Raw genomic sequence first — 141520 nt, 5'->3', positions numbered from 1 at the left:
CAGGTAATAAACCTTTGAAGGTGGTCCCCAGGGTCACTTCACCTGTTGACCTTGGCGATGATAATGGCTTGAGCCATTTTTGACACCTTGACCCATGTGATGATTCACATGATCAATATGGGTCAATGACCCTCAGGACCACCAGCGACAGCCTGTACCAGGGGTTTATTACCTGGACCTCACTTAAATGTCTTCACAAACCTGAAGAAGTCCAGTTGCAAGCAGTAGTTAAGATGATGGTCATGAAGGATGTAGACTCCACTATAGGTCTTTTTTTCCCCCTATCTTCAGCAAAGCCATGTTAGGCCATGTTCAAAATAATACGTTTTCGTTTGAAAACGCATTTTCTTCTCTCCGCCTTCCGTCCACACTGAGACAGCGTTTTTTCTCAAGGAAAATTGAGCTTTTTGAAAACGCTCTTCAAAGTGAATAAATTTGAAAACACCGTTTTCACATGGCAGTGTGAACTGCGAAAACGGAGGCTTCCGAAAACGATGATGCATTTTAGTCATATGATGCAGTCATGTGACCAATTCAACTAAGATGGCAGACGGCATTGTACAGCAGTTGTTTTGTTTGCTCTCAATTTTGACAGCCCTATTAAAGATTAATATCAGTTTGTACATGCTCCAGATAAAACTTTTGCCACGACTTTTCAAAGATGGAAAGTAAATAAACAGCAGACGGAAATGACGCAGCTTAATCGTCTTACTTTTCACGCATCTGCAGTATAGGAACGTAGTGTTTTCAGTATGAATGAAAGCGATAGTGTGGACGCCGAGTGTTTTTAGACGAAAACACCATTTTCCAATTTATCCGGATTAGTGTAGACGTAGCCCTAGATGTTTGACGATGCTACCAGTCCTTATGCATAGCTAACCTGCTTCGATCTCTACCCTCCCCAATGATCTGATAACCAGAAACTTACATAACAGGAAACGAAGAGCTGTCAGCTTCCTGTGGACACATCTAAGCAGTCAGGTACCTAACAACACAGATACCAGACCAGGGTCCACTCAAGAAACTCCAGACATTTACACTCAGCAACTGTGACACAGCTCAAAAAAAGAAAGAAAAAAAAAGGAGGATGTCACTGATAACAGAGGAAATGATTCTTTAATGATCTTTGAAAAAAACTAACTTATTCATTCTATTCCATAACTAAAAATCGTTTTTTCATGTTGGCATGGCCACGTGGCAAGCTGCTGCTGAAGTTCAAGTTGAAGAAGAGAAATCACTTTAAATTCAAAAAAGTGAAAAAGCAAGAAAAAACCTTCATGTTCTGCGCCGTTTACCTTGATGGCTGCAGAGATTATAATGAAATCAGCAACTCGAGCGCATTTTCCAAATATGCAAAACTGTTCCTGCATTAAGCTGCATCAAGGGCAATGACGACATTTGGAGATGACATATGTAACCCTGTTACATGATAATGGCGCCCTTGATGCAGATGGATCTTTCAGCACGAACGGACAAGACAAGCCCTCAAGATACACTACTTTTATATAATCGGTACACATCACAACATCTTAATCCAGGTGAAGAAAAACTACGAGCATATTCAGCTGTTGTCTTGAAACACGGTTATTTCTGGCCTGTTGCAACAGCATATCACCACTCTGCACCTTCAAGAGATAATAAATGTTGAAGGATAAAATCTAAAGTCATTTGTCTAACTTTGACAGCAGACCATTAACAATTACTGTTGGCTACCATTAAAATGAGGTAATATCGAGGACAGCTTAAGGGCATACAAACTTTTTTTATTGCAAAGAGACTAAAAAATTATGTTTTGAAGAGGACGTGCACATTTCCACCTCCACATTTTCATTTTTGTACTCCACACGAGTAGCTTTGCATAATCCACAGCTCAAAATAATCCTTATGCTATAGCATATTGGGCCTTTGTGCAGCTCTCTTAAAGGCCACCCTTGCTTCAAGCCAGGTTTGGTCTGAACTCATCTGCTACTTGCAAACAGGAGATCTGAACAGCAGGTGGGCGGGGCTTCTGTGCTCGCAGCCAGAGCTCTGGAGGATATGTGCTCAGTTTGAATCCATACAGATCAGAGTAAATCCTAAAGAGTTCTGATGGTATGGTTAAACATAATGCACAAGCACCAATATTTCCACTTTAACACAAAATGCAGTCAGTGTATTTTGGAAGGTTTTGGTTGTTTAGAGGGAAAACCTGAGAATCATTTCTCTGATAACAGTTGCACTCATTAATCCAAATGGCTCGAACTACATAATTACCAAATTTGTTCATAATATATGTCTTTAATATATATTTTATAAAGAAACTCATCATCATTTCCCTATCAGCAAATAATTAGTGCAAACAGGAAATCTGTGTTTCTGAAAATTGTGATGGGCAGCACAGATGCAGAAAGCAGTTTATGAACACAGATTAGCTCTTTACCCTCAGGGGATGTAGCACAATAGTGTGTGCGTGTTTGGGTGGAGTGGGTGGGGGTTGGGGGGTCCTAATTAGCGTTACTTCAGCCTAATTAACAGCATTAGGAAAGACAGGTGTGGAGACCAAACACAAGCACACACAAACATTAGCAGGATTTCCATTACCCCAACAAAACAATATATTCCGTGTGCTCTTTGCATGAGAGCGATATGAAAATGCACTAGCTCCTTTGTGCTTTGCTAATAACATTAGTCACTCACCCAGCAATCAGAATGAACTATTGTGGCTGAGTAAAATTACCCCATGCCTCATTAAAAATCGGGACCTCTCTGTGACACAGTCTTCCCTCTGGCTTGCAGCCACGCTGAAAATATAGCAGAGGTGGTGGTAACCCTGAGCTCACCATCACAACTTTTGAAGGAGTGTTCTTATAGCAAAAGACTGATTGTGACCACTGAAGCTAGTTTTTAAAGCACACCATCCTAATGCTGGGCAAGATCAAATCTTGCTTCAACAATTACCTAAATACTGCAAGGCATCAATATATTTTCCTGCAGTACTTCTCAAGCATGTATCAAATGCAACCAGCAGCTGACATATTTCTCTAGCATCGTGCGTATAAGTGCTCTCTTTTTAGATCAACGCACGAAAACAAAGAATGCGACTTCAGGCCATTTACACGTACTAATCAGATTAACAGTGGACAGCCAAGATGACATATGTCCTTGCTGGCGGCATAGCATGACATGCTAGTGTTTACATTGCTGGATATATGTCGACTCACCAACTAACATGTATGTTTTTAGACTGTGGGAGAAAGACGAGTACTGGAAGAGAAGCTTGCACAGGAAACTCCCTAAGACCTGCACTTCTGTGCCATCTGCTGCAGACAAGAAGGATTTGCAACATTTTTTTGATAGTAACGTTTGGTTAAGGCTGGAGGAACATCGAGGTCTTGGTTAAATATTGAGAAAAGCAGGAGATGAACTAAGAATTCGTCGTCTCTCTATCGAGGAAAAATGAAACCATAACTGTAACGCAGGAAACAGCAGTACTGTAATCAGAGATGATCAGTAATGCGTTACTGTAATCAGATTACTTTTTTCAAGTAACGAGTAAAGTAAGGGTTTACTATTGCAAAAAAGTAATTAGATTACTCTTACTTGCCCGTAAGCACGCTGCGTTACTAAACCGTGATGTTGTTTGTGAGAGTGTCTCATGACAATGACGTACGAGCGTGTGACGTCCGTGGCAGCAACAGACGTGTGCAGATCAGCAACAGATAATATGGTGTGATGGAGAGAGTACGACCATGCAGCATTTAAAGTTTGGAAGTAATCACATTACTTTGAGTTTGATTCTGTACAAATTGACAAAAACATTAGCGTCCGCGGTTCACTCTGCGTGGGAAGCAAACTTCTTTCTACAGCGAAAAACTAAACTTCAGATCTGAGCGAGCAGCGAGCACGCCGCCACGGGAATGTGACCTTCACAGAGAAACCCCCGGATCCCCCCACTGACATGACCGCTGTGGGCAAACCTCCACCTGCCCCACTCCTGCTAAACAGCTGACAATAGATTTAAGAGCTGCAGAATCTGTGATTTTATTCTTCTGTTTACTTTGTTCTATTGTGAACAGCTATGATGTTGAACCCAAAACAGTATCAACCCATAGGAACCCACTATGACACAGGTGTCATCACCTAGTTACACTACTTTTCATGAGTATTCATATAGGGTTAAATGTATTTTTCAGACATTCACCGCAATATAAAGCCATCAGTCAGCAAATTAATCAAGTGTGATATGACCTGAAAAACCCACCTGATTCACTTTATTTCAGGTGACAAAGCAAAATGTGACAAGATGTTCTGTCACATCTCATCTCGTACCTCACACACGTTGTGGTGTGTAAGCAGCGTCACTGAAAACGAGCTGCAAAAGAGCGTGTTGTGAATCGGACTAATAGAGCAAAGATAACGAGCTCTGCCTGACTGTTCTGTTGACTGACTGATTCAGCGGGGCACCTGACAGAGGACGAGAAACAGGCTGTCAACATTTCACTCTACCAATCTTCTGCTGTCTGTGTTTGTGGCGCAGTTTTGTTACGACCAACCTACTGACTTTGACAACTGCATCATTTTCTCTATTGGTGCTAGTTATTTTAATTAATCACAATGCTTCCACTTTAAACTACAGTTATTGTTTTTTTCTTGCTTCTGAATAGCAGAATGAGCCAGATGACAGAACACTGTATTCACAGGGGAAAGCATCCAGCAAAATTTAGCTTCAAAACAAAACAAAACAAAAAACACTATAATGCTTTTTTCTTCAGTTTGCTGTAACTCTGAAAATATAGACATGAATTTGTAATATAAATGGACACACACACACACACACACACACACACACAAACACAGTTGTGTGTGATGGGCAGTACGCTGTCACCTCCCCCTCTCCGATGCTCTGCTCAAGCAGGCAGGACGGATGGAGGATACATATTTACATACATAATATAAAAATATCTGAAACATGTCCACACAACATAATACTGAACTGTCACACATAAATGCATAAATAAAGTCATTTCCAGTACAAACTGGCACAGACAGGACTTTGATTTGTGCAAAAACACAGGTGTTGGACACTCGTACACCCCTAAACTCTCCACACCAATGTTACAGGGTCTAATCAAATCATTACTTTCATTAGCTTCCTAATCCTTATTACCTATACAGCTGCAAAGTTATCAGCTGTTTCCTATCATTCAAAACCAGACCTGGTATTACAGGATGATTTCTGATTACAGATACAACATCCAGACCACTCCATAGTTTTTTTTAACCTAATAATAGTTTCATTATACAGTGCTATTGGTGTGTGAGGGAAATGAAGGAAGCACTGACAATAATGTGGCACCAAACCCAAACTGCTGAGTATTCTTATTTCTAGTTCTTTTTAATATTAAAGAACAATAAATATGAAATACGTCGAACATAGTTTAATCCATAAAGTCCTGCCAAATCCACTGTACACTCAATCTTTACATGCAAGCTATGCTCTGTAAATCCTTCATACAGTTTAATAAAGTTTATCCCTGTAGCATATCGAGGGCATCGAACGCGACTGTGCCACTGACCGATGAAGCGCATGTGGGATGGTGAGCAGCTGAGTTCATGAGCGAGCCACAGCCTTGAACTTTTTGCTCTGTAATATTACAGTCTTACTTTAATGCACTGCAGTTAACTTTATTAGTGTTATCTGCCACCAGTGTTGGGAAGTAACGGAATACATGTAGAGGCGTTACGCATTTAAAATATTTAAAATACAAAATTCTAGCAACTGTATTTCGTTACAGTTACCATTTAAATAGGTGATAATTGGAATACAGTTACTTTGTTGAAATAAATGGATTACACGGCAGTCTTTTCCAGTTTCATATGTTCGGCTATCTCCTCTCTAATTTTGGTAATGCCACACATTGCTGGAAACCCAAACAAAATAAGAGGCTCTAATGTAAGCGTCCTGTTAATGTTGGTGGCGTCGGTTGCACAGTTGACCTGGAGCCAGCACAACAGTGCATTTCTTAATTGGAAACTCCAACACCGCTTTACATTTAAAGAAGAAAGGGATGAAATCTGACCGTGCAATGCAAACTCTGTTTGTCAGCAACCAAGCTGCTCTTAGCTGAAAAGTTAAGGCAACAAGCTAACACTGTTAGCTGGCCTTAGCTGAGGTTAGTTCATAGACTGCAGACTGTTAGACTTGATGGATAGCATTAACAACCTGCTAGCTGCAAATAATCATGTGCAGTTCTGAAAGCAGTTTATTAACTAACCTCAGCTAATGCCAGCTAACAGTGTTAGCTTGTTGCCGAGTAGCCTTCAGTAATAGTAATAAATCACACAGCAATCGCGCATTCATTTAGCTGTAAAAAGCATGACAATATATTAAGTAATTCAAAGCATTCAGAATACGTTACATTGTAACGTATTCTATTAAGTTACTCAAACTACATTTCGGGGCATGTATTCTGTAATCTGTAGTGGAATACATTTTAAAAGTAACCTTCCCAACACCGTGTGACATTCGGTAATGTGACACTAACAGTATGACTGTGGTTATTAACCTGGTTAGACATATCAGAGAGCTCATTTTACCTGTTCTTGATCCATAAATGACACAACTTTTTCTGTTTATTGTTTATTATATTCCAACTATAGCAATGAGGGCCTCAGTCATGCAGTGATAATAACAACTATCAGTTGCACTACCTCTGGAAGTGCTTGTGTGTCATTTCAGAGGCAAAGGCATTCAATTGTTTAATGTAGAGGAATGGTTCGTGCTGCGATTGCTTTGCCCTCTTCTTCGTATGAGATGTCACATCGTGGCGCAGCATTTTGTGAAACTATGAGGAAAAACATTTACTTACAGTAAAACTCACTGTGGTGCGGGCCTAGAGACCAGTCGACAACCTCCAACAGCTGCTAAATGAATGAAATTCTCATTTTTATTCACTGGGTCGTCGTCAAGGAATACACAGTCTTACCTAGCTACTGGTCTCTAGGTCTACTATGTGACTGATGCTTATAAAGTAAAAAAAAAAAAATGTCTCTACTAGCAGCATAACAATTATTAAATTAAGTCAGAAAAAAAAATCTGATGTGAATTTTTATTTTTCATTTCAGATGAAAACACAGTGTCTGAATCATTGCCTTCAGCTGCACACAGCAACAGCGAGCACCAAAACCTTACTCCAGAATCTGCACAGGTACACGTGCATAATTTCATTTTTTTTCCCCCTGCAAGGACATATGACAAATGAAAACATTGAATCTATGCCGCAGATGCGAGAAACCATGTTTTTCATATAATTTTGCAGCCTACAGCCTCTGAGAGCCTCCCACATGAGGACTGTGTAGAGGAGAGAAAAAAACCACAGAGAAAAAGGTCAGAGCAGTGGAAACAGATCCACTGCACGTTTTCTGCAGCTGTGTTTTTTTTCACCTTACTGTCTTGCAAACTTTCATTTACTAAACACCACTGTAACTGTCACATTTTCACTTCTCTGCACGCTTTCAGGGTCTCCATTCAGTTGTCAAAAAGCGTCACTTCTGAATCACTGATCACCAGTTTACAGGCTGCCTCCAGACACGGCGCTACTCTCTCTGGGGATTTCATTTCCACCTCACAGAGATCGTCATCCTAAGACAGAAAACCAGTGCTCAGGGAGCTCCTAATTAGCAAAGTGACTTTTCTCTAGATTTCTCATTCACTTGATGTCTTCCCTTTTTTTCTCACCCTGATGTCAGTGATGTCATTTCAGGTGCGAGCTCACTAGATGGTGTTTCACCTGTCTGTGGTTAGTGTAATCTTGGGGATATCTTAATAAAAACGATGAGCTTTGACATACTTTAAGTGCTTCTTGAGACAATTAAAGGGAAACTTTTATTTGCATATGTAGTGCCGATTTAATGAAGGGTCGAACACTCAAAAAGCGAGGGCAGTCCGTCTGTCGAGCATGTAATAAAGAGAAGACCAGGAACACTGAGTAGAAACCATGTTCATATAATGCAAGCACTATTGTATCAGTGGGAAGAAGAAAAACTGATAAAAAAGACAATTCTTTTTGGATACATTTTCATATTTATTGATTACATAAATATGTAAATACATCTTAAACGTGCAGAAATTAAAGTCGAAGCAGATTGTACTGACCTACTGTCTCCACATACGGTGCAGAGCCCCTGCCCAGACCCTTAAACATAAAATGCAATAGGGTCAACTTGTGTTTGACCAACATCGCTGCTCAACCACAGGATTAAAAGTAAAACAAAAGGCAACGCTGATCTTCAGTTTTCAAAACGCTTGCATGTTTACTTCATTTAGTCCTTCCATCCATCTCTTTTCTTCTGTTTATCCAGTTCAGGGTTGCAGTGGTCAGTCTCAGCTGCTGTCGCAGGGCTAACTCAGACAGACAACCATTAGCACTCACATTCACACCTATTGTCACAGTCAGCTGACTGTGTGGAATGAGGAGGACCAAAGTGCAGACACACAAAAAACAAGACTTGAATCTACCGGAAACCCTAAAATGAAGACCTGACATGCGGCATGAATGTAGCAGACGACCGGACATGGAATGACCACATAAATACCCACGAGGGTGACGAGGGAAAAGGAAACACACGGGGAACACAGCTGGGACGAATTAACAGAATGACAAGACAGGAGGAAGCAAACTGAACACACAGAACATGGGACGCAAGACTGTCAAAGTAAAACAGGAAACACGCAGAGCTAGGGAGACGTAAACACAGGGGACTTGCCACACTCGCACACCGAAGACATGATACTACCCAGCATAGTGGGGAAGACATGGGAGAAACCTAAACCCAAACAGCACCAACTGAGCTTAGAACATAATACAGAGGGCATAAACACGAGGAGGGGAACATGAGAACAAAAGGACAAGCACTTGCATAAACACCACGCATACTGAAAGGGACACAGAGGACGAAGACACGAGGGGAATCTAATAACCGATGAACTACAACAGGGCAACCTAGGCCATATATACGCTCAACACAACTAAATGAACTTAAACATAAACCATAAGACATCAAAATATTAAAAGAAACTCAAAACGCTGGGTCAAACGTCCTGGGACCGTAGCACTTATCGGTAATTTAGAATCAGCACTTAACCTAACCCCACTAACTCCATGTCTGTGGACTGTGGGAGGAAGCCGGAGGACCCGGAGAGAACCCACGCAGACACAAGGAGAACATGCAAACTCCATAGAAGATTTGCTCAGAGCTTCCTGACCTGCTGTCTGTTTACACTAAGTGGTGCAGCACCAAAGCCAGGAACATTATGAAGACTCTCCCACCCCAACGATGGACTCCTCTCACTGTTGAGGTCAGGGAAGTGCTTCCGCTCCCTTAAGGCCAACTCAGGGAGGAACTTCTTCCCCCAGGCTACTTGGGCCGTGAACCAGGCGTAGGACGGGATTTAAACCCAGGAGGGTTCAGATAAGAGGGCAAACCAAATCGCACATGAAGTAATTCATTAATTTATTTACTTACATATTAGCGTTTGATGTAGTGCTAATTGTTTTACTAATTTGATGACCCGGGCACGTAGAAAACAAGAGACAGGCCAAGTTATCAGGCACAGCTTATTCAAAATCAGGTCACAGAGGCAACAGTCTAAGCAGAGGAGCTCAGTTGTTCTTATCTAGTCCCTCCAGCTCCTTCCAGGGGTTGTGGCTGTTATATACATAACAGCCACAACTTTACAACCATCTGCCTTCCAAAGATCCCTTTCAATGCTAACAAAACTGCATTGACCATTACTGCGTGACCTTTCAGGGCGTGCAGTGCTGCTTACCACAGCACCCAGAGTAGATTCTCTGCTTGTTCTGCAACAATTTTTAGGTGGCAACATTCACATAAATGATCCATTTTTTCCCTTGGAGAAGTCTGAAATGAAATGAAAAATAAGGCTTCACAACATCACAAACCTTCAGCGGCTTTATTGTTGTGGCAGAACAGTGACATGTCCAGCGCTGTGTGTAGTGTAACGTGCAGAGGAGAAAGTTGAAAGTCTTTCATCTTTTTGTTTTTGCACGGACTTCTCTGTGCATTGGCTGTTTGCTTTGATGTGAGAAAATTACCTGTTACAGACAATCACCTGTGAGAAAACAGATAATTGTCTGAAGAATTCACGGCGAGCGAGCGGGCAGCAGAGTATTGACACTAGTGAGAACTTGTTTGAAGTCTCCTGTTCTGTGTTACATGTGAGAAAGAATAACTTCAAGTTTTGTCTTGACTTGATTTTAACAACACTGTGAAGTGTTAGCGCGAGACTTCAGGGAAATATGGTATACCAAAAAAAAACCCCACACCCAATGAGCTCTGCAGAATAACAGGATTTTCGAGGTTATCGGTTCAGAGAAGGGTTTTATTTGCAGGTTTGTCTTCCATCCTGACGTGGCTTGATGCGAATCCCCAATTTGGTCTTGCTTAAATTTAATGCCCAGAAGTCAATAGCAACAGCACATTCATTACCCAAATGGTGTAATGCAGAATAGTAAGGCAGAAGCTGGAGCTACAGCCTGCTCACACTACTGGCAGGTTCAAAAGCTAATAATTACAGGGATGCAGCGGTGTGATTCTGTGGTGTGTTTGGTGGAAGAAGGGTGGATTAATGCATGGTAGATAAAGCTCAGACCTCTGGCACACAGAACACCCTTTTTCCTTCATTTTCACTCACCAAACAAATCTCACACCAATTATGAAAAATCCTTTAAAAATCCTTTATGAAAAACACTGAAAAACATTCTTAACAGTCGATGTTTCAGCACCAATATCAAAAACCTCAGGATGCAAAATAAACTTTACATATCTGAGCTGCCAGAGGCCCACAGACCAGGCTGTTAATGGATAATGACACCGACCACCGAATGTAACCTGTAAACCTGGTTTAAAAAGCATTCGCAGGAGCTTCCTGCAGCATCACTGAGATCCATGCCTGTGCTTTTAGACAATTGGTACAACAGAGGTGACTTTGTAATTATATTATCAATTATTTCCAACTGAGAGAGAGCGGTCAGTGCTGGTAAATAACACTCTAACAGCTGTAAATGTGTTACACAGGTGCTGATCTCAGCTTGCATCCAGGCACTGTCAGCAGAAGCCCGATTGTTTCCTTAAGTCTAAACTTCATATTTCAACTACAAGCATACTGTAAGAATGTTGGATAAAAGTATTTCCAAAATGAATCATTTAAAAATGAACAAAAAAACTAATAAATAATTAAATTCATTACATTAAATTAAAAAACAAAAACATAAGCACGGTGCTTAGCACTGTTGCCTCACAGCAAGAAGGTCCTGGGTTCAATTCCACCATAAGTGCGTGGGTTCTCTCCGGGTACTCCAGCTTCCTCCCACAGTCCAAAGACATGCGGTTAGGGGGGTTAGTTTAATTGGAAACTCTAAATTGCCCACAGGTGTGAATGTGAGTGCGAATGGTTGTCTGTGTGTTAGCCCTGCGACAGACTGACGACCTGCCCAGGGTGTACCCTCCCTCTCACCCTAAGTCAGCTGGGATAGGCTCCAGCCTCCAGCCTCCAGCCCCCCCGCGATCCTGAAAAGGATACACGGAAGAGAATGGATGGAAATAAAAGAAATAAAATTAATAACATGCATGCGTAAGAAAGTTTAAAAACAAACAAACATGCCAACAGGTAAGATTTATTATCCTTTAAACTGCTGTGGTTACATAAATTGCTACATTTGAACAGGATTTTCAGTGTTTCAGTGTTCATTAATACAACAAATATGTCAACAACACAGACAAATTTGAGATAATAATTGTGGGATATATCTAAAAATTTGGGATATAATTACATTTTATGGAGGACTTCAAACTAAAGGGCTAGTTTTTCATTTTTTTTAATCCATCTTCTTAAAAATCTCTGGTGATTGTTTCAGCACGCAGCATAATCACTATAGACAGTAGCAGGATAATTTCTGGTACATTTAATGACAATAATTGTGTTCTATTACATTTAAGTGTGGCACATGGGCTCTAGATGACCAACAGTCTGATATAATGCTGTGAAGGCACCGACAGCTGTGATCGCCCAGAGAAGAAACCTGCAGACCCTTTTTTCTCGTTTTATTTGCTGACTCAGCGTAGCGTGATGTTTGGATGCCTTGTACTGTTTTTTTTTTAAAGTGTTGACTCCAGGAAGAGGAATTGTTTTTAAGACCAGTATTGATACCAGTATATTTTAAGCAATGTCAGCATCCAAACCCATTATGCTAAACTACAGGTAACCACACACGGCCGACACTTCTATTAGACACAGAATGTAGTACTGTACTATAAACAGCTGTTGTACTATTATTCTAATATAAACCAGAACATTTCTGGAGATCGTACAATTAATCTGTAGCAGCACATATTTAGACATCATTCATATTTTACATTCATAGTTCCTTTCATTCCACATTAGATCACACCAAAAAATGTTGACCCCTGTACTATCTGACAGCACATTTCAAGAACACAGCTCCCAGTGTGCTCCTCTAATGTGTTATGGTTTCTCTCACTTCTCCTTTACTGTGCAAATTAACGTGCAGTATGTTCACTGTTTGATTCCAGAAGATTTCAATAATGTGGGTTTGACTTTAGGTGTTACAATGTTTCTTAAAAAGGGAAAACTTATTATAGAAATCATCATATTTTAGATTTTACATTACGTCTGGTTACATTGTGCCGAGGGCTCCCGCTCTGTAATACGATCGATGTGTCCTATATTTGCATATGAAGAGTCATAAGGTGATAAGTCATAAAAATGACCTGAAGGCAAAGGAGTAGAAACCGCCCGACGTGGTCAACACTGCCTGCAGAAACAGATGACTACACTTGTTGTCGCATGTGCATGTGTTCGTGTCTCTTCTCCTTATTATCACACATTTCCATAAACCATAAAGTTTACCCCGGTCTCACTAGTATTTCCATATCAAGCGTGTAGAGGGGAGCTTTATCACGCCTCTCACTAATATAACATAAAATCAATCCCAAGCCTGTCTTTCAATCACTTCATCAGTTCTTGCATAAAGATGCGAGCCGGCAGCTTGGCATGTTAATTACTCCCAATTATGCTGCTCATTTTTTCTAGTTATTAATCTCTGTCGGCTCGAGCCCTGTGAGGGTAATCTTTCAGTCAATGACAGAGAGATGAGGAAGACAGCATCCTTTTGTGTATTCACTCATTAAATTAATGACCAAGATTATTTATATTTGTTTATAACATTCATTTAAAGGATGTCAGAGTCTAGAAGAGCGAGACGGGGAAACGCAGAGAGAATTTCAGAGGAAAAAAATAGCAACACATAGGATTGAATATTTATAACTGGACATTTAAACTGACTATAAACAGTGTGTGGCCTACAATACAATAATGTTACAGAGGCTAATAAGCAGCATTTGGATGGTTTAGTGAAGTCTTTGAATATTTACAGTAGTCTTATAGCCTGAGAGCGCGTCTGATCCCAGAAACTAAGCAGTGAGAGGCCTGGTTAGTACTTGGACGCGAGACCATCTGGGAATACCAGGCACTGCGAGCTTGTGGGCAGTGAAGGCTCAGGAGGTACAGTGGGTCATCTACCAATCAGAAGTTCAGTAGCTTGATCCCCGGCTACTGCAGTCCGCATGTCAGAGTATCCTCGGGCAAGATACTGAACCCCGAGTTGCTCCCGATGCGTCCGTGTGAGTGTGTGCATGTAATACAAGGTGCTTAGGTGCCAAAAAAGTGCTTCTATGAATGTGTGTGACACTGGGTGAACGAGGCTCGTGGTAAAAAATGCTTTGAGTGCTCAGTTAGAGAAGAGAACCTATAACAAAGACATGCAGAGTTTAGCAAAGTGTCCAAGTTAAATTCTCTCTTAAAAATTACAGCAGTATTAATCAAGAGTTGGCAACAATGTTTTTTATAAGCTGGTGGTGAGACACAACTCCGCACAGCTGAGTAAATACCCCCTCTGGATGAGAGCCATGTGATATGACTCATAGCTGTTTTGTTGTAAACACAAAGTGTCTTTAACAAATTACAAACTCTAATGCACGAATTTGACAACAAAAATGTGAATATCATAATTAAACATAAATACTGCAATTAGGAACTCTTACCACCAATTTCTTTCTCAAATATGATCTCAAACTAATGCAACTTCCTGTTGTTCCACCATTAAATGCCAATTCCATTAAGCCAGTGGAGCTGTGTGGGAGCCGTCCTGCAATATCTACAGTATATTGACCAGGCTAGAAAAAGCCTAATAAAATCTTCCCAGTGAAGATGATGCAACGATGAATGTAAGGGTTTAATAAATAAATGCATGCTACAGGAAAAGAAGGAATGAAGGTTTGGTAACTATGGCAATAGCAAGAGAGTGATATTGCATGTGATGGGAACATGTGAAGATGAAGATCCATCTTCTTAGCCCAAAGTGGGAACGTGGAGTGTTTCTCTCATTCACATTTACACTAGCTGAACAAAAAAGAAAAAAAGAAATAAAACATTACAAACTAAAACTGATAAGTACGCATGCAGCAGCAAGGACACTGGTAAAGGCAACAAAAGGTTTGGATTGTAAAAAGCTTTTTAATTTTCTTTTCAATTTTATAAGAAATTGCTGCAGATATGCTTCCCGCAGCCCTTCCCTGTGTTTTCTTTGTGTCTCAACAGCATTTTTACTACACGATCTGCTTTTTTTGTTTTTGCTCTGTCATGTTTTCCTCCACCCTCTCTCTCTCTCTCTGCATCCTGGCCCCGCTGTGGATTCGAGGTGATGAAGGCCTGGTTATTCTTGGCTCTCAGGACCTCGGTCCTGCTGTGCTGTCCTCTACAGCTCCAGTACCTGCTGTGCCCTGATGGCCCTGACGCTCAGCCTAATTGCCACTCCAAGTTGGCTATGCTTCACACTCCTTTGTCCATCCCCATGTCTACTCCTGCTTCTGCTGGCTCTGTTTTGTATTCTCAACATTATTTTTCTAGTTACCACGACACACTGGTTGCAGGCAGCTAAGGTTAGTATAGGGAGGTACTGCTGTTTTTGCACCCAGTGCATTTGTGCTGCCTGAAAATAGTGTCTGTTCTGTACTTTATTTAAAGACACTGACAAAAAGAAACTAGAAAGCTGACCAATGCCAGGATTGTAGGGCAGAGCTCACTTCAGACTTGGTTTGTGGATACCACTGTGAAGTATGGGTGTCTTTAAAGCAACTAGATTTAGGAGCCAGCCTCAAGTAAACATTTCAGGGGTTATCTTGGGTTCACAGAGTAGCTGTAGCGCTGCCAGAGCAAGCCAGAATAACACTCCACCAGCTTTATTCTCCAAGTCAGTAACTGGCTTATTTTAGGATAATTCGGTTGAAATTCAGAAGCATATTTCATGCGGTTTCATCCCAGCTTTATCTTCAGCACATCCATTTTTCCTTCTCATCCCTGTGATGAGTTCACGGCACAGACGTAAAGTTGTGGTCACTGTACTCAAGTAATTGCCAGTTTTAAATAACGTGTAACTCGTTATTTTTTAAATTCAGTGATCACGCTACAGTTGCAGTTATGTTGTTACGTCGGCAAGTCTTCAGGAGTGGAGGTGTAGATATTACTTATTATTGCACAAAAAGGATAAGAATCTCGTGGTAAAGTGTGTCCAGGACAGAAACCACTGGGTTATGCTACTAACACAACACAGCCAAGAAATTGGAGTGATGATGTCTCCAACCTCAACCTGTCACAGAACTTCAGCAGGTGAGCTTAGAGGAGCGGTCCCCAACCTTTTCCATGCCACGGTCCAGTTTAATGTCAGACAATGTTTTCACGGACCGGCCTTTAAGGTGTGGCGGATAAATACAACCAAACAAAATGATACGACCGAGACAAAAACTGTGGTATTTTGTAAATATAATAATAAACGCAAATTCACTGTGTAATTGCGTAACTTTATTAGCAGCGTCCTCCTGAAATGCGTCAACAACATTGAGAGTAACATCCTCCTCTCTGGGCCTTAATGCTCTCTGGTTGCTATGGTAACGCGTAAATATTTCTTTCAAAATAAGACACAACTACAACACAGGAAAAAGACCCAGGGAAACCGAGTTAATGATAAAAACCCTGAAAACCATAAATTTCACACTCGAGCCTCAACTCTCGCGGCCCGGTACCGGTCCATGGCCCGGGGGCTGGGGCCTCCATTTCTACCCATTCATGTTTCTACGGCAGAATCGTCGTGGTGATGGCGTTGAACTCTCTTTGGGCTGTTTTTCAACTTTGTTGTCAGCTTCCAGCTGTCAATACGAAACCACTAAGAGAAAGATAGTATGTGTCATCATTAGGACAGGGATTTGTGTTGGTGTGTGGGACTGTAGCCTTCAGGTTTATATTGTTAACTGGTAATTATGAGACAACGTGTGTGAGGTCATTTTACAAAGTAACGCGAAAGTCGTAAACGAGTAGTGTAACAAATTACTTTCTCTGGTGAGTTATTAAGTAAGGTGCTGCATTACTTTTAAGAAAAAAACCAAAGTAATGTGAAATGCATTACAGTTTTTGAGTACCAACCCCAACACTACCAGCTACTGAAGAGGAGCAGGCATAAACAGATCATGAACTGGCTGTGTGCAGTTAAGCAGACTTGAACTCAAAAACACAGCTTTATTGCTGTTGTGCAGGTGATACAAAATGAAACTAATGTTTCGGAGAAACACACGAGGAAACACACGGCCATGACTGAGGGAGAACGTGACACTGGGCTGAGGGAAACTGAGGGTTAAATACACAGGGAATGACGAGGAAACAGAAAACACAGCTGAGATGAATTAGACACAACGAGACCAGGGAAACAAAACTAAACACGCTGAACAAGGGACGTGAGACTTTCATAATAAAACAGGAAACAAAGGAACACAAGACTGACACAAGCTTGACACAGGAGTGGGAAGAAAGGGAGACGAGACAGACACGACAGGCTGGGGAAACATGGGATGACACACAAGGAGGGGAACATGTGCACTGAAGAGGGAAACAAGACTCAAGGACTCACACAAACATATATAGACCCTGACACAGAGAGAGAGACACTGAGGGCAAAGACACAAGAGGGAATCTAATAATCGAGGAACTAAACAGGGAATATAGGAAACTCAGAACAGCATAACTAAGACTACTAATGAACCAGAACATAAACCATAATACAAAATATTACCAAAACACAAGACACTCAAAATGCCGGGTCAAAAGGACGCAGACAGACAGATTTCTTCAACTGTAAGGTCATTTCAAATGCAACATCAGCAAGCACACAAGCTGTTTCTGTGCAGTTTGTCACAAAATGTGAGCTAAATTTAAAAGGTTAATGTGTGAAACACATAGACGGAGACGATGTAAAAAAGACCAGACAGGAGAGGAAGATGAGAGCTTATTTTCAAAGGTGAGCACTGCTCATCAAGCTTGCGTGTCCTCGTTCATGTTAGATCAAATTAAATCAGATATTACAGACGATTTGCTGCTGAATTATGTTTTCGTGAAACATCTTGCAAGACAAACTGAAATATGCTAACTCATTGTTACTCAAAGCCTTCAAGAACATGCACAGCAGTTCAGTGCAGGCTAAACTGGGTACTTTTTGCTGTTGTGATAGTTTACATTGATCACTTACTGAATCCTGCTTGTCATACTAGTTTTGTAGTGTCTAGTGGTTTTCTAAGTAATTTTTTTCCCCACGCTGTAGATGATCTCAGGGCCCCCCCATCTGCTTTAACCCTCGCCTGATCAGAATCAATGATTTCCTTTAAACTGCCGCTTAAAACTCATTTCTATAGACTTGCTTTTATGTAATAAAACGACACATGGCCTTACGTGACCTCATCTGATGTGTTTTTACTGTCTGTTTTTCAGCTTCCAGTTGTGTTGTTTATTATAAATGCTGCCTAAGTTTTTATTTTTTAATTTTTTTTAAATCATCCTCCGGCATATTTCTGTGTACTTGGGTGTGTGTGCTTCTCCTGCGACTTTAAAAGAGGATTTACAAAGTGTTTTGACAGACGGGCAAAAGCAGAAGATTCAAAGGGAAAATTTAAACAGAGCCAAACATTAAAGGTGCTATTAATATAAAGCTTATTACTGAATTATTGTTATTATATGAAATTGTTGCTACAATTTTTTGCACTTCTAACATTATTATGTTCTAAGCTTACAATACAAATAAAGGACAATAATGCAACAAATTTCTCCTCTGCTATTGAATCATTTATGTATCGAATGTTAGCAGGTAATTTCCTCTTTAAATTCATTACTTTGTTTTATTCTCAATAGAAGAAGAATCCTTAGAGATGGATGGCCGCTGTCACATGTAAACTAATGTTTCTACGGTGACACAATAACTCAAGGCTATTCAGTGCATACAGTGTATCTTGTAGCAGTTCTCAAATTAAACATTGATCTAAAAAAAAAAAACAAGAAGAACACACAAGAAGAAACACTCTCCTGGGGATTTATGTTTAGCCTTGCACAGCCTTGACGCTACACAAGAGAGAGAAAAAAAAAAATCAGCACAGATATTAGCAGCAGGAAACATATTATGCTTACAAAACACACGTCTCTGCAGATTTGTCTACTCACCCTGGAACTCCCAAAAAGAGGCATAATTGGTTACTGGCATGCCCCTTGTTTGCATGAATATAAGGAGTTTTGTTTTGCTTTTTTTTAAACCAATTCTTTGGTTCAAGGATATTTAGCAGATGCCTTTTCAGCCTGAGGGGGATCTGCCAAGAGTATTTGACCAACTCCCCAAAAAAGCCAGGACAAATATAATCTGTGTCACAGAGGAAAAGAGATGCCAGTGCGAACAATTATGCTGCTATTTCTTAATTAGCCACAAAATAAAGGCTGAGCAAGTAAATGCATTTATACATCATCAAGAAGTTAACTAAACCAACCTTTAATTTTATCCCATCTGAGACCAAAACTGAGCCCTGCCATCGAGCTGCACATGGAAATAATCCATAATGCAATTAAAATGACAGCATGACAACATTGGCTGGGCGCAAGGCGGGGACCAGGGGGAAAACGTGTCGTGGAACATGTTGTACAGCAGCACAGCTGAATATGACGCATATGAAGGGAACAGTAGTCTTGGGTCAGGCAGTCGCGAGACATACACTTCCTCTTCCTCAATGACAGGTGAGCAGGTGCAGCAATTTCTTATGCAGACTGGAGCATCTTGATATACAAGAGCCTAAATATACTTATTTAAGATGAGGAAAAACTCTGCAGGTGTGAAGCAAGTTGGGTCAGCAAATCTTCACTGGGTGCAGGGTCACAAAAAAAGTTTACTTAAAAAAGTTGCAATGTGATATCAGGTTAGTTTCTTGTGTTCTCTGGCAGGGGCTTATATGCATTTTCAGTTTCAAGTTCATGCACAATAGATGACACCGACACAGCCTCTGTTCATGTTTTACCTCAAAAGAGATAAAAACCCAAAGCAGGTGATAGGACACACTAACATTTCTACCTACTTAATTGTGTTGATGAATACACTGGTGGCTTTACAAGTAGGCCACATGTGCAGCATAGGCCTTGGTGATTTGATTTATACTATGATTTTTATTAAATGTGGCTCTGCCATTCTGAATGATTCCATGAATTAGCTTTACAAATGCAAGAAAACAAGCTCCTATGCTCAGTGGAACTTCCTACCACCGGTGTTGGTCAAGTTACTTGAAAAAAGTAATTAGTAACTAATTACAGCTTACTTCTCCGAAAAAGTAATTCCATTACTTTACTGATTCCTTATTTTAAAAAGTAATGAGTTACTTTATTACTTTTCAAAAACGTGATACACAACCTGAATATGTTATAAAACAATTGACCTTTCAGCCCAATTCTATTTTTTTATGCATAATCCATCATATACAATTGAATCAAATGAAAAAAAGTCTCTTTTTAACAATAGTTTTAATCTTTTAACTTTATGCATCAAGCAAAAATTAAATTATATGCAACAGTCTTTGACTGGAAGAAATGTGTTTAACATTTAAACCTATTTTCTGCAGATTCCAGCATATAAAATAAATAATCTTTTGTGTTTACACTCTTTCAAATAGATGCAAGTAAAACACAGCAGAAAATAAATAAAATCACAGATTCAGCAGCACTGAGTCCTGTCACTCTTAAATCTATTGTCACCCGTTTAGCAGGAGTGGGGCGGGTGGAGGTTTGCCCACAGCGGTCATGTCAGTGGGGGGATCCGGGGGCTTCTCTGTGAATGTCACATCCCCGTGGCGGCGTGCTCGCTGCTCGCTCAGATTTGTTGCTGCCACGGACGTCGCACGCTCGTACATCGTTGTCATGAGACACTCAAACAAAATCATGACAGTTTAGTAATGCAGCGTGTTTACGGGACAGTAACAGTAATCTAATTACTTCTTTTGCAATAGTAATCCTTACATTACTCGTTACTTGAAAAAGTAATCGGATTACAGTAACGCGTTACTGCCCATCTCTGCCGGTCCAAAGGCTGCTGGTAGTTTGTTGGTGAGTCGCCCATGGATGTGAGGAAGATAAAGTGTATGGAGTAGAGCACTGTATCAATATATGGTTAAATGTAGGTATGGCTTTCAGCTATCAGACTAGAAAGACTGGAAAATTGGTGCATAAATGCTAGCCCCTAATAGTGTTTTGAATGTCTGAATACAGACTACAAAGAAAACTTCCTTCATCTGGAGTTACGTCCAGTAACCTGTTTTAGTCGACAGTTCTCTGCAGGTACACATCTTTTGGGATCAGACCTCCACAGAGGGGTCCCTGGCATATAGAGTAGAGATGTAGACATAAACGGACAAACAGACGCATCAAACATGAGCTGCAATGTCCCTGCTTCACCTTCACTCGAGAACTATAAGGAACCTCCTTACTTCCAGCTTATTCCCGACTTCTGCTTTACAGAAACAACACCTATCACAGCTGTAGCAGCAGCAAACTACAAGTTAGTCTCAAGATCCCTTGAGATCAATGCTGCAAGAATCAGCAAAACGTGAGTTGAACTGTGTAGTCTGACTTTGTAAAGCTATTTACTCACCGTGCCTGCTGTCTGTCTACTGTGTAAGAGGTGAGCCGTGATCTAGGGCATGTGTCAGCTGGGTCTTGTTGGAAATGGATTGTGATGCCCAGAGCTAATCAAAGAGTACCTCTGGAGTCACGGTGCTGTACGGGCACCGAATTACTGCGAGTTAAATCCTGCTCGTTCTCCTATGTTGTTGTCTGACAGCCTGAGCTGTCTCTGTTTTCATCTGCAAAATGAAAATGAAATAAAAAGGTGAGCGGATGGATGCGCGCTCTTTAAAGTAATACATAAATTCTTGGTTCATTAAAAAAAAAAAAAAAAAAAATTCCAGAAATGAGCCAAATGGACGCATCACCAGGTTTTTCCATCACTGCCTGAGATTCTCATTGAAAGAGTTGTTTTTCTAGGCAATGGTGCTGATGTACTGTGATCGTATTGTGTAGCTGCTTACCGAGTAAATGTATAGAAGATGATTCTAAGCAGGCTAATTGGCTGGCGTGCACACTGGGTGAGAAATTACTGAATGTACAATTACTCCAGTTAATATGCAGAAGGTTTATTGTGCATGCAAAGCCCGCTGTATAATCCACATTGCCACCATGCACATCAAGGTTGCCACATTACAAAGTGTTCACTGTGGGTTAGTGTAACCAGTTTCCGCCCCCATAATGATGCTCATTATGAATTTGTAGATACCTCAAGACAATCCTCAAAATCAGAGCTAGGTACACGTGCTCACGTGCTGGATATGCCGGTGCCTCTCCACTAACAAGTCTGCTCACAGATCAATGTTTTTTCCACATTTGTACTCGGTGTGTAAGCCAACAGATCGATAGAGCCCAGAGTTTTGGATGGAGCAAGTCAAATGGACGAAACATTGCTACGTAGTTCACCCATTCAGTAAGGGAATGGCAGTGACACAGAGAGACAGATTAAAGGTGAGTGAGGTGGAGGCATGAAGAGAGGATAAGAGAAATAGAGAGTATCAGGGCATCTATAGGGGGAAGAATCAGAGCTACACATGAGGGATAAAAGCCCAGTGAAAGGGAAAGGAACAGAAAGCCACTGAAGAAAGGAAATACACCTGCCAGTAAGCCCATCAGTAGATGGATTTTTGTGCTTGTTCACAGTTTTTACTCCCAAAGAAAGACGCCTGTCAGGTTCAGATCTCCCCATAGTTCCTGTTGTACAACATCTCCATACAGCACGGATCTTAAAAAAAAAACACAACCAAATATGCATATCTGCAGTGCTTCTTGACATAGACCTTTACTGTCACTGTACATGTGCAACGAAACCGTGAGTGCTCCACACCAACTGTGCCAGAGTAAAATATAAATAGTAGACAGCAGGAATAAATAGCAAACAGGAGAAATATGTACAATCGATATACAAAAACAATAGAAACAGAACATGAAGACAAAATGTCGGTAACTGATTCAATAACAACATAGATTCCGAATTCACACTTTAACTCTAAGCTGCTGTCATTCAGGATGAAAACAGATTTAAGGTGGAACTCTGGGTGAAATTCCATTTTTGTCCACATGGCCATTAGCTGGAAGTTTTGCCAGCGCCAGCATGAGGGGGTGTTCATTCTTGAGCGTAGTACACAGAGGAGGGACAGTTAATGCTGATATAATGAAATCCAGAAATTAATTCCATTGACAAAAAGATCAGACGGCCAAGAAAACAGTCAAGGAGGAGAAGGACGGAAGAAGAAAAACAGAACAAGTAGGACTATAATAGGAAGACCTCTGTGAGGGTGTCTAACAGTGGCAGAGACTGATGTTGTTGTGTGATATTGTAAAAGCAACTAAGATCCAAGATGTCTGTGCACTTGCATGGCATTCTTCGGCTAAAGTTTGGCATTACAAATGGTAAATGGACCGGCACTTAAATAACACTTTTGTACCGTTATTGAACACACAAAGCACTTTTTATTACAAGCCTAAGTCACTTCATTCGAGCACTCTTTTCTATGCCTAAGCAGCTTGTCTAACACTCGCACACACTTACATGGATACATGAGGGGCAACTTGGAGTTGAGTAGCTAGCCCAAGGATACTTTATCATGCAGGTGAAACCACCAACCTTGTGACTGGTAGATGACCCACAGATTAAAAAGCTATTTATTCATATAAGATTATGTAATCCTTTGTTAGAGCTTCTGAGGGACAACTGAACGAAGGGTCGTATTTGTTTAGCATTTGTAAATAACAAAGGTTCCTGAAGTTTGGCAAGAAAAGCAACAGTTCTGTGCAGTGCTGGAAACCAAAGTGTCAAACTCAGTGACAGGCAGGTACGTTGACAGCTCTCTAAATGTGGGAAAATAGTAACGTAATCCTCATGCAACAATGGAAAATTCAGCTCCGTCCCGACTGAGTACAAGGGTTATAACCGAACAGCTTTAAAAACCATGCCTCTTTCGGAGAACAATAAAACAGTCATGCACTTTTCTCAGGCGTTCTCCACTTGACCTGTGTGCACTCTTGGGGCTAATAAGCACTTTTGACAGCTGAGTGTGCTGTGGATGATTTTTATAACAATGCTGCAGACAGAGCTGTGACACCAACACGTCATTTTAAATCACTGACACTAAAGCTGATGGGCAGGTACCAATAGGTGACCAAAAAAACGCAACATATAGTGTTGAGGGATGCTGGGTCACGACATATGTGCCTGTTTAAATCGAGATCTGGTGACTGTGGAAGCCTTAGGATATGATTCTCAACCTTTTCATATTCATCATGTCGTCCTGCGGATGGAGACACTATGTCATCGGGGCTCACATGTTAATTGGACGGTTGGTCACCCAGAACAACTGACCCATACAGGAAAATGCCCCCAGTTTTAAAGCTTCCTTTTAATGCATTGTGTCTTTGTATCTTTTGGACCCCAAAGTAAAAACAGATCAAAAGATGAAAACTAATTGTAAAACCTCACATAGGAAATTATGTTAAATGTACAAACTTAAGCCTAAAATCCCTTAAACTCTGCATGTAAATACTTTAATTCTATGTAATATTTATAACACGGTTCAAAGGCTTGAGGGGATGCAGCTTCCCGTGTTGTCATAAAAAGCAGGGGAAACACCTGAGATTACCGCCCGGGGTTAGGCTGAAGTTGTCCATGTATTAAAGGTGACAGGAGACAAACAAAGACGAACAAAATCCACAAAATCGCAAAATCTAAAATCCCTTTCATTCAGTAAAAATCATTTTTAGTGCTGCCATTTACATCAACACAGACGACATCGCAGATGTTTAAAGAAAAAAAGCACAGTAGATCCAATGCGATATGATAACATTTAAAAGCATCCCGATTACCTTCTTCACAGCGCATCCACACGTGGGGACAAAGGGAATCCCGGCGCCTCTTTGCGCGTTGTTTTCGGACGAGATCCGCTGTCACTACATCGGAAAAGGTCTTTTATTCCGTCTCAGCAAGTGTTCTCGCCATCCTCTGCTGGGATATGTTCGCTCTACAGCTGTTGTCCAGGCTCTTCGCTCGTTTCTTTCTCTTTCTTTTATTCACATGATCAAAGGTCTCTGGCTTACCCACTTTTTCCGAGATTTAAACAAAACTGTAACAAACCTGAAACGTTTAACCAAACTGGTTACCTTTGGTCCCAGTTGCATATCCTGTCGTTTAACAATTCGGAAGCTCCGTTCCAAGACCGAGCTGCTTTATGTGTTGATGGGGGAGGTTGGAGAGCATGTGCGAGCTTTCGCATCTGAAAGTCAGTGCTCCCCAACGATCATCCCTCCTTCCTCAGCCTCAGCAGACACGGAGCGCGGACCAATTGAGAGGCAGGAAGAGGGAAAGAGAGAGAGCGAGAGAGGCAGGCGAGATGAGAGCATGCCAGTCTGGTGTGGGACCAGGGACGTCAAACACGCAGGGATCGGCAGAGTAAAGCGCAAATAAAAAGACAAGAAACCCGTTTGGACATATTTTTAAAGGACGTAATAAAACAAACGTTATATCACCGTGTAAATCCTATATATACAAAGGAAAATCGAATTTAACATAAGTAATGTTTGCTTACAAATTCAATGAATTGATAGACATGAATTTTGTTAATGAAAACCAACAGACATAAAACATAAACCTTTTTGGAGTCGTTCCTCCTACAGTAGTAGTCCTCACTGACACACATGCACAGACAGACCAGCCTTGTGATCACAGCTGGTGGCAATTAGGTGATAATATGGGTCAAAAGTGGTGTAATTGGAAGGGTGGGGATCCCATTAGAAGACGGTGTCTAGTTTGAGGACAGTCTGAATGGCTGTTGAATCTCTGACCATTACCAACTATCACTATCTTATGAGCTTTAAAAAGGCCACGGCTCTGGTACCCGGACATTGACTTAATGCATGTCAGGAATCAAGGACACATGATGGATCAAGGACACATCTAAAACCTGCAGGACACCGACCCTCGAGGCCTGGAGTTGGAGACCCCTGATTTTTGTGCTCTGATCCCTGAGACAGGGGTGTCTAACTCCAGGCTTCGAGGGCCGGTGTCCTGCAGATTTTAGATGTGTCCTTGATCCATCACAGCTTATTTAAATGGCTAAATGACCTCCTCAACATGTCTTGTAGTTCTCCAGAGGCCTGGTAATGAACTCATCATGTGATTCAGGTGTGTTGACCCAGAGTGAGATCTAAAACCTGCAGGATGCCAGGCCTCGAGGCCTGCAGTTCCCCACCTCTGCTGTAGCATGTACAAATCCAGTTTTAATAAAGTTGACATGTAAAATGTAAATGCAAACAGACTAAACCCAGATTTCAATCAAAGTAAAACATAGAAATCATATCAAATGTATTAAGTGTTTAAACTGGTTGGAAAAAAGGTCATTTTGAATTTGAAAGCAGCAACATGTCCCAAACATCAGACAGTCCTTCTTGTCTTTAGTCTGGAGGACTTGGTGTCCATGTTAATTTCAAATGCTGATTAATCTGACCACAGAAGCCTTTTCCACTTTGTCTCAGTCCATTTCCAATGAGCTTTGGCCCAGCGTTTCTGGAACACGCTCACATATGGTGTTCACAGACGGTGGTTTCTGGAAGAGCCCATGCACTGATTTCCATGACAGAATCGTGCCTTTCTTTAGTGCAGTGCTGCCCGAGGGCCCAAAGATCACAGGCATCAAGTATTGATTTTTTATTTTCTCCAGATTCTCTGACTCTTTTGATGATATCATGTACTGTACAGGATGAGAGAGTTAAACTCTTCACAGTTTAATGTTGTGAAATTATTTCACCATTTGTAGACAATTTGTTGCCAGTGAATCTAATTGGTTAAAATGATCATCCAACTCTTTCTTTTTAGTGCCATCAAACAAGAAAATGACCTTTTGTTCTCCAATCCTGAATTTTTATCTTATTGCTGCCATTTTCTGATCTCTGTTGTAGATAAAATATCAGATTATGAAAACCCTTCTTTTACATTTTACACAGGGCATCAACTTTTATCCCGTTGATAGTTTTACAGGCGTTTATATGTCATTGAACTGAGGACGGATTTTGTCAACGTGTAAGATGCGCTGTCACAAATGTGCAGCTGGGCAAAGTCAAGGCAGACGTCAGTGGTAGGTGCAGCTGGTATCATCCACCTGTAAGACAGATTACTCTTAGGCTGGACCACACCCATCTTTAAAGTAGGCCTTCATTGGATCTCAGCTACTCACCTGTCAGGCTTCATGACGACATATTTTAGGGACAGTTTGGTCTCAGAGCAGGTGTTACTATTACATTATGAGGACCATGAAAAGAAATAATCGCTTCCATTGTCTTCCATTATGCCAAAAAAGACCTTTTTGGCGATGTCTTTTCGGGTGATCGTGGCTCAAGAGTTGGGAGTTCGCCTTGTAATCAGAAGGTTGCCGGTTCGAGCCCCGGCTCGGACAGTCTCGGTCGTTGTGTCCTTGGACAAGACACTTCACCTACCGCCTACTGGTGTTGGCCAGAAGGGCCGATGGTGCGATATGGCAGCCTCGCTTCTGTCAGCCTGCCCCAGGGCAGCTGTGGCTACAACTGCAGCTTCCACCAGTGTGTGAATGGGTGGATGACTGGATGTGTAAAGCGCTTTGGGGTCCCTAGGCGGGACTAGTAAAGCGCTATACAAATACAGGCCATTTACCATTATTGACGACTGACATCTGACAGCTATGGTGATTGAACTGGTACACATAGAAACATTAATTTTCCTTCATAATGCACCAAAGTTATGTTTTAAAGCCTTTATGTATATCGTTCCTAACTTCTGTGTCTTAAAACGTAGATCTCACTGATTTCATTCTTTGTGCTCAGTAGGAGTTAATCATACCCACCTATTAATCCCAGACATCCTCATCACCAAACTGGTCACTCTTGGCCTCCTCGCTCTCACGTGTGTCTGGATAAAAGACTTTCTCACAAACCGGCCCCAGGCTGTAAGACTCCGCCCTCATCTCTCCTCCAGTCGAACGCTGAGCACCGGCTCCCCACAGGGCTATGTGCTGAGCCCCCTCCCATATTGTCTCCACACCCATGACTGCAGTTCGACCCACAACAATAATCTCATCATCAAGTTTACTGATGACACCACGGTAGTCGGACTCGTCAAAGGGAGATGAGGCAGAGTACAGAGAGGAAGTCCTGAAGCTGGCAGCCTGGTGTTCAGAAAACAACCTGGCACTGAACACTAAGAAAACCAAAGAGCTCATTGTCGACTTCAGGAGACACAGCACTGACTTAGCCCCCCTTTACATCAACGGGGAGTGTGTGGAGAGGGTCCACACCTTCCGGTTCCTTGGTGTCATCTCCGCCAACATCTCCTGGACAGACAACATCACAGCGGACGTCAAGAAGGCCCAGCAGCAGCTGCACTTCCCGAGGGTTTTCAGGAAGTTCAAGCTGGACTCCAACCTGCTGCTGACCTTCTACTGCTCGTCCATTGAGAGCCTGCTGACATACTGCATCACAGTATGGCAGCAGCACTAAAGCGGACAGAGCGAGGCTTCAGAGTGTAGTCAAGGCAGCACAGAAGCTCATTGGTCGCCCTCTCCCCTCCCTAATGGGCATTTATTCCTCCTGCTGCCTCAGAGCAACAAACATCATCAAGAACAGAGCCTGGTTTTCACCTGTCCAGGCTGCTTTCCTCAGGGAAGCGCTACAGGTGCATCAGCACAAAGACTGACAGATGCAAGAATAGTTTCTTCCCAAAAGCCATGACCATCCTGAACTCACACATGCACTGACAACGCAGTTCCTCCCCCCAATCCAAGGACTTCCCTCTATAAACACCACTGTGCAATACTTAATTTTATGTGCAATAACCCACACTGTAAATACATAACACTGTCTATATCTATATATACACATATATATATACACATATATATGTGTGTGTATATATACATACATATCTCTCTCTCTCTCTCTCTCGATAGATAGATAGATAGATAGATAGAGAGAGAGAGATTACAGCTGCCAACTCTTTCTTGTTGTACATCATTATAGTGACAGTAAAGGCATTCTATTCTATTCTATTCTATTCTATTCTATTCTATTCTAATGATAAAGAGATGAAAGAGTCATTTAATCACTAAGTCTCTTTCTTTTGGACATCTGATGAACTGTTTAATGATGAGTCAAAATAATATTAGTTAAACGTCAAACTGTTTTTTACATTTAGCTGAGTGATTTCACGCTCCTCCTAATTGTTCTGATAGACAACTTACAGCTGCCGACTGTATGAATATTCATATTCATTGAGCTATTATTAACTTTCAGCAACACGATCCCACAGAATTCCCAAATTCCCTCTTTTTGAAAGTACCGATCACTTTTGAAGTGATTCCCATGTTGCAGTAAATAATCTTTGTTTGTAGTCAACAACACGAAGAATAATGTGGGGACAATATTATTTTTACTCTGCTGTGAGGTCGTGAATCTCTGTTCTCATGATTTTGGCGTCCCTTGTTATAAATCTGCGACTAAACCGTATGCAGTACGTCACTATCACCGGCTCACGTTACGTGTGTCGTTTCCATCTGGCTTTGTTTATTAAACACCATCAAACTGTACTACACAGACCATATATGGGTTGATTTGTACCCACGAATATATATTATTTGTCACGAATGATTGAAGTAGTCCACGAGAGCTTTTGCTGACCTAGATTAAAAAAACTCTTCCTGAGCTCTTCCAGGCTTTCAAGCAGCAAAAGTCATAATCTATATGCTGTCAAAATACAGCTACAAATGATGAAAGAGAGATAAAAGCCTAGCGTTAGGTGTAGCTGAACATCACTTGATAACTTTCTGCTGCTCTAATTCGAAAAGATTTCTTTTACATTTTATTTGCAGCGGATGAAAAAATAAGTCAGCTCCAACAGTCGGCCTTAAATTATGTCCCAGGGTGAAAGCTTTAGTCGTGTAATGAATTTCTACTCTAATCCAAGTACAAGAGCTGTGTTTCATTTCAGTCCAATAGAACAGACAGATTTTAGCTATGCAAAGCTTCCCGATATGAAACTATGACATATTATTGCTTTTTACCGTTTTCCCTTCGCTTTCAGCCTTGAGTTGAATTTAGAGTGACTCAAGTGACCGTGTAATGGCATTTCAAACTAATATATCGTTGCTCATTATGACTTTTATTTTTCCCTTAAAGGTTTGTTTCTTTCCTTCTTTCAATACCACCACACAGCATGTCTAATCTTCTCTTGCAGCTGTGCAGGTTTCTGCTCAAACTGAAAAGAAGCAGCAGCTCATATACAGTAAATGACAGTCGGCTATAAATGTAAAAAATGAACTTTTTTTTCTGGCAAGCACATCATTGACCCTTTGCAACCTCTTGTGTCAAGTATCGTCCACGTTTTGTGTGGGAGAGAAGACGATCGAGCACGTGGGAGTGCTTAGCATCGAGACCGAGTTATGCAGATCAAGTCGGCTTAACATTGTGACAAATCACACGATAAGATGTTGACGCTGTGGAGCGCTGTTCAGTGTTTGTATTTCACAGCTTTATAGACCTCAGAAACATATTGATATGAGGACAAAAGGGAAAGGTGAAATCACTGCTGTGCTGTTTGCTCAGAAAGCCAAAAAGGCGGATTTCTCTGCAGCTTTATTCAAAAAAAGGCTCCATCCGCCCCACGCCATCTCACACTGTTCATTACTTATTAGTCTGAAGAGCTATTATAGACTTAAGGTCAGAAATTTTCATTCAGCCTCAGCGGAACAATTCAGAAGCTCATGAATGAGTCAAATGTCCTTAAAGAGAACTGATTTATTCATTTTGCTCAAAGTGGTAAAAATGTCCGTCGGTGTGCCTGTGCAGTCAAATAACATTTAATTTGGTCTGAATATTTTCACTCTATAATAAAAGTATTCAGGGCATGATTTTAAAATGGTTTCACATCTTTGAATAAATGCTCCAGCAGTTTTCCCTTTTGGCTCACTGCCACCTTTAACCACTAAAACAAAACAAAAAACCTGACAAAATCACAGGATTAAGAGTACGATTAAGAATGGTGATGCCGCCCCCCCCGTGTCAGATGGGCATCCATACCATAATATCGACAGTATTATGCGAGGGCTTCATGGAAACAGTCTTCCTCTCAATAGGAAACCTTGTTATGTGCGAACCTGCAGTGGATGTTCAGAAAGCAAAATAAAAGCTTCAGCCTGACATCTAACATAAACACTTTGTCAGGATGAAATTAAGTGGAAGGTGGGACTTGGAAAATTAGCCCATTACCTAATATTAGACTAACATTTTCCAGCCTTCAACATGAGACATTTAAAAAGTTTTTTTCTGCAAATTTTTATTTAAAGGAAGAGATGAGGTGTTTATTTTGGGAGAGTTGGATGGAAATGTTAATACTGCTCTCATGTAGAACTGGCAGCAATCTGTACTGCTTGTTTTCATTTGCGTGATGGAAACAAAGGAGAAAAATTCTCTCTGTCACCAACAAGATTTTACAAATCCACCTCTCTCTTTTTTAAAAGGCTTCCCCCCACAGTCCAAAGACATGCAGTTAGTGGGGTTAGATTAACTGGTCATTCTAAACTACTCATAGATGTGAATGGTTTTTAGCTCTACGACAGACTGGCGACCTATGCAGGGTGTACCCCCCCTCTCGCCCTATGGTACCTGGGATAGGCTCCAGCCCTCCCCGGTAAGCGTAAGAGAATAGATGGATGCATTTGATCTGTGCAACTTGTATCATTTTGAAAAGCTGTATATTTATTTTATTTAAGCCCACTGATGTGTGAGTGGGAGCCAACAGGAAGTCAGGCTGCTTGGCTGGTCAGAGTGACTCTTATTCATGCATGACCTCTAATAGCTCAGTCACACTAGAGTAAAAATAGTATTGCAACCTCCTTATGACAAGGGAAAATGGGCGATTGCCTGGTGATTGCACTGATTTTTTTTCTTGCAAATGCAAGTGATCAGTGATCAACTGGAACACACAAAAACCTCTGGGTGACCAGTTTATGGTAAATGGCCTGTATTTGTATAGCGCTTTACACTACATTCAGTCATTCACACACTGGTGATGGTAAGCTACATTGTAGCCACAGCTGCCCTGGGGCGCACTGACAGAGGCGAGGCTGCCGGACACTGGCACCACTGGGCCCTCTGACCACCACCAGTAGGCAAACATGGGGTTAGTATCTTGCCCAAGGATATTTGGCATGCAGCCAGGAGGCAGCCTGGGATCGAACCACCGACCTTCTGATTAGTGGCTGACCTGCTCTGCCACCTGAGCTACAGCCACCCCTAGTTTAGATCAAAGGTCGCCTGGTGGGGTTTCAAAACATTTTGCACAAGCTGTTCAATAATTACAGCCGGTTTTATACATAGTCCACCATTTTTAACAGTTCCAAATTAATGGGACAGTTAACTGACAAGCAGGTGAGGCCTGCAAAAGCTAGCTTCACCAAATGCTGCAAAACTCACTGGACACTGTTTCATATTCCAAATGGATTTATCCCTTATTAAATGCAAAGCTGAAGGCAGAAATACCCCCAGATAAACAGACACTGAGGATGCAATAAAGACCTCGGAGAGAGAAAGGGAGAAAATTCACCATTTATTTGATCAATCTTTAAGTGTAAGATTTTCAATTTCTTTTTGAGCCTCTGAAAATGCAGAACTGTGTATAAAAATGACTTCAGCAGCTTTAATGGGGACTGTGCCCTGATTCCCTGATATTATGCTAAGCTCCACTAAGCTAATTGCTTTTAACATATAGTCAGGAGAGTGGTATTGATCTTCTCACACACCTCGGGAGAATGACACAGACTAGCAGCATATACCCAAAGCATTAAAATACTCCCTTAAACGTGCATCTAAAACTCTTTGGAAAGTTTTCTGTGAGAATCAATTTCTGAAATAAAGTCGTGCTGACAGCAGTTTGTGCTGCCAGTGAAAAAGAAGCAAATCCGAAGTAAAATACTTGATTCCAGTGAATCTGAGCTGTGTTTGGTTTTTCTAGTGAGCAGAAAACCACAGAGATTGCAGTCTTTCTTCTTTTCTATTTGAGCCTCTGGGAGCTCTTGTGAGGAAATACAACACAGACACACACTCCCTTTTCTGTGTCTTCACACACAGCTGCATGCACAGAGCTATTTAAACCACCTGCTTCCGAGTAGCTCAGGCTTTACAGACATTTTCTGAGACTATTCCATCCAGTTCAGGGTAATAGAGGAGCAGGGAGACGGTGAACATGTGATTACCCTTTGCCTTGTGGAGTCAGGGATTGTGAACGCACAACACACCCAGCGATGAGAAATTCAGCACCACCTCCACAGCAAAGATCTCATCTGTCATACTGCAAAGAATAAAGTCCTACACTGAATAGATATGCTTACAGGAGATAAGCATTTAGTCACTTATGTGTGAGAGTTAGCTGTGTGACAACAGATTGAGATGCCATGAATCTATTTAGGCCTATTTATATTCTGAAGCTGGGCTGCATTTTATTTGCAACCAAAGAGGGAAGAAAAGGATTTCGGTGAATTGAAAATGGAACAAAGGCGGAAGTGAATGCAAATCAATTCAGTCTCAGCCTTTGGATCTGAGAAGATTGACTGAATTTCACATCCAAACAAGCCGTCACTGATTTTAGCTATAATACCTCTATAAATACAGCCCGAGGCTAACTAAACTGTAGTAGAGATAAAAACAATGCCACTACTGCAATACCACAAGTCATATTTTTCACGAGCATCCCTGCTGATCTCATAGCCCTTTCTTCTACTTGTCAAATGCAGGCACTGGGCTCCAAGTTAGATAAGATTGGACTCCATAGTGATCACTGAGATGATGCCACCATGCATGACCAACTGCATTTGTTCAAATTATGAAACTGAGCGTTTTGTACTTCTAATTAGACGCAGAGTCTCCTGTGATGAATCCCGCACGACCCGCATCCTCCGACCAATCCGAGGATGTCTGTTTGCTTCATCTTTAACTAATGGCGAGTGCAATATGTGTGTATGTTACAGCAAGGTTAGGACATTATCATGTGGCGTGTGTGTCTGTGTGTTTGCATATGGATGAACTTATGTGTAGAAAGTGAGCAAATAAAAAGATTGTCACACGCGTGTGTGTGTGTGTGTGTGTGTGTGTGTGTGTGTGTGTGTGTGTGTGTGTGTGTGTGTGTGTGTGTGTGTGTGTGTGTGTGTGTATAGGGTTTTTTCAACCACGGGGATTTACTACTTAAGTAATGCAAGCATGATTAGGAAACATTGCCATCTGGTAGTTTGAGGGGGTGCTGAGACACATGCACACAAGCATGTGCGCTCGCACAAACAAACACACAACAATGCACACATGCAAACAGGTGCACGAGATGAGACGCGCTCAGAAATGCCATCATGTAATAAATAATTCAAATAAACTGAGAAAAGACAGCTACATCCTTCACTGTCTTCAGATTCTCATCAGGCAATCACACGCCTACAGTATACTCACAGAACACATACGTGAACATTGCTACTGTGCCACAAGAGGTTTGTCTGTGCTGCTGATTTCACTGATTCTTCTGCTAATATAAAGCACGGTGCACAGGTACACTGCAGATTTACTTTATTAATGTTTCCCTTGTGAGAAAATATTCACCATCTTTTATCTCAGGTGAGAATAAACTCACTGTTAGGTCTGCAAGTAAAAATAGATCATTCCCAGGTGACATTTCTTTAAAATCCCTTTCTGGATTACATTTAAAGCTATTTTATGTCACTTTTTGTTTTTTTAACTGTTGTCTCATGTGCTAATCAACCATATGCTGTTATTCATGTGCGCAGCAGCTTGGATCAGTTTGACCTCGAAAGCCACAGAGCCGAGTGGATGAACCAAGCTCAGTTGCAAGCAGGGTGACTGTTGTTTTTCTCCATGATTATAGATTTAATACTTCTCGGTGGTCAGATTTTTTATTGTGATAAACTTGTCAAGAAATTATACCTTAGGATGGTAGGCAGCAAACAGAGGTATCAATCATGACCTCATCTGGGAAATTTGTTGCATTCATTTAATTTCTTAATAAGCAGTGGAGCAAACTTGATTATCACAGCATCACAGCATCTTTGGCTTAGAGATGACCTTTCGCCTTTTCTGCCAACGTGGCTGCTGATAGCAGTGATGCCTAAATATCCAGTTACGTGCATGATTTGATGTCATTTTGCCATTTTAAATCAAATAGCCAACACATGATTGAAGTGCAGATTTTCAGCTTTAATTCAAGGGATTTAACAGAATTACTGCATTAACTGTTCAGGAATTACAACAGCTGACTGACAACCAGTTTCATGGAAGCAGATGTAATACCTGAAGTTGATTTAAGGTGTTGCATTTTTATTTTACAGCTTTTCAATGTAATTTTACATATCGCTGTTGAGGTCTTTGTGAAGAGTTTGTAATGAGGTTCAAATCACTGATTACACTCAAAAATAAGAAATCTTGCTTCAGACATATGAAAGCAAGGTGAATGTAGACTAACACAGGATGATGGGAGGAGATGGGAGTTGTTCTTTAAGTGTAACTGCGTGTAAGCACCTCAAGTGTTAATTTCACTGATCAGTGTTTTTAGCTGTTCATTACATTTTCACATCAGTTTTATAGAAGGTTAAAAAATGCTAATGGATTATTTCTCTTGTGTCTGGTCTGATGACTTCTCAGTTTTTCACTTTTTTCTGTATCTCTTGTTGCTCACTTATTTTGTGTCTCAGATTTACTGTTCAAACTGGTAAATAATTCAACAGCAGCAAACTAATAATCCAAGTTGGAAAGCTCCTGACTTAAATCTATAGCAGAAAAGTTGGGAAGAGTTAACTGGACTGCTGCTCAGGACAGTTCATTTGAAATTGCTAATTTCATACATTTTACCCTGATTACACATCATGTGACCAACTGTGTCACACACTGAATTTTTTCATATAGCCACATTAAACAAATATGAATGTAGTGCTGTTTAAATAACTGCTCTTCACACACATGCTCGTGCCTCACTTTTCTCGGTCTGAGGTGTGCTGAGAGGTGTTGCCTACACGCTGTGCTGCTTCACTCTCTTTGAGTTTAACCCGTCAGTCCTCACAGCATGATTCCCAGACATGACTCACTGGCATAACCCCGCATGGGTGAACACACACGCGCACACACGCACACAATGCAGTCATAATTGCTGGCATCAATGCAGGTTACACAAGAAAATGTGGGGGCAACACTTTAGTCATTTTTATTCCTGCTTGATGTTCAGTCTAAGCTTACATGACGCCACACAAACAGAGAGAGAACTAAACAGTGTGGGACAAAAACTTTCTTTCACATCTGCACTGAAGATACTCACAAAATAAAATTGTACCTTTGTGGCACCTGAACAACTTTAAAAAGGTAGAATAGGCACAGCCCACTGAATTTGTTCACCGAGTCTTGTACCAGACTGAGTGATTCGCTCTGTAAATCAAACATCGTCCATATGAATGATACAAACTCTACACGGGCTCTTCCTGACTTCTATTTTTTTAGTTAGAATTATTCATCAGTCACACATCCAGCTTTTTACAACAAAGAAATGATCGAACACATGCAAATTTCCTCACTTTTTGTTTTCAATAGCGCTCTCTTTCAGAAGGGCTGAGAACATAAAAGACGTTACACACTCTGTGCACCATCTGTTTAAGCTCGTCATGTCAGGCAGGTGCCTCGGGTCAGTCCACACACACACACACACACACACACACACACACGCACACACACACACGAATAGACATAAAGACAAGACAGAGGGAAGTAATCTGAACACACATCAAAATAAAACAGGAAGCACAGGGACGCAGAACTGGGACACGCAGGCTTGTAATAACATCAGGGAAATAGAAACGGGAGATGGAGCACGGACATAACTAAGAAACAAATACCGAGAACATGACAGCTAGGGAGAACACACATGATGACACGAGGGAGAGCATGTAACCAAGAGGAGACGGGACACAGAGGGACACAGAGGGAGCGACACAAAGGGAGAAAAAGACATCAGTGAGACACACAGAGGGTGAGGGAGACTTGGACACAGGGGACATGACTTACAGACTGAAGACACGACACCAAAACCAACATAGTAATGAAGAAGACACAAGGACACACACATAATAAACTCATCAGGAAGGCCAGCTCTGTTCTGGGATGCACCCTGGACCCAGTGCAGGTGGTGGGAGACAGAAGGACTCTGGCCAAAATAACATCTCTGATGGACAGAGTCTCCCACCCCATGCATGGAAATGTTGCTGAACTGCAGCGCTCCTTCAGTGACAGACTGCTGCATCCTCGATGCATGAAGGAGTGTTTCCGCAGGTCCTTCCTCCCTGCAGCTGTCAGACTGTACAATCAGAACTGCTCCCAACAAACATAGATGTTTACATCTGTGCTGTAACTGCAATAAGTTAATCAACCGATTCGCACTACAACCTGGTTTACCTCTTATCTGTATTAATTTTATTTTATTTAATAACTGTACAGTACTCTGTTTATAGTAACCATTGTCCTTAATGTAAATATGTAAAAATTGTGTATGTTTCTGTTCTGTGTCCTGTTTGTTTGTATATGTGTCTTTCTTGCTGCTGTTACATCCAAATTTCCCCCTGTGGGACAATTAAAGGATTATTCTATTCTATTCTAATCTATTCTATAAACAGAGACACAGAGAGGGACAGTGGACAAAGACACAAGGGGAACCTAATAAACAAGGAACTAAACTGGTCATAAATAAACTCAGAGACGTAATAAGAGTGAACTCAGAACTAACCAGTTAACCAAAAATAATCATAATAATACACAACAGACACCAAAACCCAAGAAAATTCAAAATGCTGGGTCACATGACCCAGAACCATGACATGCAGTCAATCAGTAGCAAAGACATCCATGTTAAAAAGTTCCTACAGAATCAGCCCTAAACTCTTGCATTAGCCTATAATATGCTGTTTTGCCAGCATGCTTTACTGCGATCAGCCATGTTTGAGGCTGTGTGTAGACTCCATTAAACCACTAACTGAGGGAAATCCTACTGTGCAGTCTCTGTATTTATGCCTATAAATGTTTGTCTTCATGAATGCCAGCGGTAGAGCTAAATGTAATGTGTGTTGATGGAGTTCAGTGCTGTTTTTGTGTTATCTACATAAAACGGCTCCAGTCCTGTGAAAGGGTAAGAAAGGTAAGGTATCCTTTATTGATCCTTGCAGGGGAGCTCATTCTCTCCATTTATTCCATCAGCCCACCCTAAATGTTAAGAATAGTGGACGGCCATCATGGAGCACCTTAGGGCTTGTGCCTTGGTCAATAACAAAGTGACATTAGAATTAACCTGAAGAGCTTCGCTGTGAGGCTGTAGTTAATTTTCATTATTGCCTCCATGAAGCAGTTTTTTTTTCAGTAGCGTTTGTGTACCTGTCATTCTGTCTGCAAATACACAAAAAGCTCAACTTATAACCTAGAAACTATGACAAGTGAAGTGTGCATTATCAACACACTTCACTTGTAAGAGTCAATGCATCGGATCGCACTACCCTACAATGTGAGAGCAGCTGAGAAGATCACTGGAGCCTCTCTTCTCTCCATCACAGACACTTATCGCACCCTCTGCATCTGCAAAGCCACCAGCATTGTGGAGGACCCCACCCACCCCTCACACACACTCCTCCCCCTGCTGCCTTCTGGCAAGAGATACCGGAGCATCCGGGCGCTCACTGCCAGACTGTGAGACAGTTTCTTCCCCCAGGCCGTCAGACTCCTGAACACTCGGTGACTGGAATGACACATGCACATACTTTCATACACCAAGTGAATTTTTGCACAGTACTCAGTCTTTTGCACATTTTTTGCACTGTCTTGTATCTGTATCGTTCTGTTCTGTCTGGTGTTGCACTGTCTTTGTTTTGGTTTTTTGCCATTTTTGCACATTGCACTTTATGTCGTCCTGTGTTGATTGTCTGTTATGTGTCATCTGTAGCACTATAGTCTGAAAGGAACGTTGTCTCGTTTCACTGTGTACTGTATCACTGCACATGGTTGGAATGACAATAAAGCCGCTTGGCTTGACTTATAGAAGTTTGATATAAAACAAGGATCACGCTGAGAGTGCAAACAGCTGTTTTAAATGTTCATTGCAATGAATGTGGCAGGTGAACGTGTATTATAGCTAACAGCTCATGTTTGTGTAGTTTGTTTGTTATAAGCTATGTGAATCAAATAAAGTAGCTTTCATTTTCTTTAATGACACAAAATGTAATGCAAATAGATAAATAACATTAGAATCTTACAGCATAGAGGCCTTTTGTAAATAATACAACAGCTACAAAAGTAACGTATATTGATAGTTTCAGTAAAGTAATAGAATTTTATTTTATTTTTTTAATTCATATATATATATATTTTTTTTTTTTTTTTTTATCAACATATTATTTGCATGAAATCGTGGGATCTTTTTGACTGTAATTAAATGAGAAAATAACACTAGTGTCATCGAGCAAATGCAGTAAGACCTACGAGAAACATGGGTCTATCATTTCAGCGCCTTTGTATTCCAGTGAAGCAAGAAATAGAAACTCAGTTGGCAGAAAATCTCATAATGAACCACATTCTGCTTTTCAACTCCAACACAACAGCTGTTTTACTGAAGCACATCTTTTTATTGCTGCATCTTTCTCCTCTCCGACATGTCGCATTAACATCTGTGTCAGTAAAATACGTTCCTACAATTTCCTCAGGTTGATTGAGAATGCTCTGATGAATGAATGTTCAGAAAGCAATCAGTGCGAATTCAAACACACTGCAGTTTGTGACGGGATTTTATAAACAGCATTTACAGCACAGCCTGGGAATGTAGACCTATGACAACGGATGGAAAACACACACTTTGTCCATGGAAATTAATGTTCTCCTTTCCTTTTCAGCCCCTTGCATTTAGTCACTAGGATGATGAAATTATTGAAAAAATATCCAGGCTGATGATATGAAAATGTAAAGGTTAATTTTATCTGGTTTTAGAGAAAAGTGTGAATTTTGGAAAACTGTTTGTAGATTTGTTTTTAGATCTATTTGCCATCTGAAGTTCCTGCAACTCGTCTGAATGAATAATATCCCAAATGATAAACATACAGTAAAAAGAGAACATTGCATTATAATGGGTGTGCCACACCTGCTGAGAAGAGTCTGTTTTAGTAATGACTGGAAGCTTCCTGTGTTGTAAATCCTAAATGGCTTCAGTGGCGAACAAATGTACTGCTGAAGGACATTGTCATGGCAATAAGGAGAGGTGGTTATGTTCAGCTCTCATGAGACAGGAAGACGAAGGAGTTACAGTAAAGTAAACATAAGTGTACTGTACGTGTGTGGCTGTGTTTGTGGGAGGCGTCTGTTCTCCATCCAAGTCAGAATCAGAATCAGATCAGAATCAGAATGGGTTCTATTGCCAAATGTTGAGCAGGTTTACAACATTAGGAAATTGCTGCGGTACTTAGTGCAAACATACTGTCATATAATGCTTAAATAGACATAAAAATAAGAATTAAAAGTGCTAAGTAGATAGATATATACATGAGTGCCAAACATGGAATGATGCAGTGAACGCAGTGTAGCATCATGTGTTAGTGGTGCGAACAGTCATATGGTTATTGTTCATGAGTCCAACAGCAGAGGGGAGGAAACTGTTCTTATGGCGAGAGGTTCTGGTGCGAAAGGACCGGAGCCTCCTGCCTGAGCGGAGCAGGTCAAACAGACTGTGTCCAGGGTGAGAAGGGTCAGCTGAGATCCAAGCTGCACGCCCCAGTGTCCTGGAGGTGTACAGGTCCTGCAGAGATGGGAGTCTGCAGCCAATCACCTTCTCGGCAGAGCGCACAACACGCTGCAGTCTCTGTTTGTCCCTGATAGCGGCTCCAGCGTACCACACGGTGATGGAGGAGGTGAGGATGGACTCGATGATTGCAGTGTAGAATTGCATCATCGTCCGTGTTGGCAGGTTGAATTTCTTCAGCTGCCTCAGGAAGTACATCCTCTGCTGGGCTTTCTTTATGACGGAGGTGATGGTGGGCTCCCACTTCAGGTCCTGGGTGATGGTGGTACCCAGGAAGCAGAATGAGTCCACAGAGGTGATGAGGGTGTCAGTCAGGATGATGGGGGGGGGAGTGGGGCTGTGTGCTTCCTGAAGTCCACAATAATCTCCACTGTCTTCTGGGCGTTCAGCACCAGGTTGTTGTGGCTGCACCAGGACACCAGACGTTCAACCTCCCTTCTGTAGGCAGACTCATCCCCGTCCAAGATGAGTCCAATAACGGTGGTGTCATCTGCAAACTTGATTAGCTTGACAGACTGGTGGGTGGAGGTGCAGCAGTTAGTGTACAGGGAGAAGAGCAGAGGAGAAAGAACACAGCCCTGAGGGGAGCTGGTGCTGATGGTCCGGGAGTCCGAGACATTCTTTCCCAGCCTCACATGCTGCTTCCTGTCCGTCAGGAAGTCAGTGATCCACCAGCAGGTGGGATCAGGCACATTCATCTGGGAAAGCTTGCCTTGGAGATGGTCTGGAAGGATGGTGTTGAAGGCAGAGCTGAAGTCCACAAACAGGATCCTGGCGTAGGTTCCTGGGGAGTCCAGATGCTGCAGGATGAAGTGTAGAGCCATGTTGATAGCATCGTCTACAGACCTGTTGGCTCTGTATGCAAACTGCAGGGGGTTCAGGAGGGGGGCCGTGAGGGTCTTGAGGTAGGAGAGAACCAGGCGCTCAAATGACTTCATGACCACAGATGTCAGAGCCACAGGTCTGTAGTCATTTAGTCCAGTGATCCTTGGTTTCTTGGGGACAGGGATTATGGTAGAGGACTTGAAGCAGGCAGGCACATGACATGCCTGCAGTGAGGAGTTGAAAATGCCAGAAAACACTGGGGCCAGCTCGTTTGCTCAGTGTCTGAGGGTGGCAGGAGACACACCATCTGGGCCAGGAGCTTTCCGAGCATTCAGACTCTTAAACTGCTTCCTCACATCTGCTTCATGAATATGAAGAGTTGTGGTGGGAGAAGGTGGTGTGAAATCCTCCTTGGTGTGGGGTGTGGAGGGAGGTGTTGTAGGTGAAGTGTTTGATGGTGGTGATGGCTCTATGGAGGGGGGGGAGGCGGGGGAATGAGTGTCCAGAGTGTCTCTATTGTTGGGGCCGTTGGAGGTGTGAAGGCTGCTTGATGGCTCGTCAAAACGGCAGTAAAAGTCGTTAAGGGTGTTGCCAAGAGCAAGTCATCAGTGGAGTGGGGGTTTTAGGCTTGTAGTTGGTGATATTCCTAAAACTTTTCCACACAGAGGCCGAGTCATTCTCTGAGATCTGCTGCTGCATCCTCTCAGAGTGCTGGTGTTTAGCAATGTCCACTTCTTTAGTGAACCTGTACTTGGCCTCTCTGTAGCAGTCCCTGTCTCCGCTTCTCAACGCCTTTCTCTTTTCCAGCCACAGCTTTTTGAGTTTAGGAGTAAACCAGGGTTTGTCATTGTTATAACGCACCCTGGTGCGTGATGGCACAATGCTGTCCTCACAGAAGTGGATATAGGAGGTGACAGTGTCCGTAAACTCGTCCAAGCTGTTAGAAGCAGCCTTCATTGTGTCCCAGTCTGTAGACTCCAAACACGTGCGAAGCTCCTCCACAGCCTCGTTGCTCCACAGTTTTTTAGTCCTCACGACAGGTTTGGAGAGCTTCAGCCTCTGTCTGTACGCGGGGATCAGGTGGACCATGACGTGGTCAGAAAGTCCGAGTGAAGCGCGGGGCACCGCACGATAGGCCCCGCTGATCGTGCTGTAACAATGGTCCAATGTCCTCTCCTCTCTGGTCAGGCATTTAATATACTGCTTGTATTTGGGAAGCTCTTGGCTCAGATTGGCTTTATTAAAGTCCCCAAGAGCAATAATGAGAGAGTCCGGGAATGTCCGCTCCATGTGCAGTATCTGCTCCGCGGGGGCGCACTGAGCTTCCTGCACATCTGCATCTGGCGGGATGTAAACAGCGGCCAAGATGAATGAAGCAAACTCCCGCGGAGAATAAAACGGTTTGCAGCGAATAAAAAGGTATTCCAGAGAGGAAGAGCAGTGCTGAGCAATCAACAACAGCAGCCTGTGGGGCTAAAAACGTGACCTTTAACCTGATCTGTGTGTCTACCACTGTCTTCCCATCTCCCTGTTTCAAACCTCAAACGAGGTGGGACTAGTTCTATCGAGTAATGTCTAAAATAAATATTTAACAGAGCTAAGACTGCTTTCTGTTTATATCCCACTAAACTTTGCATCCATCTACACCAGCCAGGAACATTTACGAACTTATCTACCATCACAAATTAAAAATCCCATGTCACTGTTGTATTCAAAGCATAATTTACCCCACTGGGATCATAAGCTGCTCAAAGGAGGAAGCTCTTTACCATGGATGGGGGGTTTCACCCAAAATCCAGCTTCCTGAGACAACAAACGTCCATGTACATCAGGAAGATGGCTGCAATTATCTACATGCTTAATGAATACTTCAGACAGAAAGGAGAGGAGCAAGAAGAACCATCATGGAAGGATGGGTCGCTGCACGGTATGTACCACCAGCAGACAGAAGAAGTGGCGACTTCCAGAAGTCCAAAGCTGGACTGAAAGACAGCACAGAGGCACTAATCATGGCAGCACAGGAAGAAGCTCTGAGCACAAGACCCACAGAGGGTGGGGTCTATCACACCAGGTAAGACCCCAGGCGCAGGCTGTGTAAAGATGCCCTGAGACAATCCGGCACATAACACTTGTGGTGATTGTGGTGTGTTGTATGCGCGGCTGCCAGCTGAGAGCTGCAGCCGCGCAATGAATAAAGATGGCTCAAAACTGATCTCTGGACCCGCCGTGTCTCATTCAGAGGAGACTGTGTGAATCAGGCCTTTATGGTCAAATAGCTGCTAAGAAACCAAGACTAAGGAAAAGCAACAAGCAGAAGAGATTTGTTTGGGCCAAGAAACATGAGGAATGGACATTAGACCAGTGGGAATCTGTGCTTTGGTCTGATGACTCCAAGTTTGAGATCTTTGGTTCCACCCGCCGTGTCTTTGTGCGACGCAGAAAAGGTGAACGAATGGTCTCTACATGCATGGTTCCCACCGTGAAGCGTGGAGTAGGAGGTGTGATGGTGTGGGGGAGGGGCTTTGCTGGTGACACTGTTGGAGATTTATTCAAAATTGAAAGACACACTGAACCAGCATGGCTACCACAGCATCCTGCAGCAACATGCCATCCCATCATTTATTTTTCAACAGGACAATGACCCCAAACACACTCCAGGCTGTGTCAGGACTATTTCAGCAAGAAGGAGAGTGATGAGTGCTGCACCTGATGGCCTGGCCTCCACAGTCACCTGACCCAATCCCATTGGAGATGGTTTGGGATGAGACGGATGGCAGAGTGAAGGCAAAAGGGCCAACAGTGCTCAGCATCTCTGGAAACTCCTTCAAGACTGTTGGAAACCATTTCAGGTGACGATCTCATGAAGAGAATGCCAAGAGTGTGGAAAGCAGTAATCACAGCAAAGGGCGGATATTTCAAAAAATCTAAAATTTAAAACATGTTTTGAGTTATTTCACACTTTTTTATTTACTACACAATTCCATATGTGTTCATTCACAGTTTTGATGCCTTCAGAGAGAATGTATGAAGTAAATAGTCATGAAAATAAAGAAAAACCATGAACTTAACACCATTAACCATCTACAGATAGATATAAATATATATGGTACAAAGAAAATCAAAGCTAGTCTGCTACCAAATCAGCTGATTTCAGTGTTTATGTTATTCTGGGGGAAAAGCCCACTGCATCAATCTTGTGTCTCTGGTGGCCAGACCAGACACCATTATGCTATAATGGTAGTGTTATTGGAGGAGGGGATGATGAGGAAGATTAAGATGTCCATCTGTTGCCCGACAGTCAGCTCAGATCAGCATGTGGACGTACTGACTGCTACGAAGCTACACACACACACACACACACACACACACACACACGCAAATAGTGTGAGACAGCCAACAGGGTTCGGCAGAATCCAACAGGGAGGCCGGGTCTGACGATCTAATCCTCACTCACTGACTGAACAGAAGAAATGAATTATTGAATCACTGAATGAATCAAGTTAACCTTGAGGTCTCTTACTTTTTTCAAAGGTCTTTAGAAAAGCAATCATTGCTTTACTTTGATTACAGCAAAAAGATCTTAATTTTAAGACTAACAGCTACAACATTAACATAATACATACAAAATGTCTGTTACACAAACTTCTCTAGATTAAAATAAGGTCTGATTTCTTGCGCTATAACTACAAAAAGCTGGACTTGTGGCATGTTTAACTTAAAGTCCATATATTGTACAATATTTAGGTTTAATACATCAGTTTTGTGGGCATTCACCAAGCGTTTTATTTTGCTCCATTTCACTAATCATAAGTTAAGCAAAGTGGACTTTAACAAGAATCTGCATGTGCCTCCAAGTCTGACCTCATTTGTCATTCACATTTTATATAACTACTCCCAAAGTCTTTAATTCATGTTTAGCTTTTGACCTGATATGAGTGATTACTGCATTCTTCCTGCCCCATTCAACACCTCGTGCCTATCTGTCATCTCTTAATCCAGCCCCTTTACCTCTTTCTATATCAATCTTTGTCTTTTTAAGACCCAAAATCTTCTTCCGATTCTCAGCTTAATCCTCAGTTTTGATTTCCATCTCAGTCTCTGCACATTAATCCCTCTTTTCATGCCCCTTCATTCCTCCCGCTCTTTAGGTCAACCTGCTTCTTCTACAAGTCCAGTTTGGAAAAAGTTTGGACTCTGTGTCAAAATGAGAATAGAAAAACCCAAAATGCAACAATTTGCAAAGCTAATACAGCCATATTTTACTCACAGTTGAACATAATAAACACATCAAATAAGAAAATGAGAAAACGTACCAGTTAGGGAAAGATTTTAGCTTATTTGAGTTCCATGACAGCGACACTTTAGAACAGGGTCATGTTTGCCACGGCGTAGCATTCACTCTTCTTCAAACAACTGTCCATAAACGTCCGGGAACCATGGAGACCAGCTTCTGGACTTTTGTCATGTTGCTCCATTGTTGTCTGATAGACGATTCTAACTGCTCAACATTCCTGGGTCTTCTTTGATGTAACATCTGGAGTGCAAGCAAGTCACCTAAGCACCCACACCCTTCTACTATGAAGCTGTGCTGTTGTACTAGATGCAGAATGCAGTTTAACATTGTCTTACTAAAATGTGCAAGAGCTTTGCTTAAAAAGAAATAGACTGGATCGTATAGGTTGCTCTAAAACAGGGGTGCCAACTCCAGTCCTCGAGAGCTACTGTCCTGCAGCTTCTGGATGCATCCTTGTTCCGACGCACCTGAATCAAATGAATGGCTTGTTATTAGGCCTTTGCCAAACTTGATGGCATGCTGAAGAGGAGGTAATCCAACCATTTGATTCAGCTGTGTTGGAGTGGGAATGCATAAATGTCATAACTTTTCCAGCCTTTTGTTGCCCCATCTCAACTTTCTGAGCTATGTTCATTCCATCAAAGTCAAAGGCAAAGTGTTTGTGGTATATTAACTACTCTAAATGTCCTGTAGAGCCACTGATCCCAGATCTGACTCATCAATGCACGGGTGTACTGTTTGAACATGATGCATGTGTCAAACTAAGTAGGTCATTCCAATCAAATAAGGATCTATTTTTGGTGAATATGCAGAAAAAAGGCAAACCTGAAATATACAAAACTCTCTCACAATGGTTACATAATCTCACTGGATGGTTTTTACTTCAAAGAAGCTTCCAAGTGACCTGAATAGTTTTTATCTCAGAGTTAATACTTCTGTAATACTCATTGCTAGAGTTGAATAACCTGTGTGGCTTTTTCAGATTTGCTCCTATAAATGGCGTGAACTGTAGCGAGTTGTACAGCTTTAACGTCAAAACTTGGGCTTATGAAAGGTCAGGATTATATCGTCTTATCAGTTGGTTACTTACTTACATGAGCTCAGAGGCAGTTGTTGAGTATTTTTATGCATTTAAACCTGTGACAGACAATATTGAGGATGTAACTGTAACTGTAACTGTCCTCAAAAGAAAAGGTCCAAAAACTTCCTGTTTGTTACACACTGGTAAATGTCATATTCAAGGAGCTGCAGCCGAGACGGTTGGATGATATTTGAACACGCTGACGTTTTATTTCAGCATTTAAAGTTCCCTCCGTTCTGCTGCATGTTGCTGTTTATGGAGTTTTTCTGTTATAGAAAAACTCAGTTGTTAAATGCTTTAACAATTCAGCCCAAACCATCAACATGTCTTTTAGACCCCATTCCTACAAGACTGCTCAAACAAGTCCTGCCTTAATGTATGTTTGAATCTAAAATCTCTTTAGTCTACCTCTGTTAATGGGCTATGAGGTGACTCAGCTGTCTTATAGAACAGTCTGGATTGTTACATTAAAGGTTACTAAATTACCAGCACTCAATGATGATTTAGCTCTTTTGCCATTTCTCTGATTGAGCAATTTTGTTTATATATTGTGCAGTTGTCATATTGGTATTGAGATATATTTATTTATTTATTATATGCTGCCTAAAATAGGAGCAATGACCTGCTGTTTGTTCGTGTGTTTTTCAGGAATGTAACTGTCCATTGTTGTATATTTATTAGGGCTGTCATGTTAATGCGTCATCACGAATAACACAATTACAATTTTTAACGCAATCAACCCATCTGGAGTGCAGGATGGACGAACTTTGGACAAACTAACCGAAATGAGTTGACAGAGACATTTCTGGGATTTTGAGTCATTCTGCGCTCCGGATGGGTCGATTGCGTTAAAAATATTAATTGCATCAATCGTGATATCGCCAAATTAATGCGTTAACGTTGACAGCCCTGATATTTATATATTATGTCTTTGACACAATTCATTTTTTTTGACTGTTTGTTTTTTAGGTATAGCATCGATGTATTATTATTTTTGCCTATATACATATTTTGAAGAATTAAGTATTACTGGTCCTTTACTTTATTTAGTTATTTATTTTTTGTTTAGATAAATAACAACAAACCTTTTCAACAACATAATAAGATTCAGTATTAGTTACTGGTAGAGTCTTTGTGTGCTAACACACAGCACATCACAGCAGTTACAGAAAATGGTGAATGCGTCTCATTTCAGTAAGCTGATGGTGGACACAGGCTGGAGTGTCTCTACCTGCCTCCCTTCTCATTAGATCTTTTGAAATGACATTATTTGTGGTAATGAGCAAAGCTGCTGCAGAAATACAGTTTGCAGTTTAATTTTGCCCAAAACAAAAGAGAAACATTTCAGGGGTTTTTTCTTAAAGTACTAAATGTTTTAATGTGATATGACTCCCTGCATTCGGTATTTTACTCAGACTGTAACTAATACGCTTTTATAGCCTCGGGGGGTCAACAGCAAGTCATAATAATCTCCTGATGTTGGGGTTTATCTCTCAGGAGTGGTGCCTTTGACCCTGATCTGTTATTTATTCCAGTTATATTTTAGCTTCGCTGTCCTATTTGTGGGATGCTTTTATGAGTATTTTAAGCTCTGGCAGCCAACCAAATTTCCCTCCGGAGAGCAGAGCTGAAGTTGAAGTTAGGGGCTCCAGACAGAATGGCATCAAAACATAAATAAATAAAAAAGAGAGAATATGGTTGCATTTAAAAGGCCAACAGAGACAAGTGGACTAACTGGAGAAAAACAGGACGAAGCACAGCTGCGAGATGAAATCAGTCAACATTTTCCAAACTCTCACCAAAGGGAGAGCAGTTTTCTCTGACCTCGTATTGGGTCGTGCTGTTAGCTGTAGTTTCCCCATATTAGTGAGAGAAAGCAGTGCTTAGTAGCACTCAACCTGCCTGTGCAGAGCTGAATTAGATTTAATGGGAGAGGAAGATGCAGACAGCCTCACCTTCTACTGTACAGAGATGCTGTCCAAATCACTGCATAGCAAGTCGGAATAAAAAAACAAACTTAAGGCAAGTTGGTATACAGACATATTCTTATATGCATACAGGCAGTGGGCTCTTAGCTCTCTACCTTCGTCCAGACTGAAATATTTCAGCTCCTGGATGGATTTCTTTGAAAACACAATCACAAATGCTCCTGTTTGTTCAGGCAACAAGGACAGAACGCACAATGCCCCAAGACTCTGCAGGTCTCAGTTAGTATGTAAAATGTTGTACACAACAGTACAGTTAGAAAAAGACTGAACAAGTATGGCTTGTTTGCAAAAGTTACCGGGAGAAACCCTCTTCTGTCTAAAACGAACTTGGCAACAACGAATCACAAGACTTCTGGAACAATGTCCTTGGGGTGGACAATGCTGAAGTTTAGCACCACGTTTGAAGCAAACCAAACAGGATATCAGCACAAACACTTCATCGTACCTGCTGTCACTGAGTTTGACCATAAACATCCTCTTTGTACCGAAGTATTCTAAGTGCAGGCCTCACTCACTATGTGTTAACAGACCTCTCTGCACTGAATCATACCTGTTATTAATCTCTGTCTCTCTTCCACAGCATGTCGTTATCCTGTCTTCCTTCTCTCACCCCAACCGGTCGCAGCAGATGGCCCCGCCCCTCCCTGAGCCTGGTTCTGTCGGAGTTTCCTTCCCACTGTCACCAAAGTGCTTGCTCATAGGGGGTCATATGATTGTTGGGTTTTTCTCTGTATGTATTATTGTAGGGTCTACCTTACAATATAAAGCGCCTTGAGGCGACTGTTGTTGTGATTTGGGGCTGTATAAATAAAACTGAAGCAAGATTATAAAGACAGGTGGTTCAAAACTCCTCAACAACATTATGAGAGACTGATAAAGCTGTACAGGTTATTGTTGCTAAAGGTGGCTCTACAATTTAGGCAAGGCAAGTTTATTTATATAGCACAATTCAACAGCAAGGTGATTCAAAGTGCTTTACAGAGAAATTAAAAAACAAAAACAAATAAAAAGCATGATTTAAAATGGAAAAAAAAAGAAAGGAACAGTAGATAAAATCAGTAGTTAACATGTAAGTTTTGAAATTTAAGCTTAAAAGTAAAACAGTGCGGATTTGGTGCTTTATTCATATGCAGCTGGGAACAGGTGAGTCTTCAACCTGGATTTAAATAAACTGAGTGTTCCATATATCTGGAACAAACTCCCAGATATATGGAGCATAAAAGCTGAATGCAGCTTCTCCATGTCTGGTTCTGACTCTGGGAACTGATAAAAAACAGGATCCAGATGACCTGAGGGATCTGGAAGGTTCATACAGGGTCAGGAGGTCACTGATGTATTTTGGTCCTAAACCATTCAGAGCTTTATAGACCAGCATCAGAACTTTAAAGTATACATATATATATATATATATATATATGTATACACACATATACACATATGTATGTATGTATGTGTGTGTGTGTACATAAATATACATATATACATATATATATATATATATATATATATATATATGTATATATATATATATGTACAAACCGGATTCCAAAAAACTTGGGACACTAAACAAATTGTGAATAAAAACTGAATGCAATGATGTGGAGATGGCAAATGTCAACATTTTATTCAGAATAGAACATAAATCACGGAACAAAAGTTGAAACTGAGAAAATTTATCATCTGAAGGGAAAAATATGGTGATTCAAAATGTCATGGTGTCAACAAATCCCAAAAAAGTTGGGACAAGGCCATTTTCACCACTGTGTGGCATCTCCCCTTCTTCTTACAACACTCAACAGACGTCTGGGGACCGAGGAGACCAGTTTCTCAAGTTTAGCAATAGGAATGCTCTCCCATTCGTGTCTAATACAGGCCTCTAACTGTTCAATCGTCTTGGGCCTTCTTTGTCGCACCTTCCTCTTTATGATGCGCCTAATGTTCTCTATAGGTGAAAGATCTGGACTGCAGACTGGCCATTTCAGTACCCGGATCCTTCTCCTACGCAGCCATGATGTTGTGATTGATGCAGAATGTGGTCTGGCATTATCTTGTTGAAAAATGCAGGGTCTTCCCTGAAAGAGATGACGTCTGGATGGGAGCATATGTTGTTCTAGAACCTGAATATATTTTTCTGCATTGATGGTGCCTTTCCAGACATGCAAGCTGCCCATGCCACACGCACTCATGCAACCCCATACTATCAGAGACGCAGGCTTCTGAACTGAGCCTTGATAACAACTTGGGTTGTCCTTGTCCTCTTTGGTCCGGATGACATGGCGTCCCACATTTCCAAAAAGAACTTCGAATCGTGACTCGTCTGGCCACAGAACAGTCTTCCATTTTGCCACACTCCATTTTACATGATCCCTGGCCCAGTGAAAACGCCTGAGCTTGTGGATCTTGCTTAGAAATGGCTTCTTCTTTGCACTGTAGAGTTTCAGCTGGCAACGGCGGATGGCACGGTGGATTGTGTTCACTGACAATGGTTTCTGGAAGTATTCCTGAGCCCATTCTGTGATTTCCTTTACAGTAGCATTCCTGTTTGTGGTGCAGTGTCGTTTAAGGGCCCGGAGATCACGGGCATCCAGTATGGGTTTATGCCCTTGACCCTTACGCACAGAGATTGTTCCAGATTCTCTGAATCTTCGGATGATGTTATGCACAGTTGATGATGATAACTGCAAAGTCTTTGCAATTTTTCGCTGGGTAACACCTTTCTGATATTGCTCCACTATCTTTCTGCGCAACATTGTGGGAATTGGTGATCCTCTACCCATCTCGGCTTCTGAGAGACACTGCCACTCTGAGAAGCTCTTTTTATACCCAATCATGTTGCCAGTTAACCTAATTAGTGTTAATTAGTCTTCCAGCTCTTCGTTATGCTCAAATTTACTTTTTCCAGCCTCTTATTGCTACTTGTCCCAACTTTTTTGGGATTTGTTGACACCGTGAAATTTTGAATCAACATATTTTTCCTTTAAAATGATACATTTTCTCGGATTAAACTTTTGATGTGTCACCAATAGAACATTCTGAATAAAATGTTGACATTTGCCATCTCCACATCATTGCATTCAGTTTTTATTCACAATTTGTTTAGTGTCCCAACTTTTTTGGAATCCGGTTTGTATATATATGTACACAGTGTCTCAAATTAATGTTTTATCTAATTACAGAGTTTCTAAATACCAAAAGATAAAGAATAAATTTAAAAAACCTATGTATGGTGGAAAAGATGGATATGTTTCAGATGAGCTCTGTGATGGATTTCACTGCTGATGTTGAGGAAATGTTAATGGAACAACAATGAAAAAGGCTGACTGAGACTTTCAGTAACTCCCATGATGACACAATACTCCTGAAGAGCAAACCCCCCCCCCCCAAAAGCCTAATAATCAAGTGCAAAGCCGTTAGCACAGCACTGAAAATCTAAAGAAAAAGGCTCGTGGGATGGGAGACACAGAAGCACCACTGAAGAAATTAAAAGTCAAAAAACATGCACGAGTGCTGAAGTCTTTCTTTGAGCGCCACAGAGTAACACTCTTTGTGTTTGTTGTGAAATCTGTTTATGTTGTTCTAGTAAGGCTACCATGGGGGCAGCCACTAGAGGTCGCTAGAATACTGTTTTATATATGTTTGCTTCCGGAATTGATGTAGGCACGTACGCTGCTGCTACAATTCAAAAAAAAAGCGGTTTGTGCTTGAGAACGCTGCGTCTTATTGCCTCCGATCATGACATGGTGTCAGAATTGAGGACTTCACGCCGAGTTACACGGAGAAATGGCTAAATTTGGACCTCCGGAGCCGTTCGACTTTACACAGCCGGCGGAGTGGCCGATATGGCGGCAGAGATTCTCCCGTTTTCGAGTGGCGTCCAAGCTAGCGCTGGAGAGCGGCGAAGTGCAGGTGAACTCGCTTCTTTACTCCATGGGGAGAGATGCTGAACCAATATATGGCTCATTTGTGTTTCCTGCTGCTACAGAGGCCAGGCCAAGTCCACAGTTTGAGTACGATCTGGTTTTACAGAAGTTCGATGAGCACTTCGTCCCAAAGAGAAACGTTATCCACGACCGCGCCTGTTTTCACAAACGGAGCCAGAGGGCCGGGGAGACGGTCGAGGCTTTCGTGCGGAGCCTGTACGAGCTCGCGCAGCACTGCGAGTTCGGCGGCAGTAAAGACGAGCAGATCCGGGACCGTATCGTCATTGGATTAATTGACAAAGATGTTTCACAAAAACTGCAGCTCGAGGGGGACCTAACTCTGGATAGAGCCATTCAACTGGCACGCCAGAGTGAACAAGTCAAACAGCAAAGTGCGGAGCGAGTGGAAAGCACTGTGAATGAGGTGAAACAGAGGCATTATAACAGCATGAGAAGGAGTTACTACCAACCTCGTCAGGTACGTGAGCAACAACATAGTGAGAGTAAACCAAAGTGCCAAAGATGCAACAGGGTGCATGACAAAAGAGAAAACTGCCCAGCCCGCAATAAAAGATGCAGAAAGTGCAACAAGCTGGGACACTTTGAAATTGTATGCAAAACCAAAATGCTAAAAGAGGTCAGGGCTGAGGCTGTAGAGGATTCAGATGAGGATTCATTCTTCATAGGGGAGCTTTTCCTGGGAGTAGTAACTGAGCCAAAAACTACAGTCATTGAGGAGTCAGGCTCAGATGCCGACTGGGACATTGAGCTACTAGTAAATGGCAGTCCAGTTGATTTCAAAATTGATACAGGCGCAGACACCACTGTTATGACAGAAACGACCTTTAATAAGCTACAACAGAGACCCAAACTTATCCAGTGTAAGCCAACTGTGTACAGCCCTGGTGGAAAAGTCAAGTGCATGGGTAAATTCCTTGCTACTACGGTGTACAAAGGCCAAAAGTACCAGTACTCGATTACAGTTATAAAAGGGCAGTACGCTAGTAACCTACTGGGAAAGACAGTGGCGAAGCGCATGGGACTAGTTGCTAGAGTTAACAAAATCAGTAGTGACTTAACAGAGGATGTGTTTGGAGAAATTGGCCTGCTGAACTGTGAACCTGTAAAAATTGAGCTGACCGAAGATGCAGTGCCGTACAGTGTAACCACCCCACGCCGGGTGCCTTTTCCTCTCCTCCCAAAGGTGGAAAAGGAAATAAAGCGCATGCTCAAACTTGGCATCATTGAGGAAGTCACCGAGCCAACAGACTGGTGTGCACCAATGGTGCCTGCTCCAAAGCGCAACAAGGATGAGGTCAGAGTGTGTGTGGACTTAAAACGTCTGAATAAGGGAGTAAAGCGTGAACGGTACATCTTGCCCACATTGGATGACATAACTCCCAAGTTAGCAGGGGCTAAAGTTTTCTCCACTTTGGATGCCTCCAGTGGGTTCTGGCAAATACCACTGGAACCCAGCTGCCAAAAACTAACCACGTTCATAACTCCCATGGGCAGGTTTTGCTTCAGACGCCTGCCATTTGGCATAACTTCAGCACCCGAGATCTTCCAGCGGCTCATGAGCACCTTGCTCAAGGGCCTAGAGGGGACTGTCGTCGTGATGGATGACATACTGGTTTTCGGGGCTAACAAAGAGGAGCATGACCGACGCTTAGATGCAGTATTACAGACAATCAAAGCATCAGGCCTTAAGCTTAACAGGTCCAAGTGCCACTTCGGAAAGAATGAACTACAGTTCTTCGGTCACATCATCAGTGCGGATGGTGTGAAACCTGATGATGGCAAGGTGGAGGCTATTGCTAGGATGCCCAGCCCCACCAATGTAGAACAACTCAGGCAGGTACTCGGATTAATAAACTATGTTGGAAAATTCCTGCCGGGCCTGTCCACGGTGCTGCACCCCCTCTCAAATCTTCTCAAGAAAGAGACTATATGGGTGTGGGGCGAGCCTCAGGAGCAAGCATTCAACAAAGCGAAAGCAATGCTCGTGGCTGCACCAGCACTTTGTTATTATGATGCAGGCCGACCAACAGTTGTCAGTGCGGACGCCAGCAGCTATGGTCTGGGTGCTGCACTGTTACAGGACCATGAGGGGGAGTTACGGCCTGTTGCTTTTTGTTCTCGCACGCTCACAGACGCAGAGAAAAGATATTCGCAGATCGAAAAAGAGTGTTTAGCATCTGTCTGGGCCTGTGAACGTTTTGCCCGCTACATCCAAGGCATGGGTCATGTACGCCTACAAACTGACCATAAGCCCTTGGTGCCTTTGATCAACTCATATGACCTTGATAAAACGCCACTGAGATGTCAGAGACTGCTGATGCGGCTGATGCGATTCAATGTCACTGCTGAGCATGTTCCCGGTAAACAGTTAGTGGTGGCAGACGCACTCTCCAGACATCCACTGCACGGATGCCCGTCCGAGACAGACAGCCAGGTCAAGGCATATGTGAGCAACGTAGTGACAAGCAAACCTATCAAGTCACATAAGTTGGAGGAAATTCGTAGAGCTACACAGAGGGACCCAGAGCTTCAAAAAGCAATCATCTTCATCAGACAAGGGTGGCCTCGGAGAATGGCAAAGAACTCACCACTGCAAGGTTTTTATGCAGCCAGAAGCCACCTTTCAGAATCAGATGGTCTAGTGCTCTACCACGATCGCATCGTAATTCCTACAGCACTCAGACCCAGTGTCCTTGACCAATTACATGAAGGCCACCAAGGACTAACTAAATGTAGGGAGCGCGCAAGATCAACAGTGTGGTGGCCCAACATTGGACTTCAAATAACACACAAGGTGAGGTCATGCATCTTTTGTAGAGAGCACAAGCCTACACAGCGACGGGAACCCCTTGTGACTACTCCTTTGCCCAATGGCCCCTGGCAAAAGATTGCAGCTGATCTGTGCGAGCTCGAGGGTAGGAACTTTCTTGTCGTTGTTGACTATTTTTCAAGAGACATTGAGATTGCTTCCCTCACTACAACAACAAGCAGACAGGTCATTAACAAGCTCAAACATATGTTCGTTAGATGGGGCATCCCGTTGGAACTGGTCAGTGATAATGGGACGCAGTTCACGTCATCGGAGTTCCAAGACTTCAAACTGAGTTATGGCTTCACCCACACTACGTCGAGCCCTCATTACCCCCAGTCAAATGGAGCTGCTGAAAGAGCTGTCCAAACAGCCAAGTTCATTCTCAAACAGCCTGACCCCTGCTTAGCCTTAATGAGTTACCGCTCTACACCAATTGCAGCAACCGGTGCAAGCCCAGCTCAACTTATGACAGGACGTCAAATCCGCACCACCGTCCCAGTACTTGAACAGACATTGCTGCCCAGTCCAGTCGATAGGGACACGGTGTGCCAACGGGATGCTGCAGCTAAGAACTCTTACAGATTCTTCTACAACCGCAGACATTCAGCTCGTCCACTTCCTGAGCTTCTCCCAGGCCAGGATGTTGTAGTGAAGCTTGACGGGGAAAAGGGGTGGACGACTCCAGCCAAGGTCATCAGTAAGTCTAAAGAGCCGAGATCCTATTTGGTGGAGATGGCGAATGGGAACGTGACTCGCCGCAACAGACGACACCTTCAGCCTGTCCCAGGCACCGCTGATCCTGAGGAGCCGCAGCAGAGCACTGTTCCAGCTACACCGACTACTCCAACTAAAGTGGCGGTTGCTTCCCAAGAACCACCAGTAAGGCAGGCATTGCCAGTCCCTGCCCCGGGGTCTCCTCTCCGCCCTACCACACCTGTGAGAGTGACTTCCAGGGGGCGGGAGATTAAAGTACCTCTCAGATTCAGAGACTGAGACCTATCTCCTTTCTATGTTCTAAGGGCAGAATAATCCCTTATCAGGACTGAGGGTAGTCTACCCCTGTGATGTCCTGCGTTCTGACAACACTGTTTTATGTTGAAAGTACTTTTGTTAAAGGGGGAGATGTTGTGAAATCTGTTTATGTTGTTCTAGTAAGGCTACCATGGGGGCAGCCACTAGAGGTCGCTAGAATACTGTTTTATATATGTTTGCTTCCGGAATTGATGTAGGCACGTACGCTGCTGCTACAATTCAAAAAAAAAGCGGTTTGTGCTTGAGAACGCTGCGTCTTATTGCCTCCGATCATGACAGTGTTAAATAACAACTGCTGATATAGAGCCCCCTCTTCTGGTAATTATCTAGAAATGCAGTAGCTCATTAGCGCCTATAGCTTTCAAAAATACTTTAAATTAAGTTTCTGTTTTTTCCATCACCCACTTATCTAAAATCTCTGACGACAGCAGAGGATTAGATGGTCATCTCTGTGAATTCACACACGACTGGTAGCATAAGGACAGATTTAACCTGAAGGTCATCCACTTACTGAAAATATGGATGTAAAATGATAAGTTCACCGCACTTTGTCTTGAGTTTTAATGATATAACAATACAAGTTCTCAGTCTCCCTCCGACAGGAATGCCTGTGTATTTACCATTTCTGTATCTCGAGGACATCAGCTGGAGCTTTTTAATTTATCTTTTTTCCATGTGTGTATGGTTATTTATTTATTTATTTATGGCACCCTGCGGTTCTTGTTGTAAACAAATTACAGGAAATCATGCAGCAGTGTTTCCAGCAGTATTGGCCTTTTAATAACAACAATAAAAACAGTCCAGAAACCACTGTGGTTCTTAGCCAGAGCAAGCACATACAGTAGTAGGCCAGAAAAAGGAACAATACAATCTGTAAATACACATAATTGAATATAACAACTAAATCCAGGTCGGAAAAACCGGTTGAATGAAAATAACTGAGGTCTACTTGTTTCTCTGATCGGAAGCCGCTCTGTAATCACCCACTTATCTAAAGTCTTTCCTCATCTGTGTTAATGCAGCCGTATGAAGCAGGGACACTAATGTTGGAGAATCCACCCTGGTCCTTAGATCAGCAGCTAGCAGCGTAGCTCAACTGCAGATTTACTGAAAAATACAAGTAACTGATGGGTTTAAACGATATAGTATCAAGACACGATTTATTTTTGCAAAAATGTCTGGAAAAGTCCCGTTTGAAACCAACTTACCATAAGGTCATAGAAAAAACAGGGGAAAAGTCTAACTAAAAAGATAACATGATTCAAAACCTGGAATTTTATTAAGATATCAGCTGGGATAAAGTCTCAAAAACCTGAAACTTTACCCGGAAAAAAAAAAAAAAAAAAAAAACTACGGCAAATCTACTCTCCCTGTTTCAAGCCATTAGCCCATGTGGTGCAAAGAAGAAAACATGGATGGTACATTCAGTTGAAATTCTAGACTTCGTTGTATAGGCCTCTAACCGTGCAAATATCTTGTCTAGTCCAGGAGAACGAAACCAACTCCAACCTTCAAGTTTTAAGTGAACGTCTGGTCCACTGTCACTCATACGTTAGCTTTATTAACATGTTGTAGAACATGCACATGACTGCGAGTGTGACGCTGCTGGGGAGTCCAGCATAAAACAAATGGTTAAAACTGTCATTCAGTTTAAAATGGCCATCGAGCATTAAGGCCACTCCATGTAGGATTAAAGGTCCTTCCTATTGGTCCAGGCTGATGTAACACTTGTTTCGTTCAGTCGCTTCTTTAAAGGGAGGGGTCTCGGAAAAAAATCCTCTGAAGGTGGTAGCTGTAGAAAGCTGAAACGACCCTAAGTGTACAGGTCAGTAGGGGGCCACATCAGTAGTTCTTGAAAATTTGTGAGTCTAAAAAACAAATCTGCTGAGCTACAAGACTGTAACTGAACTCCAAAAATGACCATAAGTCCCAAAAGACAGCGCTCAGCTTTCAGTCGGGCAGGCAGATGGGCAGTTGGGGCTCCCTGGAAAACAGATGGCCAGGTTGTGTTAGCTTATGTAACTGGCCTTCAATGGAAAAGGCCATCTGACACACTCGGATAGACCATCTCGTGTAACCAGGCGAGCAAGTCAGTGAGTGAAGGCGGCCGATAATCAGTCGTTCAGTCGTTGAGACGACGGTCGCACAGCTCCTTGTAGATTCTCTTGCGAATGCGAGGCATGTCGTCCTGACTGAACAGCAGTGGCTGCTTCACAGAGAGGCAGCGGCAGTACTGGTAAATACAAAGATGGACAGTGGTGAGGTTTTTCTTCTGTGTTATTCGCCCTCCAGTGAGAGCGAACAAATTAAATTTGTGTAGAAACTTAAGGCAGGAGAAACGCTCCATATCTATTTTATTTCCTATTCTGCCAGGGAATCGTGAAAGAGATGCATAATCTCACCTCAAGGACAAATACCCCACAGTCGCTGTCGTTCTTCTGCTGAGGAATACCCTGAGGAATAAATCACAGTCAACACTGCAGTTTGCTGTAGTTTGTGGGCTCAACTGTTTGCATATATTTCAGCTGTATTTACATTCATGGCACTTTATAATTTGACTTAGGACATACATACTTCCTGGGAAAAAGAAAAAGTGATGGTAGATATATAAATGCTAATTAAAGGTAACAACAAGAAAAGTCAAAGATTTACGTATGAAAAATAAGCAAATGTTTTCAAACTTCAACTTTCCTGAACTACTCTGGGCAAAATAAATAATCTTCCCTGTTTTCAAAGAGCAAAGGTAAATGGGTGTGTGTTTACACAGGTCTGGGATCAGCGTTACCTTGATTATAGTAATCTTCCAGCCTTTCTGGAAAGCTGTCTGTTTCTTCTCTCTTGCTTCAGACTGAAGGTACTTCATAATGTTCTGATGGGAGGTCACACAGACAGAACCGCTACAGTGATTACGGTGCAGAGATGTAGCATTACAGCACAAGCATGTATTTTAGTACATCTAAAATTCTGCGAGACAGCAAGGTCGGAAACTACATTTATGTAAATGTTCAGGGAACAGAAGATGCTGTGGATTACACAGGTCTGCAACCAAAAAACTGCAAAGGATTTTTTGGCAGTTTCTTACAGACATTTACTCACTGAAGCTGGGAAAAATATTTGAAAAAAATCCATCTCGTCAATTTTTCATGCAAAACTCATGTTTTTAGTGTAGTTAAGTGTACACTTTCCCTTTTTAAACTGAAATCTGGTGTCTGTCACTTGACTAAAAAAAAAAAACCAACAAAAAAACCAAAAAACCAACAAACAAAAAAAACAACAACACACAAACAAAAACATTTTTCTGCATTATAAGGCGCACTTAAAATCCTTTAATTTTCTCAAAAATCAAGCGTTCACCTTATAATCCAGTGCACCTTATGTATGAATTCTGGTTGTGCTTACTGACCTCGAACAGATTTTATGTGGTACACACCCTCAAAAATCTGTCAAAAATGTTTTAGTCCGACTTTGGTAAGCTATGAAGCCACACTGCTTGATGGATTGTTGGAGTCAGGAGCCTCGCGGAGGAATCTGGGTCCTAATCTCTGTCTGCTTCGGGTCCCAAAGTCAAACGAACACTGCGGCATCACTGAGAGTTAAATTCTTTCATCTTTAATAAAAATGATCAGCGTTGCTGCTTTACCAGGTGTAACAATTAAGTTTAACATCCAGGCATCCATGAAAACAGAATTTATGAAGTTTAACTGAATTAGAAGTTAGCAGGAAGTTAGCTCGCTAGCTTCCACCTAAACATGATATAGCATGTTCTGACTGAGAGATTTCTGAAACATTCAAACGTACAGCTCTGCTATCACTTCCAACATAAATGAAGACAGAAAACTAAACAGCAGTGACGTTTGTAGGGTTACTGAAGTTGGGCTAGCTGCTATATAATGATGTGCTACGTGATCGCTAGCGACACAGCTATGTCAGCATAGCATAAACACAGTGAAGCTGGAGGATGAACGCTAACTTTTTTCCACTTGATAAAAGTTAACGTGAGGGTTCCCGATGGTTAGGGACAAATGCAATCGCATGGCAGGATGCTGTAAACGGACCAAACTTCAGTCAGGAGAACAACTGAGATAATCCATCCACAATACGAGGTTAGTCATTAATATACTGCAACAACATGGGAATAGAGCAGCTGTGAGAGGATTCAACAATAATGAGTCAATGGTACGGAAGTGGAGGAAGCAAGAAGAATGAGCTGAGTAAGGTTTGACTTATCTGATTGTTTTTATTCTCTCCATGCGCCTTATGGTCCGAAAAATATGGTATCCAATAATTATTTCTTACATTAATTTAATATTTTTAAGAGCGAGACTCAAGAGAAATACACATAGAAAATGTGAGGAATAGAGGGGGGTCAGTAGGAGGGGGAGGGCACGGTGGGTTTGGCATGTGAGGAGCTCAGATGATCGTGTCCCAAAAGCGAAAGGTAAGGAAATTATGCATAGTTAATTGTAATAAAATATTTATTTTTTCCATCACTGTTGTTCTTTTTCTTCTCTTCAATGTAAACTCCTCCTGTTTTGCAAAAAAAAAAAAAAAAAAAAAAAACTGTACGTGGGGAGGAAAATGGAGATCATTTTTGGAATCAGCACCCTAAAAAAAATATAAAATTTACCAAAAATATTCCATGCAACCACAAACTGATTTGGAGTAAGAATTAAACATAAGCCTTATGATGAATCCCCTGAATTTCTTTAAAAATGAAGAAATTAACTGAACAATGATCTACGGAGCCCAATAATTTATTTGTCTAAAGAGCAGAAAAACTGCATTCCTGCCTCGTTCTCTGAAACTGAGAAACTACAATACAAAACAACATCAACATGCGCAGAGTTGCTCACATCTGTGGTGTGTCTGAACACGATGCCTTGGCTGTCATAGTAGCTGATGGTTTTGGTCGCCATGGTGACCGTGACGAGGGACCAGTGGATTTCTAAATGGATGGGAATTAGCAACAGCCACTTGGAGAACAAGTCGACCTGAAACGATCGCACAAATTAACACACACACACACACACACACACGCTTTGTCAGAAAGGAACACACTACAGGTCAACAATTGTCAATTAACAATTAACAATCAGCAAATAACAAACAAAACTCGAATACTACGATGCAGATTACAGGTTTGAGAATAAAATGTATCTGATTCACTTTCATTGTTTACATTTCCAATAACACACGGGGTGAAAGCAATCATTCAAACCACACATTTGTTTTGTGTCACGCTGTGTGACGCGTGCAGATCAACAACGGATAATATGGAGTGATGGTGAGAGTACGACCATGCAGCGTTTAAAGCTTGGAAGTACTCACATTACTTTGAGTTTGATTCTGTAAAAAGTGACTAAAACATAGCATCCGCCGTGGGAAGAAAACTTCTTTCTACAGCGAAAAATTAAACTTCAGATCTGAGCGAGCAGCGAGCACGCTGCCACAGGGATGTGACCTTCACAGAGAAACCTCCGGATCCCCCCACTGACATGTTGCTGTGTCTTACTTGCGTCTATTTGAAAGACTGCGTGTAAACACAAAACATTATTTTAGTTTATGTGCTGGAATATGCAGAAAATAGGTTTAAATATTAAACAAATTTCTTCAAGTCAGAGAATGTTGCATATAATTTAATTTTTGCTTAATGCATAAAGTTAAAAGATTAAAAATAATAAAGTTAAAAAGAGACTTTTTCATTTGATTCAGTTTTATGTGACGGATTATGGAGAAAAATAGATTTGGGCTGAAAGGTCTATTGCTTTATTCAGGTTCTATATCATGTTTTTAAAAAGTAACTAAGTAATAAACTAACTAATTACTTGTGAAAATAAGTAATCCGTAAAGTAACCGGATTACTTTATTGGAGAAGTAACCAGTAATTAGCAACTAATTACCATTTTCAAGTAACTTGACTCAGTTTCACTTTAGAGTGTAGTGCTCCACCTTTCCTGGAAACCAGGCTGTGGTTTGTATTTAGATGATGGTTCTCAGCAGGAGCACCCAGACCCGACAGAAACATTTAAAGTAACTGAATCTAGTTTCCTGCAGCTTCCAGTAAAAACTGATTCCAATGAAGCCAAATGTCCTTACTTTCTTGGTCCATCTCTTCACGCCATCGTAACCTTTGGCCACAAGCTGCTTGTGGAAAAAGCTGTTGAAAAAATGAACCTAAGAGAAAGAAACAGTAAAAAAAAAAAGAATATTTAGATTTCTAGATTCTCAAAAATAACCAGTGACTATTTTTTTTTTTTTTTAAACAACCATAACCCTACAAACACACTCAGCCTTACCTTGTGCTCCGTAGCCTCCATAATGAGTTCTCCATACATGTTGATAATCTGACATGCAAAAAGGTAACGTGATATCAGTACTGAAGGTGTAATACAGTTACAGCTCCTCATTAGGAGGAATACTGTATTCCTCTCTTTACCTGATCATTGAGCCAGTTCTGTTCCTCCAGTGTGCCGAGGTCCTCCAGCCTTAGTGTGTGTTTATTATACGTGACCATGAAGCCTGCCACAGGAGCAGAAGACAGCCCCGACTTGTACCGAGACATCTCCCTTTTGATGTCCAACCCACTAAAACACAGACACACACGGAGAAAAAAAAAATCCTAATAAAACTTCTGTATATGAGGTTCATCTATTTATTTAGTGACAGTCTAAGAAACAAGAGAGAGAATAATGCTGAAAAAGACAACAGAAACTTCTAGAAGAAGACGGATGCTAATGTAAGCAGCTGATTTGTCTAAATCCTGTTGGACCAATAAAGCATTATTCAAACAGGGATGGTTTGCCATCAAGCATCATCATCACCATGATGAGTATTGAGCCAGTCCTCATTTCTTTATATGAAAACATCAATGGAAATATAGCAAGACAAAACCAGAGTTTGTACAGTTCTAACAAACTTGTGAGTCAATATTTGGTAAAAGAAAGCAGAAGTAAGCAGTCAAAGTGAAGACCTTCAGAAATCCTAGAAAACTTTTGTTCTTGACCTCTTTAAGAATTACAAGAAAGACTCCACGGAAGCAAAATATGAAGAAAGGAGGAGTGGCTCAACACTTCGTTTCTCAACAACGCGTTTTAGTTTCCTCACTGCAGTTTGGGCAACTGTCTCAAAAGTGCAGCTTATCTACATTAATAACCGTCAGACAGGTGAAATCAAACTGAGTTTGTGCCAACCTGTTGCTGAGGTCACACTTGCTCTCCTTCTTCAGGTGTTCCCGGACATCAGATTCACTGAGAGGAATGAAACTGCCGTATTTTATATAGAAGCTCTCCAGAAACTCTAAAACAGAGAAAGTCGTCATTAAAGTGATTATGTGCCCCAGTGTGTTTGGTTTTTAATCCGAGACCAGCTAACACAGAAATCTTATCTAATGCAGGGAATGCTACTTTTTTGACAGTCTTGTTTCCTAGTTTACCTGCAAGCCTCAGTAATGTCAACAAAATGCTGTCCTGGAGCATTTATGTTGTTTCAAAATTTTAAAAGAGGAAAAAAAATAAACATTTATTAAAAATTAACTTTGCTCATCCTTTTTGTTGAACAGAAAACTACCTAACCAGAAATGGATTATACAAGCGACCAAATCAACACATGCATTTAGTTCTCCTTCTGGGAGATAAGAAAATATGTCATGAATGATTAATTATGTATAAACATGAGCTTAGATCAAATGTGTGCACATTAACACTTACTGGACAAGGCCAGGAATGTTTTATGGATCTTTTATGACATAAAAAAAATGCTGATGCCCTCAGCAGTCGCTTCTTTGTGTGTAAAACATCAATCATTTACCAAACGGAGAGGGTGATGAATATATTCACGCTCAGGCATGGTTTCGCACCGTGAACCCTAAACCACATCTTACCATGGATGGTATCAGTAAGCTGCTCCAGACTCTCCTGATGCTGCATCGTTACATCTGTGTTTTCTGACCGATTCTCGTGCATCATTTCATCCATCTGGTCTTTCTCCCAGGTGCCAGGCTGACAATACAGTCTGTGGTCACTTAATGCCCCGCCGTGTTGGTTGCTGCTCACTGTAACAGGGCAGTAGTCTGGTGGAGGAACCACAGCCGGATGAGAACTGTCCACCTCCATAGTTGTAGATCCACGGTTGTGGTCTGCTGGTGCCGTAACATTTCCATTGGACAGCGCTACCAATAAAGCAACTCGGTCTGTTCCGTCGGGGACTTGATCCACCTGCATCTCAGAGTCAAGGTCCTGAGTTGTTCCTGATCTCGAAGCGTGGCCTGACTGCCATGAGATGGACAGCTGTACGTTTCCAGGGTCGGTCACAATCATGTTGCTTTCCTCTCCTTCTCCGTCGGTGTCAGACAGGTCTACCGTCTCGCCGTTTCTAAGTGGACAATTAACTGAGCTGGGGTCATTCTGGTCCCCGTGATGCATCTGTGCATCTTGAATTTCCCTCTGCACCACTGATGGAGCCAAGGCCTCGGTTTTAGAACAGACAGCAGCACCACCTGTATCTCCCTTTTTAACTTCAGTGTTAATGTCCATATTCGATGCGCTTGCGGCTTTCATCATTTCCCTTCCTTGACCTCTAACCACTAGTGACCCCACGCCCACAGTACCTATCAATCGGACATCTGCACTCTTGTCATCCCCACCTCTTTTTTCTACTACATCAGATGCCGCGGAGCTGTCTATCAATGCATCCTCCTTTTTATGCGCATCTCCTTTCTCTGGAATGACACAGTTCCTTAGGGATTCTTCCTGCAAGGGGACGGTGACAGCCTTGGCAACAGGCGTATGTGACTGTGTATTAGCCAGTGCAACAGCCATTTGCACCTTATCTTCATCGTTTACTTCCCCCTTGGTCAAATCAAAGCTCTTGATATGCGTCAGCTGGTCCACTTTCCTTTTAGGAGTGACCCCAGGGTCCCTGCCGGCCACCCTTCCTCTTCCTCTCCCCTTCCCCGAGGTTCTGACATTGTGCCCCGTTCTGTTGGGGCCACAACAGTCACAGGACTTTGGAGTCCTCTTCCTGCCCGATGTGCGGCCATTGACTGGGCCGGGAACAGGTGTTGGTGTCTGTGTAGAAGACCAGACTGATTCCTGGCTTGACTTAGTAGTTAATGCTTTGGCTGGGATTACAACAGGCTGCTCTGTATCAGCAGGAGTGCCGGTCTGAGTCAGACTGGAGTTGGAGGTAAGGCCTGCGGTGAGGAGTTTAGTGGGGGACTGGGTTTGGTCCTGATCTGTAGTACCTCCAGATGGAGGGACTAAAGGAGGTGCTGTAGTTAAATGAGGTGATGCTGACGGTGTTGTGTTCATTGGGGAAGCAGAGCCGCTGTGAACCATGACGTCCTCCTTTGGCTTCTTAACCCCATCCCAATACCCGCTCTCTGCTCTCCTGTCCTCGCTTCCCTTTTGGTTTGTTGGACCGGCAGTATAACAGCCTTTCTAGATGTTATGCTCTCGCTTCCCTTTAGGTGTTCTTCTAGCCAGCACGTTTGCCATTGTTCTTAAGCCTTTCCAACCATAGATGGTATTGATGACAGCAGACATGAATGTGCAGGTTGGACACTTTTCTGTGTGTTATAATACCGTCATGGTCCCCTAATTGGTAGAGAAGAAAAAAAGGAGAGAGGAAAAGTCTGTTTTTGCTCATTCATCTGCGAGGCTCAACTTCAACAAACACGTTTATATCAGCAGAACAAACGCAGATAAAAGCAGCCCTACAATATAACAGCAGGTGGGATTTCAACTGTGGCAAAGAAACCAAAACAATTAAAAAGATACACACATCGCAGTGCACAGAAAATAAATCAGGCATACAAGATGTGCATCAAATAAAATTTGCCCTAGCTTGTCTCACTAGGAGGAGCGTTCCTTGTTCTGTGCACACTGACTGTTTTAAGTCAGGGAGCAGCTGGAAGCTGCCTCTATCTCAGCCCTCATCTTTAGTGTCACCTTCTGTCACACCAACCCTACTGCACGTCCTCCTTCACTACAGGAATCTGCACTGCGGTCTTTCTCTTTTCCTCCTGCACAGCAGCTCCATCTTTAGCATCCTTGCCGAGCGCATCCTCGATCCCTGCTTTACACATGTCCAAACTATCTCATGTTCCTGACGCTGAAAAACTGACAAATTAAGCTCAACATAATTCACTAAAATGATTAAGCTGGTCTCATGGGATACACCACAGGACTCTCCTTCAACTTGTAAACCTTTTTTTTTCCACTCTTGCTACCATCCTTCTACCAAAAATCACAACTGACACTCATCACCCACCCTGCCCTGTCTGCAGTCTCTTTTTCACCCGTCTTTTGCAGTGTGCATTGCTTACATGGGTATTTTAAGTCGTCCACCTTCACTCATACACCTGTATCCCTCCAATTCACAAATGTGGAGAGAATTGTTAATGATCAATTTCCAGGGACATGTAAACATCAACAGTCTTAAGATGACACAGGGCAATTTCTCTGCCTGATACTATAAATAAAAAAACTTTGAAACTTCAAAAAAAAGAAAAAAAAAAACTAGATGAGACTGGGCTGGAGGCCAGTGTACTCCTAGTTCTGGTCTCGGGCCTGAATAAATGGGGAGGCTTGCATCGAGAAGGGCATCCTGTGTAAAAATCTTTCTAAAATCAAACATGCGGAACATCAAGAAGGAGATTTCTATACAGGGTCGGTCAGGGCCTGGGTTAAAAGCGACCGTTTCCCAGTGCTCGTAGAAACTGGGCTACTGTTGGCCGAAGACAAAGGAAGAGGGAAGGAGAAAGGCATGTTCAGAAAGGCAGGTGTGTGGGAGTGAAAGTAGGGCCTTTAAATATAGGTACTATGACTAGTAATGGTTTTGACATGTACAGAGAAGAAATACTGGACATATTGGACAAAGGATGGAGCTGCCAGGAAGGAGGAAAAGGTTCATGGATGCAATGAATGAGAGGATTGGTGTGACAGAGGAGGATGCTAGGGACGGGGTGGGATGGGGACAGAGGAGGATGCTAGGGACGGGGTGGGATGGGGGCAGATGATCCCTTGCTATGACGCCTAAATTGAGGACCCAAGAAGAAAAAAACCGAAAACAGGCACTTTGATTATTTATCCGCTTGATTACAAAGCATCTGAGTACATCGCTGTTTGATTAACAGGTGGTTTGATGGTCAGACAGGATTCACTTGTTGTTACAGCGCGCCGTTACTTTTTTCCACAAATACTAAGCACATGACTAACATTGCATGCTACTGTGCTCTTAAAGTTAATGCTGCCTTTTAAAACAGTACCATGTGGCTTAGGGAAACTCTGAGCGTGACATGAATTAGCAACTACACAGGGAGAAATTGCTGTCGTTACAAATGCCTGGTAAAATTCACTTACGTTATTAAGTTAAATGAAAACTGCTCCGTTAGCTGCTCCCACAAACGGAGCAGTCCGCACATCATTCAGCAGTATAGCGCACCACCAAATTATTTAACGGGTGGCATGATATGACGTTGCACAAAGTTCTGCACAAGTTTGTCATTGCGCTCAAGCGAGCTAAGTTAGCTAGCTGCAGCCAAAGCACAGGCGAAAACACAAAGCAACGACTACACACATTTCCTCCATTTTCAAGAGGAAGTTGGGGGCGCAAAAAGACAAAGAACGAGCTGCGAGTCATTACTCGAAGTCTGCCGGATCTGATGAGCCAAACCACAGCAAGAAGCTACAAGAAACATATTTCTACTATACCTTGTCAGTCAAACAACAAACTGAGTTTTGTCTGGCCACGATTTGCACAAACAACAATCAAAGCTGCCGTCGCTCGTTGATTGCGTCACTGCTTCGGGGGCGCTTCGGCTGTGTCCGGAAGCTGTCGCGAAGCATCCTTCAGATTTCAGAGTCTCTCTTTTTATTTCATTTCTACCGCGATGCAAGAGACAAAAGCTTTATTTTATTTATTTAATTTGATTGCATTTTTTTGTTTTTATCTTTATGTTTTATTTATTTATTTTTATTGTTCATGTTCAAAAACTTTACGTCCATAGTTTTTTTTTTATTGACAGACGTAAAGTCTGTCAATAAAGATTGATTGACGACAAAAAAGGGGTAATGTTACAAAAGCTCCTGTTTTAACAATACGGTGAACATTTTATTGTTCGTTGTGTACATTTGACGCGGTTCATACCTGAGGGCATATTTAGATAAATAAACTGTAGTTGTGGTGGGTCATACTGATTTTCATGTCACTGAAATAAGTATTTGATCTCCAACAACCCTACCTGAATTCTGGCTCCCACTATGTTTCCTCGTGGCCCACAGGTTACAGTGAATCAATCAGTAAACTAGTTAATTAATACAGATACTGATGATCTAAACCTGTTACCTGTATAAAGCACACCTGTCCACAGAATCAATTTCTTCTTTTCTGGCCTCTTCACCACCTGCACAAAGGTGGAATTGGCTCCAAGACCATAAGCAAGAAGCTTGGTAAGAAGGTGTCAGCTGTTGGTGCAGTTACAGGGAAATACAAGAAATATAAAATGACCATCAGTCGCCCTCACTCTGGAGCTCCATGGAAGATCTGGCATCATGGGGTGCGGATGATCATGAGAAAGGTGGTGGTTCAGCCCAAAACTATCCAGGAGGACCTTGTTAATGATCGGTGACCACAGTCATCAAGAACACCATTATGGTCAAGGGGTCAAGAAGGCACGCGCACAAGCCCATCTTAAGGTTGCCAGTGAACATCCAGATGATCCAGAGAAGGCTTGGGAGAAAGTGCTGCGGCCAGATTAAACCAAAATCAAGCTCTCTGGCATCAACTCTAGAAGAGATTATATTAATTATATGATTATAACACAAAGAAGCATTGAGGGGCCATGTGCATGGGCGAGAACATCCTTCCCTCAGCCAGAGGAGTGAAGATGAGTCATGGATGGGTTTTCCATCATGACAATGGCCCAAAACATACGAGCACAGCAACAAAAGAGTTGTCAGGCAGCAGCCAGTAAACCCTACAGGATTTAGAGAGCTTCTGAAAAGAGGAGTGGGTCAAAATCCCTCCTGAGATGTTTGCAAACCTGGTGACCAACTACAAGAAACATGTTACCGATGTCCTTTGCAATAAGAGTTTCTCCATCAAGCGCTAAGTGATGTTTTGCTTGGGGATTAAATACTTAGTTCACTCAATGACGTGTAAACCAGTTTATAACATTTATGGAATTTTTTTTCTTTCTTTTTGGTTTATTTTCTATCTCACTCCATTAAAACGAAACTCCCATTAAAATTAAAAGTTTTGTAATCATGGTATTGATGGTGTGGTGTAAAATTGATTTCATTGCAATTTTCGGTAGACCTTAAATGAATTTTTCAGCCCTGTAAATGTTCCTGTCAACTCCTGCACTTACAAAGCTTCGTTAAGGCAAATCCACTGTGAGCCTGTAACATGAAAAAATAAATAAATAAAACCAGCTGATTCTGGAATAATCAGTTGGGACATATTCACTGAATTTTCAAGAAATGACCGATGTTTAGCAAAAACTGAGCATGCTAGCCAGACAGAAGTGAATCTGCTCCCTGCCAAGTTTCCTGATGAGCCTGAAGAAGTTACTGTTTATTTTATTCGTTCTTGCAGTCGATCGATGTAAAACATATAAACGGCTTAACCTGCAGAAATTTCCCCCCTTGAAATATTAATGACAGCTTGGTTATAAAAGCTGATTAGTTATTAATCAGCTTTTATAAACAATCTGTTATTAGTGAAGGAACACAGACTGCGACCTTTGGACAATATGAGGTGACAGTTAATGCACAATCAAATTTAAACGTGTTTAAACTCTGTAACAACATGACTCTAAGGCAGATGAAGCTACAGCACGTTTTCCTGGACTGAAACATTTATTATACTTTACTTTGCACTGTTTAAATTAAACTAATACCTCTAAAAGCTTTGGACTTAATGTAGTTACTGTTATTACTGATTACCCAGCTGGTGTCATCTGCAGTGATAAAACCTAGAGGATTCGATATCACCATTAAATAGCTCAGACTTCACGGTTACAGTCAACATTTGCTCTCTGCTTTCACAAACGCTATGAGCATCATTATGAACATCATCATCTTTCATATTTACCACATCAGTGACACAACATATACCATATTTTTATCATCTTTAATTACAAAAAAAAAAGAAACAGAAAACAATAAATAAATCTACCAGTCAAAAAAAGTAAAAGCTTAAACTACAAATTATGAACAGGAAAAGGTTACATAAGAGAATATTAACTTACTGGTTGCACACCAGCAGTTTCCAACAGACTCAAAGCAACAATCTGACTTTTAACAAAGGAGTCTGACGACCACAGATGTAGCTACGTTAGCTTTCATCGTTTAATGAAATGGGCGTACTATTATGTAAAAAATTATTCACACAGCCCGGATTTGGTCGAACAATTACATTTACAAAAGTAAAAACAAGCAAACAAACAAACAAGTTTAAAACATACGGACAAAATATGAAAATGTCTGAGTTTACATTAAGACCGCACTAACCTCAGAGATTATGCAGCAGATTATGCATCGAGATATAACAGTCGGCCTGTTGTTGCTATACATAACTTATTGTACATAAGGTCAGTGCTATGTTTTCTCTACTAGCATGATCAAAAACAACAGACACACAGAGTCTCCGTCCAAGTGTCATTTGGCTCGAGTGACATAAGCTTTTTAGACTTTATGAATCTCATCTTTATCCAAACGCAGCCGTGCGAGAAGTCTCAATTTTCACAGACATGAGAAAAATAAAACAGGGATGTGGTTGTCAGTACCAACACAAACTGGCACCATGTATATGTACAGTTGATATTAAATTCTTACAAAATAATAAAGGCTCATGCTGTTAACCATTAGAGCAAGCCCGTAACCTTCATAATCTTTGGAAAGTGATTCGATGAGAAAAAAAAAAAATACAAAAGAGAAAATATCTTTAATCTGAGAGGAATCTAAATTTCAGAGATTAACGTTCTTTATTTTATAGTTTAAGTCATGTTCCCTTAGTGCACAGTGGAAGACTACAGAAAAGTAGACGCTTTTGTAAGTGATGGTGGAGGTGCTGCAGCTGGAGCCTGCAAGAAAAGATCGGCACAGGTAAGAGAACAAAAGAGGAAAGATTTTCAAAATGTGAACGTTTCAGAGAAAAAAATAAATCGTGCTTATGTGATTACCTATTAAAGCGTTGTGTTGATAGCTGGAGTATATATGGTCTTGGAGACTGCGGCGCCACTGCTGCCCCCTGCTGTTAGCACCTGGAGCTGCAGCTGGTAAACGCTGTCGGCCTGGAGACCAAAGACTGTCACCGACCTCTGAGACTGCGGAGGAAGAAGAAAGTTCACAAAAAAAGAATCTCACTAAAGTAAAAGCATAAATAGGATGAAATGTTAAATGAAGAGGCCAAACCTAACACTTTTTTTCTTTTTAAATGGTAACAATGGCTCTCACCTCCAGGTTCATCACTTTACAGCACTGCTTACTAAGCCATATCAACCTATCTATCACACAGTGGGTCACAGTTATATTCTCTAAGAGGCAAAAAATGTTGGTAAGCACTGTAGTTTTAAGCACAGGATGTTTCAATAGACATTTGTTGGGGACTACTTTCAGGCATGTGTGTGATATTCTAGCAACTAAACAACTAAAAAAATAATAAATTACAATCAACGGCGTGTGTCATTGATGGGTTTTTAACAGTAAGCTCTGAAGTCTGGTAATGTTTATTATAATTTTTTACTGAGTGATTATTTTTTTTGTTCATTTCATTTTTGATTCCCCAAAGCTCAATTCTCTAAAAGACAAAGGCAAAAAAGAAACTGGACATGAAACTGCTTTTTGACTCACACAAAAACACAAACACACCGTCTCTAGTCATTTTCCTCGATAGCTGTCACTATCTACGCTTTCGCTTTGTCTCACCGGTGCGATAGTCTGTGTCTGGGAGATGAGCGTGTCTTCCAGTCCATCGGTTTTCCCCGAAACCTCTGACTGAAGCGTCCAGGTGAACTGGAAACCCTCGACAGCTGTCGGGTGAAGCGCGTGCTGGGACAACCTCCAACGAAAGGTGGCGAGCAGAGTACCGTTGACCTGTTGGAAGTCTGCGGTCAGTCGTTCTGGACGCAGTACTACCTTTCTGCCTGACAGGAGGCGCTCTGATGCAAAGGAAAGCCAAAACATTATCTGAATGATTTCAAACCATGTTAAATTAAGGAGTTTGATTATAATGACAATCATGTGAATTGAACAGTTAACCGAGTGCATGCAAAAAAGGCTGTTTAGCAAAATTACTTGAATGTTGTGAGATTATGTGGTTTTTCAGTGCTTGTATTCAAACTGATCATCAAAAAGGTATTTTAAAAAAAGGATTAGTGAACACCACGAATGCATCTGTAAATAGTTACCCCTACCCTCAGTGTTGCACGGAAAACTTTTGCCTCCCCTGACCCTGACAGAGGAGCAAGTCGGGGTTGTAAGCCAGGCAACAGCCTCTGACCGTGGGTCAGCTTTCAGCGCCACAGCAACCCGGTACTTACAGGCGAACAGCAAGCCTGTGATGGTGTGATGAGTGCCCTGGAGAGAGGGGAAATTTTAAAAAAACAGGAAATGTTTATAGTTATAGTTAAAACTGACACACATATTACTCCTATTTTTGTCTCCACACCTGTCTCATAAGCAGCTTGTAATATAAAAAGTGTATCGAGTATTTCTTAGAGACACAATACACACACACAGAGACTGAACTGTACTGCTCCATAGAAGTGCACTTATTCATGTTATGATGATGCAATGTGATGTCTAATCCACGCATATACACACAGTTGCAGTTACAGAATAACAACACATCTTTACAGTGTTCAGCCCCCACCCGTGTGCGTATACCTGCACCGTAGTTGTTCTCTCCGTGCTTGTCACATTAGTGCTGCAGGTATGCGGTCGCCACCTCAAAATGTACGGCCCAGCCTGTCTCTGTCTCGCTGTTAGTGAAAAGACCAAAGAGTTTACTTTTTGTGTGTAAAAACTAATGATATAGAAAAATAAATGCTTCTTTTGTCAACTTTTTTTAACTTCTTATCAGCTTGATTTGAAGAATTAACTGTTGTTTTTTCTGCGACTTCAACATTTCAGTGAGTGGAATCGAGTGTAAAAACCAAAATCACCCATTTGAAAGTGATTAAGCCTTAAGTCAGGGGCTGGAAGGCTCGGCTTACGCTAATTCGAGTTACTACAGTGGACCTGTGGGATTATCTGACACATAATAAAGCTTAGAGCCGACTGACTCTACTCTTATTCAAGTTGAATATTTTTATAATCTTCTCAGGAGTGTGTTCAGTTGTTTAGTGTTTCTAGACCAACTCACCATGCTGAGGCCACTTCCAGAACACCTTCACCTGGAGCTGGTTGTTATGGTAATGAGGGGCGGCGACCTCCAGCCGCAGGTTTCCGAGGGCGACGGGGCTCAGAGGGGTTTCAGGGTGAGGGAGAGAGGAGGAAAGCGGGAGGTCAGAGGAAGAAGGCGAGAAAGAAGAGAGCGAAAGAGAAGAAGGAAGGGAGGATGAAGATGAAGAGGAAGAAGAGGGGAGCTCATTGGAGAAATCATCACCTTTGGTCGAGTCTGGTCGAGTCAGGTCGAGAGGACGGAAAAGAGACGGAGGAAAATAACTCAGCGTAAAACTTTACTTTTGTGTGTCTCCAAATTGTTTTCTCTGTGGATTGCATATTGACCATGTGCATGTTTTGTGTATACAGACCTGTTACACAGTACAGGGAACTTACACTGTGGAATTATCATAAACTGGTAATGAGACTGCAGCTGTAGCTAGCGGAAACACTCCTTGGCCTAACTGACCCTCATTAGGGATGAGCAAACAGCTAATGAGCTAACAGCTAACAGAGACTATGTAAAAATATTAATACTCCCAAATTATGAATGGCAGTATGTTCCATATAAAGTTGTTGGTATGTGGTTTGGTAATAGAGCTGCAGCTGGCTATAATCCTCTGCTGAGCTGACCCGATAGGTCACCTATAAATACCTCTGTTGCCTGGAAGACCATTAACATCACCAACTTTCCACTGTACTCTGTGTTTAAACAGTGCAGCTGTATGTAGACAGAATATGTCGAGAGTCAGCAAACGAAGCAGCTCTGAACTTACAGGAAAATCATTAACTCAATAACGTATGGCTCTGCTAACAAACAGCTTCTGTGGACTGTGCTGCATAAGTAGTATTTCCTAATGTCATGACAAGCTAACAATGACATATTCAAAAATAAGTAACTAATAATTTATGGCTTTCTTGCTGAATCGCAACAACACTAAAGTCTAAACTTGGCCAGGAAGGCTGCATTTATTTAGCACCTCTTATATTTGTAATGTTTATTTCCACATGACAAAAACTCTCCAAAATCCACTGAAGGCTCGATGGTAATCATCCAAACTGTTGAGAGAGATGGCTTGGATTTATGGTAAACTATGTAATGCAAATGCACAAACATTTACACCTAGAAATAATTACTTAAAATGAACTACAGCTGTGAGAAGCAGTGGCGCTGCCATGCACTCTCACACACTCAAGTCCCACCACAAAAAAAGCACATTTATACTTGACTCAAATTAAATGAATGCTTCAGACGTTTTGGGAAATTTGCTTTCTTGCTGACAGTTGGAGGCTCCAGGATGGCGCTTGCACATAACCCCACCCCTCTGCACAATTTTACTCTTTTTGCATTGAAGAAATATACTTGGCATCTTCATTGTAAAGTCAAATCACCTGGCTCCACAGGACAGCTGTTTGCTTTCATTACCTGCATGAGGGATGGTAGTGAAGACAAGCTGTGCTCTAGGACTCTTCAGTCTCTTCTGACCCCAGTAGGCCACCGTCTGGACAGAGAGCAGGTAGGAAGTTGCAGGCGGTAGACCGTGCAGCCACACTTCACACTGCGCCTAAAAGACAGGAATAGAAAGACTGATTATAGAGACGGATTTTGTCTTTTTTTGCACATCTAGTCCAACAAATGAGCAACTTTTCAGTCTGTACTGCTGCAGATTTACTAGCTAAATCTGGACAGGGATCACGTAAAGAGTGACACCATCATAAAAATGCTGAAGAACACTAACAACACTAACGCTGCAGACGAGGTCCAAGAAAACCTGCTAACTTTGATACGTCGTCAGCATCATCGCCATAGAAACCCCAGTTGTGTCACCCTCTCCATGGTCCCTCCTCAGGACTGACAGTCCAGGCCTGTTCTGCATTAGCCTGCTGTTTGACTGACAGCTCGTTAACAGGCTCTCAGTCAATCAGGTCTGTTTGTCTGTGTGGACTGGTACTAGTCACAACAAAGAGATGATTGCATGATAAATCTGCGTGTGTGTGCTTCCTGCACACAAAGTGGGGTAAAAGGATGTCCATTACCTTCGAGATAGACAAAACATGTGCCTTGTACAGCTGTGTGTGTGTGTGTGCGTGTGTGCGTGTGTGTGTGTGTGTGTGTGTGTGCATGTGTGTGTGTGTGTGTGTGTGTGTGTCGTTTGTGTAGCGGATAGAGCGAGAGACGTTTGGAATAATGTCAGTGGACATTACATGTAAGAAAGCTATGAACCATATATTTAAAAGCACTGATTCAGCAGAGTCTTTTTCACATTCGAGTACTTCCTCTGAATTCCCCACTTTACCACGAGGTTTAAATGCTAGCTTTCTCCACTACTGCAGAAATTCCTGATTGACAGGATATGTGTTTTATCCCAATCCTGGGAATATAACATGTTGTGCTCACAGACTGCTTTCTGTGATATGAAAACAGTTTCACACAGCATAGCTATGATAGCTATGTTGTTCTGGGTCCTACCTACCTGTTGTGATTCTGATTTGTGTGTATGTGTGTGTGTTTGTAGATGCAGCTGCAAGTAGGAAACACTAGTTAGGGGGGGGCTCATTTAAATTCCAGACCTCCCAGCCAAGCAGAACAGAGGACCAGACTACAGATAAATGGCTCCACCAGGCTCAGTCTGGGATCGCCATCACTACTTAGGATAGCTACGTCCATATAAGTGTGCCGCACTTTGATGTTTATGCTTGAGCTTTTTGTCTGAAGTAAATGTTAACATCGTACTTCAAAAAGAGGATCTAAAGCTGAAGAGTCTCGTACAAGTACTGTGTTTACCATTTGGAGGAAAAAATGTTCAGTCAGTCCACAGGCTACCGTACCTGTTACGTCAAAGCTATAATATCTGTGTTATTTACTGTGATTATGGGTATTTTGGTACTGCTGACTGGACTTAACTGCATCATAAGCGTATTACATCATCATCATCATTCCTATAATCAGGATAAGAAAATCCTCCCCTTTAAGTATAACGGCTGCATTAAATATAATTTAAACAGCACATTTCAAAAAATCTTTCACAAGTTAGAAGTCACTGAATTAAGCAACAAAACAGCAATGTGTTACTTTGTAAACTGACTTCATATCCCATCATTCTTTGCATCTCATTCTTGGACCACATGAGTACAGATCGTTTTTAGCATCTATAAATTGGAGCTTTATCAATTTTAGTGGAAACGTTTCACAAACATATTTAACAAAGATAAAGAAGAGCATGTTTTTTTTCAATGGCTCATTTTTGCCCCTTATTTGAATTGACATCTTGAATTAAGATGCACATTGTGTCATTTGAAGGATGATTCAAAGTCCTGTTAATGTTCGTAACGCTACAGCTCAGACATGCGGAGTACATCATACACGCTTAATGAGTTTTTATAAGTTTGCTACTCCAGCACAGTAGCTCAATCAAATTTAAGTTTAAGTGTTTAAGATTTTACTGCACAGGCCTGTAAAATCCCCATAGCAATCACAACGAGGACCGTGTGTGTGTGTGTTTACGTGTTTACATATCGTTGTGGGGACCAAACAACGTTAGGGTTAGGCATTCATTTTTGATGGTAAGAGTTAGACAAGGGGCTAGGGAAAAGCAATATGTCAATTAGATGTCCCCACAAATATATGAAAACGTGTGTGTGTGTGTGTGTGTGTGTGTGTGTGTGTGTGTGTGTGTGTGTGTAAGGTGCGTACGTTTACAGGCATAATAAAACCTCTCGGGTGCAGCTACACCGCTTGTGTATTCAGGGTATGTGGTGTTATTGTGCGCTGTTATACTTCATAGGAAATATATAATATATGTGCTACATCTTATTCCTATTCAATTCAATTCAACTTTATTTATACGGCACCAAATCACAACAACAGTCGCCTCAAGGTGCTTTATATTGTAAGGTAGACCCTACAATAATACATACAGAAAAAAACCCAACAATCATATGACCCCCTATCATAGCTGGACTGGCCATCAGCCCGCTGATGGTGATTTTTCGTTTTTATGGGCCAACTTTTTGTGCCCATATGCTGTGTTCGGTTTTTTGTATAAACAATGAAAGGCGATGGATTGGCCAATTGGTCATGATCGACTCTGGTCTGGACCAATTACAGCCGATGAGGTCGAACTTTAAAGTTCCATATTTAGGTGTAACGGAACGCGATTTGTCCCGAACTTCAGCAAAAATTTAAAAAAAGACACAAAGCTGGAGTTATTCTGTGTCTTTATGCTGCATAGCTGCCTCTTTTTCTCCCATTCTCTCCCCCTCCCTCTCCTGTTGCTACTTCAATCATGAAACTGTTCAATGATCAGCTGATCGGCTTTGCTGTTCTAAGTCCCGTCTCGTTTGTTTATCCCCCACTTTGCGCCAGAAAGACAAAACCAGCGGATGTCGCGCTAAACGACAGCAGCACGTTTAAGCTTGATAAGTTGTTGTTATAATTTATTTAATACTACTTTCTAGTATCAGCTGACGTTTGCTGGAGCCACAGCTGTAAAGGTGCTGGTCAACACACAGTTTCCCTCTCACCAGATATCCAAACCGATATGTGGTGAGAGGGAAACATGAAGCTGAAACCAGGAGATGTCCTTACTGAATCATCACAGCTGAACAGGTGATGGAGAAACAGGTTTACCTTTTAGGTGACATGAATGAGTGGAAGGGAAGTTATGAACTGTTTCTGAGAGACAAATAACACCAGGATCCTTTTCTATGTAGCTGACAGCTGGTATCTGTGCAGGGGCGGGTCTAGCAAAGTGTTGCCAGGGGGCCAGGTAGGGCATTAAGAGGGAAAGGGGGGCACAAAGATATACTTTTCTTTCTTATTCTCATTTAAAATGTCTCGCTTTTAATAAATAATTATCTGAATCTTACACCCAAAGTTTTAATCTGATGTAAAATGTATAGAAGTCCATTACTGTATATAGTAACTGTTAGGTCTAATATACCCTAGTAAGCTATAGTACTTTTTCCTTTGGGAAGGTTCCATGTGTGCAGTCTGCAATTCTGTTGCAGAAAGATGTTGAATCTATTTAATTACTGTAGAAAAATAATTGGTTTCTGTGCATTTGTTTTACCCTGGCAATAAATTATATTCGATTACGTCGATTAAGCATCATGATGCGGAGGGTGGGGGGTGGTTCCCTATTTTTTTGCTGGGAGTTGGCAACCCTGCTAGTTAGGTATATGTAATTATTGATTAGGTTGTTTGATATTTCCGGCAAGTACTGTTTAAAATACCAGAATAGGGAGGATGGTGTAGGTTTAAGTTTATTAGATTGATACATATATACCAACAAGATAGTGTACATCACTGTCACAACAGCATTTGGTTTCATTCAAAGGCTTTATGGCTTTTCCTATATTACTTGGTGGGCTGGTCCCTAGTCAAAATGCCCGGGCTGGTTTTTTGTCCCAGTACAGTCCTGCCCCCTATGAGCAAGCACTTTGGCGACAGTGGGAAGGAAAAACTCCCTTTTAACAGGAAGAAACCTCCCGCAGAACAAGGCTCAGGGAGGGGCGGGGCCATCTGCTGCGACCGGTTGATGACACTGTACTGAAAGGTGGTTGCTCACATGATACACAATAAATAGGAGTTAGAGGTAGCGAAAATGGAATATTGATCTTATTAACTGATTTTACAATTTTTTTTTACAAAGCCAACTTTGCAGAAAAGAAAGTCCCATCCTTCTGTTACTACATGCTGATTTGCCGGAAAGGACCTAATGCCAAATGCAGCCATTTGTTTATGCATAACTGTCTTAAGGTCCGTCACAGACCTTCAGTAAGGTCTGGACTTTGACTAAACCATTGCAACACTCCACTTTTTTTTTTTTCAGCAAATCTATCGTGGCCAATATGGTGTCACTGTCTTGTTCCATGACCCACTTTAGGCCAAGTTTTAGCTGTCAGACAAATCTGACTCGAGAATATTTTTGTGTACAGAGGAGTTCATGGTCAACTTAATGACTGTGAGGGGCCCAAGTGGCTGCACAACAAGCCTAAATCATCACCCCTCCACCAACCTGCTTGACAGTTGGTATGAGGCGTTTGTGCCCATATGCTGTGTTCGGTTTTTGCTAAAAATGGTGTAATGTATCGCAGCCAAACATCTCCATTTTTGTCTTGTCTGTCCAAACGCCATTGTTCCTGAAGTCTTGGGATTTGTTCAGATGCAACTTTGCAAACCTAAGCTTGCAGGCTTTTTCCTGATAGCACTTCCAAACAAGCTACACATGTTTAGTCTTTTCTAATTGCATTGCCATGAACTTTAACATCTAACATGTCAACTTAGATGTGTATAGTCTGACATGTAGGGTTTGTAGTTCCTGTGAACACTGCACACTCTGACCTTGGAGTGATTTTGCTGGGACGTAAGTGTCCATTCATGGCATTCTTGAATGTTTTTGTCTTGTGAATAATCTTTCTCACTGTAGAAAAATGGCCTTTCAGTTGTTTGGAAATGACCTTATAACCCTTGTTACATTCCAACCATCGCTTCTCTAAGATCACAGCTTTTCTTTCCTCTTTGGTATTGTGTTAACACACACCTGAATGCTCCAGTCCAACAAGCTGCCAACAGACTTCTGCTTCACAGAGGTGCTCACTCATGCTGATGATTAGTTAATCAAGTGTATTTTATTAGCATCTCTGGCTCTCTTCCACAGCGTCCTGTCTTTCCCCCCTCACCCCAACAGGTGGCGGCCAATTGCTGCCCCTCCCTGCTGGAGGTTTCTTCCTGTTAAAAGGGATTTTTTCCTTCCCATTGTCCCCGAAAAGCTTGCTCACAGGGGTTTAATCTGATTGTTGGCATTTTCTCTGTTTTCTTTGTGTAACTGTACAGTCTTTACCTTATAATATACAGCGCTTTGAGGAAACTGTTTTTGTGATTTGGTGCTGTATAAATAAAACCGAATTGAACTGAATTGAATAGCAGCACCTGAGTGCTCTCAGTTTCTGTTGAGAGGGTAAGTACCTACATACTGCTGAGGTTGGATTTACCTACTTTTAAGACCTGCAATATCCTGAAATGTGAAACGTTATATTTGAAAGAGAGTACTTTCATTTTCACCTTTTTTCGTAAGTTACAAAATTGAATCTTGAAACATCTTGAAAATTGAAATGTCTTAAAATCCACTTATTATATGTTTATGTTCCTAAACATAAAGCATAAAGAAACAAGATAAATGACCACATTTTTTATTTTGTATAATTAAGCTTGCAGAAAGTTGACTTACCCCCTGAGTCACTCTGCTGTTGCTCTCCTTCCTACCCTGTGCTGGTGTGCGTGACTGTGCAGGTCGTATGTGCGTGTTACTGGCTACTGTATGCGTTTGTGCTTGCAGCGTGTGTTTGTGTTTTTGTGCTGCGTGCGTATGGCGAGACATCCAGGTGATTCGGTAGTTGTGCACAGGGAGGTCTCCTTCCTTGGGGGGCTCCCAGCGTAATAAGACCGCCACTGTGACGCCACTCTCCATCGACCTTAGGAGGCAAAAGTTGTACAACGTTATGGTGTAAATGTAAACAGTCCCATTAAGGAAGAAGCAAAAAGTGCAGTGCTTCCCTAACAGTGAAAATGATTCTCTGCTTGTTTGTCAGCTGCTTTCAGCATCGGGTTTACAATCTCTATCTAATCTCTATTTACTCCCTGTATGTATAGACGAGGCTCAGACACTTTATATCATGCTGAACAGAAGCTACAATTTAAGTCATCACCTCTGTTATTAAATGTTATTGGAATATCGCTGTTGATCCAAGCCATGGTCTGAACTTTAAATGACCTTGTTTTGCAGAATGAAAAATAGAGAAGACACCGAAGGATGTAATTGAACAAGGATAAACTGTAATTTCAGCTCATATACACAATCACACAACAGAAGACGCGTTTTATAGGCTTGACCACAGTTTATGACTGATTTCCCAGCTGCAGTGGTAAATAGATGTATTTTAAACATTATATATAAAATCATGCATCTGATAATCCTTCACTGACATAGCTTTTTAGATACCTTTCTGTGAACTGGGATGCTGATTGTGGACCAGTCCAATTCAGTGTCTGGTTGCTCACTCTGACATTCATTGGCGGTTCTGGAGGCGAAGGGTCTGCATAGAGACACAGAAAGAAAAACACCAGTTAGGCAATAAAATGGAACAAAATACTGTCTTAAGTTCATTTGGAGATCTGAGGATAGACCTAAACAATGTTGCAGGTCTTTTTTCTTCCACTTCACTTGTCCATTGACCTCTGCTGAAGTCATTGGGGTCCCAGTGAAGACAAGGCCATCACCCTTCTCCAGTTCTCTCTGTCCTCCACAGCTCTCTGGGACTCTGCCTGTCCACTACTGGATGTTGTCCTCCCATCTCTTTCTCTGCCTACCTTGTCACTTCTCTCCTGGTATGTGTTGGAGAGGGCGGCTGAGAGCAGACAATCCAGGGCAAGTTCAACTGTAGTACGAAACCAGCTGCCTGTGTTTCCATTCATGAGAACGGCGCCTGTGGCCTTGTCATCCAGGTGTTTGATGACTGAAACAATGTTAGTGGTCCCCCCAGCCAGTCGCAGCAGATGGCCCCGCCCCTCCCTGAGCCTGGTTCTGCCGGAGGTTTCTTCCTGTTAAAAGGGAGTTTTTGCTTCCCACTGTCGCCAAGTGCTTGCTCAAAGGCTTTTTTTTCTGTAGAGGTTTTGCTTAGTGTTTACTGAAGCCTGCCTGTTCTTCAGCAATGATAGACTGCTATGGGCACAACACCTTGGTTAACAGGGTCACTATTTAACTAGAATTACATAAAATAATGTCAGATTACTCAAACGACTTTAACTTTCTTTTTTTTTCTTTTTTTTTTAGGACTTTATCTTTCTTAACCAAAACCAAGACATTAGTATATTTAAAGATCCACACAGGGCACCTTCCTTCCTTGAAATTAAAAAAAAATATCTTTATTTGTTTATGTATTTATTATTTACAACTATTTAATCCTAAAATTATCATTTTTTCTTCTCATTAAAACCCCAGAATATAAATATGTATTTATTTTTCTGTATTAAAGTTACTGCACACAATCTGTCTCTTGCTTTGTTTCACTCCCAGATCTTGAAGTTTTAGGTTTCCAGATGAGAAATTTGGACACTGGAACGTCCATAAAGACAAACTGTGATTTTTATTTAACACCAAATTAATGTTAAAAAAGGTAAAATTGAACATTGTGTTTTCTCTTCTGCAAAAAAAAGGAATAATAGTACAGCGGTCCCTCGCTATAACGCGGTTCACCTTTCGCGGCCTCGCTGTTTCACAGATTTTTTTTGTACAATTTTGCATGCTTTTTTTTGTTTAACAGTGCATTGTGTTCTGCATCCTGATTGGCTGTAGACCATTGTCAATCAGTCTCCTCCGTGTCTCCTGTCCAGTACAGAATGCGTTCAGCTTGTCAAATGTACATAAATCTTCGATCTCTGTGCTGTACTGTGTGTTTGTAAGTTTTCTCCCCAACAAACACAACAATATCGACGAAACGTTTTGCACCGTCAAAGGCTCCTGCGGTCGCGCCCAAAGGCAGAGGAAGATGCTAACCATCGCACAAAAAGCTGGACTTCTGGACCTGCTAAAGGAAGGTAGAAGCTGCTGTATTTTTCGGATTATAAGGCGCATTAAGCGAAACAAAACAGTCAGATAAGTCAAACTTTAACTCAACTCATTCTTCTTGCTTCCTCTACTTCTGTACCATTAATTCATTGAATTCTCTGGCAGCGGCTCTATTGCCATGTTCTGAAAACAGGGTTTGATCTTTGGTTTCATTCTGTAATACTGGACTTATTTTTCTACGAAGGTTTGAACTTTGAGAGTTTAAACAAGAGAGAAAAGTGTGAAAATGTCCAAGCCTGTCTGAGAAAAGTGTATAAAGTGTGTAGTGAGGAGTTTTACAGCCTTAAAACATCTATAATAATAGTAAAAACTAAAGTTGGCTACTTTGCGGATTTCACCTATCGCGGGTTATTTTCAGAACGTAACTCCCGCAATAAACGAGGGACCACTGTACAGTACAAGCTAAAGGCTTAATTTTTGTTGCTGGGTGTCTAAATATCTTAATTTTTTTTTTTCTTTGTAATTTGTGTCTAAAATTGACACTTTTGCAATTTGAATTCTGCCAAACTTTTGATATCAACAAAAGGGAAGAGGAGTGATTCCTTTACAACAAAGACCAGCTTGACTTACTTTTTCTCGGGGCTAAAAGCGCATTTCCTCTTGGTTTGATTCAAGTCTACAGAGCCAATTAGATTTCAAGCATCAAAGGTGGGTGATACTGGAGAAACCTTACGTCCTTTTCAGTAGCTGCCACAACACAGAGCAAAGGCCACCACTGCTGGTAACCGTATGAGTCTTTCAACGGTGACTCTGTATCTCATTAGAGCCCCAAATCCCTGATCCTGTATTTGATTAAAACTACAAAATGCATCTGATTAGAACTACATCCCCCATGGCAGGCCTCCCATAGCCCCAGGCTGTGCTTGGCTGACCTAAATGCAAAGATCAAAGTTGGGGCAAAACATTGGAAACTCCATGACCAGGACTGCTTGTGCGTACGCATACGTGGTGTTTTGTGTTACATCTCAGTGCCAGCAGTAATTGCCAGATGAGAATCAAAACACGTTCTTCTCTGAGGGCTTTTCCTGTCAGTGTGCATCTCTCAATGAACTAATGTTTTATTTCATAAAGTGAAGACATCAAGATTACTTTTCTGATCCAAATATCCCTTCATGATTACTACTGGCAGGTCCCACGTAACCCGAACATCTCAGCAAGATGTAAAGCGGTTTCCAAGTTTCACTCTGGTTAGCATCAGGTCACCGTGCAGAAAGCACAACCCTCTTAACATCTGCCAGCTTCCGGATTTGTGACCCCTGACCTCCAACCTCTGACTAATCAGACTAATGAGGTAGAAACACAAGACTCTGGCTGCCATCTGATGGTATTTGAAATGTTCAAGTGTGGCTCTAACCTTTAACCCTGGTTCTCAAAATGCACTCCCAAACACACACCGTGTCACAGAAGAAGAACTCAACATTTTGACACTGAACTATTGCCTCTTGCTTGCACAGATTTAGATTCTGAAGACTGATCACCCTGATGTAGTTACTTTTTCTACAGGAAACAGCCTGTTAGGCTTGCTTTGCAATAAATACCATGTCTGTAAACTACACCATGTGATGGTGACTTGGAGGAGTAACTTCATAAAGCCAGTTAGCTTAGCAGAGCATTTACTAAAAAATAAAATCCCAAACAATTAGCACCTCTGAAGGTGATTCCATACAAAAGTTCTCAACAGAGAATTCAGGAAGCTACTCTTCCCAGGAAATAGTCCCAAATATAACGCCCTCATAAAACACTAAGCAGTACGCTAAGCCTGTTTAGCTGGCTGCCAGCAGCAGAGTTCAGCTGGTGTTAAGCTTCTGCAACACCTTTGCAAAGAGGGCATTCTGGGTCGCAGAGGGGCCGACCTCACAAATCTCAGCACTGGTCGATCCAATATCCTGTTGGAAAGTTTCCTCTCCTTTTCGGTTTCAGAGTGCGGACAATTTGAGCAGAGCGCAGGAAATAAAATCGTTTTTAATTTAACATTATTGGGCATCTTATTACCGATCCGTCCACATTTGATGAAATCCAAATTCTCTCGCATTTATTGCACGCGCTCAGGGATTCGCTCGTCGTGTCCAGAAAGCGATACGTTAACTTGCGTTTTATCACAATTCTACCTGCAAATATCTTCTGTAAAGCGCAGCTAAAACCCCGTTTACAGACCCTGCACTCTGCATGCCACGGCACAGGTTGTAATGTTTATAAAAATTTCGTCGGAGAGGTGGAAAATGCTATCTCACACTGCTCTTCATAATCTCCCTTAACTGTTCAACTGATAAAGAACCTTTTTCCATAGCTCCGTCCAACCTGAAGTCATTATTCACATTCAAACATGCTCTAGCCAATCCTGGCAGTGAATTCATATCACTAGCCAATCCTGGCAAAATACCAGTATGACCTAAGTCTGCTAAGCATTACAGCTAATACCTCCTACAGTGTGTGTGTGTGTGTGTGTGTGTGTGTGTGTGTGTGTGTCTTACTCTCAGTTTCACCCAGTCTCTCAGACCTACATCAGGGACTTCACTCTGGCATCAAACCAACTGAGCGAGTCCTTACGCTTTGTGTAAATGCGTGCATGTGTGCACACTTGTGTACATTTCGGTTTCCTGCTTGTGTTTTATAGACTGCCTGACAGTTTTTTACCTTATCCATCAACTCTGCGTGAACGACAGAAAGAGAACAGAAAGAGAAAGGAAGGGAAAACTTCCTGACTTTGTGACTCCTCCTGGAGGATGTGTAATATCTCTCATAAAATGACAAAAAATGAGTGCAAGGATCTGTGTTTTGCTCAGTGTCTCATGACAGAATATCAAAATTCACCGTTAGCTTATGGGAACATGCAGAGGGATCATCACTCACTTTGAGACGCTCATAAAAAACGAAGTATGCGTGCAGCGTGTGTTTGCCTTACCTTTACTGGAGATGTAGTGTTTGCTGGGTGTTGTGAAACCTCTGCTGCCGTGGCTGTTGATGGCTGCCACTCTAAACTGGTACCAACGCTGAGGTCTCAGATCTGACAGAATCGCATCTTCAGAGAGCGTCTAAACACACAAATGCATCACACAATACACAGGTCAGGTATTTATATTTTAAGACACACAGGGCAGTGCTTACACCTCTCTTTGTTCCACCAGGAAGATATAAGATTGGTTCCAAAATCATTCTGCAGCATAACAACAGGCCCAGAAATACATCAAGAGGCATGAGGACTATATGAGCTCTGCAAGAGACGGTATGATCCCCACAGAGCTCTGATCTCAACATCATGGAGTCATACAGAGGGGAACATACAGAGGTGAACATACAGAGGGAAAACAGTCAAGGCTAATATTGATTGATTGATTTTTTTTCTTTACTCCTAGTGTCTGTGCGAGTTGTAGGAGTCATTTATAACTATTTTTAAAACACTTACTATTACAGACCTTTAAATCTTGAAAAATAGGCTTTTGTTTAAAAAAGAGAATAATCCCTGAAATAGTTTAACACTAATAAGTTTTAACACAGCTGGTGGTTCTCTTCCAACTGCGTGCAAGGGTAGCTGGGCCCTGTAATATGAATTCAGCATACCCCGGGTATCCTGTCTGGGTTCTCGCACTCTAACACTGGCAATCAGGATAATCAGCTGCCTTGTCTGCAGCTGTGTGAGGTATCTTTGAACTGTTTGGTCAGTTCACATCCGACAGACTGATGTTGTTCATCTCATTTATATGAATTAAGGTGGGCTAACTAAATGACACGAGACAAACTACATCCTCCTAAATGCTCGTACAGGTGCACCAACACCTCTCTAATACCAGTTTAATCAAAAACAGAAAATGATTTCTTTCATGAAGGTAAGATTTTTGAGTATTCAGCTGCAAGAACGGAAAGTTGTACAAGTTGTACAGGCTGTCAGATGATGTCAGATAAACACTGTCAGGCTGGAATTCCTGTGATAGTGTTGAAATGAAATGGTTTATCCAAACTATGGTTAAAATCTTTAAAGATTCATTTGTTTTGTCTCCTTGACAGTGCAAATGTGACTGCTGCGGCTCAAATCTACTCATCCACAGTCGCACACACACACACACAGACACACACACACAAAGACACGAGCTGCCATCTATTTAAGTCCATAATGAGCATTCAGTCATTCAGAGTCAGCCGGTGGAATGACTGTGGCTGCCTGTGGTTCCTTTTTAAGCTCTGCTTATTTACCTAACCTCACACAGACGCACACACACAGACGTACAGTGCACACACACTTAAATAGAGGCACTCTTAAATGCACACACACACACACACACACACACACACACACACACACACACACACACACACAGGGTTTACCCTGGCAGAATGGGAGACTGACTGGGGTGGAGAGGTTTAGACAGCAAGGCAGCAGACTGATGAGGTGGAAACTAAGTCTAACATCCATCTCCATAGCTGAGAAGTTTCATCATTCAAAGCAAATTGAGAGTTATGAGGTAAAGATATGTTACAAACTTTGTGGGGCTGCTCCACTTTTAAAGGCACAGGGAGCCATTTTTATAGCCCGAATGACTCTACAACTGTCCCAATCATCAATAACCATCATATCATGTAATAACCCCAATAACAGACACAAATATAAGGCTATAATTAGGACAAGTCCCCTCCTTAGTCTATGATAAGTTTACTTCTTAATTGTTATGTAAATATCACAGTTTTTCTCACTTCTTAATTAGCACATGGAAAGTGACTATGAACCATTTACCATGGCTACAGTAGCCCACGGAGAGGCGTGGTCTTCACTGGGGTGAATGCCGATGTTCCAGCGGGACTGGAGTATGTAAACAACGGGCTCCACGCTGACATTGAACTTTGACACCCACATCACCTTCACACGACCCTCCGAGTCCTCCAAAAAGCTAATGTCTCTTCGAGGCTTCAGAGGGACACCTGCAAGGACAAACCAGGTTACCAGCTTGTTGTTACACATCAGCGTAACTCACTTGACTAGGAACTCACTGACATTACAACTAGATGACACAGACAACATCTGGACAGTTATGGGACTTCCCATAACTAAGGCACAAACTATGATGCATTTCGCCTTATTAAGTCTAATAAATGCGGTCTAATTACTCACTTACTGTCTATCTATCATAACCACTTCATAGGATGATCAGTAACAGCTACCTCATGTCATTAAGCCCACACAAACTCCAAAAATGGCCTTTACCTTTGTACAGATTGGCTGGGGCTTGGCAAGTGTGTCCACAGCTATTGGAGCAGCACTTCCTGGGGGAGGGGCAGTGCTGGTCTGACGAGCAGCTCTCCACGCAGGCCGCGGCAAATCCTGTGGCTCGCTGAGGCGCAGGGCAGTCTCCCTGACGAGACGACCTTAACGAGGCCAGAAACTCCCTGCTTGTCACACACTCTGTCTGCTTCTGAGAGCGAAGGCACGGTGGGTGTAATTATTATTACAGTTGACACATCACAGAAATAACACGCAGTGTATAGGAACACACACGAGGGCATAAAAACACACAGTAAGGGTGAAAGCGCTTCCTGTGGTAAACTCCTACTGACTGTTTAAAGGCCGGTCCAAAAGGCTACATGTGTGTGCTTGTGCATGCGTGCGTGCATGTGCGCATTTCTCTGTTTGTGCAGACAGCTGTAGATCAGGAAAATGTAAACACAAGCTTTCACTAATAGCTCTGAATTACCCTGTGTTCATAACCAGCGAGCCAATCAGCCATCCAGCGAGTAACACGCTTCAGCTATTGTGATGAAAAACTAATCTCTCAGAAAGCCACAGAAAGCGGCTTTACAAATAAACAGTTAAGGCCACACACACTCACACGCAGGCAAAATGCACATAAAACTGTTGCACAGTGTCCCATGTATACTAGAAGTGCACAAACCTTTATAAAAACACACACAAACGCTCATTTATGGCGCAAGGTCAAAACAGCTTTGTGGTGCCAACAAAAGCGTGCGTCTGCACAGAACGACAACGCCACCGAGGCTGCTGGGACTTGCACAAGAGCACAAAAATGCCACGCGCTGTTTCCGTCTTACCTCGCAAGACTTTGGAGATGGCACCTTCCTGGTTTCCCACAGTTCTTTGCATGGCTGAAGGCACTACACACAACCCAACACAATGGAGGAAAACAGAAAAAACAAAACATTTATAAAATCCGAACATATGAATAAGGCTAGACACATTTCAGCACATTCATGTAGATTCGTAGCTCAGCACAAAAGCTGGAGGCTCCATCCAAATTTAACTCGCTAACACCTGTAAAGATTCAAATGAAACATCTGTAATGTTTCCATGACGCAGGGTTTATGTATTTGGACGATTTAATATTCTAAAGTTCAGCTGACGTTCCAGGTTTTGGTTCTTATTGTTGTGTTTTCGCGTTGTGTAGTATTTGTATATTCTGGTCTTGGTTTTGTCATCTAGCCTTTATGGTTCTTCTTCCGCCTGCCCCGTGTTCCACGTTTCATGTTTAGTCACCCTTAACTTCATATTTGTTTGTCTCTTATCTCCCCGTGTTTTGTGTCCCTTGTCGCGTTACTCCCAGTCCTCGCGTCAAGTTTGCATGTCTGCGTCTTGTTGTTAGTTTCATAGTCTCTGTCTCGTGTGTCAGTCTGATTAGTGTCAGCTGTGTTCCCACCTCAGTGTCCCATGTGTGGTGCTCTCTTGCAAAGTCCAAACAGTCAGTTCTGTGGCGTTCAAGCAGACGAGACTTTTAAAGACGTGTTTTTTTTGTTCTTGAAGCCCTTCAGTCTCAGATGCCGTCTGATGGTTATTGGGCTGCAGTCGGCACCAGTAACGGCCTTAATTTGGGTCGAGGATCGTCCAGTGTCTTGACGGACAGCTGATTGGATCCTCTGGCTCGGTGCTGGTGACATTTTTTTGGATCTTCCACTCGACTTTTTTGTTCCATAACCCTCAGGATCATTTAAGAATTCCAAATGACCGTCTTACTGCGTCCCACCTCAGCAGTGATGGCGTGCTGTGAGAGACCCTGCTTATGCAGTTCAACAACCCGACCAGGTTCAAAAACGTTTTTTTGCCTTTGCCATCAGAGCATCATGACAGCGTGACTGCCTGACAGAAAAGGACAATGAATCCACATTTTTGGCCTTTTGAAGGCACGTGGTCCTAAACTGCTGGTCAGCTGTAAAACAGCCGTTTTGAGTTTAGGCATCGTTTTCAATAAATTGCTCAAAAAATGTTTCGTCTCACTCCCATTTCTTCTTGTTGCATGTGGAGGTTCTACTTGGAACCTTGTTAAGATCCAACCATTTTTCAGGTGGTCTTAAACTTCGGATCAGGACTGTACTGTCACGTTCTCCCTTATTGTAAGCAGTGCTTCCGACTGTTTGGTTTCCCTCTCTGTCAGTCAGTCAGTTTATTTTATTTTGTGACGTTTCAGTTTAGTTTTTTTGGCTGTTGTTTTTTTGTTCTTTTTATTTGTTGCCTGTTTTTTCAGCATTGACGCTGTGATTTTTAGTTCAGCTCTGCATCGCTGCAGTCCTGCGTTTTGGGTCAATAACACTGCCTGCCACACACCTACACCTGCAGATATGACAACATCTGCTGTAATTCATGCACAATCCATTACCCACTCTTTCTGGCACAGAGGAGTGTCTTTTTCGTTCCTGAGCCCCAGAACGACTCACAGAGCAGCGAATTGTTGCTCAAACTCACTGAGAGATGGTTAATGAGCATTAGACGTGTTGGCAATCTCACTTCATTACCTACACCATGCTAGCTGTTTCCAGCCTCCCTGCACATCCAGCCTGACCTGCTAGAGTGTAACCTCTCCTCTACGCCAGAGGGGAATGAGCACATTTCCCAAGCTATTCCTTGAAAATGGCTGAGGACTAAAGAAATATTAGTAAGACAAATAATAAATAACAAAGTGTCAGATGGTTTTAAGATTTGTAGAAGCAGATCTCAGTGTCCATGACTGTAAAGAAACACACACTCCAAAAGCACGCACTCATCTGGTTTGCCACCTCAGTGAACTGGTGAATGATGGCTCTTACCAAATTAAAACCAGACAACATATAAAAACTGCGGTTTCACCCTCACCCCCCCTCAGTCTCTCTTTTCTCTCTGTCTGTCTGTCTCCTTCAGCTCCCCGGCGTGCCTGGCTTCAATCACTCCTCCGGTTTATTCCAACTCACTGATTCCAGAAGGAGAAACAGAATTAATGAAATGGCATCAGAAGTTTATCTTTGCACAAATTAATGGCTACCGCTGGATGAAAATGTCTTCTGTACAAAGCTCGTCTAGACTGGGTTTATTTTTAAATTGACTCATCTGCCGAGTGATGCTCGTGGATGTGAAAAAAAAGACAAAAGTGTCAGTTTAACAAAGGACAAATTCGAAGCTTCGACTCACTGTTTGCAAATCTCCTATTTTTAATCATATCTGCAGCGTTACAAAACCTGGAGCTCAGATGCTTCATATGAGTCAGTGAGCACATGTGTGCATTGATTTCCAGCCTTTAAGTCATTAAACTCTTCCTGCTAATGTCACATATCGCAGAAAAATACTGATTAGAGATGCAACAATTAGTCAATAATTGGAGTTTTTATTAACTGACTAATAATCACATAAAGAAACTAATTAACAAAGATAACCGCCAGTTTCAGCCTTAGTCTGAATCATGGAAGCCAAGTTTTGTTAACATTTTCATTTTTGTATATTATTGTAATTATTATGAATTGATTTGTAACCCTGCAGCATTCAGCCTTTTTTGTCTTTCTCTGAAATATTTGAAGGATTTTCTTCACTTGACTAACGTGAAAATAATGCAAAGCAAAAACGTGAACTTGCTCCTGTAAATGGCTGAAAAAGAAAATATGTTGTGTGCGCACGCTCGAGGATTATAAATACAGAGGCAGTGAGGCAGAGCCCACCGAGTGTTACGAGTTTGTGTTGTGACAACTTAAAGTCCAAACTTTTATTGTTCGATAGCAGGTAACATGTGGCCAACACTGGATGCTTCGTGCAGGCAGAGGGAGTCTGCGTACAGAAGCTGCGACGTGCTTTTATGGGGAGCGAATAAATGTGATAAATTGCAGTTTTAAGAGAGTTGGTTGTGAGTTGATACACACAATTTGTCTCTCTGTCACCTCTGTGTGGTTGTACATGGGGAAACGAGATGCCGTTGTTTTGACCTGAGATCTTAGAATGGGAGGAAACATGTTACGCAGACCGACCTCTCAATTTCTCAACACTGTGGCAAAAATCTCATTTTTTCTACTTGTTCTGTTTGGGTTTGCATTCACAACAGCTTACTGAACTGTGATGTGATGGTTGGTTCTCTTTACACTAAAATGTGTTTGAAGACATTAAAAACACAACGAACCAAATGCAAACACTGCAGTCGTTATTCAAAGAAGCAAACCTCAAACCTCAGCAGCCACCTCGAAGCTTTTGTCTGCAAAGAAAATCTAAGGCAAGAAGAATTACTCATTAGTTATTTCATCAGTGATTTTTCTCCTTTGCTAGTTAATGATGTACTCCAGAAAGAGTGAGGAGACACTAAAATAACACACACACACACACACACACACACACAAATGTAACTAGATCCTTAAGTTTGATGTGTTTCTTCTCAGAGCTCCCAGGGGTCTCTTCACTCAACCACGTGCTGCTCTGAGCTTATGGTTGTCAAAATCTCCTCAAAATCACCTCACACACACACACACACACACACACACACACACACACACACACACACATACATACACTCCAGCACCACTTCCAAACCCAGCCCACCCCCTCTTTGCTGCCGCTGATCAGTAACAGAAATATCTAATTTTTCATTCCCCTTCTCTTTTATTACTCGCTCCTTTTTCTCTCCCTTTCTAAGCCACTTATTTTTATAATCCTTTCTCTTCTTTTGTTCTTTCCATCCATTGTCTTCACATTATCGCTCATTTTTTCTCCCACATGACCTCTGCTCCAATCTCTGTGCCATTTTTTCCCCTCCTCTCGTTTATCCTCCAACTTATCCTCTTCTCCTACAATAAAAATCAGTTTAGAAGGTTGTAGTCGAGTGTAGAAGGTTAATTCAGTCTGGAGCACAGCGGCTCTATGGTGTAGTGGTTTACACATTCACTTTACCAGCAAAACCTTCCAGTTTGGTCCCAGGAGAAGAAATCCATTTGGTGTTGCATCAGGAAGGCGTCTGCCAAATCAAACATGCAGAGCTACCTGCTGTCGTGACCGCTCGTGAATAAATACACAGTTAAATCCCACATGTAATGTTGTGCCATGCACATCTGCCACAAAACTGAGAACACAAATGCGATGTAGCAAGAGTGCAGCCAGTAAAATAATCATAGCAGGATAACTTGCTACTCCAGTAGAGCTATATATCATTTGAAAGCATGTTGGGCATGTCTGCAAAACAGAGTTTGGGACGTTAACCGCAGTTGTTGTTCACTAGTCAAAAAAGGCAATGAGAACTGAGAAGGGCTTAGGAACCGAAAACCGTGGAGCTAAGCACACATCCATGACACTTACACTGGGCTCCATGTTATCCACCATGATGGCAGATGTTGCTGGCAAAGATGCTGCTGATGTGGATCTGCAGTGGTGAAAGTGCAGAGCTCAACAGATGGTTTTTAGGGGCGTCTTAAATACTCCAACCCATGTCTTTTATCATATTTTAACATTTTTTTCCCGCGTTATAGATAACAGCTCGGTGACACAACGTTAGCATTGATTCCCCACACAAGAAGGTTCCAGGTTTGATTCCACCAGCTGGTCGTGGCCTTTCTCTGTTGAGTTTATATTCACACAGCATTTACACAGTACTGGGACAAACAGTCTCTTCCTCTTGTTGAATTCAGGTGTTTTCAGTCACACAGGTGTGTAAAATCTACCAGCTACACAGGCACTCTGCCTAACATTCGTGAAGGAATGGGTCACTTTAAAAAGATCCCCCAAATTATGAGATGCATGAAATTTCTTCCCTCCTAGATATTTCGTGTTTTAGTGTAAGTGTTTTTATTGCGAGCGTTTAGGAAGCACAGCCACACAGCAGGTAGCTCTGCGTGTTTGATTTGGGAGATGTTTACACTGAACGGCTTTTTCTGATGAAACCCAAACTGTGTCTCCTCTCAGGACAGAACCAGTAGTCTGCTGCTTGTTACACAAATGTATAAACCACTACACTGGAGGCGCACGGTGCATAAAAGCAGCAAACCCTCTGCATACTCACTGCCTGCATTGATCAAACGTCCTGTGGGATTAAAGCCAACACAAAAAGTGTGCATCTGGAGCTTAATGGCTGACCAGCTCCTGCAGGTGTAATGTACAGGTGGCCCAGTGCTTTTGTCCATATAGTGTAGCTTAGATACACACAAACTGTCACACTGTGTGGAGGGATTAGGGCTCAAATGCAGGGCGCCGGAAGAAGACTTACTTAAGCAAGCCAATCTATTGAGGCTAATGCAGGAGTTAAAAGGTTAACTAAGTCCAAGAGACAGACAGACACGACACAAGCCACGACCAATTATCTGTCTACCTACTCATCTATAAACACACACACACACACACACACAAACATACAGGGGGCTGATGGGGGGATGACGCATAGAATGCAGGTGAAAGTGATTAACACAGGTGTATGGAAGCCCGTTTCTGCCACTAAATAAGCCAAAATTTCGAGTTAGCACTGCCGATCAGTAATCTACGTGAATTACGTCATTTCCTTGTTACCCGGAAGCTGAAGCCCTCCGCAAAAAATGCTACAGCTAAGCTAGCAGTATTACAGCCAGTTATGAGAGCACACATTGCTGAGTATTTTCAGTGTGGCTTCACAAATGATGAAATCCTTGTGTTATTAGCTGAATCACATGGTGCTACTATCAGCAAACGTATTCTTGAAAGTGCCAATTTGTTGCGATTCAGTTTTGAGTGCGCGTTCCTCTGCGCCATATCCTTCCGGGTAACAAGAAAATGATCTCATTCACGTAGATTACTGATTGGCAGAACTAACTCGAAAATTCTACTTTTCTCAAAATTTGGAGCCAATAAGTTGAAATTTCAAGTTATGGATACTTTTTTTTTCTTAGTGGCAGAAATGGGCTTCCATACAGGTGAGACCAACCAGTGAGACAGGAAGTAAAATTAACACAGGATATGAGGAGAACATGAAACACAGAGATAAGAAGCCCCACATCAGACATGACAACATGGACAATAAAATAGGTACTAACAGAAAAACAAGGCAGAGGAAGCAAAGAGTGCAAAGAGTGTGGAATTAAAGAAACTGTTTTACTGCTACAATATAGTCCGCAGCATTAACATTGCATTAATGCTACAACATATGGCTTTAAGACGGCATTAAGATGTTTAAACATACTGGCACCATATTAACCTTTATTACAGGTGCAGCCTTAATCATTGTATACACATTACATTAAGGTTAAAAGAGCATACACGCTTACAAAACACATATAATACATATAATCTAGGAACGGGCCTGAGTGAAGGCGCGAATGTATTCAGCTTCTTGTTGCAACCTGTTGCATTTGAGTTTGCTTAGTAACAGGTGACAGGAGCTGTGGCAGAGAGGAGGACACGTCCATGGGGACTTTCAGGGCCTGAGATCATCGCCATAATTGGAAAAGATGCTAGAAAGAGGAACTTCCGTGTCTGCACTTAGCTCTAAAAATTGATCATTGTCTGTAAAACATGCAAATAATGTTCTTAAGATACAAATTATGTTCTTGGAAATGCAAGAGGGGGCGTTAAACCCCGACGTTATAAAAGCAATCTGGAGTGTATGTTTGGGTATGAGTGTATCTACATCTGATGTGTTGCAGTGTACAGTGTGTTCTTAATAAACTCTTCATCTGATTGCGCTCTACTGGGCCTCCATTGGTTTGTTCTTGTGCCACATTGCCGAACTCGAGACAGTTTTTGGGGGCTCGTCCCGGTCTTGGGGGCACAATAGAGGTGTTTTTCGGAGGTGGCCGAGGCCAGGAGTGGTCGGACAGACAGACATTTCTGGTGATTCCTTGACTACACAGGGCGCCCGTCTAAAAAGGTAAGGCACAAACCTCTTAAACTGAAATTGTGCTGTATTGGATTATTATTCTAAAATTGTAGTCATTGATTTACTGGTTGATTTCAGTTTGGAGTTTATCAGTAATAATGAGAAACTTTGAAGTAAGGATAATGAAACTTTGAGAAAAAGACAGTACTGAGTTAAAGGTAATACGGTATTTTAGTGTAAAGTAAAAAAAAGACTTGAACCAAAACACATTACTAGAAGATCTGCAGGACGAAAGACACATCAAGACTCAAATCCATGACATAAAATCCACAACGAAGATCCGGAGCTAAAAACACCCATAATTAAATCCATGTATGAAAGCCAGGCACAGGACACAGAGACTAACGGACTGAAGCTGGAAACAAGTGTGGCATGAAGGAGCTGCACACCTTACACACTCAAATATTCCTTAAATGTAATAAATCACTGAAACATGCATCCACTGTATTTGTATAAGAGGAGCTGGAAGGCAAAGGGACACTGTAGGACCTGAAGGCCACATGATGAGTTACGTGTGAGAGAGAGAACGCAGCAGACGCAGCTCAGGTCAGAGGTCAGCGGTGTTACTGTTTAACACAGCAACACGCTGTAACAAAGCCAAGATTAATGACTGTCTAGGTGTCCATGTGTGCGCATAGTTTGCAGAGGAGCTCTTCACATATCTCTGTAATAATTAATCACACACGCATGCACCTCGTCTCTCGGCCCTCCTCCGGTCTCGCCCGCTGTTTTACGGCCTCACCTGCCACAATAGAGGGATGACAGCCGTACTCGGCAAGAGGGTGGAGAGGAAATGGGAGAGATGTGGTTTCGGAGGAGGGGGAGAAGTGAGTGTCAGTTGAAAAGGAGAGTGGAGATGAAAGACAAACAGTGAAGCAGGTCCAGAAAAAAAGGAGGGCGAGAGTGACAGAAAAAAGAAAGACAGCCACCAGATGTGCTCACGCTGCACACACAGACACTAGTTCAGGGGAGGCAACGTGGAAAACTACCTTTATTTATGCGCTCATCCTGTCATCGGCTCTTCAGAGTTTATTTAGCGCGCTGTAACCTGTGGTATAAAGACACAGGTGACAAACTCAAGGAAAAAACAACATAAAGTGATTCAGTGCAACCTGGCGTTGACTCTCCTTCTGCACCGTTCTCCCCAAATATTTCCTTCATTTGGTTTTCAGTTGATGGTGGTGGAGAGCACCATCTTAAATCTTCTTCCACAGCTTCCCAAAGGCTTTCAGCTGGGTTCAGAGTCCACAGCGTATGAGTCACACCATATTCATATTCATCAAACCACTCGGTGAGTCTTCGCGTCCGGTGGATGGGGGAACTGTTATCCTGGAGGACGCCACATCCATCATTAGAAATGTTTTATCACTCCAAACGACTTCTAAGGGGACACGTGGACCCGAAACCACAGCAGCAAGACTCATCCCAAAGCAAAACTGGATCCCCTCATTTGATTGTTCATATTGCTTTACAGTGTGAATAGAATATGGGTGATTTAGTTTAAACAGTTAAACCAAGTTTAAACCGTTTAAACAGTTTTGAATTAAAGTTGACATGAACTCAATAATTTAGGAATAAATATTTAAATATGTTTAACTGAGCTGTACTGATTCCCCAGTGCAAGAGAGAGAGAGAGTGCTTTGCATCTTTATCCCCCTGTTGAAGACATAAAAGCTCCATCAGTTTGTATCATCTTCAATCATCAGCTATTTTAGGAACTTGAAGGCTTTTTTTTCCAGGTAAAAAAAAAGCACCCTCTTGAAGTTTTCACCTGAAAGTAACCAAGCTGATTTCCAGCAAAGCTTACCCGTGGTAGACTCTTAATGACAAACCTTGCTAAGACACATAATAACTTGTCTGTCTTCAGGTTAAAGGTGTATTGTCAAATACAAGTCTGCAAATCACTTCAGAAGACAGGAGGATTCTTTCTTTATCATCTAAATACTGACACGTGCATGCACACATGTGCACGCACACTACGGGCTTTGTGGCATTTGAGTGAAAAGCAGTGGAACAAATTCCAAAAATCCCATTGAAAAGCATGTTAGACTTTTTCCAGACTTTTGGAAAAACATGCAAAACAATGAGAGCTAACTTAAGACGGCAGCTTGTGGGAGGAGGGAAAGGGCTGCAAGAAAGATGATAGAGGAACGGGAAGAGATTGGTATGAAGCATATGAGCGAAAAAAGACGAATGCTTGTAGTTAGTTTAGTGTTTAACTTCTTCACCTCTCGAAGCACATGTGCCCACAAAGGACCTCTGACTGAATAGTACCAGAACTTCCTCCCTTTTCCCATTCCCTAACCCTCTCTATGCTTTTTTCCCAATGAACGGATGTTGGACTAACAAATAAAGTATGGACAATAAAGAAATTCACATGTTTGGTGCCTGGTGGTGGTTAAACTATTTAATTTAACAGCTTGATAGAGTTAACTCTTTTAGCCAAGTAAATGTCACCAAGATGTACCAACCAGCAACCCTCTACTTGACAGCTATTTGACGTGTTGGCACAGCCAGGATGGGTGATTGGAAATGACTGTGGGAAAAGTGGAAAAGAGCTGAATATCAAAATGTTGCCAGGAAAGGACATGGAGGCTTATATAAGCTGTTGTTTGCAGCTGTTGCACTTCCAAATTAAGCAAGACAGAAGGATCTCCTCTAAAATCTAAGGAGGAGAAAGAAAGAGTGCTGCAGACTGGACCATGGAGTCAACTATTTGACAAATGAACCCTTTCCGATACTCCTCGGACAGGTAGAGCTAACACAGAGAGGCAGACGACCGTTTATGTTCACACACAGCCCGTTTGGATTCGCCAGTCAATCTAACATGCATGTCTTTGAACATGGAGAAGGTGCAAACTGCACACAGAAAGGCTCCAGCTAGTCCCCCATGTTTGTCTCCACTAAAGCTTCAAGGATGATGAGATACCGCTGTAGTTCTGACCAGATATGATGCCAGCTACCAATTCAGTGGCATGATTTCCATGACACGTATAACCGTGCATCAGGCAGTGTTTTCCAGAAGTCTCCGGGATGCAGGGAGGAGAATACGAAACTTAAAGGACGTGATGGAAGGGAAGGGCACCTCATCTGATCCGGACAGCGACAGACTGATAGCTCTTACTCAAATCTGTGGGTACATGGCAGTTAATGGGGCGATTTTGAATTCTGCAAAATGTCTACAATTTTTCACGAATGCTCTGCAATGTACTGGAGTCTCTACAAATCCCACCTGACCTGGAGAGTTGCTTTAAGAAACACCAGGAGATGCTGGAGTATGGAATAAGCACAAAAATGTAAATCTGCCACAGCTCTTATAATTTATGCAAAACAGATATCTATCTATCAATCTGTCAGTCATAATGAAGTTGATTTAGGGGAGGTTGACCCGAACGAAAACATTTTTATGGCTATACTAAGAGCACAGAGCTACTGCAGTAAAGTCGTGTAAATTCAGAGCAATAAATTAGATGGGAAGAATGACGGGATGATCACTATATAAATGAGCTCCTTTGTTGTTACACATCCCACTGTCTTAAACACCTGGTACACATTACTACATCTGCAATAAGCATGTGTGTGAGTGTGTATTCATATCTTTGTGGGGACCAAGAATTGGAAGTTTACTATACTTGTGGGGACCAGGATTTTGGTCCCCACAAGTTTGAAGGCATTTTTGAAACTCAAAATGTGGTTTTAGTGACAGGGTTACAATTGGGTTATGGTTAGGTTTGGGATAAGGGTTAGGCATCCATTTTTCATGGTTAGGGTAAGGGGCTAGGGAAAGGATTAGGGCAATTAGATGTCCCCACAAGATATGAATACCCAACATTTGTGTGTGTGTGTGTGTGTGTGTGTGTGTGTGTGTGTGTGTGTGCGTGTGTGTGTGTGTGAGAGAGAGAAGTGAGAGATAAAAGGAGGAAATGGAAAGATAGAGGAGTTGAGTGAGGGCTGTAGTTTAGTTTTTGTGAGCTCCCATGAAAGAGATCGCACTGATGATGTGACACAAACCATATGTGTTATGGCAGCATCCGCCTGGTTGGTGTTTGTCTCCGACGGAGAGACGTATGCAATCCTGATGTAACAAAGCAACACACAGAGGTGCATTCCTTTACCCGTGATCTTGTTTCATTTTTTTATTCCTTTGTATTTGTTGTGTAAAAAGGCCTCAGCTCACCAGAGCTACAACTTCTGAGAAATATAGAGTACTGTGCAAAAGACAACCACCCAGTCCTATGGATGGGAGTATGCTGCGTGAGCAGATAGACTGTGTTACATATGCTCAATGTCAGTAAGACCATCTTTGCTCAGCATTGCATTAGTGAGTAAAAAAGGAGCTGAAGGGAGACTAGCATTAGTCCCAAATTGTTCCGTAAAAGTCTCCATCAAAAGTTATTGAGCATGCTACACTGCCAAAAGGCTTTATGAGATCCTCCGGTCGAACGTCGAAGGTTCAGACCGAGTCGTTTTTGTTAGATTTGCCTTCCTAATAGCCCTAAAATTGGGTTTATAAGCACAAGAAAAATGTAGTTCCCGAGAGAAAGCGCCTGAAATCAGACATTCAGAGGCATGTTTTTCCTTCAACAGATCAACAGCTAACAACCAGTGGACTCCCTGCTACTTCCTCCCTTCTGAATTTCTCATTCTTTTTTCTCTCAGATTGAAATGATCTAGACCACAGCTGAATATAGAAACGTGACCGATTCGGTTTTACAATATCAACTAATGTCAGCTTATATTTTTGCTATAACTGCTTTTGGTTAATAAGAACATTTCAGATCAGTGTAACATCATATAGTTTATCCAGCGCAGAGTACAAATCCTAACAGTATCTGCATGTTTTCTTCACTACTTATCCAATTCAGGGTTGTGCGGGAGCCGTTATCTATCCCAGGAGGCAGGGTACACTGTGAACAGGTCACCAGCCTGTCCCGGGGCCGTCACAGAGACACAGACGATCATTCGCTCCCACACTAAGACCTACAGCCAATTTAGGATCATCAATTCATGCGTGTCTTTGGACAAAAAGTTTTCAAGCAGTTTCTGAAGGCACACATGATGCTGGCTTTTAAGATCAGGTTTCATTTAACTGCAGCTGTCAGTCAAGAAGGTTGTGTCTGTGTGGATGCATTGAAAGTGCATTGAAAATTTACTTCTGCCCACAAAAGCTAACTGTAGGAGCAGTAACTCCAACTCAACAAGGAGAAACCCTCACATGTGTTGTAGCTGCTTACTTCTACAAGTGTAGAAGCAACGCCGGACAATTTATTCTGCACATGCCCCAAAAGGTTGAATTAACCTGTTGGGATTTACTTACCTGGATGATTGAGCATGCATCAAGACATATACTGCACTTGCACAGTCAAGTTGACAGCAAATACCTGATGAGATTTTGAAACCTACTTGTAAAGTGAAAGAAATGACAATTTTGATATGTTTCTGCTGTTTTTTAAAGGAAAAGACTTTGTCAAGTTTACTGTGATTTTTCAGTATGTGTGTAGATATATATATATATATATACATATATATATACGTATCCTGAAAGTACGTTATTAAAAGTAAACAGTACTGCATTGTTGCAAACTTTTCTGAGGAGAAAGAGTATCCCCAGAGTCATGTGGATATATTGAATGTTGCTGAGACGTTTCAGCGAGAACAATAATAGAGACCGTCTCGCATTACAGCGACTGGAGTCTCTGGTGTGACCAAATCACTCTCAGCGATCCTTATCTGTCTTTCTGTATCTCACAGTAACCCGTTATCGAGATCAGGGGTTATCTCCAAACCAGAATAGAGCAGACTAGAATCCTCTTCATTTTTAGCAAAAACCTGTGAAACAACAAGACGTAAACTGTGCAGAGTGTGCAATGCTCCCAGGGTGCATAATCAATAAAAAAGAGCAAAGTCTGAACATCTCTCAAACATCCAGTTAGCAAATACGCACACCTTGAGAGCATTAAACACTGCTGGAGCTCTTTTGCTTTGCAATTCGTTATTTTGATTAATCTTGGCAATTACGGCAGAGGACTAGGATATGTGCTTTTCTGCTCTAATTTATTTTGCTTGGCCTACTGCGGTGACTTTTACAAATTGGGCTGTATCCACTTTCAACAGGCTGTAAAACAGTAAGAATTAATAACTTTGCACTTCAAACAAGCAAGAAGAGACACGGTGCATGTCTGTGCAGTATCACGCTGTCTGAGAGGAAAACTGCGGTTTACACAGCGTCGACCTCCGCCGGCCAGTTTGAGAGACTGGACCTCGATTACAGCGTAATGCCGTGCTGGTATTCACACGTGTACAACAGCAAAACACAAAGACGTGGCTTTAAACTTCTGTTTCATATTTTCTGAAACGATAGGATGTTTCTTTGTAGAAGCAGCGAACTGGGAAGAACTGGAGAATTCGAGACAAAGGAAGGGATTAGTGTGGGCAGGTCAAAGGAACAATATCTGTTTGTGTTTTTTTGTTTGAGGTGACGGCGGGGGTAAGTGTAGTTGAAAGTTGATGTTTCGCTCAGCGTGGTATCCCCTGCAACGGTCTGGTGGTTGAGCTTCCAGTGGGGGCTGTTGGCTGCTGTTGACACTAACCCCCACTGACCCCATTATAAACGCATACACACTCAACCGAAATACACGCTATACAGAAAAGGCCTCTCGCTGTCCCTGTTTGTACCTTTTCCATTATCCAACTGTCATGTGAATTTGTAGCAAAGCTTGGAAATGTCGTAAGAAGTGAAATACTGCTCAGGTGTGCTTCCAGCTGAGTTGAGGCTTTTCGCTTTGTCTGAACTCGAACGAGGAGTTCAGAAAACGCATCAATAAAAAGTTAGAATCTTTCGAGAAGTCAGTGATACTCAGTGAGTTACGGTCAGTGAATTAAAGGTCATGATGGAAGGTTATTTAAAGGACATTTTTCATGTATTGTTACTCATAGCAAAGAATCATTATCTTTGTACGGTCCTTATATTACACTTTTCTAAGACAGCAGTGCAAACGTTTCTCGTTACTGCAGTGTGACCACTGTCAAAGAAACTGTCCAGATGGTTTTGCACGGTGCATCAAAATCCAACAATACGTTCCTGCGTTCATAATTCCCCTAAATTTTAGGGGAATTTTTGCCCCAAATCGTGACAGAGCCTCCCCCGTGTTTCACTAAAGGCTGTAGACACTCGCTGTTCTACCTCTCTCCACACCTCCTCCTTCAAATTTGGATTCATCGCTCCATATCCACTGCTGCCGCTGATTTTTAGTCCAGTTCTTGTGTAATTTGGCATACCGCAGCCTTTTCCCCGTTTCACTTCCTTAAGAATGGCTTCTTGACAGCCACCCTTCCACTGAGACCATTTCTGATGAGGTTTTGGCGAATTGCAGATGGATCAACTGAAGTTCCAGATGCATCTCTCAGGTTCGGTGTCAGGTCTTTGCTGGATTCTTTCCTATTTCTTAAGGACATGACTTTCAGATACCGTTCATCAGCTTTAGATAAGTTTTCAGGCCTCCCACTTATTCTTTTGTCCTCCACTTGTCCAGTTTCCTAAATTTCTTTAAGGACACACTATACTATTATTTGACACACTGTGCTGAGATATGTCGGGTTTTGGCTAATAGCTCTTAAGGAATCTCTTTGCTTTTTGCGTTATATTTTGGTATTTTTCATAGTTTCAACTAAAGAAATTACAAATTATGTGTTTTTTGATAAACTGCCAGTAACAACGTACTTAAACAATATGTTTGAATGATTCACGGGCAAAACAAATACAACCACTCCACTGAAAATGAACGATAAAGCAGCCAATGTTCAAAGAAGAACTTTGAAAGATCTTCAGAAAACCTGGAGGAGTCTGGCTGCTGTTGGGGTTGCTCAGGACTTTTGTACAGTACTGTGCATTTCCCTGGATTTAGGTTTTTAGCATTTAGTATTTACACATTTAAAACATGATTATTAACATCCAGACAGTGGAGAACTAGTTTCAGTCTTGTGTGTTGGCCTGCTATGAGACTACGACGTGAAACACTGCTGTAGAGTGGACAGACTGGCAGCTAAAAATACCGGGCATGGAAACGCTTCCTGAACCAAACAATGAATTACCACACATGTTTGCACACACACACACACACACACACACACACACACACACACACACACAGAGACCCTGAGCCTACTGACAGTGTAAAGTGAATAAGCACGTTAATTTTTGCTCCATGGAGGATGGATAATGGGATACAGAGGAGAACATTATTTGAAATGAAAACACAACCTGTGCTATTATGAAAGCAATGTGGAGGCTGAAAGACTCCACAGGAGAGTGAATGGATAGGGACACTCTCACTAAGTTCCTTTTCATTTTGAGGTGGGCCACTATGAGGCACTTGGCCTTCGAGCGTGAGGTTGCACAATCAAGTTTGTTGCTAAAGATTAAGGATAGTTTACAGTTTGCTCCTGTACACACCGAGGTCAAAAAACACGTGTGCATATTTTGCATATTTTTCTGCTCATTTTCAATTGACGCTTCCAATGTTTTAAACGTGCCAACTAATCAAACCGAGATAATATGCTGAAAAATGATATTCAGTAACACAGCCACAAGTATGCATGTGTTGAGTTTAAAAGGCTGCTTTAATCATCTGACACGAGGCAAATCGGTACCAAACGCATTTAGTACAACTAGTGCAAAGATCTCACTTCCTCTGATCTTTTTCACATTTTTGTCTTTGGTTTGACTCTGCGGTCCTCACCAGAGATGGCCAGTAATGCGTAATCCGATTACTTTTTTCAAGTAACGAGTAAAGTAAGGGATTAGTATTGCAAAAAAAGTAATTAGATTACTCTTACTTGCCCGTAAGCACGCTGTGTTACTGCGTTACTAAACCGTGATGTTGTCTGTGAGAGTGTCTCATGACAATGACGTCCGAGCGTGCGACGTCCGTGGCAGCAACAGACGTGTGCAGATCAACAATGCATAATATGGAGTGATGGAGAGAGTACGACCATGCAGCGTTTAAAGCTTGGAAGTAATCACATTACTTTGAGTTTGATTCTGTACAAATTGACAAAAACATTAGTGTCGGCTGTTCACTCTGCGTGGGAAGAAAACTTCTTTCTAAAGTGAAAAATTAAACTTCAGATCTGAGCGAGCAGCGAGCACGCCGCCACGGGAATGTGACCTTCACAGAGAAACCCCCGGATCCCCCCACTGACATGTTGCTGTGTTTTACTTGCATCTATTTGAAAGACTGCGTGTAAACAAAAAACGATTTTATTTTATGTGCTGGAATATGCAGAAAATAGGTTTAAATGTTAAACACATTTCTTCAAGTCAAAGACTGCTGCATATAATTTAATTTTTGCTTGATGCATAAAGTTAAAAGATTAAAACTAATAAAACAAGTTTTAAAAAGAGACTTTTTCATTTGATCAAGTTTTATATGATGGATTATGGAGAAAAATAGAATTGGGCTGAAAGGTCTATTTCTTTATTATGTATTCAGGTTGAGTAGCATGTTTTTAATAAGTAACTAATTACTTTTGAAAATAAGTAATCAATAAAGTAACAGGATTACTTTCTTGGAGAAGTGATCAGTAATTAGAAACTAATTACTTTTTTCAAGTAACTGGTCCTCACTGCTAACTCTGGAGCCAGAGTTTTATGCAGGTGAAGTTGATTTACAGCTCAGCACTGACTCTTCATAGACCCTAGACCTTAATAAATGCCATCATTTGCATTTGTACTTTTATGCCATCACGAGAAAACTGTAACTAAACTGTTGCTATTAGCAGTGGCTACTGGCAACTAGCAGTAGCTAGTTGCTGTAGCTAGTTGGTACAGCAATTAGCTACTGCAGTACCACTTTGAGAAAGTTAGATAAACTTTCCAATTGAATTCTGATTAACAGAATCCGACTGATACAGGATTTCTACGGCTGATATTTGGAAAATTTAAATTATATTCAATATTTTTTTCTTTCTGATACATGAAACATAAACAGACCTCCATTAACATTTGTTATGTGAAGTTATTCATTTACTCATTTTCACGCTGCCCGACTCGGCTCGGATTAGCTGGTTGTTGTGTTTGCGATGTTTTAACACGTGTTGTGAACAGACACGGTGCAGACTGCCCTCTGGTGGACACTTTATGCAACATCAACACTCATAACAGGGTTGAAGGATGTTTCTCCCATTTCTTCTTTACTTTAATTTTCATTTATCGACCAGTATAAAGGCAGATACCACTCAAAAAACAGACAGATAAGATTGGCCAATAGTAATGGTCTGCTGAGGAATCAGTTGGGTTCCATTGTAGTTGTTTTGATCTGTGTCAACACAATGTGTAGGTAATTTTCAGGGAAGGTTTTTTTGGCAGGCTATAGCTTTGGACACTGCACAGGGTATGCTGCAGTTACTGCTAAAAGAAGACAAACCTGGGCATTCACTCCTATTTTGTTTAGGGGTTAGGACTGTTTCTTGATGTTTGAGGTAACGGGACAAGGAGGGGTTGGTTATATGCTTAATGTTCCTGGTAAGTCTTGGACCAAATTAACAAATTAGTGTGATGTCATAGCACAAGCTTGTGAGTGTGTATAGTATTTACCTGAGCACAGCGTCTGTGGTTTTCACACCAGACCAGGACTTGGTCACTCTGAAAAGAACAGAGAGGATGAGGAAGGATTAGAACAAACACAGACAGAGAAATATAAATCTTGACGTGTTTCCTTCCCCACATTCAATCCCTTTATGTGTGACTACTGCATAACGCACAAGGAGACAGAAAGCAAAATATTGTTGCTTAAAAAGGTCACTGACAAAATTACTTAACCAGCCATGCGAACAAACACACACTCCACCTTTCTCTTATTTAGGTAATTATCCTCTGGGTGAAAAATGACTAAACATTCTGGGTTTGTGGCTGCAGAACCAGACAGGGACAACGTCACTCAGCGAGATGTATGGTTATATGTGCATCTGTAAGTGTGAGTGTTGTACACTTCATTGCCGAGTGAGTCAAGACCACCGGTAAACACGGCTGCTGTGACCAATATGACAGCGGTAGCCGACATGTCATGACCACACGGACAAAAATAAAGATCAACCAAACCAACCCACCCTTATCACACAGAGTTTTCTCTTATTTGACTCCGTCTAGACAATAACTATACTGAACTAATGAATCTATTGATTTTGTATCATTCATGCAATGACACTTCTATATTCTCAAGAATGGGCGAGAGGCTACGTACACACTGGACGGGCTGCCAGTCCTCCACAGGGTTTAAAGATCATACCATATTTTAAGGCACACTGTCGATGAATGGGTCTGTTTTCGTACATAAGGCACACGAGATTATAAGGCACATTAAGCGAAACAAAACAGTCAGATAAGTCAAACCTTACTCAACTCATTCTTCTTGCTTCCTCCACTTCCGTATCATTGATTCATTGATGTTGAATTCTCTGGCAGCTGCTCTATTCCCATGTTGTTGCAGTATATTAATGACTAACCTGGTATTGTGGATGGGTTATCTCAGTTGTTCTCCTGACTGAAGTTTGGTCAGTTTACAGCATCCTGCCATGCGATTGCATTTGTCCCTAACCATTGGGAACCCTCACGTTAACTTTTATCGAGTGGAAAAAAGTTAGCGTTCATCCTCCAGCTTCACTGTGTTTATGCTATGCTAACATAGCTGTGTAGCTAGCGATCACGTAGCACATCATTATTTACCAGCTAGCCCAACTTCAGTAACCCTACAAACGTCACTGCTGTTTAGTTTTCTGTCTTCATTTATGTTGGAAGTGATAGCAGAGCTGTACGTTTGAATTTTTTCAGGAATCTCAGTCAGAACATGCTATATCATGTTTAGGTGGAAACTAGCGAGCTAACTTCCTGCTAACTTCTAACTCCGTTAAATGTAATAAATCCTGTTTTCATGGATGCCTGGATGTTAAACTTAATTGTTACACCTGGTAAAGCAGCAACAATTATCATTTTATTAAAGATAAAAGAATTTAGACAGTTTTTAACTCTCAATGATGCCGCAGTGTTCGTTTGACTTTGGGACATAAAGAGACGGAGTTTAGGACCCAGATTTGGACCCAGTCGCATCTGCTGTGACCGGGTCGCAGCAGATAGCCCCGCCCCTCCCTGAGCCTGGTTCTGTCAGAGGTTTCTTCCTGTTAAAAGGGAGTTTTTCCTTCCCACTGTCACCAAAGTGCTTGCTCATAGGGGGTCATATGATTGTTGGGTTTTTCTCTGTATCTGTTATTGTAGGATCTACTGTACAATATAAAACATCTTGAGATGACTGTTGTTGTGATTTGGGGCTATATAAATAAAATTGAATTGAACTGAATTGAATTGAATAGATTACTCCGCGAGGCTCCTGACTACGGTAGCCGTAATGCATCTACAATCCATCAAGGGGTGCGGCTTCGTAGCTTACCAAAGTCGTACTAAAACATTTTTGACAGATTTTTGAGCGCCGTGTACCACATAAAATTGGTTCGAGGTCAGTAAGCACAACCAGAATTCATACATAAGGCGCACTGTCGATTTTTGAGAAAATTGAAGGATTTTAAGTGCGCCTTATAGTGTGTAAAATACGGTACTTTCGATTGAACATTGAGAACTATTATGAACACAGTGTGGCTGTAACTACTCACAGACCCGCTTTTGAGCTCTTAAACTGGCGTAAAAACAAACTATTAAGTTTTCATTTGGCTTTTCTGCAATAATTCGAGGATTTTGAGTCATTTTGATGCCTTTAAATAGCAATTTCTACCAGCTGTTTTGAGCTTCCTTTGGCAGGATAGTCAGTTTTGGCTCAACAGGCGGCCCTTCCCTCTGAAATGCTTTGTCATCATCAGAAAAATCATGATGCCTTTGTGCACCTTCAAAACAGCTATTATAATACTTGTGTGTATCTGTCTGTTGTTATGTGGCTATGCCTTCAGAGAGAAAGACTGAGCCTCTAGTGTGTGTTGGATAAGCCCCCTTAACAACTCTTAAACCCTCTCCTGAGTGAGCTGTATTTAGCCTGAACCAGCCTGAACTCTTTGCACACACACACACCCTTTTCAGGGTTTTAGGTTAGCATTTGTTCTTCTGGTATTATGAGGGCTCTGGGGTTATAGTTAGGTGACAGTGCTGGGGTTAAAGGTTAGAGATTAGGAGTTAAGGGATTTCACGGTACCGAAGATGCTGAATTGACGCTTTCGCCTGTAACACTCAGAACGGATGCACATTGTTATCGATGGATGGAGGCTGACTTGTGCAAGCACTAAGCCTGGAAGTGAAGAAATTACTGCCACTAGATCAGTCATGGGTGATGAAGGTCTTAAACCTGAGACAGACTTTGAAATAAAGTGTTCAGACAGGCCTGTCAGACAGTTAAACGCTGACTATAAGACGGGGAACACGGCTCCAGATTCTTGTTTTACATCTCCAGAACCAACAAACCGCAAGTCACCTCAGATTTCTAAAGAGACCGTCCATTGAGCGTATGTGTGAAAATGATTAGAGCCCCAAATTCGACATAAATTTTGTTTGCCTCATTCCTCTCATACTCTCACGCCGTGCACTGCTACAGCTGCTTACTGCCTCACTTGTCCAGCTGTTGGCAGCAGTGAAGAACTGGTCAGCTTTCAAGAAAAAGACACAATGAATAAGATTGAAATGAAGATTTTGAAATAAGCTTGAGCAAAGCTTCAAGGTTTCCCAATATCCATAAGTATCTAAAAAAGAGGTATTCCTGACCTCTGACATTATACTTCTATGATAACTAAATGGCTAATGATTGGGCAGACACCCTTGGCTTAATAGTAATCTGTGCTGGAGGTTTAAAGGGATAATGCTGCTGCACACCAGCCTTTAAACGGCACAGAAGAGAGAAGGAAGGCGGAAGCAGCAGCACATTACAGTAATTGTGTAAACCCCGATGAATAGATTAGTAACAAGTCTGTGGGGAACAATAAATGCAGAGAAGAACAGATGAGGCAGAAACGAAGGAACCAGTGTCATGGTACCGCATAGAGACACGGAGAGAAACACTTCCCTCCTCTGCCGACTTCTAAGCTTGCTAATACTGTCTGCAGTACAAAAACCCTGTTGCTATGGATACATATCTTATAGTAGCTTCTTCTTCAGTCTCTCAACATTACAACTTTTCAAGACAACATCTCAGACTGATTCTGGTGAAAACACAAACTGAATGTGAGCCTGAAAGTTTAGCCAGGTTCACAATTAATTTACAGCAACAGTCGCCTCGAGGCGCTTCATATTGTAAGAGAGAGAAAACCTCCACAATCCGATGGTGGGGAGGAAGAACTCCCTTTTATCAGGAAGAACCGGGCCCAGGGAGACGCAGCTGAATGACGATGAAACAAAAGGGAGTGCATACTCTGAATCTACACTGAAGAACACAGAGCGGCAAAATATGATATCTATTTCTGCATAAATTCTGCATAAATTCTGCATAAATTCAGCGTTGCGACATTGAAGTGTATCATTGAGGTGTAAGAAAATATGCTTCCATTCAAAACAAAACAGGAAAACCCTTATGTGCTCTCACAGAAATACTACATGCACTTCACAAGGAAATCTACTGGGAGGGTTTGTGTGAATTTTACTGGCCGATATTAAATCTTATTCCGTGAAACATTTTTGCTCGATGAGTCTGACCTGTTATGCTACCGCGTACCCAAAAGGCAACTCACATATCCATTAGTGCAATCTGTTGGTGATGTTCAGTCCTGCTACCTGCTGCTCGGAGTACTTTGTGATGGGTTGTATAATTTACCACTTTTAATACTTTTGGCTTTCGCTCTTCACATTTCCCAGAAGCTCTTTCCGAAGCTGCCAGATGAATTTATATGAACTTTTAGGTATTAGGCTAGCTTTTAGCAAGAACCTAATAATGACAGGAGTATGGGTGAGAGAGAGAGCTGTAATCTGGTCTATTAAAGCTGCTGTAAGTATGAACCCTCCATTTCTCCCCGTGTGATTTCTGAACAGTGGAACAAAATGATAAATCAAGTGCAAATCTGTCAAGTTTGTGCTGTTTTCTTAGCAAACACACACCGTGCATGGATATCAGCTGCTACAAAATATTTGATGTAGGTATATAGGTAGTCCAAAGTATTATGATTTTGTCAACATCACGCTGCTCTGTGCCACTTATAGATCCTTAAGCAGGGTTGTTTGAACATTCATGCACCATCAGAGGGATTAAGGAAGCGGAGGATTAGCCTCTTTTGGTCACCCTGTCACTCCTTCTGTGTTTCATTTGGACTCACTGCCTCTCCAAGTCTCCGCATTTCTGCCAACTCCTGTAAAAATGACAGGAGAGGACTTAAAAATGACGGCGATGATAAACTATAGATCTTCCAGCAAAAGTACAGAGGACAGCTAAGTATCTCCAGATTTTCACAGAGGAGATATAAAGCTGTGTTCCCCCCTGCTGGCCTCACATCTTCATCCTCTCTCTCAATGTTTTTCACGCTATCTTTCTTTTTCCTGTCTTCTTCATGCCATAACATCCTTCCAATGTCAGTCAATCCACTTTAGAGCCTTCTGTAGTCTACGCTCACACATATGGATGCACACATATATGAGCTAATCCCAAGTCGATTTCATGGGACATATTTGCTGTCAGAGCCAATTAAGCCAGTTTAGATGGGTCTGTGTGTGTACGGCCATTAAACGGTGGTCAGAGTGAGGTTTCATAGGGTCTTGGTAAGAGTGTGTGTATGTGTGTCTGCGGCAAAACAGCTGCACATGTTAAAAAAAAAAGTCTAAGAAAGAAAGAGGAGGTAGACTTGCATGAGATGACTAGAAAAGGAGAAAAGAAGCTGGATGTGGGCGACTGAGAGGAAGGAAGAGGGAGGGAGGACACTGAAAAGAATAAAGAGACAGTCAAAAGAAGGTGAAATGTGGAAATAAATATTAGTTAATAGGAGCAGGGAGGAGACTGGAAAGGATGGGGAGTGTTGTGAAACAGGACGCTGTTCATCTGGCTGACGTTTCTTCTTCAAGGATATTTTATAAATGGAAAGCCAACATTCGACACAAGAAATCCATCGAGGCAGAATATTGTAAAATATAGCTACAAACTTCATGAAAAGGCCTCCAGCTGCTTATTTTTAATGCTTCATGCACTGATGGAAGTCCTACAACAGGAAACCATGCTAAATAAATAAATATATTACAATAAAATAAAAGACAAAAAAAGCGATCTTAAGTTTTTTCACTTGTTGGGTCTTAAACCTTTTTTCAGTTCTGGGATCCGCAAGAAAAATCTGTCACGAGAGACCCATCAGAAGCACAAGACTGACCCTCGGAGTAGGAAACACTTGCACTAAAGGACTTCCACATGGTTCTGACTGCTGCTGATCTTTGCTGAAGGAAAAACAACCTGATATTAGCCTTTTAAATAAAACACGACAACGCGTGCACAATCAGCGTGCACGCGCGCAGCTGCACACACCCGTCAGTGTTTGAAGGGGAGAGAGATATAAATCACACTTCTGCCAGATGCAGCGATTAAAAAAAACCCAAAAGTGTGTGCAGGAGAGACAGAGGAGGAGAAAGTGTGTGTGGGTGTGTGCTGTGGTCAGCGCTTGCGGTGAGGTGCAGTAGAAAGTCTATTTAACATCAGGCATTAACTCTGCTAATCACACCCAGATGACCAGAAGCAAACGCGGCGATGGTGTACGGCTTGTTTGTGTGATGAATATATCATGACTAACTTCCACTCAACACAATATAAAGTTCTTCCCAAAAAAAACCGCCTTGAGGTCCGAAAGCTTCCCGACAGAAGCCCCTGATTAGTCCGTGTGTGCGCGCACTCGTGTTGACTCATTGTTGTGTCCACCTTCGAGTTCGTGGTGCCCTACATCCTGTAAACAACAAGCGTCAAAACAAAGGGGATTTTATTACGTTCCCAAATCTTAACGCTTTCTCCTTCTCCTTCCGTCTGAAACTGGGGTTAAACGAGAAGACTGGCAGGATTCAAACTAGGAAGCTAGCCAGTGAGCCGAAGTTAGCGCAAAGAGTGTAAAAACAAAGGAAACCAACTGTCTGCCAACCTGTGTCAAGTCTAGTCAAGTCAAGCGGCTTTATTGTCATTCCAACCATGTGCAGTGTTACAGTACATGGTGCTACATATAACAGACCATCAACACAGGACTACATAAAGTGCAATGTGCAATAATTGCAAAAAAACAAAGACAGTGCAAAAGAAAAAGTGCACAATGTGCAAAAAAGAACTTGGAGTGTAAAGGTGTGCGTGTGTGTTTGTGTGGAGACTTTAGAAAGTTATTGTTCCTGACACTGAAACACACCTGACATGTCATCAAAAAAGCTATTTAGAAAGGCAGGTTATTGGAAGAACTATCCGTCTGTTACGATCTACTACAGCCAATTAGATTAATGAACCACGGAGAGCATAAAGCAGGAAAAGCAAAGTTGCAGTCGAGCACTGTGGCAGCGTGCCATCTGTTGATTCTTGCTCACAAAGGGAAAAGATGAGCATCTGTCTATTGTCACACCTATAACAGATATTTACAACCTTACTGAGAAGTAAACTCTTAGTTTTAAAGCCTGGGAAGATGGGGATGCTCTTTAAAAAGTGATCTTGGGAATCTCACAAGACTCCAGTTGCCTTGCAAGGTAAGGCCATACCCAAGCAAGTATTTGCTCTTTGTTTGTCCCAGACGTACGTGTGACATTTATCTTCTTATCAATGGAAAGGAGTCACAAGAAGAAAAAAAAAGGGATTTAAGTAGCACATATAAAATATCACGAGAGTCTAGATGTGGCAAAAGAGTCTTTCTTTCTAAAGCTGCAACAAAGCCATGCCCTCAGAGCCTTGCCATTCCAGCTGTGATTTACTGTTTCAGGTGAGAGTCGCTCTTACACTGCCACAACTTTATCACCATCTATGCACTGATCAAATGACAGGGCAGTCACAAAGCTGCACCGGCTTTATCTTTGAGGCAAATCAAACAAGCCTCTGTTTCCTGCCGTCGCTCACCCGGATGCCTGTCTCCCTGCATGTCAGTCGACTTCTATAGCCTACGTATCAGTTCACCGAGTTGTCTGTCTTCACCTGCGTCTGTCACACCTGCTTGCCTGCTCTCCTGTCTTTCCATCCCTCTGCCCATCTTCACGCTTGACCGAGTCTGCCCACCTGCCCTTATCTCCTCGTCTGTCTCCGTGCAACCTGACCTGACCGTTGTCTCTGGTCTTTTTCAGAGCGTGACTGGTTGGCTGACCGACCTTTGAGCCAATTAGAGTTACCTACCGCAGCGTAGCCAGGACAGACAAATGCACACACGCGCACACATAAACAAGGATGCACAGGGAGCTCGTTTAACCCACCGCCAGCCCTTATCCCTGGCTCGACACATCAGCGCCACAGCATGTGAGCGTCTAAGAACACGAGCTAATCTGAGCTACTACGTATGTGTAAAACAATTCACCTCTTCGGGCAAGACGGGAGTTTTTCGCTTATTTTAGGAGCTTACATCAAGGAGGAATCTGGGAATATGACAACATACCAACATATGTTTATATATATATTTAAGTGTGCTCTCTCACACACAAAAGAGCTATAATTACACTATTACGCCATACAAGGGAAAGTAGTGGAAAACCCAGAGACGCAGCATAAAGAGAGGTGTAAATAGAAAACTGGTGACTCAAATTCTAGTGGCTACACACTAGCCACACACACACACACACACACACACACACTGAGAAAGAGCCAAAAACACAAGGTTCACCCACATGAAGCCAGAGGAAGCCATGTGTGTGTTTGTGTCTGAGTGTGGTGACTGAGGAGGATGAGTAAAGCTGGGTTTGCCTTTACTGATGTCGTAGTTGCTGGAACTGCTATCTAAAGGCTTTTTTCTTTTTTCTAGAGGGAATGAACGCTCTAACATACTCCTACCCATCAATCAATCCGTGTGCTCTCTAAGCTGTCCTATAATAGTTTCGAGGAGTGATGCAATGAGGATGTGGCTGAGAGGAAATTTGTTTCCTTGTTTCCTCAGAATTTTGGTGTGCTTTTTATTTTGGTTTAAACACACAGACTCCTTTTAAAACCTTAGAGTCTCTGAGGCTCTGCGTCCTTTTCCTCTCTGATTTCTTCCAATCACTGTATATAAAAGATGGATGTAGTTTGTGGAGCACTTTGGTAGGTGTCGTCTGGGTTTTTGGAGCCAGAGATGACCGTATTTAGACAAATGTATAACATGCTAAATTATCAGTTGATGCTACCAAGCTCACTTAGCAAGGTGGATCTGGAGAGAACAGCCAATCGGTGTCGGTGTATAAATAAAATCATGCTAACTGCATTATTGATTAATCTCAGATTTATTTTTAATCAAAGCCTTACCCTGTCAAAATAGTAAAAAATGTCAATTCTCACGGTTAAGATGTTAGTAACAGAAACAAAGTAATTACAGAACAATCTTTACTTTATTATTATTATTTTAACTAACTGATTAGTACTTTTGGTACACACCAAAATCTTCAACAGCTCAAGCCAACATCCTCAAATGATTTATATAGCTCACGATTTCTGCAAAAAGCCAAAGATTTATACTTTATTCAGTTATAAGAACCAAATTTTGTGCAGCTCCAAGAGCCAGAACCATTCAGGTGGCCGAGCAGGAGGCGGACAACAAGGCTGAGCAGACAGCTGGTAACAAAGGAGACAAAGAGCCCCCCCCCCCCCCCCCCAAGCCTTGTTGGCTGACCTTGAGGCCAATAACAGTGAGGGAGCCAGTGACAGGTATGAAGCCTTTTTGAAGGCCAGAGGAGACGCCTGGAACCCACAGACTCAGGCCTACACCCTCAGCAAACCCTTTTCTTCTCCTTGCTGTAAGCTAGCAACCATTGTACTGGTAGAATAGGGAGAAAACACTGAAAATCCTCAAATTCAGGGAGGAATATGTCTACCAGGTCTATGTTATGCTGTTCTGTGATATTTTGGAATATTAAGAGGTGAGGACCAAAAGGCAAAATGCAAAGAGTCAGACTTCAATGAATAAAAGGCGAGTGATTTATTGAGAGGATGAAAGACAAAAAACAATAAATCCAACATCAAAGTTAAACAGAATCCCACAAAAATGCAAGGCAACAAAACACAGTGGATCAAATATAAAGAGCTTGAAGCACCAGCACAACTAGACTTCAATAATATCAGAAAAACTGAACTGAACAGAAATCAGAAACAACCGGACACAATTCATGAAACCAGGGAAAGTAATAAAAGCAAAGCAAAAGGCTCAAAGAAACACAGACACCCAACTCAGAAGCTGGTGCTGAAAAATCACCTGGTTTCATTTGAATCACTGAATTTGCACATTTGATTCTTGCACACCGGTTCATAAAGTTTAAACCAAATGTTCCCTTTCTCACACCTCTGTTCTAGAACATCCACCACACACACACACACACACACACACACACGAACGCAAACATCTAAATGGTAAAGTCATCCAGAGGCCACCCTCATTACTTAATGCACAGGTGGCGAGGGTCTTTTCTGGATGGACAAGGACCAGACCAAACCTCGTTTTTATATGTGAGCATATGCAAACCCACCCACACACACACACACACACACACTTTTGTCTGCACACCTCAGAGCCAGTGGGGCTGAACTCTGTGGTTAATGACTTTCCCACCCACTACACAGCATGCACATGTTGAAGCCGTTAACGATAAGTGGCTTTTCGAACTTGGTAACGTCCTAATGTCCCTGTTAATCTCACATTCCTCACTACAAAGGCCCCAGTACACAGCCCAGCAATTCCTGCAAGATGAGCCATTTTGTGAACTATTAAAAACCAATAACCAAAGTTTTTTTCGGCCTACCTTTGCCCCACTAGAGTATTGACACGGGGCGACTTCAATCTGAGCAACATCAACATCATTGGGTCAGAACTTCCTGATGAAAACCACGTGGAGAACAACAGTTCAAGTGTAAATCACAAGGTTGTTGTTGTTTTTGCTTAATAGTGCAGCACCCAGCTGCTGTACTCTGCACTGCACCTTTCTCTGTTGGTCTAGCTAATCCAAAAATCAATGTAACAACACAGCACTGAGGAGCAACCGTAACACTAGGGGGAAAAGAAAGGAGGCCACCATTTATTAACAACTTGTAAACTGCACGTTTGAAATGGTTACATAGTGTATTTTCTACAGCGAGCCAGACAAATATCACAATCTGTCACAATGAGTGGAATTAGTACTTGTGGCTAAGACTAAATCTGGAAATCACCTGCAAAAATCATTATGTCCATGTTATAATTTTACATTTTATGTTCACACCTTCTTCTTTTATGCATAATTAACAAATGCACGGACTACCCTGGTTCAATATGTTCCAATGAAAAATGTTTAGACTGTGCTTAAATGAATATAAAAAGTGACATATTTGACAAAGTAATCAAACTGTGTTATTGTAAAATGACCACAAACAAAACCTCGATACTGATTAAGCCTGAGAGCGCTGCGGTGGACATGTGCTGTCCACAAAAAAACAAACAAGAAAAACAAGCAGTAATTGTAAACATTCAACATAGTATAATTTTACTTTTGTACGTTATCTCATATTAGACCAACTGGACTGGGTTTTAAATGTTTCTCTGTTTATTTCAACGGTTTCTCGTGTATCTTGTAGGCTATGACACCGGTGCTCGTGCGGAAGGTGACCCTCAGGTGAAAAACACATTAAAACAAAGGATTTGGGGCAAAATGCTTTTCCGTACCTGGAGGTGTCTGAAAGCAGCGGTTAGCTGGGTCATGTGCAGAGTGAGGCACCTGGATGTGCATCTGGCGCTGTTCGTTTTCTCCTGAACATCCTCCTGCTCCGGCGAACTCCTGCGAGCACAAGTCACCGCCAACATCGCGCAAAGCAGCACCAAACCGGCCCGACGAACTGACATTACACCGGAAGGTAATACGAAAACATACACAACAACAACAAAAAGATTTTTTTCTCTCGTTTCTTCTTGTTTCGAAGGCGTCCTCCTCTCTCTGACCGATAAATTCAGAATGAAAACATCCGAGCGCCGCTTGTGCCTGCGCGCGAGTAGGGAGTGGAGCGCCTCCGCGGACACTCCCACCACCGGTACAAGTGCGGCCACGTGGAGTTATAACGTTCTTCATCCTCATTATCCTAAATACCGTCGTCATCCTCACCCACACCAGCAACATCGTGCATAAGCAGCAATAATTATTATTCCAATCACTGCTGCTTCTTCCGATGATCAGGCCACTGATCAGGCCACCGCGCGCTTCTTCACTTTCATTACGATTTTTTTTTTTATTTAATTTGACTGTTTTTGCGTCATTTGTTTTCATAAAATTGACCAGCAACTATCAGCGTCATTACAGGCACCAGCTATTAGTGCTGTAGGTGTCAGCGGTCAGGTTTAAGTCAGGCCAGCACTGTAGAGAGACCAGAGCAGGGTCTCTTTTTAACAGGTTTCTCCTGGAAAGTTAAAATTATGACGACAAGAAGAAGAAAGTGGCTGAATCCCACTTGGTGTGCAGCTTGATATTGTGCATCACTGTCATCACATTGAAACACTTTAATTCTAATCCAAGCAAGCATCCAATCAGTTTAATTACATTTTTATTATCATTGCCACATTTATTGCTTTAAAACATTAGATATGCATATAAGTGTATTTAATCATTTTTATCCCTTTTTAATATTCTTGCACGTGTTTTGTAGGTGCAGGTGTGGAGTTATCATCATTACTGTTGTTGCTTCACTCATGCTTAATTTTATCATCTTCATTTCCAACATAATGATCTTTATTTTCATCATCATCATCATCATCACTGTTGTTAGAGTCTTTTTGACCATCACTTTCCGTCTGCTGTCAAACAAAAACAAGAACACCAAGATCATCACGCTGTTGTCATCAGTGCTCTGATAGTACTGCCTTGTTATGAGGGCAGAAACATAAAAAGCAGGCAAAAGTGAATAGAATTAAGTTAATGTTGTGTTACATGGTTACAAATACCAGGCCTGCAGACAAAGCAAAAGGAGCAGACAGAAAGTCCAAAAGTCCAAAACTAAGACTAAGGAATGCAAGAAGGCGATAAGGACATATAGACAATCTGTCAAATGCTTAGTGGACAAGTTAAAGAAATGACTGCTGGTGAGGAGAGAGGCGGGGTAGATTAGGTGGGGTCGACCTGCCTTTACCACCTGCGAAGTAGCGCAGCTGGTAAAGGCAGGTCGACTCAAGAGTTTAATTATCTGAATAAATTCCTGGTGTCTCCTGCATCACTGATATACCTTTATCATCAATACTTTTCTCCCTTTTCATAAACGTCTTTTCATATAATCAACATCCTCGTCCAAAAAACAAAACAAAACTGAAAATTACATTTAAAAAAAACAACCTCAAACTGGATCCATCTGACACGAGGAGAGGTGCTGCAGTGAAGTAAGAGAAAGCATTTATGGCCTAATGGTTTGCATGGCAGGGTATAGTTTTAGGCCTATTAACACTTTACCATTACTACTATGAAAAACAACCTTTCCTTTATAGTCTGGGAATGCTCTCCAAGGCTAATTACTGAACTAATAAAAGAGCCTTTATTAATGGGAACAAGAATTAAAGAATGTGTTGAGGTAGGTGTCTGTCACACAGCCAGTCAGTGTGTTAGTCACCACTTTCTGACAGAAACCACGGAGCCAAGTGGGGTTTTCTAGGACTGAGGCCAAGTCGAGATGCTAAAGACAGAGAGTTGAAAGCCCTGTTTGTTTATATGAAAGCGTAACTCAGCCGAGGAGTCATCTCTGCTGGCAATGAAAAGCAGAAAGAATCACCTAGCTTTTGATTTAGGTGAAATGGACTTGTATAAATATTTAGTAAGTACTGGCAGGACTGTTTTTGGCCCTGCTGTATAAAGCAGGCTTCTCATTCTGTGTCGTACAGAAAGGCATACATACTGTAGGTTAGTGTAATGTCTTGGCTTATTAACCATTTTACGGTGATGTATTTATAGACATTTGCTTCTTTTAGTAAAAAGAAAAGAAAATCACTGAAAGATATTTCATTTATTTCCATGTGATTTATCTTTAAAATCAAAGAAATCCAAACATTGCAGAAATCTGAGCTAGCATTGTTTTTTTGTAAGTTTCTTTTTTAGCATTTCTTCTTTTTGAATGTCAGTTAACTGGCTTATTAGTCAAAACTACTATTAGTTTTCCATATTACTATTACAAACTCAAAGCTCAGCTTCTAATATGTATAATGTGTTACCACGTTTTGATTATTTCAATTAAAGATCAATATTTCTTCCCAGTTTTTCATTTGAAGGTTTCAAGGAATGCCTTTCCAAATGTCCAAGTAGATACAGATTGGAATGTTGGTGACAGAAAGTGAATGAGTAATGTGCTGTGTGAAGCCACACTGTCCATATCGTTATATATGCTCACACTTATCTCAGACAACCTAAGCAGCTGAAGTGGTTTTACAGAAAGTGTCAAATCAATTCTCAAACACACACAGAGCAGTTTCCTATTATCTACATCTAAAAATATCATTTATATAAAACACCCAGCTCGTGTTCCTGAATAAACCAATAGCGGTGTAAAACCTCTCACCAACACATACTCAAACACCACAGGCGTGTGCATGATGCACATTCTCACACACCACAGAGGCATTCAAGGCTACTCGATGAAAAGCCATACGTGTTTGAACTGCAGGGTAGGACAGACAGAGTGAGAGAAAGGGAGCGATACAGAAAGATAGCAACAGGTAGAACAAGTGTGACACAGAAACATTAGACATGTTTCTATTTGTGTAAGAGTTGTTTTTTCCTTTAATGTTCACAAAGAAGTCGGAAGTTTTTTTAACACTAATGGAGTCGGTGCCATAAGAAGTCCTCTGATGATGAAGTCTCGTCAATCGCTCCATTTGAGATCTGACATTCATCGTACCACATAAACACATTTTATCCCAACTAAACCCAGCAAAATGATCTGCCTCCATGGCACTACAAAACAGAGAAACTGTTTCCAATTTCAAAGCTAATCTTTATGTATTTAACATGTCACTGATCTAATCAAAAAACACCGTCATCTCCTAATCCTTGTGCATTTAGCCATTACAGTCGCAATCCCATGTTGTTATCGTTTATGTCCAAGACTACTGAAGTGGTCAGAGATTATTCCTGCAGCTGGCGCTTCTTACAGCTGATCTGCCATCTGACACTGGTCCCTTTTAGGACTCTTCAGCAGCATTGTTTCTCAAACCATGGTCCAGCGGGCCAGAGACAGTTCACTACAAACGTCCAGGAACAAAGACAGTCTTTTTCTTGAATACAACAGTCATACCACATTATGAAAAGCCTCTGTTGCAAGTTTCAATGTTGCATTCATAAGTAAAATTTGATAGAATTTTTTAAAAAAAAATTCTAAGGTATCTAGAAAAACTCCTTTGAATAATAATTGATGGGATTGCTACAAAGCAACATATCCCACTGAAGTATATGTTATTGTCAGCTGTAGTCTTCATTAATATTATTATTATTGATGTTAAAGAATAGATTAGAATAGATCTAATATTACTGATCTGATGCCTTACAGCCTGTTCTCCTTTCTTAGCATGATGGCTTTTCTGCAGTGTCTAACATATTAGGCCAGTATGAACTACAGTTGTAAGTATATGATAATAATCTGGTGCAAATCCTCTTCTGGTTCTCATCACGGATCCGTTGTACTTTCCGTTGGACATTATCCCGGTCAAATTCAAACTCAATGATTTGAGATAAACTTTTGATCAACCAATATTACATTGAAATACAAGTTTATACTTCAGAGATTTAAGTTAAATTCTATGACTTGTGATGGGGTAATCAAACTTTATCTTCCAGCATTTTACTTACGCTGCACTTGGATACATTTGTTTTTCTTGTGGCAGCCATTACACCTAATGTAATAAAATAATAAATTGTTTTTTTCACCGATATCAAAGCTTGAGTAATTTATTATTTTACAGATTTTAAAATAGAACTCTACTAATATGTAATGCTGTGTTATTGCAGATAAACTTGTTGGTCTGTAGCAGCCTTCAGCTGTAATGCATTTAGAAGCAGACTGAGCACATGAGCTGCTGTGTTTGAATCCCATGTATTATTTTATGCAGCACTGCCACCTGCTGTTCAAACATATGAACTACCAGATAAAGTAGGTAATCTTTTACGAATCAAGCCTTATTCACCCCTCCGTGCTTACAGGCCTGTGTGCTGTAGCACCACAACCTCGTGACAACAGTGACAGAACTGAAAACAACTCTCAGTGCAAAAAGACTGATGTTAAGAAAATCAATCTTAATATTCTGTTATTAAAACACACTGATACTTAAAAGACAATGCAGAAGTGAAATATATCTTAGCTGAACACAGACCTTTCTCTCTCTGCTCAAGCTGTACAAAACCCAAATGTAGGGTGTCCCCAACATCTCCTGTGATAAACCACAGTAGAACACAAAGTGTTGAGTGGAAGCAAGTTTTTAAACTTAGAATTAAAAGAAGGTGTACTTTATTTTTTCAGCGATAGAGAAACATAGAGAATGTCACATGGAGTTGCACTGTCTTTGTGGATCTAGAGAAAGGATATGATAGGTTGCCAAGAGAGTCTTTTTCCATGGCCTCTCCGAACTCCTCCCACACCCGAGGTTCTGCCTTAGCCACTGCCCGATCCGCGGCCCGCTTGGCCTGTTGTTACCTATCGGCTGCCTCCGAAGTCCCACAGGCTAACCAAGCCTGATAGGACTCCTTCTTCAGCGTGATGGTTCCCTTCACCTCTGGTGTTCACCATCTGGTTCAGAGGTCACCACCACAACAGACACTAACTACCTTGCGGCCGCAGCTCAGTGCAGCAGTTTCAGCAATGGAGGTGCTGAACATGGTCCATTTGGACTCAATCTGATGATACGATTACAAAATCGATCATCAACCTGTGGCCTAGGGTGTCCTGGCGCCACATGCACTTATGGAAACCCCAAAGTCCGAACACGGTGTTATGGACAAACTGTGGTTTGCACAGAAGTCCAGTAAAAGAACGCCGCTCAGGTTCAGAGCCTCTGGCGGGCTGTTCTTCCCAATCACCCCCCTCCATGTTTCATTGTCATTTCCAATGAGTGTTGCAGTCTCCCAGTAATGACAGAGTCCCAAAGTGGAGTTCCCTCCAGCACCCAACTTAGGGACTTCAAGAAGGCCAGGTACTCTGAACTGTTGTTTGGCGCATAGGCGTAGATGACAGTCAGGACCCGTTCCCTGACCCGAAGGTGCAAGGATCAAACCCTCTCGTCTGCAGACAAAAATGTACAGCCAGCAAGCCGAGGGGATATTAAGATACCCACCCCAGCCCGCTGGCTCTCACCAAGGGCAACTCCAGACTGAAACAGAGGCCAGCCCCTCCACAGGAGACTGGTTCTCATAGAGGTTTTTAAATCGCTCTTTGTCTGGTCCCTTACCCAGGACCAACTTTCCATGGAGAGCCTACCAGGGAGCAAAAGGCTCCTGGCAAAATAGGCCCTGGGATCCCTGGGACACACAAACCCCTCCACCACAATAAGGTAGAAATTCATGGATGGGGTTAAATTTCACTACTGTAAATGTTTTAATTAAGTACATTTAATTTATTAATACAATAAATTTATTGTTGATCATATTATATTTTTTATTATATTACTAATGTGTGTGTCACGGACTGCAGGGGCAGACTGTGTGGAGTGTGTGTAGAGGACCCAGGTTCAGACACAGATGAGGAGCCAAAACTGAGCTTAACAAAAAGCGAGCCTTTATTTTGAGGCACAGGACCAGAAGGACTGGATTAATGATAATAAGGGTACAATTATGCAGAGTCGTAAAGATACTTCAGAAACAGCTCATTTCTTTATTTTATATTCGCTAAATGAATTTGCTATTAGCATTAGCTACTATCTGCACCACCTTTGAATAATCTGTTTTCTCCTTGCTTCTTCATACTAACCTCACAACTCTTATTATCTGACTTAAAGAAGATTAGAACATTCGTTTACAGAAAAAACAATATTATGGATATTTAAACTGTACTCTTGCTTAACTGATCGCTGATCTAGAACTTTCTATAAGTGTGTGAGTGGGTGTGTTTGGGGAGGGATCAAGGCAGAGGCGTGAAAAATCAAAGCTAAGCCGAGTTCAGTATCATGTCTTTGGTGTATTAAAGACCACAGTAACTGTGGCTTAAGCAAATTCAATCAATACAGACACCAAATGTTTTTCTCAGAAAATATATATAATTTACCTTCTATAAAGACGTTAGTGATGGGGTCCTTATAGAAGCAAGGATAAGGACACCCTCTCATTTCCCACCACTTGTCTTAAATCGTTGTCCTCGTGTCTGATTGGATCAAAGTACAAAGGTCAAAGGGGAGATGGAAAATCTTTAATGAAAATGATAAAACTGATAATATTCAGAAAGTAAAAGAAAAAATATGTATTATTGAGTCCACCCTCTATCTGTCAGTGTCAAATTAATAATAACTATTAATTACCTTACCTTATAAATCTTAAAAATATTTTAGTCTGCCTGGTAATCTTACAATGTCTATAACCAGGGGACTAAAACTGACTTAAAACTGTTACTTCTAATAAAAAGAAAATGTGCTGCGGTATTTACTTACTAAAGGCAGCGTTCTTGTTTGTTGCTGCTCTTTCTCTTGTCAAAATAGACGATTCAGACATCTGGTTGTAGGTGAATAGTTGATTCAACTAGAATGTATATAAGCAAGACAGCAATTTACTTAAATAGCACTTTAAGACAACTCCCAGCTGAAAACAAAGTGCAGTACGTACACTTGACATGACAAACAAAAAATGAGAAGCGCATTAAATTACAAACAATAATATCAGCACATTAGATTAAATTAAAGCAGTAAAATAAGGGTCAAACAGCGTAATAAGCCAAGGGATGAAAATGGGTTTTAAGACTTGTTTTAAAAATGGACAATGAAGGGGCCTCTCTAATGTGCAGGGGCAGGTTATTCCAGAGGTTAGGAGCAGCAATAGAGAAGGAAGTCTCCTCTTGAACCTGGGTACCTCCAGAAGCAGCTTTTCAGCTGACCTGAGAAACCTGGGGGTTCAGTAAGGATGAAGAAGCTCAGAGAGGTAAGGTGGGGCAAGACCATTTAAGCAGGAGGAATCACAAAGTCCACTAGGACCAAACATTTTTGCTTGCTTGGATTACATTTTTAAAAATTTAGGGCCGTTAAAGTTTTTATATCCTCTAGAAATGCCAGAAGCGGTTTAATAGAGAAAGCATCTTTCTGCTTCAGAGGCAGATAAATCTGGCAGTTGTCGGCATACCAGCGGAAGGCTATTCCATCCCTTCTAAGGATGGCTCCCAAAAGCTGTAAATACAAGGGAAATCCAGGGGCCCTAAAATTGAGCCCTGGAGAGCAGCAGAAAAGAACTCATACCCTTAAAAAGTTAAAACTAAAAGTTCTGTCAGACAAATAAGACTCAAACCAATTCACGAATGCCTGCAGGATGGTGTAAACGAGACAGTAAAATGTTGTGGTCTACAGTGTCAAAAGCAGCTGCTAGGTCAAGGAGAACAAGAACAACATGATTACCAGAATCACAGGTAACGAAGTTATCATTAAAAACCTTTAAGAGTGCTGACCCAGTGCTATGGGGGGGTTTAAAACCTGATTAAAAGATCTCCAAGATACCATTCTGATTAAAAAAATAAATAAAATTAAAAAAATCTATCAATTGGGAATATACATTTTTCTCCATAATTTTAGACAGAAAAGGCAGCTTGGAGATGGGTCTGTAGTTAGCCAACACAGTGTGGTCCAGGGCAGGTTTCTTGAGCAGAGGTTGTACTACTGCATGCTTAAAATTAGCAGGGACTACACCGGATATTAAACTGGTGTTTATAACAGTGAGAACACCCTGCCCTATGCTAGGCAACATGTCCTTAAAAAAATCGTGGAGGGGCAGGATCATTTGGTCTCAGATGGCCAACCACATCCTCTAAATGAGAAAGAGTCACAAGCTCAAACTAGTCAAAAACAACAGAGCAAGGGATGGAGACAGAGGGGTCAGACTCAGGGGCACAGATGAGAGCCTTTTCAATAAAAAAGAAGAAAAAGAAAAACACATAAAAACATTAGGTAGTTTATGAGAGGCCTCCAAACAGCCAGTTTGTGGCGCATGGCATTAATCTTCTCACGCGCAGCTCTCCCGTCCAGTCTGTGGCAGTCACGCAGCAACTGAGAAAAAATGTTCGCAGTAGAAGAAGAAAAGCCGGAAGCGCTGCGGATGTTTTGGAAAACAGTCGGCTGTGGGGTAGAGAAACTGAGCTGTGTAGGAATGTGACGTTTGCTCTTAACTTTATGTCACTGAAACAATGAAAGCGAACTCCTCAGACAGTAAAGACGACATGTAGCGTGTACGGCTGCGGTTTGCTGTTTCTTCTTGTTGAACGAGATTAAATGAGCTAACGGTAACATTTAACTTTAGACTGCTGTGAGTTACGAGTTTAAAACTCGGCTTAACTTAGCAATATTTTATAGTATTAGGAAACGTTTAAATGAGTAAAATGTGTCTTTTAGTTGTTTAGTTTCGTTTTATGTCAGGGTGACGTGTTGCTCTAAATAAGGCTGGATTTTTGTGTTTATGTTCACCGGGAACCGTATTTACGCCTTAACATTACCTTCACAGGAAAATGCCTAAAAAGGCCAAAAAGAGAAAGCACAAGAAGTCCTCTTCGTCCTCAAGTGAAGAAGACCAGAGGGTAAGGTTACATCGATGTTTACTGTAGTTGACTTTGCTGCTACATAACATGAATACGTGTGTATGAGTGAGAGGGTGGTGGTGAGTTTACATGCCCGGGTAAACCATCCAAATCGAAGGATAACGCACAAGAGAGGTGAAGAGAAAGTGCAGAGAGAGTAAAGTCAAAGTCAAATTTATTTATATAGCACATTTAAAACAACAACTGTTGACTAAACTGCTGTACATTTAAAATAATCAAAAGAGATAAAAACATAGGAAGACATGACAAAATTTAAGAAAAGGATAAAATGACAAAGTTTGAGTAACAAATAAGACAAATAAAAGTAGTCCAAACTCATTTTGATTTAAAAGCCAAGGAATAAAAGTGGGTTTTGTAAGGAAATGAGGTGTTATTTTTCTGCCATTTTTATTATTTCCAGTTTCATTATTTTGTTATTGCTATTGCATCATAATCATATAACAAGCATTTGCATTGACGCATTTATTGAAGTTATTGATATTACCTTAAAGTTTGTATTAATTTCATGTTAACCTTTATTTACTTTATTTACAGGTGCCAGTATAATCATATGATAATCTGTCATTGCAGGTGCACCTATGATCATTTTTTATACACATTGCATTTTTGTGCCTTTAAATTAGTTGTGGCTCAAGAAGTCGTCTCTTGAGGGTTACAAGCTTTTGGTTAACGCTATGATTAGCCAATCTACTGTGAGGATGACATGAGTTATTGAAGGATTGCACACGCTTACAATACATTTGTATTCTGTTTTTCTTTATCATTTTTATTCATGTATACCTTTTATTAAGTTTTAAGTAGTGGAATTAGATTGAAGCATTTGTTTAATACATTTTTACATTTTACATTTTTATACATTTTACATATAAGTCAAGATCATCACACACAGGATGGCCTCAGCCTGGTTGCATAAGCAGAGAGGTCAAATAAGGTGCAAAGCGAGGGTAACACATGCACACCCATACATGCATAGACATACACACACACACGCACACACACACACGCACACACATACAGTAGTGAGTTCATTTTTGTAGGGGAAAGTTTAAGCATGTTTTGCTAGGCTTGCAGTTTTTATATCGGTGGATGTGACGGTTTGATGCAAGTACAGGATGTCTAACAGCTATGTCATAGCTGTGGGTGCAGGGACTGCACCTGGAAGAAGATGGAAGCAAATGTTCTTTTAAAATGTGTCAAAAGTTAACTGAGGGTTTGTGGTTTTGATTTGACGTATGTTTGTATTGTGTTTATTTGACGCTTGAGGGGGCGTTCTAATACCCCGATGCATAAAACTGTATTCTGAAGTTTCGGAGACGAGATTTTGATGTTGTCTGCGTACAGGGTCAGCTCATTCTCCCACGCGTGTTCATTAAAATCATCGTTTGACTTCACCTCTTGGACCAGTGTGGTTACTTGCATCTCCTCCTGCATCTCTTCCCAAAGTTTTTGAACCTTAACAGTTTTCAAAGGGTTTTGAAAGTGTCTAATGTTGGGGAGGTCCTGATGTGAGGGCCAGTTTGTTCCACAGCTCAAGGGCAGTCACAGCAAAGGCTCGATCTCCTCTGTGCTTTATTGTGGACCTTGGGACAGCTAGGAGCATTTGATCTAACCCTAACCCTGATGACAGACTGACGCCAGAGTAAAAACTATTATAAAAGTCAAGGCGAGATGAAATAAAGGCATGAATGGCTCTCTCTCAGTCTCTGAAACAGAGGAATGGCTTCACTATGGTGAGTGGAGATGAGTGTCAGGGATGATTTTTGACAGAAGTATGGCAACAAGACTGAAAGGGAAGGTTTACAAGATGATGAGAGAACTGCTGTGACGTGTGGTTTGGATACAGTGATTGATTGAGCCATTTAATTGTCACTAAGAGTGTTACACGTACATGCTGTGAAATAGGACCCCTCCTGACCCTATATACGTTGCACAAACATTAGGTTGGTAAGACAGGTCAGAGAGAGGTAGGATGGTAAGAAAGACAATGAAATACACAATACATGAGGGAAGAGAAGGGGAGAAAAAAGAACTTCACCCAGACTGAGCTCCTGATGGGAGAGCAGTTTGAGTACATGTGTATGTGTACGTGTGTGTGGATCATGTATTCAACTCGAGAAAGAGAGAGTGCCCTTTCACCTAGTTTTAAGCAAAAGTCAACAATCCTGAAGCTGACGCAGGTGACCTTGAGGAAGCAGGACGATGGGGCAGAAAGCCGTCTTGTAATCTGGGAGAATTTGTTGTTCCAACTTCGGCCCTGGAGCTTCCAGCTGGTGAGGGGAGGCAGCATGAAGATAGTGGTTGTTTGGGTTTGGTTTAGGGCAACAAAAACTGCATCCCAATTCCCAGTGGCACTACAACAAGACAGGAGGCGTGGCTGGAGGTGCCAGAGTTAAAGGTTGCTAAGATTTTCATCGGAAGGGATAAGAATCGGGAAGAAAATATCAGAGGAACAGCTCGGGTTGAGCAGTTTGGAGACAAAATTGGTTTCGACATGTGCAGCATAACTAAGCACTACCATGACAAAAACGTTCAGAATAGGAGTGACAGGGCACTGGAATATTACAGAGTTTTCCTAAAAACAAGAAGTCCTTCATGTATAAAATATCAAGAAAAAATGCCAGTTTTTAATTGCTTTTATTTCAGCTGTAGTCTGCCTTATTTGTTGCATTTCACAAAATGTTTCATGTTTTTTATGTTATCAGGTATCCACAGGACAAGATGCAACCAACAGTTACAAAACCGCCAAGAGGAAACAAGTTTTAAAGAGTCAGAAAAGGTTTGATGGAGTTTACATAACCATTTATTTATTTATGCGTTTTTTAACTGCAAATTATTCATGTTTTTTTTATATTATTTAAAAAAAAATGTTCTTACAGCATCATTTCTTTTTATTCTTCAAAATCTAGCTGTAAAAAGGACAAGGAAAAATCTGCTTCTTCTCCTGTTAAAGATGACTCCCAAAGCACCCGGCAAATCAAAAAACCTGTCTACAGATTGGCAAAAACACAAGCAACAGAGCAGAAACCCATTAATAAGGACAGACAATATGCAAAATCCAAACCAGTCTTTGTGGCATTCCATGGGGATCATTGCTCCAGTAAAGCAAAGAATTATGTTTCAGGGAAAGATAAAACTGTCACTGGAAGCGACATTGTGGAAAGAGGATACTCAAAACTCAGTGCAGGTGCAGTTCCTCAGAGAACAGAAACGAAATCTAAAGGTGGGTTCGATGAAAAGTCTTCCCAGAGGAGCCAGTCCAAATTAAACAAGCCTCGAGTGGATCCCAGTTTAGTTTCTGCTAAAGTGAAAGAACCGAGGCAGGATGTGCAGAAGAGGAACTACAGAACTGAGAACCCACCCAGGACTGGAAATCACAGCAGCACTCTCAAGGCCAGCGAACCTACCTCCTCCGTCTCTGTTGAAAAAAAGGAGTTAAAGACCAAAAGAAGTTTGTATAAAGATGATGCAAACATGTCTTCTGCCTCCATCTTAAAGAAGTCTTCCACTTCAGCCAAACACAGTGCCTCAGAAAGCAGCTCAAAGGTAAATTTCACATCAGTGTCACATGGAAAAGTTCAGTCATCATCACTTCCAAAGCAAATAAATCCTGGCACGTTATCGGGGCCTTCTAGTTTCAAGATACCTAAAAAGGTTCAATCAGAACCATTAGAGAGCAAGTTTCCTACAAACCCACATTTCAGACGTGCGATCAAACGTCCAGTGTCTGGGGTTTTAACAAATACTTTTTTTTAGTATTATTATTTATTTTCAAGTAGTGGATTACAGCACAGACTGTTTCAATAACAGTATGTCCAAATATTAACCACTTAAAAAAAATCTTTTTACATCTAAGGAAAAAAAACAAAAGGAGAGAGAGAAGAAACGTCCATCACAAGGATCAACAGGGATAAAACTGATGCACTTACTCCATAATTTAACAAAGACGCTCTTTTTAAGGCATATTGAGGATGTTACAGAGTCCATAATTTAAATCTCATTCACAATGGGGGCCTGGGAAGGAGCCAGCATCTTGTGACTGCCTTTTTGGCTGCTGCTATCAAAACTGCAAAAAGATACTTATTTACTAAGCCCTGCAAATTATCAAGATTTCTAAGAATATGGTATAAATTGTAAAGGTATATTATTTACCTTAAATACAGTGATTGAGGCTTTATGGAACTTGAGGCAGAAGGGTTTAATCTTCAGGCAGTCCCAAAATATGTGCCAATGCCCCGCCTCCCGTTCCCTGCACATCCTCCAACATTTGAGTGCACCTATGTCCAGATGTGCCATCTGCTTTGGTGCCATATATTGGAATTTGTACATTTCCACACCACAAGGATTAACATGCATCCAGCCATTCTTCATTTGATATTGAGATGTTTCCTTCCTTTTTCCATCTTTCTTTAAAATCCTTGTCAGATTATTGATTGCTGAAAATTCTTTCTGGGTGATTTCCATTGGGAGCACCTGGAACAAATACAGATACAGCAGAAGTATGTTCATTTTTACACAATCAATTCTGTGACTCAAACTGAGAAAGGAAACTGAATTCCATCTTCTTATATCTTCTTTAATTTTATTGCTTAAGGGAGCATTAACTTCTGCAAATCGGGATATATGCTTTGGCAAATAAAAGCCCCAGTATTTCACTGATTGTGAAAAATTCCCTCTTAAATGGGAGCAGCAAAGTTGTTTCGGTGGATTGTAATTGAATGTTAGAAGTTGGGTCTTATGTACATTTATTTTATAACCAGAGTATTAACCAAATTTCTCTAAGATATTCATCAGTTCAGGGAAAGTTTTATTAGGCTCAGATATATATACCAAGACATCATCTGCATATAGGGCCACTTTGTGGTCTTCTCCACTTATATGAATACCTTTAATACTTTCTGTCTGTCTTAACCATTGTGCAAGTGGCTCTATAAGGAGAAGAGGAGCGGCAAAAGGGGGCGTCCCTGCCTTGTACCACACTGCAATGTAACAGACTGCGACAGATGGCCATTAACTGGCTTATTAAGATGGCGTATTATACAAAGTATGAATAACCTGGATAAAATTATGATGTATCCCCATTCGTTCCAAAACTTTATAGAAGAAAGCCCAGCTGACTGAGTCAAAGGCCTTCTCTGCATGGACACTCATCAATAAGGCCTCTAGTTTGTTTTGTTGAACATAATGTAAGATATGCAATGAGTGTCTAATGTTGTCATGAGCAGTCACCTCCTCAGACTAACAGTCCAGTCATTAAGTCAAACATCTTTCTGTAGAAACTGTACTTACTTCCGGGTGGGGGGGTTAGACGTTACAAATGCTTATCACTACACTGACCTTCCCTGAGATTACTGTATGCTTCCCTTCTTTATTGGCCTCCTCAGAAATGTACTCAAATTGTACTTTTTGTGATACTAATATCACAACTCCCCTCATCCGTACATTTTTATGAGTAGTATGCCCTTTTGTAACCAATTCTTTTCAGCTTCTCATGTTCTGATGCTGCACGTTTTATTTTCGATAATATCTTACTTCTTTAACCGGACTTGAGATCCCTTTTACATTAAATGAGACCATCTTAAAGTCCTGCATGATCGTATGGTAAATAAAACTGCTAAATACCTTTCAATTCTGTCTTAAAACTTGTGCATGGACAGTTTCTCTCCCTCAGAACAAATAATGAACTCAAACATTGAACAAAAACAGAGATTAGGATAAATAAAATAAAAACACAAATAGTCCTTTCAAGAAGAAACGACCCTGCATGACCTTGTGTTGTCCAGGTCCCAGTAGGGGGTAAGCCTCCCCTCGTTGCCCTTAATGTCCACACCCTAACAAGTTTGTGTCTAACATCCCAACTCAGGACCAAATTTTTGAACATAGCTTTTAAAAATAAAACCCCACAGCTATTACAAAGACAGAGAGAAAAAAGAAAAGTAAGAAACCGAGTTAACCACTCTACTAAGTAATGTCACCAAAGCCATGATGTAATATCAGATTTGTAAAACAATCTGAAATCTTCAGTATCTCTCCTGAACACCCGAAGCTTCTCTCGGAAGCGGATGCGTTGGCTTTCTTGCGTAGGGTCAGCCGTCTCTCCGGCTTGACGATCCGCTCTCTCGGTGTGGTGACCGCGCGCCAAGCGGACGGCAACGGAGTCTGTTCCTGATGTCGGGTTGCTGTGGGTTTTAGCGCGGCGATATTCGTTGCGTCTTTTGAAGACCTCAATGGGGTAGTCGTTGTCCACGAAAAAGCGTACCCTTCATAGAACACCCCCTTCTTCTGCCACGCTCTCCGAAGAACCTCTTCTTTCATATGGGAGCTCCCAAACTTCACAATGGATCGGGGCTTTTTGCGGTCAAAGCGCGATGTGCTCTTTCAATTCCAAGTGTCTGGTCACTGGGAAAGCCCAGCGCGTTTTTCAATGAATTGTCCAAAAATGTAATTATGTCGGCCCTTTCTTAATCTTCACATATTCCATATATCCAAAGGTTGTCTCTGCGCGCTCGACCAGCCGCGCTTCTAGGCTAGCTTGACGTCCCGTCTCTTAATTAACGACGATCTCAGTCTCTTCGATTCGTCCATCTGCCTCTTCCACTCTAGCATCAACTCCTCTTAACTCACGTGTAATATCCGCCTATTGTTCGTTGTTGTCTTTTCTAAAGTCACGTAGCTCTTTCGGGATATTCAGGAGGGTGGGCTCAGCTGTATCCATGCCCTCTGCGGCTAACCTTAGTTCAGGAGAGTAGCTCCTATCCACGTGGCTTTTCTGTTTCCTCATCTGTCGGAGTTGTGACTCTCTTACTTCTCGTGACTACCCCCGTTTCCATATTTAAAAGCAATCTCCACTATTATAAAAAAAAAGATTACCGCAGGGATCGTTTAAACCATATTGGGAAAAACAAAAACAAAACAAAACCTGCCGTTAAGAACCGGAAGCTCTTAACGATTAATTCTAGCCATGCAACGAACCCAAAGTTGTTCCGATCTTGAACCAAGGTTAAAATTTGAAAGAAAAGATGCCAGACCTTCTGGGTATGGCAAGCTCCTGCAGACACCTGATACCAACACTAACAAGGTAACATCACTCATTTAATGTTGATCCATGCTCAGTCATCTGGACCTAGCATCCTCAATGGCAGAAACGTTTTGTCACTCATCCAAGTGACTTCTTCAGTCTCAGCTGACTGCAGGTTTTCCCAACATAAACAGTACATTTCCACAATAAACCAGCCCACTGAATGACTGTTCATTCAGTGGGCTGGTTTCAGTTCTTATTGTCCAGATGAACAGAATCAACCTTTTGGGATCACTCATTTAAAACAGTAAGAAGGAGTTGAAGGATCGATGTTTATTTTTAAATGGATGGTTTTTTCCACAGATGCAAGTGGTTGAAGAGCTTCATCTTGCCCGCTCTGAGAAGAGATTGGAGGTGAATGTCTTGAAGAGCTATGGGGAACTCACCGCTATGGACATAGATTGTCCCGAAGAAGGACCTGCAGGTACGTAAGCGTTGTCTTTTTCCTAAAGATGTTCCAATTTTGTACACTCGTCATGTGTTAAATTTTAAATCACACTTTGAGGAGTTTTTGGTTATTATTTAAAAATTTCAAGTCAAGTATGTCAACTTTCAACTCACTAATTCAAACATCTGAGTAAGTAATAATCCCAAGTTTCAGTTTGTGGATGCTTTTCCTCCCCCCAGTGGCAGAAACAGTTTAACACATCTAACCCACTTGTAACTTAATCCATAATTTCACGTTTTTTTATTAGTCCTTGTGTGACATATAAAGATTACGAAATAAGCATCTGATTTATATATTTTAACATCTGACTCATGGATTAAGTTATTAATCTAACAAAATGGACAACTGATAAGACAGCTGAGATGCTCAGCTAGTGTCCGTCTTAAGTATTTTCTGAATTCGAGTTTCCACATATAGATGATGTGGAAAGTAATATTATACTTTGTGTGATTTTATTTATTGTTTTCATAATTTAGCAGTAAGCAAGAAATTACTGAATTCGATCCAATGTTTTTTTTCTTCACAGGCAAAAAGTCGTCTCAGCAGGACCTAATCCTTGTTCTCGACACAAACGTTCTCCTCAGTCACCTGGATTATGTGAAAAAGATCCGCTCTCATGGCCTCGGAGGTGTTTCACGCTATAATTTGCTATTAAAGCAGTAATTAGTATTAACGGTGTTTTGTAGAATGATTTATAACATTTCATGTTGTTAAGGTTTTTTACTAAATGTTGTAATTTTTCAGTCATGAGTTAAATAAGTCATCTTCAAGCCGTGTATTTAGCCTTTAATCTTGAATATTGTCTCCATAGAGCAGCGTATTGCATTTTTGCTTTCCCTAACATAACGTGTTCGGACTGTGAGGGGAGATTTAGTTTTCAGACTTTATGATCACACATCTGCTCCCAAAAAATTATTTCATTCCAGGATCAATACAGTTACAAGAAAACTGAACAGAAAATTAAAACAAAACATAATGAACACTTCCACATTTTCAGAATGTATCTTTATGGATAAACTAATCAGTACTATCTGCTTGCTCTGTGTTTACTTCATGTTGTGTTAGGCCTGGGCTTTCCCATTATCCTCATCCCCTGGGTGGTGCTTCAGGAGATGGACTCCCTAAAAATGGGAAGAGGCCTGTCAGGCTCCGTGGCCCACCTGGCGACTCCAGCCATCTCTTACATTTACAAGTGTTTGAAAAGCCGGGAACCTCGCCTGTGGGGCCAATCTATGCAGCAGGCCGCAGAGAGCAGCAGTGAGTGGAAACTTCACCTCTATTACACATCTATTAGCCCATATGAGAGCTGCCTGATAGGCTGTCGGGTGAATTGTTGACTTGATAAATAAATAAATGTCACCGTCACCCTCGACAACAGCGAGCACATGAAAACCTTCTATCCATTACAACAGAATAGTCTTCTTTTCAGTTTGTTACTCTGTTAAAGCAGGTACAGTCTCGATCAAAAGTTTAAGACCACTAAAAAATGGCAAAAAAACCTATTTTGCATGGTTGGATCTTAACAAGGTTCCAAGTAGAACTTCAACATGCAACAAGAAGAAATGGGAGTGAGACGAAACATTTTTTTGAGCAATTTATTGAAAACAACTGTTAAACTGAAACAGGCTGTTTTACAGCTGATCAGCGGTTTAGGACCACATGCCTTTAAAAGGCCAAATCTGTGCAGAAATGTGGATTCATTGTCCTTTTCTGTCAGGCAGTCACACTGTCATGATGCTCTGATGGCAAAGGTAAAAAACGTTCCCTTTTTGAACCTGGTCGGGTTGTTGAACTGCATAAGCAGGGTCTCTCACAGCACGCCATCACTGCTGAGGTGGGACGCAGTAAGACGGTCATTTGGAATTCTTAAATGATCCTGAGGGTTATGGAACAAAAAAGTCGAGTGGAAGATCCAAAAAAGATGTCACCAGCACCGAGCCAGAGGATCCAATCAGCTGTCCGTCAAGACACTGGACGATCCTCGACTCAAATTAAGGCCGTTACTGGTGCCGACTGCAGCCCAATAACCATCAGACGGCATCTGAGACTGAAGGGCTTCAAAAACAAAAAAAACACGTCTTTAAAAGTCTCGTCTCCTTGAACGCCACAGAACTGACTGTTTGGACTTTGCAAGAGAGCACCACACATGGGACACTGAAAGGTGGAAGAAAGTTTTATTGTCTGATGAGAACAAATGTAACCTTGATGTAATGTAATCCTGATGGTTTCCAACGTTACCAGCATGACAAGCAGAGCCCACCTGAGATGTTTTCCACGTGCTGCAGTGGAGGACGTGCCATAATTTCTTCTTGTTGCATGATGAAGCTCTGCTTGGAACCTTGTTAACATCCAACCATGCAAAATAGGATTTTTTTGCCATTTTTCAAGTGGTCTTAAACTTTTGGTCCAGACTGTATTTAGCCATTGCTCGACTCCTCTGCACAGACACTAGGTGGCACTAACGCTGAACTCTTTCTCAAGAATATACATATACATTGTAAACATCTCAAGGGCACATTGTATCCATGCATTCATTGCTGTGTCAATATTTTGTTACATTTTAAACAAGTTATGACAAAGGAGATGAGGAAGAGATATTTTCACTTGATTTTGGAGCCTATACGCCTTCAGTATCTCTTATAAAAGAGGCATGAAATCTCCATCTTGTGCTTTTCATTGTTGAGTCTCACTGGTCTTTAACAGGGGAATGACACACCGTGTCCTTTGTTTGGTGTCCTGTGTGTACACATGAAATAAGCATCATGTCTGTGTCTCACTGTCTTCCTGTCTGTCTCACTGTATGCAGATGGTCTGACTACTGAGAATAACGATGACAGAGTGCTGCAGTGCTGCCTGCAGTACCAGAGTCTGTACCCAGAGTGTGCTCTCACCTTATGCACGTGAGTTCTCCCTCCTCCCCCCCTACAGTAAACTGCTGCTGCTGCAGAGTGTGTCCTCTGCTGATAATGCACATGCATGTGACTGTGAGTGGGTCCAGCCAGATAGTTCCAGTTGGGATGAGAGAAAGAAAGAGAGAGCCAGACAGCTATTGGCAAAGAATAGATGTGCTGAGCACGGGAATGTGAGTGTAGTTTAGCAACTTATTGGCTCAGATTTTATGACGCAGCTATTTTGTTTTGTTTTCATGATTTTGACCTATTTCCATGCGCTGTTTCCTGCTGTAGTCATCGATTGTTTTGCTAAATCAAATTAGCGGGCAGACAGCGTTTCAGTGTTACACAGTGAGTGGATAATGAGTGTGGATGTCTGTGGAAATAAATTGTCTTAATGCAGTCTGCTTTATCACTGCCCCCTGATTAAAAACATGCTTCCATTCTGTCATCTTCAGCAATGATAAGAATCTGTGCAGTAAAGCCCTCCTGAGTGGGGTGAAGGCACTCTGCAAGACTGACTTGGAGGCAGAGGTTGGGAGATCCAGACATAGCCTTCAGATCACTGCAGACATTCAGGCTTCTATGCCACCGCGCAATAACCCTCAGGTCTTATCACCAACGCTGAGCACGAGTTGCCCACCAGTTCAGTCACATGGTCAAGAGAAAGCGGGCTTTTATGTGGGAGTCCTACAGAAAGGTGAGCCGGAGGTTAATGTGTTGCTTCATCATCATGCAGTAGTTAATGGCACATACTATCTATGTACTATGAATCCCCCGTAACACATGCACTTCCTGTTTTTCTTCCCTCCCTTCCTATATTAACTGTACACAAGAAGTACACTGAGTTAGTATTACAGATGTTCATTTCTAGTCATTTACTCGTATGTGCTCTGTATCTACTGCCTAAAATCACTCAAACATATAACATACTTGTATGAAACTGATCACAGACAGCAAGCAGCTCAATGAAGGAGACGAGGAGAGGACAGTTAGGGACCTCAGCGGATGCATTTCTGCATTAGAAGACTGTCTGAGGGAGGTGCTGTCTGAAGTTTTGCAAGTGGAGATGAAGGCTGCTTATGATGACCTCTGGCTAGAGGTAAAATAAATAAATATGGGGAATTTCTCATCACTGACACTAAAAACACAGGTTCATTAGTTAAATGTTAGGTTGTATCAATATGCTGTTATAATATAAGAAGTTACTTTAGATACAAGAGGTAGATATGCACCGTACATGCATGGGTACGGTGATTGATGAGCTCCTCATAAGTGACCTGTTCATTCTGCATATAAAACTGTAATGTAAGTAATTGTTTCATGATATCATTCTTTGCGTTAACAGATCGTTTATTTAAAGCCACCGTGGACACTTCAGGATGTCTTGCAGTGTATAAAAAAGCACTGGATTGCTGTTTTTGGCCTCCTTGTCCCACGGAGGAAGGAGCAAACTGTTTTAAAGCTCATCAAATTTTTCAACTCGGGTAAGCACGAATACAGGTGAAAATATACTCTTATATACTGCAGTGGTTACGAATAGTGAGTCTGTTATTAGCCTTATTTTGGAGTCTTGTGTGCTGATTTGAAGATTTAGCAGGCAGCATTGTTGTGAAGGACATCACGTCTGTTTCTTGGATCTCGCGGGCTTGATAGAATCAGACATTCTAGATGAAAGCATGATGATGACAGTTTCCTAGGAGCTGATGTCAAGATTGCCCTGAGAGTAAACAGCAGAATTTAATGTGTATAAAGGCAAATACTATATAATTATTGTAGCTCTGTAGTCATTTCAGTGTTATAAGCTGAAGCTTTCTGATAGTCAGTTATGCAAAATGTTACATTGTTAGGCGATGAAATGTCCAATTTCCGATACTCTGCATTATTTGTATGGAAAACTGTGCTTTCCCTGCACCTTGGCAGAGAGCGGTGGTGAAATACTGAGTCATCCCTCGAATGTAAGCCTTCCACTGTGGGGGTGTGATGTTGTCCGCCCTGCACTGTGCTAGAACCCTAAAGAACTGCGTGCAGAATCAGGTCATCTGCTAAAGTAGGAGACGGAAATGTGGGTCAGAAAGATGCTGAGTCGCCCACTGCAGCACTTCTGGGTCTTACTGCTGGATCCCCTTTGTGTATTCTTACAGTGCTGAATGTCTGTGTGTGTGTGCGTGTGTGACAGTGACACATGCACGCACGCACACACACTGCATGTGTCACTGTTTCTCATGCTCTGTGTCCACCTGTGTTTGGCTGTCCAATAATTTTTAATCCAGGCAAAAATGTTAATAGATTAAACAGTGTAGTTTTGCTCTTGCTGTGTGTTTGTGTGTGTGTTTGTGTATCCTTGGTTCGCATGCTTGATTTCTTGGTACCACACAGCCTGGCTCTGTGCCAGGAAGCTGAGAGAAGGGCGAGGAGAAGGAGGAAGGGAAGGCTGGATGAACTGTATCTGAGGCTAAGAACAAATCTGGGAGTGGAAAAGTACTGCATGTGATTTTCTGGTATCCCCTAAGAAGGCTGTGGGGGTGTGTGTGTGTGTGCCTGTGAGCGTGTATTCATATCTTTGTGGGGACCAAAATTTGGAAGTTTACTATACCAACAGCCCTTATGGGGACCAAAACCCTGGTCCCAAAATGTGGTTTTAGTGTCAGGGTTACAGTTGGATTGTGGTCAGGTTTAGGGTAAGAGTTAGGGAAAGCATTACGTCTATTAGATGTTTGTTTTTTAAAAATAGCTGTGTTTGTGAGGACAGACTCTCTTCATAGACGTCTGTAAGGTAACAATATTCTCATTGTTAGGGCTACAGCTGGAAATGGGAGGGTAAGCGTCCTGATAGATATGTTATTGTAAAGAATGCCTGTAAGAAAAGAATGCATATATATGAAAACATACTCTTCAAGATTCAAAGTGTTTATTGTCATATGCACAGAAGAACTGGCATTTCTCTGTGTGATTAAATTCTTCCTTTGCTGTCCATACACAAATGCCAAGTTAGGTAAGGGATTTTTAAAAGAACAAGATAAATAAAGATGAAAATAAGGATAAAAAATAATGGGAGATAAATAAGTACAAAATAAGTAAGGGAAGACAAGTGTGGTATGCAGATGTACAGATGGATGTACAAGGAGCTTAATGTGCAAAATGAACTTACTGTGCAAAATGTCTGACGTGCAAATTGCAGTTGAGGTAGGTCAGCTGTTTAGGAGTGTGATAGCAGTGGGGAAGACGGAGTTGTTGAGTCAGGATGTTCTGGATTTCACACCTAAACCTTCGTCTGGAGAAGTGTGAACAGTCTGTGGTGGGGCTGTGTGGGGTCTTTGAGGATGGAGGCAGCGCTCCTTTGGACTCTGTGATGTAGCTGCTCTGCAGAGAGGCCAGCAGAGTCTCTGACTCTGACCTTCATATTTATAGAAAATAATGTGTGTTTATTGTGGAAAATGTTGATGTGCTGTAAACCTTCTATGTGTGGATGTACGTTTTCTTGGATGGTGCAGAGTATGTGCACATGCAAGCTCACTCTGCGCTTCTATAGGTTTCCACCTGATTATAACAGGAACACAGCAGCTCTGCAACAGAGCTCACTTTCATAATAGTTCAGTTTTTGTTACGTGATGTAAAACAGAGTTCATTTAGCTTCATTTGATTTAGCACATTTTAGTTAGGTGAGGATTAACCTTTATGTGCAGTCAGCTAATGGCCATACTGCATGCATGCATGCGTGTGTGTGTGTTTTCTCAGGTGAAACGGTGGACCATGAAACCATCTCAGAGGCCGTTCAAGATGCCAAAGAGCTTGTGAACGCTTTTTCGAAAAG

General features: G+C 41.6%; 4 protein-coding genes and 2 long non-coding RNA genes across 11 annotated transcripts in view; 2 read left to right on the top strand and 4 right to left on the bottom strand.

The window, feature by feature from the left end:
• Nucleotides 1–25163, bottom strand: part of pde4ba (phosphodiesterase 4B, cAMP-specific a) — a 200543-nt gene extending 175380 nt beyond the window's left edge. Inside the window, exon 1 of one of the 2 annotated variants that reach the window (XM_025899458.1) lies at nucleotides 24386–25163. In XM_025899458.1, coding sequence (XP_025755243.1) covers nucleotides 24386–24401 — 16 coding nt within the window. In that variant the 5' untranslated portion in view covers nucleotides 24402–25163. The remainder of the gene's footprint in view (nucleotides 1–24385) is intronic. The other variant, XM_005451826.4, reaches the window with a different exon arrangement.
• Nucleotides 7105–7921, top strand: LOC106098240 (uncharacterized). Its single transcript, XR_001224390.3, has 3 exons — nucleotides 7105–7187; nucleotides 7299–7366; nucleotides 7499–7921. It is a non-coding gene; the product is annotated as an uncharacterized LOC106098240 (long non-coding RNA).
• A 19012-nt stretch (nucleotides 25164–44175) lies between the features above and the next one.
• LOC106098241 (uncharacterized) lies at nucleotides 44176–45991 on the bottom strand. The gene is made up of 3 exons (XR_001224391.3): nucleotides 45539–45991; nucleotides 45234–45419; nucleotides 44176–44682 (listed from the first exon to the last, which is right to left on the bottom strand). It is a non-coding gene; the product is annotated as an uncharacterized LOC106098241 (long non-coding RNA).
• Nucleotides 45992–57125: 11134 nt separating this feature from the next.
• On the bottom strand, nucleotides 57126–68211 carry LOC100693244 (sentrin-specific protease 5). 4 transcript variants are annotated; one of them, XM_003445116.5, is made up of 10 exons: nucleotides 68085–68211; nucleotides 64253–65966; nucleotides 63564–63669; nucleotides 62810–62957; nucleotides 62670–62717; nucleotides 62470–62547; nucleotides 61227–61364; nucleotides 59159–59242; nucleotides 58776–58826; nucleotides 57126–58606 (listed from the first exon to the last, which is right to left on the bottom strand). In XM_003445116.5, exons 2-10 carry the CDS (start codon nucleotides 65706–65708, stop codon nucleotides 58496–58498), a joined length of 2220 nt encoding a protein of 739 aa, XP_003445164.1. In that variant the 5' UTR covers nucleotides 65709–65966; nucleotides 68085–68211; the 3' UTR covers nucleotides 57126–58495. The 4 variants fall into 4 exon arrangements, 3 of the variants coding, with proteins under 3 accessions (XP_003445164.1, XP_025755467.1, XP_013126726.1); XM_025899682.1 differs by lacking the exon at nucleotides 68085–68211 and adding an exon at nucleotides 67734–68043; XR_003214563.1 differs by having other exon boundaries at nucleotides 58592–58606; nucleotides 59159–59948.
• Nucleotides 68212–70487: 2276 nt separating this feature from the next.
• On the bottom strand, nucleotides 70488–118593 carry anos1b (anosmin 1b). Of its 2 annotated transcripts, none has more exons than XM_025899863.1 (15): nucleotides 118222–118593; nucleotides 107039–107086; nucleotides 89426–89488; nucleotides 88584–88788; nucleotides 88116–88300; nucleotides 86292–86421; nucleotides 81764–81857; nucleotides 80993–81236; nucleotides 75187–75325; nucleotides 73741–73995; nucleotides 73263–73357; nucleotides 72791–72953; nucleotides 72303–72535; nucleotides 71558–71701; nucleotides 70488–71458 (listed from the first exon to the last, which is right to left on the bottom strand). In XM_025899863.1, the coding sequence occupies exons 1-14, from the start codon at nucleotides 118396–118398 to the stop codon at nucleotides 71561–71563; spliced, it is 2172 nt and encodes a 723-aa protein (XP_025755648.1). In that variant the 5' UTR covers nucleotides 118399–118593; the 3' UTR covers nucleotides 70488–71458; nucleotides 71558–71560. The 2 variants fall into 2 exon arrangements, with proteins under 2 accessions (XP_025755648.1, XP_005451891.1); XM_005451834.4 differs by having other exon boundaries at nucleotides 88584–88791; nucleotides 118222–118592.
• An 8206-nt stretch (nucleotides 118594–126799) lies between these two features.
• The window catches only part of swt1 (SWT1 RNA endoribonuclease homolog), a 26408-nt gene continuing 11687 nt past the window's right edge, over nucleotides 126800–141520 (top strand). Inside the window, exons 1-12 of the mRNA XM_005451839.4 lie at nucleotides 126800–126823; nucleotides 127199–127271; nucleotides 129995–130068; nucleotides 130199–130835; nucleotides 134671–134791; nucleotides 135342–135443; nucleotides 135881–136072; nucleotides 137622–137715; nucleotides 138165–138406; nucleotides 138660–138808; nucleotides 139055–139193; nucleotides 141445–141520. The exon at nucleotides 141445–141520 is cut by the window's right edge and continues 64 nt beyond it. Of these exons, the coding sequence (XP_005451896.1) occupies nucleotides 127203–127271; nucleotides 129995–130068; nucleotides 130199–130835; nucleotides 134671–134791; nucleotides 135342–135443; nucleotides 135881–136072; nucleotides 137622–137715; nucleotides 138165–138406; nucleotides 138660–138808; nucleotides 139055–139193; nucleotides 141445–141520 (1895 nt within the window). The 5' untranslated portion in view covers nucleotides 126800–126823; nucleotides 127199–127202. The remainder of the gene's footprint in view (nucleotides 126824–127198; nucleotides 127272–129994; nucleotides 130069–130198; nucleotides 130836–134670; nucleotides 134792–135341; nucleotides 135444–135880; nucleotides 136073–137621; nucleotides 137716–138164; nucleotides 138407–138659; nucleotides 138809–139054; nucleotides 139194–141444) is intronic.

Source organism: Oreochromis niloticus, linkage group LG17, assembly GCF_001858045.2.
Source record: "Oreochromis niloticus isolate F11D_XX linkage group LG17, O_niloticus_UMD_NMBU, whole genome shotgun sequence".
Classification (NCBI taxonomy): Eukaryota; Metazoa; Chordata; class Actinopteri; order Cichliformes; family Cichlidae; genus Oreochromis; species Oreochromis niloticus.
This window is presented reverse-complemented; position numbering and strand designations above follow the sequence as displayed.

Excerpts from the sequence above, each read along its gene's own strand:
- LOC100693244 (XM_003445116.5), bottom strand. The coding sequence starts at position 65,708 with ATGGTTCACAGCGGCTCTGCTTCCCCAATGAACACAACACCGTCAGCA. Across the intron at positions 58,827-59,158 it reads GGAAGATTACTATAATCAAG|GGTATTCCTCAGCAGAAGAA; the intron begins GTAACGCTGATC and ends TTTATTCCTCAG. Across the intron at positions 58,607-58,775 it reads GTGGGGTATTTGTCCTTGAG|TACTGCCGCTGCCTCTCTGT; the intron begins GTGAGATTATGC and ends TGTATTTACCAG.
- anos1b (XM_005451834.4), bottom strand. The coding sequence starts at position 118,398 with ATGTCAGTTCGTCGGGCCGGTTTGGTGCTGCTTTGCGCGATGTTGGCG. Across the intron at positions 89,489-107,038 it reads ACCACAGACGCTGTGCTCAG|TGCCTTCAGCCATGCAAAGA; the intron begins GTAAATACTATA and ends GGTTGTGTGTAG. Across the intron at positions 81,858-86,291 it reads ACACTACATCTCCAGTAAAG|ACCCTTCGCCTCCAGAACCG; the intron begins GTAAGGCAAACA and ends GTCTCTATGCAG.